General features: G+C 37.2%; 12 protein-coding genes and 1 long non-coding RNA gene across 23 annotated transcripts in view; 7 read left to right on the top strand and 6 right to left on the bottom strand.

Annotated features, from left to right (window-relative positions):
* The window catches only part of LOC112280537 (uncharacterized), a 4,543-nt gene extending 1,481 nt beyond the window's left edge, over positions 1–3,062 (bottom strand). For both annotated transcript variants that reach the window (XM_024516135.3, XM_073532690.2), the window contains exons 1-8: positions 2,809–3,062; positions 1,904–2,021; positions 1,448–1,660; positions 1,065–1,096; positions 858–917; positions 600–647; positions 362–472; positions 51–128 (exon numbers count right to left, since the gene is read on the bottom strand). In XM_024516135.3, the coding sequence (XP_024371903.1) occupies positions 51–128; positions 362–472; positions 600–647; positions 858–917; positions 1,065–1,096; positions 1,448–1,660; positions 1,904–2,021; positions 2,809–2,967 (819 nt within the window). In that variant the 5' untranslated portion in view covers positions 2,968–3,062. The remainder of the gene's footprint in view (positions 1–50; positions 129–361; positions 473–599; positions 648–857; positions 918–1,064; positions 1,097–1,447; positions 1,661–1,903; positions 2,022–2,808) is intronic.
* Positions 3,063–29,847: 26,785 nt separating this feature from the next.
* Positions 29,848–34,263, bottom strand: LOC112279272 (fructose-1,6-bisphosphatase, cytosolic). Of its 3 annotated transcripts, none has more exons than XM_024513537.3 (11): positions 34,205–34,263; positions 33,480–33,690; positions 32,957–33,004; positions 32,503–32,577; positions 32,160–32,288; positions 31,742–31,855; positions 31,409–31,495; positions 30,984–31,120; positions 30,730–30,816; positions 30,490–30,565; positions 29,848–30,248 (listed from the first exon to the last, which is right to left on the bottom strand). In XM_024513537.3, the coding sequence occupies exons 2-11, from the start codon at positions 33,636–33,638 to the stop codon at positions 30,141–30,143; spliced, it is 1,020 nt and encodes a 339-aa protein (XP_024369305.1). In that variant the 5' UTR covers positions 33,639–33,690; positions 34,205–34,263; the 3' UTR covers positions 29,848–30,140. The 3 variants fall into 3 exon arrangements, with proteins under 3 accessions (XP_024369305.1, XP_024369306.1, XP_090104619.1); XM_024513538.3 differs by having other exon boundaries at positions 33,929–34,263; XM_090248493.1 differs by having other exon boundaries at positions 33,923–34,263.
* Positions 34,264–35,400: 1,137 nt separating this feature from the next.
* Positions 35,401–36,630, bottom strand: LOC112280638 (peroxidase 5). Its single transcript, XM_024516330.3, has 2 exons — positions 36,302–36,630; positions 35,401–36,159 (listed from the first exon to the last, which is right to left on the bottom strand). The coding sequence occupies exons 1-2, from the start codon at positions 36,365–36,367 to the stop codon at positions 35,587–35,589; spliced, it is 639 nt and encodes a 212-aa protein (XP_024372098.2). The 5' UTR covers positions 36,368–36,630; the 3' UTR covers positions 35,401–35,586.
* Positions 36,631–40,614: 3,984 nt separating this feature from the next.
* On the top strand, positions 40,615–42,048 carry LOC112279359 (small ribosomal subunit protein uS8). The gene is made up of 3 exons (XM_024513731.3): positions 40,615–40,851; positions 41,438–41,598; positions 41,807–42,048. The coding sequence occupies exons 1-3, from the start codon at positions 40,719–40,721 to the stop codon at positions 41,903–41,905; spliced, it is 393 nt and encodes a 130-aa protein (XP_024369499.1). The 5' UTR covers positions 40,615–40,718; the 3' UTR covers positions 41,906–42,048.
* Positions 42,049–51,388: 9,340 nt separating this feature from the next.
* On the top strand, positions 51,389–55,376 carry LOC112279686 (allantoate deiminase 2). Its single transcript, XM_024514347.3, has 10 exons — positions 51,389–51,963; positions 52,097–52,182; positions 52,399–52,502; positions 52,635–52,719; positions 52,869–52,985; positions 53,153–53,262; positions 53,522–53,960; positions 54,139–54,264; positions 54,415–54,603; positions 54,736–55,376. Exons 1-10 carry the CDS (start codon positions 51,843–51,845, stop codon positions 54,883–54,885), a joined length of 1,527 nt encoding a protein of 508 aa, XP_024370115.1. The 5' UTR covers positions 51,389–51,842; the 3' UTR covers positions 54,886–55,376.
* Positions 55,377–55,874: 498 nt separating this feature from the next.
* On the top strand, positions 55,875–60,258 carry LOC112279687 (uncharacterized). The gene is made up of 9 exons (XM_090249395.1): positions 55,875–56,018; positions 56,186–56,298; positions 56,817–57,192; positions 57,920–58,052; positions 58,336–58,511; positions 58,684–58,764; positions 59,131–59,206; positions 59,456–59,578; positions 59,765–60,258. Exons 1-9 carry the CDS (start codon positions 55,875–55,877, stop codon positions 59,833–59,835), a joined length of 1,293 nt encoding a protein of 430 aa, XP_090105521.1. The 3' UTR covers positions 59,836–60,258.
* A 3,351-nt stretch (positions 60,259–63,609) lies between these two features.
* On the top strand, positions 63,610–66,206 carry LOC112279533 (uncharacterized). 4 transcript variants are annotated; one of them, XM_024514055.3, is made up of 5 exons: positions 63,610–63,811; positions 64,491–64,692; positions 65,138–65,172; positions 65,287–65,328; positions 65,672–66,206. In XM_024514055.3, the coding sequence occupies exons 2-5, from the start codon at positions 64,584–64,586 to the stop codon at positions 65,975–65,977; spliced, it is 492 nt and encodes a 163-aa protein (XP_024369823.1). In that variant the 5' UTR covers positions 63,610–63,811; positions 64,491–64,583; the 3' UTR covers positions 65,978–66,206. The 4 variants fall into 4 exon arrangements, with proteins under 4 accessions (XP_024369823.1, XP_024369822.1, XP_024369824.1 ...); XM_024514054.2 differs by having other exon boundaries at positions 63,791–63,971; XM_024514056.3 differs by lacking the exon at positions 63,610–63,811 and adding an exon at positions 63,826–63,879.
* Positions 66,207–71,722: 5,516 nt separating this feature from the next.
* On the bottom strand, positions 71,723–73,801 carry LOC112280424 (glucose-6-phosphate/phosphate translocator 1, chloroplastic). Its single transcript, XM_024515898.3, has one exon. The coding sequence runs from the start codon at positions 73,233–73,235 to the stop codon at positions 72,042–72,044; it is 1,194 nt and encodes a 397-aa protein (XP_024371666.1). The 5' UTR covers positions 73,236–73,801; the 3' UTR covers positions 71,723–72,041.
* Positions 73,802–81,207: 7,406 nt separating this feature from the next.
* Positions 81,208–85,856, top strand: LOC112279578 (uncharacterized). Of its 4 annotated transcripts, XR_016501951.1 has the most exons (6): positions 81,208–82,014; positions 83,091–84,176; positions 84,277–84,367; positions 84,568–85,134; positions 85,280–85,582; positions 85,825–85,856. XR_016501951.1 is itself a non-coding variant. In XM_090248496.1 (5 exons), the coding sequence occupies exons 2-5, from the start codon at positions 83,290–83,292 to the stop codon at positions 85,385–85,387; spliced, it is 1,653 nt and encodes a 550-aa protein (XP_090104622.1). In that variant the 5' UTR covers positions 81,208–82,014; positions 83,074–83,289; the 3' UTR covers positions 85,388–85,856. The 4 variants fall into 4 exon arrangements, 3 of the variants coding, with proteins under 3 accessions (XP_090104622.1, XP_090104620.1, XP_090104621.1); XM_090248496.1 differs by having other exon boundaries at positions 83,074–84,176; positions 85,280–85,856; XM_090248494.1 differs by having other exon boundaries at positions 85,280–85,856.
* A 1,289-nt stretch (positions 85,857–87,145) lies between these two features.
* On the top strand, positions 87,146–89,561 carry LOC112280302 (26S proteasome non-ATPase regulatory subunit 11 homolog). Its single transcript, XM_024515641.3, has 2 exons — positions 87,146–88,166; positions 89,087–89,561. The coding sequence occupies exons 1-2, from the start codon at positions 87,266–87,268 to the stop codon at positions 89,515–89,517; spliced, it is 1,332 nt and encodes a 443-aa protein (XP_024371409.1). The 5' UTR covers positions 87,146–87,265; the 3' UTR covers positions 89,518–89,561.
* A 5,879-nt stretch (positions 89,562–95,440) lies between these two features.
* On the bottom strand, positions 95,441–99,141 carry LOC112279525 (putative disease resistance protein At4g10780). The gene is made up of 2 exons (XM_090248497.1): positions 98,707–99,141; positions 95,441–98,579 (listed from the first exon to the last, which is right to left on the bottom strand). Exons 1-2 carry the CDS (start codon positions 98,717–98,719, stop codon positions 95,500–95,502), a joined length of 3,093 nt encoding a protein of 1,030 aa, XP_090104623.1. The 5' UTR covers positions 98,720–99,141; the 3' UTR covers positions 95,441–95,499.
* A 3,445-nt stretch (positions 99,142–102,586) lies between these two features.
* On the top strand, positions 102,587–103,937 carry LOC112279615 (uncharacterized). Of its 2 annotated transcripts, none has more exons than XR_016501953.1 (2): positions 102,587–102,908; positions 103,428–103,937. It is a non-coding gene; the product is annotated as an uncharacterized LOC112279615 (long non-coding RNA). The 2 variants fall into 2 exon arrangements; XR_016501952.1 differs by having other exon boundaries at positions 102,587–102,882.
* Positions 103,938–106,910: 2,973 nt separating this feature from the next.
* Positions 106,911–110,602, bottom strand: LOC112280656 (disease resistance protein UNI). The gene is given in 1 exon segment (XM_073532499.2): positions 106,911–110,602. A coding segment is annotated over 1 exon segment (3,099 nt). The 5' UTR covers positions 110,282–110,602; the 3' UTR covers positions 106,911–107,182.
* Positions 110,603–144,179: the final 33,577 nt, after the last annotated feature.

A 144,179-nucleotide genomic window follows, 5' to 3' on the forward strand; every position in this document is an offset into this window, starting at 1 on the left:
TATAGGAGTTTGAGTTGGCTGCAGAAAACGAAAGCAACATTATCACTTACAAGGGAGGCAACGTCAGCTCGGCTGATGAGCCCAGAAACGCCAGAATTCTCTGTCAAAATTCCATTGCCGGTAGGAGGCTGCAAAAACCACTCAAGTATGAGAACCGTCCACCGAGACCTTCCAAGCAGCTTCACCGACATACAAGGGGATACTAGGTTACAATCACTTTCCTCACAGATAAAAAAAACACTCCAAGAACACCAGCAGCGATACCGAGATGAAATCTACTAACGTGGTCACTCATCCTGATATTACTTTTGTTAAGAGGAACCACTTGAAAAGAAATCACATGGGTGGAAATGGAACATACAGCAGCCAATAGACCCCCAGGACGAATGATAGTATAACTGAGGCCGCTTGATTTCACAGCCTCCTCGGCTACCTCCTTCGCCTCCAGCACTGTCTTCAAAACTGCCAATGTCTAAAATACGACAGCAAACATTTCCTTCAATTTTTTGTTGCAGAAGGTAACATCCACTACAGCTGGAAGTGATCACGATCTATATATATATATATATATATGGAGTTGGAGCACAGTAAGCACCCACCTTATCATCAACAGCCTTCACACTGTCTCCAGCTCCAACGCTGGAAATCTGCGTCACCGCCAGTTGCAAACTACATCACCTTCATATCTGTTTTATCTAGTATGAAATATATACCGTGCACTCGTTTGCAACTATACAGTTAGATGGTGACAATGGTAAAAACAATTCGTGAAGTGCCATGTGCTAAGGTTCCGTGCTAGTATTTTAACTTCTTCTGCTCGAATGCGATAACAACCACATATAACAGGTTCAACATACCATGATGAATCTTTTCACGCCTGCCTTCTTGGCTGCATTTGCCAGATTGATAGGACCATCCTGTCATTGTGACAAAATCCATCAAAAAATGTGCTGAAATTTGGTCAACTGCGCTAAAATAACATGCTTGGATTGCAAAGAAAAATCAGAGATCCACGATAATAATATGCGATGAAACTCGGTACATGAGAAGGGCAACGGTTATACCTTATCTACTTCAGGGTGCGTAGTTCCTCCACCTGCGAACCCGAGAAAAAAATCAGATTCTAAGAAAACGAAAATCTCCACAACCTACTTGCTTTTTTCTTTTTTCTTTTTTCTTTTCAAAATTGAAATATATATATCTACATATATATATATATATATATATATAAGAACTTGGCATAACACAGTATCTGGAAAAATCAATAATATGATATCCACCACGTTTTCTGCCACAAAGCCCATAGGTTAGATTTCTGGAACGGCTGTTTCGATGTTTAAACGTAGACTTGTTCTCCGTTCGAAAACATATCAATTTTGCATGCCGATAGATCCAAAATCTTTAATTTAGAATTCAAATGGAATCAATGATTATGCGAGAGGCATACCCACAGTGCAGACTATGGCATCAAAAGAATTTGATCGCAACACCTTCTCGATGGTCGCAACATCTAGTACATCGCCAAGGGCAAGCATTGACCCAAGACCCTCAATCTCTGGACGAAATTTTTCATTTCTTTGATATGCTGTAACCCATGATCCTGCCTTTGCTAATACACGCACAGTCTCCATTCCAACACCGCCGCCTCCAACAACCAAAACTGCGAAACCAAGACAATCCAATCTTCAGCGAGTTATGGTTAGCACAAAATACGAAAGATGAAATGACTACCAAGAAATGAAAGAAAACATCATCTTGTGATAACACTAGTCTAATGGCTAGCCACAAACACTAGTCACAACTAAAATCTATGTAGATGTAAAAAAGACGTGAACTACAAATTCTTTTTCTCATTCTTGGATTATTACAAAGGCTGTTAAAGTTTACAAGTAATGAGCAAGACCTGTCGAGTTGTCCACGGTAACAGGCTCTTCTAGATCAGCACCCGCTTCACACCTTGTTTCTCTAGGCAAAGATGTCCTTCTTGACATACTCAAGAAATCTGTCCTATTTGTTAGTACCTGTAAATACATATCTGCAAGCATCAGTGTTGCGCTGAAATTGCTCCAGTCCCCGGAGTGAGAACATTTCGTGAAATTTGTAGAATCGTACGAGGCGCACTTATTTGTGCACATGTAACAAAAGCTATTACCTATTTTATTAGAATACTTGAGGATTGCACGCTCGTGCTTATGAACAATTAAAAAGATTGGTATCAAGGCTGGAAGTGCTCCAAACACCAGCAGTTTACAGAATCGACCAGAGGTGTCTAACCTCACACACGCGATACACTATTCCCCTCAACGACATCATGAATCTCTTATCTGACTAGTCCACCGCAACTAAACGACAACGCATGTCTTCTAGATTACAGAAATTTCCACACCCCGCAATTTACTGATGAGATAAACCTCAATGACAAGGCATTGCAACCATTACAGCTACATCTGGAAACTCCAAAAACCCTATCGTAACCTAATAAGCTGCAGCTTAGACTGCAAAATAACTTTCTAGAAAAATCTTCCAGCAGCTATTAGTGTCCAAAACAACATTCAATGGCTCCACACTTGCCTTCTCGTCTACTGGGAGATAACTCCCAAAGACGCATTTCCTCACAATTCCTCTCAGCCCTCACATAAGAAGCCTCTAACAAACAAACAAACAAACAAACAAACAAACAAAAAACGCACCATTGCGAAATTACTCACTCAACGAAAGAATTACCACCAAGTCAGCACTACAGAATACCGGAGAATCCACCCCAGCGTCAAAGACAAAAACGGAGAGGGATAATGAAGCTGCCATTACCTGAGAAACGGAGGCGGAGCTGGCGAGATGGATGGCAAGGCGAGCAGGAGCTGGGCACGCCATGGCGACGTTCCTCCACTTGGTAGTGGTGCTTGTGGCGGAAGTGGAGTGCACAGATACCACGGACGCTGGTCCCGTGCTGCAAAGAAGAGACTCCATAGCTCCCTAGATTGTGAAAAAGCTCCAAGCGACACGCTCTCGAGGCACCGAGAAACAGTGATGGCGGGAGCAATGCGAGCAAAGCAAAGCAAAGCCAAGGGAGTGTGAGGGAGGAGGAGATCTCGGCGAAGGCTTTGGAGCACAAGCAAGATGAGGCCTCGAGATCAGCCTGGACTGGGGACGACATTGCCCCGTTTCGGATATTGATCCGATGTGGCAGCCGACGTGGCTGACCAGGTGGATGCCGACGTGGTTGATGACGTGGCGTGCCTAGTTGGCACCTCCCCCGCCACCCATGGCATCTGTGACAACAACTGTGGTAAAAAAAAATGGCTGCTGTTGCGATTTTGAGTAGGAAACCTTTTTCATAGCAATTCTATTACCATATCATTAGAAGAATATGGCAATAATTTTATTATATTATAAAAAAAACCATTCATTACTGTGTTTAATTATCTATCTATCTAATCTTATTAATATCTTTTTGTTATTTTTACACTGTGTGAGATTAGATCACTCATTGTGGGTTTTTATATGTTCAACTATTAGGATTATGCAATAGAGTATATTGAGACATTAAATTGTGCAACAACTAGCCTAGTTATTGAAGATTTGAAATAAAGTATGCATTAATTTATAATAAAAGTTGGTGAATGAACAAAAACATTAGAATACAATCTTTGTTTAATGTTTCTTGAAATTTAGTCCACGATAGTTATATTTTGTAATCATGTGCAGTTAATTTTTTCATGGAAAGGACTCAATTTTAATGATTTTTTTTTTTTAATTATGTGCATTTCATACATTTTCACACTGTAATGAAACGTGTATATATATTATATTTCATTATGATGCTTAAATTTGTAACATTTTTTTTTAATCATATTTCATATTGACACGATAGAATATAACCAATATATATATATATATATATATACACACACACATGGTGTTGCAATTGGTATAAGATATTTTACTGTTGCCACAACAACTTGCCACCCACTCAAATCATTTTTTAGTTTTTTCAATTTATTAAAAAAAACATTAATATTTTAAATATGATTCTTTTTTGTCTAAGCACATAAATGATAAATTTAATTGTGATATTTTTTAAATTTTTAATAAGAATAAATTATGATATTATGTGATGATAGCAAATTTTGATGACAATAGCAAAAACTATGGTGGCAATAACTTATATATATATATATATATATATAACTATCAAACTGTTAGTATTGTCAGTTTGTAAGTTATTTTTTGTTTCAAACTCTTATATGCGTGATGCACAAAAGTTAGATGCATCTATGCACCATTTTAAAATTAATTTCTCATTCAAAGATATTATTCACCTAATTTTGGAATCTAAAGTTTAAGGTATTAGAATTATTTTTATATTGTAATTTGTTGATTATTGTTATTTGAAAACAAAAATATTATAAATTTATTTAGTAATATAATTAATCCAGTGGTATAAAAAATGATCTACTATTGTAGACAGTGACTTATATTCTAAATAACTTAGCTTAAAAACATTATCATTATAAGTTGTAGTATGAAGATGCAACTTCAATAAAATATATATATATATATATATATATATTAAGTTTTTGTATAGATTTATTGTTGTTATTTTTTTTTTTATTCTATTTTATTTTATTTTAGAAAATTTAAAGAACATTTTATATATTATTAATAAAAAAGAAGTTGTCTTAATCTTTTGATGTTTTCATTTCATGCAAGAAACCTAGATTCTTATATTAAGTACAATAGCATTTGAAAATAAAAATACAAATGGTTGAAAAATTAGATGAGATATCGTTGGCATTCCACCTTTTATTGTTAAAGTTCTTCCAAAATTTTAATATACATTATCTGATCCTCAGAAACAAAATTGAAATATAATAAACAGATTAATGTGAATAAAAATTAAAACTGTGTACTTCTTGTAAATGGTATCACCAAAATTTGATTAATTTTCACATTTTATCAGTTTAATATAAACATATATATATATATATATATATAAGCCTAAGTAACATTTAATTTTTCTAGCCATCATCTATTAAGATAATAGAAAATAAGTTATTGATATCGAAAAATGATTTGCTATATGTAAAAAACAAAATTGCACAAATGTTCAAAACATTTAACAATTACATATGCTTACTGTGTAACTGAATCAAATTTAGTGGTATCACCACCCCACTATTGTCAAAAAATATATAATTTAATGTTTAAACACAATGACTTCTCAGTTATTCATACTGGAAAATTAATTATTAAGGAATTTTTATTTGTAGATATTGTTTATCCTTGATTTTATTATTTATTTACTTATATTCTAGTTTAAGTAAAACCATTCTATCAATTCAAAACTATGCACAAGTTAATGGTAATAAGTCTCTAATACTACGGGTTATACTATCACATTTCCAACTTTCATTGACAATTTATGGAATGGAAAAGAGGTAATGTTTTTTTTTTGTGGTATCTACTAATGTCTTTGCTAATTCTTTTTAGGATTATAATTTATTCATGTTAAATCCAAAGAATACAAATAATATTACTACTAAATATCCATTTATCATAAAAAAATCAATAAAATTCTTGAACTTCTTTTAGAAAATTATATGTAAACTTTATATAAAACTATCCTACTAAAATATTTTAAGAAACTTTTGTATTTGGTAAACCAAGACATCTCATTAATATTTTTATTACATAATATTAGATTCTATTTTTATTTAGTAATGATAAATATTACTAATAAATATCATATATTATATATTATATAACTATAATCATATACATATATATATATATATATATATATATATATATATTTAATGATACTTGATAAAAAATACTTACATTATTATTATTTTTTTTATATAATAATTCTACTAAAAACTTAAAATTGTGTTGTAGTGTAAAAAAAGTGGACTTTATCTTATACTTCTTCTTGGAACTTTATAAATGACTTTTCTAAGTATAAAGTTAATTGAGTGAAACTTCTGAAATTTAAATAATCAAAGGATTAAAAAATTGTGATCTCTCACCTTTTCCTCTAATATAAAGAAATTTTAAGATAAATTTATAAATAATTTTTATAATACTCTTAATATTAATAATTATAAAAGATAATACAAAAATTTGACATAGTATGAAAATTGTTGTTACTTGGAATATGCAATAAGTCCACTTCAAAAGATGGATTGTACAAAATTTTTAGAAGTTATATTAAAAGTTGCTAAAAAAAAAAAACTAAAAATTTGTATTAGTTCATTATTGTTAGATCTAAGATATGAACCAGAAATTTAGACCTATAATAAAATAATAATTTGGTCTATTTCATGGCCTCTTCTCACATGCTATTTCCAATGCAAAGGTCTCCAAAAAGAATGTATATATTTATTAAGCATGGAACTTTTGTAGGACTTTTGCACCATGAATGTTCACAGTGGCCTCTAAATATGAATCCTTCTTAGCTAAAAATTCATATTAACTTAAAATTTTAAATTATGATATTAAAAATATACTCTTATTTTAGACAATTAAGACTTTTAACTTATTAATACTAAACTAGAAAAGATTAATAATGAATTTTTAAAATAAAATAATTATTTTAAACTAGCTTTCTAAACTATTCCAAATTTAAGATTTATATTAAAAATAGAAGATTATGAATGTTATTATAATACAAAAATTTAAATACTATTTGATATTTTTTGGATTTATAAAGAAATAACTACTATTAAAAACTACAAAAGAAGGATGGTGTAATATAATATTATTTATTTAATTTCTTTGATGCCAAATTTAGTAATTTTAAACTTTAGCTAGTAAAAACTTAGGTCTTTAATTGAAATTGGACAATGGTTTTAAAAGTCAATTCTTCAAAAGTGCATTAGAGAGATTTCTTTAAAAACAAAACCTTGTTGGCAAGTTCATTGTTTTTTTTTTTTACTTGACAATAGTTTGTACTAATATAATAGTTAATTTTAATATTTTTTATTAATATGTTTTGCTCCCCTTTAGGAAGTGAATAGGAATATACTTTAAGTAGAAGGGAGATATTTTTAATTTCGTATAGCATATAAAAATATCATCTTACCATTGTGTCAATGGCTTTAATAAGATATTTTTGATAAGGTATAACTCGATAAAAAATATTATATGATTTATTATTTAAAATATATATGAATATTGTGGCAAAGTTTTTAAAAGTGTATTCAAGTCAAGTATTATCTCAACTATCAAAGGCCAGTCAGAAGACCTTAAGTCTCAAATCAATTCTTGGTGCAAAAAAACCCACTAAGAGAATTGCAACCTTTGACATAGATATACCTAATTCTAAACACAACATATAAGATTCCAATTTATGTTTGTGTGTATTATATATATATAAACTAACCAAATTAGTATTTTGTACTTGGTTTATAATGTCAAGTATTATCTCAAAAGCCAATGATAAGTTTTAAGGTCTAAAGTAGCACATCTCTTTTGTTAGTGTTGAGAATGTTTAGAAAGACACAAGAGTAATAGTAAGTCATACACACATACAAGAGTAGTAGTAAGTCATACACACACAAGAGTAGTAATAAGTAATACACACAAGAGGATTTCTAAGGAGAGAGAGCTTCTGTCAAGGACAAGAACTCGATGAAAAAATAATTCAGACAAGTGAGAATTCACTCAAAGAGAGGTAAAAAAATATATATAAACAAGTATATATATTGAAAGAGGAATTGGAATGGCTATTGCCAAAAGACAAGAAAACTAGAGACCCTTGAAACTAGACTAGAAGCAAGAAAGGAGTTGACAAGAATGAAGAAGCCTTCACTCTTGTCTCTATATATACTATCTAACTAAGAGCTACGTGGCGACGTTCTATAGGACCTCCAATATGTGTTGACTTTGTAGAACACATGCCTTGACTTACAAGGCAAGTTTTTCTACGTGTGGACCACATAGTTAGCTTGATCTTCAAGCTAACAACATGTGTGGCACATGGCTAACTTGTTGACCACGTTTCTAATCCAAAAAGTCAATTAAAGACACCTATGAAGTCAAAGCAGTATCTAAAAAGTTTCTAGGAAGCTTCCATATTAAATATTATAGAATTAACTTACTTTTACCTACTTTTACTTACTTCTATCTATTTCTATATGTAATTATTAGCTTACATGATTATGGCCATGACATTACCCCCCCTTCTAGGGACGAGTTCCATGAGGAGCGGTCATCATATGTTGAGGAAATCTATGATGCGACGAATTGTATTCGCCACATACTCTGATCTCTGTTCTCTAAGAAGATGATTGATAGGGCCTCTCAACCATCGGTAGTGTCCCATACCAGGGCGAGAAGACCACCCAGTTATTTGATCATTGTTCAGGCCTTCGTAACTTCCTTCGAATAGAATATTTGGAACACCATCAGGAGTTGTTCCTACCTCTAGCAAAATCACCAAACATCGGGAGTTCCTTCCCAAATGGTGATACCAAATGCATTGTATCTCACCATCTATTCGAGGAAGAACATGTCATTCTTGAAGATCTTCATCTCGATTGCGTCGTCTTCAAGGTTGTAACAATCATAATGTCTCGTCCGACAGGTCAGCAAATGAAGGCTCTTGGGTTGAATTCGCTGCTTGTTGGTTCTCCATCTCCTGAGCGCCACTACTACAATGAAGCTATGAGCAAGAATTGAAAGTAGAATGTTATCTTGCCTAGATATTTTTTCTTTTATAAAGAAGGTTTTCATTTTAATTTTGATGGATGTCGTCGATGAAAAGCCTCCACCGCCTTTGTTGCATTTGCAAGATTCTTTATTGGCTCCCATGTGCGTTTGCTAATACCATATCTGCGCCAATGGACAAGATATTCTAATTTATTTTGGCGTCGCCTTGAATCTAAGATTTCTTCTACTTCAAACTCTTCATTATTGTCCACTTTTATAGGATGAGGTGGAGCTTGTCGTCTTCTTGGTATGTCCATTGTCTTGTATGGTTCAAAAAGAGACATGTGGAATATTAGATGGATTTTCATTGACTCCGGTAGATCTAAACGATATGCAACTGGATTGATTTGTGCAGAAATAGAAAATGGTCCCAGCCTTCGATAGTCCAACTTATCACAAGGACGAGTGGTCTTGATATTGTGACGAAGTAGCCATACCTTATCACCCAAGACGAATGATGGTTGTTCGTTTCGATAGACATCTGCATTGGCCTTTTGTTGTTCTTGAGTCTCTTTTAACTGCGCCTTCATCGTTGCATGTAGCTCTGATAAATGAATTGCCAAATCTTTCGCAGCAGGATTATCAACTTTTGAAAAGTCAAAAGTATCAAGTCATGGATGATAACTATATTTAGCAAAGAAAAGTGTTTGTTTTGTAGAAGAGTGTACCGTGTTATTGTAAGCAAACTCTGCCAATGGCAAAAGAGTTGTCCAATCATCTTGTTGGTAATTAATGGTACATCTTAAATATTGCTCCAAAACTTGATTAACACGCTCCGTTTGTCCATCAGTTTGAGGATGGAATGTCGAAGATAGTTTTATATCCACTTTAAGAATCTTGAAAAGAGTCCGCCAAAATCTTGATACAAATTGAGTTCCCCTATCTGATATAATATCCTTGGGTAATCCATGATAGCGATAGATATTGTCAAGAAAGAGCTTAGCTGTTTCTTCACCTGTGATAGATTTTGTACATGGTACAAAATGTGCCATCTTGGTAAAACGATCTACTATCACGAATATAGAGTCATAAGAACCTGAGATTGGAAGATCCGTGATGAAGTCCTTAGAAACAGAAGACCATGGTTGTTCTGGAATGGGTAATGGCTGAAGAAGTCCAAAAGGTCGATGACGAGGAGTTTTTGATCTTGAGCAAACATGACATGATTGTACAAAATCTTTAACTGCCTTCCACATTTGTGGCCACTAAAAATCCTTAGATATCAGCTCCAAAGTCTTATTATATCCGAAATATCCTGCTGTTGGAAAGTCGTGATGAGCTTGAAGAATACGTAAACGTGCTTCTCCTTCTGGAACATATAGGCATCCTTCAAAATAGAGTAGGTTGTTCTTGAATTCAAATTTAGATGGATCATGAGATTTAAAAGAATTGTTCTTGATATCATGAACAAGAAGGTCTGAAGACATACTTAACTGGACTTGCTTAAGAAAAGTTAAATCAATAGTCAATGTTGATTTTATTTCTCGAAGATGAAATTGTTTCGGCTTCAAGAGAGCCGTTCTTTGTTGCTCAAAAGCTGCATCTCCTTCTTTTGGTGCAAGATAAGAACGTCTAGATAAGGCATCGGATAAACTTTGTTATTTTCCTGGTCGATAAGTGATGATGAACTCGAATCTTGATAAAGACATGTTCCAACGAGCTTGGCGACGATTTAATACGCGTGCTGACATAAAATATTCGAGGTTCTTCTGATCTGTATACACGGTGACTGGACTAGAAGCGCCTTCTAGATAATGATGCCATTCTTGAAAAGAATCCACAATTGCAAGAAGTTCTTTGGCATGGATTTCATAATTGATTTCTGCTCCTGAGAATTTTCTTGAATGAAAGGCTACTGGATGAAGTTTGTCATCTGTTCCCATTTGTGATAAAATCGCACCCAGAGCAAAGTCCGATGCATCTGTTTCGATAAAGAATGCTTTGGAAAAATCAACATGATACAAGATTGGTGTAGAAACAAACGTTGTCTTCAAAGATTCAAAAAAAACTTCCGCTTCTTGATTCCATTGGAGTTTGTCTTTACAAGTCAAACGTGTAAGTGGAGCTGCAACTCGAGAGAAGTCTTTGATGAAGATCCGATAGTAGTTGGCAAATCTCAAAAAACATTGGACATCTCTTACCGTTTTTGGGATCTTCCAGTCTATAATAGTTTGAACTTTCTTAAGATCCATCATAAGTCCATCATTTGAAATGATGTAATCTAAGAAATCGACTTGAGTAGTGTAGAATACATACTTTTCTATCTTGGCATAGACTCCTGCATCTCTTAATTTTTGTAACACACGACGAACATGAAGTTCATGTATTTTTGGATTCTTAGAATAGATCAAGATGTCGTCTAAATAACATACCACAAAATCATCCAAAAACTCTCGAAAAACATCATTCATTAGATGTTGAAAAGCTGCTGGTGCATTTGTAAGTCCGAAAGGCATGATGTTGTATTCAAAATGTCCATACTTAGTTCGAAATGCAGTCTTCCATTCATCTCCTTCTTTGATGCGTACTAGATTGTATGCTCCCCGAAGATCTATTTTTGTATAGATCTTAGCTTGATTTAGCTAATCAAGAAGTTCGGATATTAAAGGTAGTGGATACCTGTTTTTGATGGTAATCTTGTTGAGTCCTCGATAATCAACACACATCCGCAATGATCCATCTTTTTTCTTCACAAATAGAATTGGAGCTCCTGCCGGAGATTTAGAATGGCGTATGAAATTCTTGGCTAGATTTTCTTCAATATATTCCTTGAGTTCAGCCAACTCGTTTTGTGATAAACTATAGATTGGTCCGAATGGTGATTGTGCTCCTTCTTGAAGGTCAATTGAGCAATCATAGGGACGATGTTTTGGGAGTGTATCCGCATTCTTTTTTTCAAATACATCTTGAAATTCTTGATATTGGTTTGGAATGCCACTTGAAGTCTTTTCACCAGTAGAAATGGGTGTAGCATAAATAATGTATGGTGATTCTTTCATACCAGCATGCAAGAAAGCTTTTGTGCCTATAAATACGAGTTTAATTGAACTAGACTTATGACTCTCTACTTGCTTAACTACACTGTTAGTTATACTTTTAGAGAAAGTAAGGGTTTGGATAATCCAGTCTATTTGAGGGTTGTATTTTTCTAACCACAATAAACCTAAAATGACTAGATTAGAGGGAGATCTAATGATATTAAATACTACAAAACTATTATGACCATTGATTATTACTTCTATAGGAAGGGTTTCGTGAGTAATATCTCCAGAACACAATGGACGACCATCTATGACTTCTATATGAACAAGTTTAGTTTTCTTTACTAAAGATATGTTATGAATTTTAGTAAATTCTTCATCTAAAAAACACGCCGAGGCTCCTGAATCTAACAAGGCAGAGACTTTGTAATGTTTAGGTCCTAAAATAATATTTAATGTAAAACAAGGAGAGGGCTCTGAGGAGAGAATAAGACCTTTACTAGAAGTTGTGCAAGGTTCCAGCCACACGGTGTCATATTACGTGTTGTCTTATTTGGGAATACACTGGGTATCTGGCTGTGGAAGATATAATTGTTTTTACAAATAACAAAGAAACCCTAATAGATTTTATCCATGTATGAAGAATATAATTGTAATATCAATTTCGAAGTATTTAAAAACACTCCTCATAGTCATTTTAACCATACAATATTCTAATTGCTTTATTTCTTTTATAATTAAGTTGTTTTGTTTTTCTTAACAAGTCCTAATCCTAGCCAGTGAGCTTTGACAAGCTGTAACTTTTGATCCAACCGTCCACTTAGTGTGAAATTTTGCACCCAAATACAAGTATAAGCCTTCTATATGCTCAGAAAATTTCAGCCCAACCCAACTTACAGATTGAAAGAAAACGCCCAAAAACCGCACTAATGACACTCGGCTACAACCTTGAAATTTGATGTAGAAACTCCAGAAGTGATTTCTCCTTTGTCAACCGTTAACTCCAGCTCAAAATTGAATAGCCGCTTGATCTCTAAATCTTCTATTACCAAGCCAAAAATTACGTCGATCCAACCGGTAGATCTTCAGATATCACAGAAACCCTATCCAACCCTAGACTGCCAACTTCCGATAGTCCTTTGTACTAAAATCCAGATATCTCTTGATTGCATTGTTAGATTAATATAAAATTTTTTATACACTTAGCATATCCAACTATCCAGACAATACCAAATTTTGACCCATAGATGCTACACGACTTGCACAAACCGATTGAGAATGCAAACCATCAATGTTTTATATAAAATCCAAAATACCAAAATAAACACTGACTTTGAGCAGTGATTGCTCTCCCCTCACAAATCCTAATGAAACCAAACTAGTAACCTTGAAAGAGCTTGAAGCTAGCTCTTCGATCCAAAAAACCCTCACTGAAAAAACTCCACTGAAAAAACCCCCACTGATAAAATTCCACTGAAAAAACCCCCCTCATTTCTTAACCTTCCTCCCCTTTAACCCTAATTCTCCCCTCTTTCAAACCCTAGCCTTTGAATTTCTTCAATCTTCCGTCTTGGATCCGGAATTGGCTCCTTCCATCTTGGATCCGGAATTAGCTCCTTCCGTCTTGGATCCGGAATTGGCTCTCGCTGTCAGAGCTTTCTCCTTCGTTTTTACCTTTAAGAGATCCTTTTACCGAAAAACAACGTTCCCTGAAACGGCACAGAGAACAGGACAGCCTGAAACAGAATTGAAACCCCGTAATCGGGACCACATTGAGTCGCCTGACTAATTCAGGTCTCATATTGGATAAGAGTCCCGTAGTAAGACCCGGATTTTCTCGTAATTAGACTGCATTGGGTTGCCCGACCAATTCAGGTTTCATATTGGGTAAGAGGACCCGGATTGGATTCTTGAAATTGGATCCAATTGGCTCTTCGAACCAGGCTCACCCGTCGTGTGAATTGGTCCTTTCTCTTCTTGCTGACTCCCGTTGTCGTGTTGTAACACGAGTATATCGTGAAAATATAAAAAAAGGGGACTTTTATTAATGTTCAGTTACCTCGAAGATTGGGAGCAACGACCAACTCCAATGCAAATACTGAGTGGCCAGGTTCAGTCACCCCATTACAGTCAACCGGAGCATACTGAAATGCTCCGTTCGATTCCAACAACGGGAGTCAGCAGGAAGGGAAAGGACCAATTCACATGACGGGTGAGCCTGGTTCATAGAGCTAATTGGATCCAATTTCAAGAATCCAATCCGGGTCCTCTTACCCAATATGAGACATGAATTGGCCGGGCTACCCAATGCAGTCTAATTACGAGAAATTCCGGTCTTACTATGGACCTCAGCCAATCTGACGCAAAGGACCACTTTGACCCAATTACGTGAACATGCAGGTTATTACGAGCATCTTACCCAATATGAGACCTGAATTGGTCGGGCAACTCAATGTGGACCCGAGTACGGGGTTTCGATTCTGTTTCAGGCTGTCCTATTCTCTGGGTCGTTTCAGGGAACGTTGTTTTCGGTAAATGGATCTCTTAAAGATAAAAACGGAGGAGAAAGCTCTGACGGCGAGAGCCAATTTCGGATCTAAGCTTTGATGGCGAGAGCCAATTTCGGATCTAAGCTCTGACGGCTGGAGCCAATTTTGGATCCAAGACGGAAGATTGAAGAAATTCAGAATTAAGGTTAAGAAAGGAGGGGGGGAAGAGAGGGTTTTTTTTTATGGAGAGGTTTTGAAGCGGGGGAGAGCTAGCTTCATGCTTCGGGCGGAGAAAAAAGACAGAGAATTGGGTTTTTTTTCTTCATAGGGTTTTGGGAAGACTGAGGCAATCGTTGCTGAAGTCAGTGTTGTAATGGTGAATCGAGATTTTTAATGAAGTGGGTTTGATTATTCTTGACTGTTTTGTGAAATCGAGTTACGTTTGTGATTGAAGAATTAAAAGGGTGTCTATAGGATTGAGTATGCGAAGTGAATGAAATTTATTGGATTAATCTAACAAGACAGTTAGTGGATACAAGATTGTAAATACAAAGCGGTATCGGAGATTAGCACATTGGACTGTTCGGGATTCTCTGTAACGTCTAGAGATGTACCGGCTGAGGTGAAAGGGACTTCGGTGAGCAGTCGAAGGCCATCCGTATAGATTTACCGTATATTCTTGCAGTCATTTATATTCCAACAGTCAAAAACTGTTAGACTGCTTGACTATTGATGAATCTCCATACTACCTTCTACAGCCAGATGCCCGGCGCGTTCTCGAGCAGAAAAGCATATAATACGACACTGTTACTGGAATAGAATGGAGCATTTCAGTATGCCCCGGCTGACTGTAACGGGGTGACTGAACCTGGCCTCTCAGTACTTGCACTGAAATTGGTCATTGCTCCCAATATTCGAGGTAACTGAACATTAATAAAAGTCCTCTTTCTTTATATTTTCACAGTATACTCGTGTTACAACACGACAACGGTCCCTATTGTAACTGGACAAATTCGTTTTCCGACACATTATCTTCTTTCATAGCCATACTCCTCATTTTGTGATTGCGTCGTTTCTTTGGATAATGTTGAGCAGTGTGCTTTGGTTCTCCACAATATAAACATAATCCTTCTTGACGACAACGAGTCTTTTCTTGCTCAGTAAGAGGTTTGAAACGTAATGCATCAATTTACATATCCTCTACTTCCGAATGTATGTATTGAAGATGTGTTGGTGTTGCCATTGAATTATAGTAACGTTGAGGTCCACTTATACGGTTCTCAGATCGGAATTCAAAAAGGCGATTGTCGTACTTTATAGCAAAGTCAATTGCTTGACTCAATGTTTGAGGATCAAGTAAGTTGAGCATTAATTTTTTTACCTCATATTGTAATCCGTAGAGAAATTGGCTAATAAGAGCAGCATCATCCCACTTGATATCAGTTGCAAGTTGTCGAAATTGTGAAGCATATAACGATACTGATCGATTGTCTTGTCATAAAATACGGATCTCATTGGTTGCAACACGAATTGCATCATGTTTTCCATACATGGATCGAAACTTTGCCAAAAAAGTCTCTAGATTATCCAATATTGGATCTCGTCGTTCAAGAAAAGATGAAAACCACGATAGTACCGAACCTGAAAGAAGCGTACCAATGAATCTAACTTGTGATCCTGGAGTTGGATAGCTTTGGGGTTGAAGTTCAATCACAAGTTGCACTTGATTGATAAATCCTCGAAACTTGGATCTGGTGCCATCAAACTTCTCGGGTAGGGCAATTCTTGGTTCTCTAACATTTGAAGGGCGTTCCACTATAGGAGAAAGGACATGGTTTGGTGCAGATGTTGAAGCAGCTTCAACCATTTCTATATCTTCACTTCCTGCCAATCTTGTTGCTCCTTGTGGTGGTAAATTGAGTTGATGCATTGCAAGCATTAACTCCCTCAATTGCTCTTGCATTTGTGCCATTGCACTCTTCATTTTAAGAAGTTTTGCCATGATAACACTTAGAAGAGAGAAGATGTCTAATATCACTCAAGACAACTAGAAGAGAGGACTTGCGGACAAAGAAAATACTAAGGACAATATCAGTTTAGAAGAGGATAATCCGCAACTTCTAATACGAATATATCTTATCAAGAAAAAGGGATAATCCACTCATAATCAAGATTAGACAAAGCTCTGATATTGTAGGTGTATTCTTGTCAATCTGTCAAGGACAAGAACTCGATAAAAAACAATTCAGACAAGTGAGAATTCACTCAAAGAGAGGTAAAAAAATATATATAAACAAGTATATATATTGAAAGAGGAACTGGAATGGCTATTGCCAAAAGACAAGAAAACTAGAGACCCTTGAAACTAGACTAGAAGCAAGAAAGGAGTTGACAAGAATGAAGAATCCTTCACTCTTGTCTCTATATATACTATCTAACTAAGAGCTACATGGCGACGTTCTATAGGACCTCCAATATGTATTGACTTTGTAGAACACATGCCTTGACTTACAAGGCAAGTTTTTCTACGTGTGGACCACATAGTTAGCTTGATCTTCAAGCTAACAACATGTGTGGCACATAGCCAACTTGTTGACCACGTTTCTAATCCAAAAAGTCAATTAAAGACACCTATGAAGTCAAAGCAGCGTCTAAAAAGTTTTTAGGAAGCTTCCATATTAAATATTATAGAATTAACTTACTTTTACCTACTTTTACTTACTTCTATCTATTTCTATATGTAATTATTAGCTTACATGATTATGGCCGTGACAGCTTCACACACACAAATCTATTGATCTGGTTGTGTCTCGTATATAAGAAGAGAGAAGATAAGAGGATGAACAGTACTTCTCCACTAGACTCTAAATACTGTAGCTATGGTAATTACTATAGTCTACAATAAATATTATGGAGAGCGTCAATTACATTTAATGATCTCAATACTCCTCCTCGCTCATCATAATATTTACATAATATAAAATTTATATAGATTTATGATCTATACTTTTCTATGATCTTGCAAGATCAAGAATTGTTGTCTCATTAAAACCTTATCAAAGAAAATCTAATTTTATTTAAGGACAAAATCATAGATGAAGGAAAAAGAGTACAACCACATTTTCTTTAATTATTTAAAGAGCTCATTAACTTTCTTATTCAAGAAAAGAAAGTCGCCGCATACCAATGCCATAATTAAGTCGACGATGATTGCTTAATGGGAGAGCTTTGGTGAAGAGATCAGTAAGGTTATTTGTAGATTTAATTTTCTTCATTATAAGTACTTGATCAGTAATCAAGTCATGAGTATAACTAAAATACTTTGGATCAATATGCTTTGTCATGTTGCCTTTAATGAAACCAACTTGCATCTGTGCAATACAAGCACTATTATCTTCATGCAAGATAGTTGGAGAATCATCATATGAAAATCCATAGGTTGTTTGAATGAATTTATCAATTGATCACAACCAAATACATTCTCGAGATGCTTCATATAAAGTAATAATTTTTGTATGGTTGGATGAAGTTGCAGTTATTATTTGTTTCACTAATTTCCATAATATTGTAGCTCCATGTCTTAAAAATACATATCCTATTTTAAATTTAGCTGTTGCAATATCAGATTTATATCTTGCATCACAATATCCAATTAATTTTGGATGTACAGATTTTGTGTAATATAATCCCAAGCCTTCAGTACCTTTTAGATAACGTAATAAATGTTTGATGTCATTCCAATGTCGTAGTGTTGGACGTGCACTATGTCTTGCAAGAATACTAACTGCAAATGCAATATCTGGTCTTGTAGATGTAGCTAAATACAAAAGTGCTCCAATCGTTGCGATGTATGGATATTGGTCTCCCAATATTTCCTCCTCCTCCTCACATGGACGGTATGGATCATGACCATCACGACCATGTCCAACCATTGGTGTGGACAATGGATAAGCATCAATCATATTAAATCTTTGCAAAATTCGTCTAATATACATTAGTTGGTAGAAAAAAATGCTACCATCTGTAAGATGCATAATCTGAAGACCAATGCAGAAAGTTGTTTTTTCTAGCATTTTCATCTCAAATTCACGTATGAGTAGATTTGTAGCTGTAACATATGTAGATGTAGTGCCCACTAGATTAAGATCATCAACATATACAGTGATGATCACAAAACCAATTTTATCTCGTTTGATAAACAAACAAGTGAATTAATGGATCACTTATAAAATTATTTGTAATTAAATAATCTCAAAAATGTTGATACCACATTCGTCCGGATTGTTTTAAATCATACAAGGCCTTACATAATTTAATACCACGATATTTTCCTGGAGCATGTTGATTTGGAGTTCCTATTTCTAAGCCAGATGGAACTTTCATATAAATATTTGCATCAAGAGAACCATATAGATATGCAATAACTACATCCATCAGATGCATCTCAAGGGTGGCATGAACTGTCATTCCAATAATATATCAAAATGTAATTGAATCCATGATTGGAAAATATGTGGATTCATAATCAATGCCAAATCGTTGAATAAATCCTTGACCAACAAAACGATCTTTACAGAGGGTTATTTGGCCTTAAACATCTCGCTTGCATACTAATACCATTTTATATCCCACAGGGCGAGATGTAAGAGTGTCTACAATTGGACCAAAGACTTTCTTCTTATGCAAAGAGGCATACTCCTCTTCAATAGCAGTTTTCCATTTTGACCAATCAAAGCTATGTATCGCCTCTTCGATGGTTTGAGGTTCACGATCGTCTTCCTTACAAGAAAGGGCTTCTATAATCATATATGCAAATGATTCATCTACTGTAATAGATGGTCTGTCCCAAATATCATCTGTAGCACAATACAAAATAGATAATTCTTTACTCAACTTGTTCTTATTCCTTCCAATTCCAAGATTGTTTTTCATAGGAATTGAAGGTACATTATGCATGGATATATCATCATGAATTCGTAGTCTTGCAAGATGAGTGGCAATTTCTTAAGAAATAATACCAAGATTAGTTAATTTTATAGCTTTCTTCTTATGTGGTTGCTTATATGGTCCACGAGTTCTTTTAGTTGTTGTTGTTATAACTTGAGGTATTGAAGTCAATGGCACTGCAATCTGAGCAGGTGCATTCTGAGCCTCATTAATAGGAACTCTTGTAATTCTAGGTACATCATTGAAGCCATCAAGTGTTTCATCCGCGATCCATTTTAAATGCAAAATCTTAGCAACTTCAGTTTCTACCAAAAATGTCTTAAGATCGGGATTCATTGTAAACGTTTTTGGTACTTCAAATATGAGTACTTTATTTCTTTGTTAATTGGATACTCCTCCTTAAAGAGATGGGAATACAGTTTCTTCAAAATGGTAATTTTACAAATGTGCACGTAATAATGTATCAGTTGATGGATCAACAATATGAATAATGCTTGGTGAATCAAAACCAACATATATGCCTTCTTATCAATGAGCTCCAATGGTATGTCGTTGAGGTTCTGGTACTAGAATCCAAGCACGGCAACCAAATACTCGTAAGTGAGATACATTTAGAACATGACCCAAAATGAGCTCATGTGGTGAAATCATTTCAAGAGAAGAAGGACGGAGGCATATTAATGTTGCAGCATGTAAAACTGCATGACCCCACATAGATGCAGGTAGTTTTGCATGAAGGAAGAGTGGCCGCATAATGAGTTGTATACGCTTTATAAATGACTCTGCAAGTCTATTTTGAGTATGTTCATATGGAACATAATATGTCAACTCAATTCCTGTTGCAGTACAATAATCTTCAAAAGACTTTGATGCGAATTCTTTTGTATTATCTATATGCAATGTTTTTATAGAATAATCAGAAAAATGTGCCCAAAAGCAAATAAGCATAGATATAAGATTGGTAAACACCATGTTTCGAGTTGATGATAATTAAAGATGTGATTGTTTACCTGATGCATCAACAAGGACCAAAAAATAACGAAATGGTCCTGATATTGGATTAATAGGACCACAAATATCACCATGCAATCTTTCAAGCATTTGTGGTAATTCTTGTGGAAGTTTCCAAATTGAAAGCTGAGTAATCATTTTACCTTGCACGCATGTACGACATAATTCCATAGAATGTATATCTACAGGCTTTAAATTATGTCTAGTTATACATGGAATGATCTTTCTAAATAATGTGGATCCTGGATGTCCCAATCGTCCATGCCAGAGAGAAACACGACTCTCTGAGATAGATGATGCAAAATTAAATATAATGGGAGGCCGAATTACAATTCGATATAAACCATTTTCTGTAGCAAAAGCTTTTTCAACAACTTTATGGTTCTTCGCAAGAACCAAAACTTCTTTTCTATTTAAAGTGGCGGTCGAGAGGTGATAACCATTAATACGCACATCTCGGTAGCTGATCAGACTCCGAGGTGCTGAGGGTGCAAACATCGCATGTTTACATTTTATGATGAAACCCATAGGTAATTTTACCATCACTGCCCTATTAGAAACAAAACGCATTTGCTCCAGCCATGGTCATCATATTTTTAGTTTGCCAAGTTGAAGATTTTTCAATAAAAAATTGTCTATGTAGCAAGATAGTGTGTTGTTGCAAAATCAATGAGCGCATCATTTGATTCATCATTAGAGGTTCTATCATTCATATAAGCCTCTAAGTCATCAACACCAATTGAATCCATGGACGCATCTATGGTATGAACTTCACGAGCCTCAGCATGTAATTTTTTATTTTTTTAGAATATTTTAATAAAATATTCTGAAGTACGGCACACATGTGCTAAATGTCCAATAATTCCACACTTATGGCAAGAATGCATCTTTGATTTTTGTTTTCTACTATAATTAATAGTAGAACGTTTATTCTTTCCATATGGATAAAAATGGTCTTGACTATGACTACCCTGATACTTATAAGCACGTTTCCCATGTTTATATAATTTCTTCTTAGACTTTGAAATATTAAGTTCATGAGATTCTAGAATTGTAGTTTCAATAGGACGAGCTTCCGCATTACGCAAGAGTAGCTCATTTTGCTTCTCCGCAACAAGTAGATAGGATATGAGATCAGAATGACTCTGAAATTTCATGTTCCTGTATTATTGTGCAAGCACAGCAGATGTAGGAGGAAATGTACAGAGAGTTTTTTCAATCATTTCTTCTTCAGAAATGCTTTGTCCACATAATCGTAATTGTGAGATAATACTATACATTTCACTATTGAAAGTATTTAAATTTGAAAAATCCAATATACGTAAATGTGTCCAATTATGACGTGCACATGGAAGAAAAATGGTCTTTTGATGATCAAACCTAGATTTAAGATTCTTCCAAAGTTCTGTAGGATCTTCCATTTCCAAATATTGATGTTGTAATGCGGATACAAGATGACGACGAAGGAGAAGAAGTACTTTCCAACGAATAGCAAGAGATATAGAAATACTTGTTGTAGGAGATTCTTCAAACATAATGGCATCCGAGAGTTGTTCTGCAAATAAATTTACTTTTGCCATTTTTGTCCATAATAGATAATTGTTTCCATTCACAGTCAATGGTGGAAATAAAAGAGCTTGAAAATGTTGGGATGCATTGGTAATAGTTGGAACCATAATAGAAGCAGTTGAAGATGTTGAAGCACTCATTATAAATAAATGTGTAAAGAAAATACAAGATCAAGTAGAAAAGTTGAATAAAACATACCTTAAAATATAAAGTCAAATAAAATAATAAGAAGAAAGAGTTGTAGATTAAGGCAGCAGAACAGCAATAAGATGGCGGCAGCAAGCAGCGGTAGGGCGGCAGGGTGGCAGCGGCGGGCAGCGGCGGGCAGCAGCGGACAACGGCGACGGTGGCAGGCGGCAGCAGCGGATTTGGAGGCAGTTTGGCATCTATTTGGCGTCTGTTTGGCGGCAGTTTGGGGCGTAGCACTGAGCAGAGAGCAAACAGAGGGTGGAGTTGGGCTGGGTCAAGTATTCGGAGCAAGTAAGGCAAAGAGTGGAACAAGTGCTCTAAGCAAGCAGTTAATGTGTGAGGGGCTAGCAAGAAGAACAAGATCATGACCCAGACACTAAGCAAGGGTAGCAACAGGTTTGAAGAGTCAAAGACTAGAGCAAAAAATTGTGATAGTGTGTAGAAGGGAATCGTGCTGATAACCTGTTGAAAATGTTTAAAAAGACACAAGAATAATAATAAATCATACACACACACAAGAGTAGTAGTAAGTCATACTGTTAGGGACATAGTCCTTAGACCTTTCTAGAGACAAGTTTCTAGAACCTTCTAGAAAGAAGTCTCTAGAAACTTCCAAAAGATTCCTTGAATATTCTCTTAGAATATTCTTCAAAGATTCTCTAAAGATTCTTTGAAGATTCCCTAAAGATTTCCTTAGAAGACTCTAGAAGATTCTTAGAATATTCTAGTAGATTCTATGAAGTTACTTGAGAAGCTTCCTAGCTCTTGGGTAGTTGCTCGAGAAGCTTCATAGTTCTTTGGAAGCTTCTTGATGCACTTCCTTAGAACCATAGGCCAGTAGTATATATAGGAGTCGAGGTTGAAGAGTTCTTCACTCTCGACAACACACTTCTTGAAGCTCTAGCTCAATTCTCTTAGCGTTGCTCTTGTACTCATCTGATAATCTAGTTCTTGTTATTTCTTCTTGAACTTCTTGTTTAGATTTCTTGTTTGTATTTTTGGTCCGTGACAGTTTGTCGAGACTACCTTTATCTTAATATCAGAGCTGAATCCTTCTTGTTTGAGAGCGGATTACCCCTCTTCTTGAAGGTATTCTAGCGATTTAGGGGTTGCGGATTACCTTCCTCTAAATTGATATTTTCTCAATCACAATATCAGAGCTTAGTTCTTTGAGGCAGAGAGTGGACTACCCCTTTCCTTGGAGATACTTGAGCGTTCTAAGGGTTGCGGATTACCCTCTCTTGGACTGATATTAATTCCTTCTTTTTGTTTAGCATAGCTAGTAAAAAAGACTGTTAACATCGATTTCAGAGCTTTGCCTTCTTGATAGAGTGCGGATTACCCCTCTTCTCGAAAGCATTGAGGCATTTTTAGAGGTTGCGGATTACCCTCCTCTAAAACTAAAATCGTTTAGTGTTTTTTTTTTTCTTTTCTCCGAGTAGGTTTTAGTGACAGGTAGTGCTACAATTTTCTCCAAGAGACTTAGCAATTTCTTCTTCTCTCAAAATTTTAATCCATCTATTCTCTAAATATGGAAGTAGATCAGGTCATAGACAGTGCATCTCCACAAGTAGACAATAGAGTGGCAACTCTTGCAGATCTTCAAGCTCTTATGAATAGTGTACGAAAAGAGATTACATTTCTTCGCAATCCAAGTAAAGAACCTCAAATTGATCTAGTGACCGAAGAAGCTAGACGCGAAATTCATAGCCTACAACAAGAGATTATTCGACTGAGAGAAGCAAGACATGTGTCACATACGACCCCTATGGATACTTCAAGGATTAGTACAAAAGAACCAAAAGCGAGTATGCTAGACAAGTTTGACGGAACAAGAGCCAACTTCCGAGGTTTTGTGCAACAGTACGGCTTTACTTACGCCTATACCCTTCTCGTTATCCGAATGGATTTACCCAGGTTGCTTTCATAGGTACTCTTCTATCAGGAAATGCTCGCTCTTGGTTTGCTCCACTATTGGAGAAGGATTCTCCAATATTGTACGACCTAGAGGCTTTCATAGAGAGACTTACTGCTGCGTTTGGAGATAGCGATCGAAAAAGAGTGGCTGAAAGAAAGATACAAAATCTGCGACAAGGATCACGTTCTGCTGCAATCTATGCTGTAGAATTTCAACAGCTTACATGTGATCTTGATTGGAATGATAAGGCGTTCATGACACGATTTCGATATGGACTGAGAGATGATGTCAAGAACTTATTGATCACCATGCCTAAGGCGGATACTTTAGAAGAACTTATATCTCAGGCAATTATTTGTGACAACCGCCTCTTTGAATTACGACAAGAAAGACGATCAGGCTAGAGAAATGATGGAGCATTTGCTACATTTTCAAAAGGTCCAGAGAATCATTCCACAGATCCTGAACCCATGCAAATTGATGCGGTACGTTTCAAACCCCTCACAGCTGAGGAAAGGAAGCGACGGTTTGAACAAAACTTGTGTTTATATTGCGGAGAAGCGGGACATAAAGCTGTAGATTGTCGGAAGAAACAGAAGCCTCAAATAACAAGACTCAGGAGTACAAGCATGCAGGAAAACAAGGACGCCCAGCCACAATAGGGACCGTGCGGCTGGACATCTCAACATCCAAAATTAATCAAGGTCCCTTTCTCTCAGCTCAACCTTTAGATTGTTTTATGGTACCTTTACATCTGGGTATTCAAGAACTACAAGTCGATGCTTTATTAGACTCGGGTGCATCCGCTTACTTTATAGATAAAGAGTTTGCCAAGCTTCACAATATTTCTCTTGTAAAGAAACTTAAGCCTGTCCATGTAGAAGTCATAGACGGACAACCATTGTCTTCGGGTAATGTTATCCATGAAACTAAACCATTGAAGGTACGTCTTGAAAACCATGAGAGCAATATTATGTTTAATGTTATCAAGACCCCTTCATGTCCTATCATTTTGGGACTATCTTGGCTTGATAGATATAATCCATTGATAGATTGGAAGTTGCAGAAAGTGACATTTCCAACAAACTCCTTGAAGGTGGAATCTCCCAAGACAATGTCTAGAAACAAATCCTTGTTTATAGGTGCAAGGGCTTTCATGAAGGAAGCCAAGCAAAATACACCTCTTGTCATCTTCGCAACTCCGACTCGAGAAGATGCAACTCCGACTTTGGTTATTCCAAAGCAGTGTGAAGAATTCAAAGATGTCTTTGAAAAGAAGAATGCTGATATGCTGCCAGAGCATCGACCCTATGACTGTGCCATTGAATTGCAAGAAGGAGCACAACCACCTTTTGGACCAATCTACAATTTGTCGCAGTTGGAGTTGACTGAGTTACGGAAGTACATTGACGAGAATCTAGCCAAGAACTTCATCCGTCATTTGAAGTCGCCAGCTGGGGCACCAATCTTATTTGTGAAGAAGAAGGATGGCTCACTACGGATGTGCGTGGACTATCGAGGTCTCAACAAGGTGACAAAAAAGAATCGCTACCCACTGCCTTTGATCTCTGGTCTTCTAGAACAACTTGGGCGTGCAAGGATCTTTACAAAGATTGACCTAAGGGGAGCTTACAACCTTGTGCGAATTAAGGAAGGAGATGAATGGAAGACAGCGTTCCGAACAAGGTATGGCCATTTTGAATACAATGTCATACCATTTGGTCTTACTAATGCTCCAGCGGTCTTTCAACACATGATGAATGACATCTTTCGAGAGCATTTAGACGATTTTATTGTCACCTATCTAGATGATATTTTGATATTTTCTAAGAACGAGGAAGAACATGAGAAGCACGTTCGTCTGGTACTCAAAAAACTTCGGGAGCGAGGTCTCTATGCCAAATTGGAGAAGTGTTTATTTCACCAAACTGAGATGGAGTTTTTGGGATTCATCGCGACTACGGAAGGCTTGAAGATGGATCCAAAGAAGGTGGAAGCAATCATGTCTTGGGAAGTTCCGAAGACGGTTAGGGACGTACAATATTTTCTTGGATTTGCTAACTACTATCGGATCTTCATCAAGAATTATTCTCAAGTTGCTGCCCCCCTCACTCGGTTAACGTGTAAAGACAAGCTCGAATGGGGACCTATCGCAGAAAAAGCATTTCAAGATTTGAAGATGGTATTTACTACAACTCCAATCTTGGTACATCCGGACTTTACAAAGGCCTTTTATTTGGAGACAGATGCTTCGGATTTTGCTTTAGGAGCTGTACTTTCACAGATGGGCGTAGATGAGAAGCTCCATCCAGTTGCGTTCTATTCTCGAAAATTCTCTGCTGCTGAGATCCACGATAAGGAACTCCTTGCTATAGTAGATTCTTTCCAAGAGTGGCGCCACTTTCTCGAAGGAACTACACATCCAGTGACCATATATACGGATCACAAGAATTTGGAGTATTTTATGTTGGCTCGGGTTTTGAATCGGCGTCAAGCTCGGTGGAGTATGTCGCTATCCAGGTTTGACTTTGTTATTACTTATCAGCTTGGGAAGCAACAAGGGTTGTCCGATGCATTATCAAGGAGATCATATCTCGCGCCAAAGGCTGGAGATGCAGCATTTGATCAACAGTGCACGACATTGTTGAAGCCAGAGAAATTTCGGCTCAACGCAGCTATTGTACTAATTGATGCTGACTTCCTCGACCAGGTACGGGCCGCAACCATTGAAGATTCTCTAGCCCTTGATATCAAGCAACATGCTAGTGATGATAAATTCAAGATGGAAGGAGATCTAGTATATTTCGAAGACCGGTTGTATATCCCAAAAGGACCAACATGACTCCGAGTTCTTCAATCTCGTCATGACTTTCCAGCTGCGGGACATTTTGGATTCAATAAGACCTTGGAACTTATTTCTCGCGATTTCTGGTGGCCTCAAATGTGGAAGGATGTGAAAGATTTTCTTGTATCTTGTGACATTTGTTCAAGATCCAAAAACCCTCGACATCGGCCTTATGGACTTCTACAGCCATTGCCTATTCCGCGCCGACCATGGTCTTCGGTTTCCATGGACTTTATTACGGATCTACCACCATCGAATTCATTTGACAGCATTTTTGTTGTCGTAGACCGGCTTACAAAGATGGCGCATTTTGTCCCTTGCAAGAAGACATCGTCAAGCGAAGACACAACAAGACTCTTTCTTGATAATGTGTATCGATATCATGGTCTACCAGATGATATCGTATCGGATCGAGGAACCCAGTTTGTGTCAAAGTTTTGGAAATCTCTTTTTGAAATATTGAAGGTGGATATCAAGCTTTCTTCGGCATTTCATCCTGAAACGGACGGCCAAACAGAACGGGTGAATCAAGTTTTAGAGCAATATTTACGTTGCACCATCAACTATCAACAAGATGATTGGATCGCATATCTACCGCTAGTCGAGTTCGCATATAACAACACCCTTCATGCGTCAACTCAACAAACGCCATTCTTTTCCAATTATGGATACCATCCGAAGCTTGACTTATGGAGTTCGTCAACGATTAACAATCCGGCAGCTGAAGGATTGGTGAAGGAGCTTTCGCAGCTTCAAACTACATTGAAGCTTCAATTGCAAACTGCCCAAGAATCTTACAAGGCGTCCGCGGATAAATTTCGGAATCAGGCACCTAAATTCACGATTGGAGACAAAGTTTGGCTGCTTCGACAAAATATTAAGACCAAGCGGCCATGTGACAAATTGGACTATCGGAGATTGGGACCATTTGTTATCTAGAAGCAGATCAATCCTGTAGCGTATCGTCTGGAGTTACCAGCTACTATGAAGGTACATCCTGTCTTTCATGTTTCTTTATTGGAGCCTTATCGAGAATCGTCATTTCTTGGAAGAGTACAATGTCCACCACCTAGCATAAAAATAGAGAACCACGAAGAATACAAGGTGGAAAAGGTCCTGGATTCGCTGCAAAGACGGGGTAAATTAGAATACTTTGTGCATTGGAGCGGTTACGATATTAATGAACGAACATGGGAGCCGACCGAAAATCTCGCGAATGCACCGCAAAAGGTACAGGAGTTTCATCGACGATATCCTGAGAAATCCAAGCCGGTTCGACGATAGCTTCTTACTGAAGCTTACTCATTCAGAAAATAGAAAAGAGGAGAGAGCACCACCAAAATCCATAGTTGATGTAGTCATTCTCTGCAAGATAGCGTAGAACTTTGTTAGTAGCCCAAGTTTGTTCTTATTGTTTTAGCCTTTGAATATAGATAGCCAAGATACTACACTTGTCATGTCATCTCAAGCAACTAGCTCACGAAGACGACCGCGAGATGAAGAACCGCTTGCACCACGACGACGTCGAAGGATTCCGAGCAACAGATCGCTGGTGATTATATTTGAGGTCGAGCCTGCCTACAATGGTCAGCCAGAAGGAGTGTTTGCAGGACAATTTCACAATGAAGACACGGAGGTTCATGCTTGGTCAGAAGTTGAAGGTGTGGGCTACTACCGTTGGCTTCAAGGACCATTGAATCACTTGCCTCGTGAACAACAATTGGAGTTCATAGCAGAGGTTATACGACAGATCTTCATTTTCTTGCGTTGGTATTGATTGACGATAACATTGCTTCTCGGAGACCTCGAAGCTAAAAGAGGAGGTGATGTTAAGGACATAGTCCTTAGACCTTTCTAGAGACAAGTTTCTAGAACCTTCTAGAAAGAAGTCTCTAGAAACTTCCAAAAGATTCCTTGAATATTCTCTTAGAATATTCTTCAAAGATTCTCTAAAGATTCTTTGAAGATTCCCTAAAGATTCCCTTGGAAGGCTCTAGAAGATTCTTAGAATATTCTAGTAGATTCTATGAAGTTACTTGAGAAGCTTCCTAGCTCTTGGGTAGTTGCTCGAGAAGCTTCATAGTTCTTGGGAAGCTTCTTGATGCGCTTCCTTAGAACCATAGGCCAGTAGTATATATAGGAGTCGAGGCTGAAGAATTCTTCAGTCTCGACAACACACTTCTTGAAGCTCTAGCTCAATTCTCTTGGCGTTGCTCTTGTACTCATCTGATAATCTAGTTCTTGTCATTTCTTCTTGAACTTCTTGTTTAGATTTCTTGTTTGTATTTTTGGTCTGTGACACATACACACAAGAAGGTTTCTAAGGAGAGAGAGCTTCACACACACAAATCTATTGATCTGGTTGTATCTCGTATACAAGAAGAGAAAAGATAAGAGGATGAACAGTACTTCTCTACTAGACTCTAAATATTGTAACTATGGTAATTACTGTAGTCTACAATAAATATTATGGAGAGGGTCGGTTATATTTAATGATCTCAACAGTTAGAACTTAGAACTTATCAGTAAACTCAACTTTTTACGCAATCAATACTTTGAAAATTTGAATGAACTTGAACTTAATGCACGCATGGTGAGCTGTAGTTGTGTCTAGATTTGTAAATTAGAATTTGACTCAAGCTAATATACTAATATTACCCACAGGATACAAATTCTCGTGCAATTGAGAAGATTGGAATTTGTTCTTACAAAATCATGTAAAAACAAGCATGTTTCAAACAAGTATGCTTGTGCTAGGGCCATGTGTGGTTGAGTGGTGGAGTCCGTAAGAATGTATATATCATTAACCACATGTGGATGAAGCGCACAGTCACTCTCAGAAACGAAACAAAAGAGTTAGATTTCAATAGCAGTATCAGAGTGTTCAGTCTGCGTTAACTTCAAGTTTTTATTGTGTGAAGATGCACTTGTCTGATTTTACAGATGTTCATTCTCCTGCAACTGTTCATTGTTCGCTGGGTTGCTCACTCCATACAAATCATTTAAATAAGACGTTTTGCGATGCTACTACTTATACGGAATGAAACAATCTTCATAGAATTGAGTCATAAACGGCAAAACGGTGCAATTCCACTTCTGAAACTTATTGTGATTCTAATCGACGAGATTTCACCTGTAATCTCAGAAAGCTTTTGATTCATTCCTACAACACTGTAGATATGAATATGTCGAGAACTAAAGATAGATTTAGGACTATATGAGATCTCTTAGACAGTTTTTTCACATTTTAAATTCGAAAACGGATGTCAAATTGTGAGAACTTTACAGTCCCACAATCATTGTAGACTGAGACACCTCCGTAAGTAATTAAAACTACAAATTAAAAAAAATCTGAGAATTGTCAGGTCCTCCAAAAAGGAATTACAATTCACCGGCTTTGAGCCGATACTTTCTATACGGTTTTGAAAACTAAAGCGCTCTCAGGTTGGTGACATTTTTCATGCCGCCTTGGCATACATCTAGGCAGATTCAGCCGCATATAGAGCCTTAATTTCCTCAACATCATCGGAGCTTCCCAAGAAAATGGGTGATCTATCATGGATATGTGCTGGGACCAATTCGAGAGCCTACAAAATCAACGAGGCAATTAGCATAATATACGGAAGTCGCGACAGTAGAAATTGATGCTGACCGTAATGCGACAACAGTGTCCTGCACAATAGCTGTTAAGTAGTCATCACAAACAACGGTTCTAATCAAATACTGCCTTTTACACGTGGAATAAACTTTTCGAGAATCATCACAAAGAATTCATCCATTAATGAAATTTAGAAACGCCACTATTAAAAAAAAGATTTGAACACTTACACGCTGCTTGCCAGTAAAGGATTGGCCCCCAGCTTGCTCCACCAAGAAAGACATGGGGAAAACCTCGTACAGAACTCTGAAGCACAACATTTTTACAACATTATCGTCACTGCATCCATGTGGAACAGAACTCACCTAAACCGATAAAATGTCAGACGAACAAGCACCATTGAAATTTGTCAATAGTCAACACTGATCCTTCATGCAGAAGGAACAACAAAGTTGAAGTTTGATTAATACCTGAGCTTTCCTTTGGGGCTTTTCTTGTCACCAGGGTACATAAAGATACCTCCGTAAAGTAGAGTTCTGTGGACGTCTGCTACCATACTGAAGAAGCAAAAATCCACAACACGGTATTCAACCACAAAAGCTTGAGTGTTGTAGAGTGCCTTCTGAAACATCAGACGTTTACTACATAATAGTTTATCTTCACCTGTCCAATCGTTCGCTATGAGCATTTTCATTTAAAGATTGGGTGTTGAATGAATTAGTACCTTCCAATGTATCGCAATGATTTGGGTGATGACCCATCCTTGGGAAACTTGGCGTTCTCCACATACTTCGTTGTGGGCCCGTCCCAGTGTTTGGCATTTCCTTCATTCACAGAGTAAATCTTGCCCTTTTTGGGAATCTGACGAAGCAAATAGAAACGATCAGATTAACAGTTGCAAATGATGGAAGGTCATAAGCCAACTGGACTTTACAAGAACAAATCATCAAAAACCAAGTGTAATTATCATAAAGCAAAAATCACGAATGCATAAATATCACAGAAATACTGCACCGTGAAATCGAAGACTGTCAAATGATCTCATAGATGATCTTGTTTATACAAAAAAACATTTTCTTTTGAACAATCACAACGAAAGAACATTTACATTCATTACAAAATCAACCACATTAAATTTTTTAAAATTACCTTGATATTAGGGTGCGTCAAGATGAATTCTCCGAGGGAGGGATCAAGGGTGAATCCATTAACCCCTGCACCTGTGCTCAGTACCAACTGCAAAAGATAATAACCTCGTCAATGAGACTTCAGATACAACGGGTACTAATCACCACTACAAACAATAGTGAAATCTGATAAGCAACGAATGGACAAAAGACTTGATAAGCTCATGATTAGCTGACGCGGCTAATCGAATTGTTTATTTGACGATTAGTCATCCAAGTTCGGTGATTGCTTAAACATCAAGTGCAATTGCACGTCTTAAGCAATTCAGTCACTTCACAAGGGCAGAGTCCTTACGGTGCATGAACTTCCATACATACAATAGCCAGCAGCAAGCATTGCAGTGCCAGGCTGCAACACATCCTCAACAGTGCCTGATGCTCCTTCCTTGAGCATATAGATTCCAAAAATCTGAGACCCAAGTAATCAATAAATCAGCTTAAAATCAAGGTTTTTCAAAACGTCTTTTTAAAAGGGTATTTCGAACATATTGAACCGTAAATAAGCCAGTATTTAAAATGTTTGTTCAGTTTTCTGGACGATGTGCTTTGTGTGCTTCCGTTAAACAACATGCCTTAAAGAATGCACCACAATAGAATTGACGTGACGAAGTACATATGAATGTCAAAACTACATAATACTAGCACTTAATGCTATAAATGACCAAACCAGAAGAAACAATTAATATTGTGATGAGAATTTTAGTGCGCTTTACCGTTCCAATAGAAACTCCGCAGTCGATGTTGGAAGATCCATCAAGTGGATCGAACACAACGCAGTATCTCCCTCTTTTAGAGGACTCTACAAAAATCGCTTCTTCGTTTTCTTCAGACACAAGAACATTCTGCAAAAACGTGAACAAAATGCAGATCAAATACAGGGACTAACAGAAACATGTAAGGAAATATGAAGATCATTCTAGAGTAAAAAAAGAGGCGAACATTCCATAAAACTGCTAAAATCCCACTAAACAGCTAACTACCCGGTCCACTTCATCCACACTCATAACCCACAACTCACGGATGATCTAACACGAAGTAAAAAGCTTGAAGACTTACTGTGCGTCCACTGCTAACGAGAGCGTTGATGAAGACATGATTCGACAAGACATCGAGCTTTTTCTGCTCCTCGCCCTGCAATTGCACAGAAACATCCAAACCAAACTCGTCTTATTCAGGACCAAGGACACTCACAAGTGACATCTTTCAAAACCAAATATGATAGGGTCTAAATCACTCTGAAACTAGTACCATCAGCTGGAGGTCACGAGAACCTGCATTGTCCGAAACTTGTTTTTGACAAAACTAGTCGAAGCTCTAGGATAAAAACCCAAGCAATGGGAGTGGTGTTCTCCTCGCACTTACTGATAACTCGGAGGAAGGTTATGGATTCACCACAGATCTCCACGTTTAGACCCGCTCACGGTTAAGATACTTCATTCGAAAAAAATCTAACACTGTACATGACTGATTAGAGCAGAAAAAAAATCTATACATTTTGAGCTGAAATTACCTGCACATTGGTTTCTCCTGCCAATCCAATAAGTTTAGCTAATCCAGCCTGTGGAATATCCACCAAACGATTCGTTAGCCCTCAATGAAATAAATGTAACTTGACACAGCCCCAAAGGCATAGAGGTGGAATGCTGATGATAAAAAATCAAATCAAATCAAATCAAATCAAATATAAAATTTCAAAATTCAAGATTTAAGATCAGACCGAAAACGGCTGATTCTCATGGATAGTCCGTCTCTACAATCCGCAGCAGATGTACAGATATACAGTTTTTGTGAAGTCGATCCCATGAAAATTACTAATTACCAGATAGCTGAGTTTGAAGGGATGCATTTGACACAGACGAGGCAGCTGCTACAACTAAAGACACCCATTCACAAATAAAATTGAAAATGCTGATTCACTTATCACTCCTTTATTTCCAGCACAATGTACTCTTCCCGATAGGGACTGGGAACTAGACTAAGAAATCTCAAACTGAATATAGTGTTGCAAAATTGTGCAAGTACGAAGACGATACCTTGCTCACGGAGGAGCACACGAACTTGCAGCCCAGCACGATGTTGTTAAGGAGGATTGTGAGATCGCCACGAGCCTCTGGAAATCTACTCTGCTCATTCAGGACGTGCCGAGTAATGGTCATTAGATCCGTCCTCATAGCATCCGCAGCGTGATCCATGGCTACGAGATCTGCACAGTTCCTTCCACAAAACTAGCTTCACGACTAGAACCTGTACACACAAGGCGAATTACAACAGATCAAATTAGTCGCATGCCAGGGGAAAAAAAAAAAAAAAAAAAAAAAAAAAAAAACTCACAAAAAATAGAAGAAAAACTAAAAGATCAAACTGATCATTCTTGTCACTTCATTCTACTTGCAACAACAGGAAAAGTAACTTTATTCCAAACACTCTAAATAAATAACTAACTATCCAGAGCGAGAAAAAAAGATTAAAACATTACATATACCACTAAATTATCACTACAAGTCCACGCGAAGCTCACGCGAAGCTCAAAATGCTCCGCAAACGAGGTTTAACACCGTTAGTACGTCCCAAAAGAGCACACAATCACAGAAAACTAAAATAATTGGCACATTTGTGCAAGTTCGAATGTCTCCAGCGAACCGCTGACACTTCCTCAATTCTCCTCCAAAATCAGCGACGCTAGCGGCATGAAGAACACAGCATACGATCGCTTGTAAAGAATTCAGAAACGCACCAAAAGGAGAAGGAGCCCACTTACCTCGAGAGGAATGCTTGACGCAAAAGACGACGCTCAACTTTTACAAAAGCGAGGAGCTCCTGATTAGAAACCAACTCTGTCTCGCAGGAAGTCGCTTTGAGAGAACGAAGGAGGCGACTGCCGAGCCTCGAGGTTCTGCACAATGTGTGGGTTCGGCCTCCGGCTCGGTGTAGACGTGGTGGCAGCCTCGGAACCGGGGTGGTGGGTCCCCGTGTGCCGTCTTTGCAGATAAGGTAAAAGATGGGGGGTCGGGTTGGGATGGGATGAGTTCCGAGTTCGACCCCCACCATTGAAACCTTCTGTGGTCTGGGATTGAGAGATATTATGCACTTTGCGATTGAACGAATATAAAGGCATTATGCTTTCCACTCGCTGGCCACCATTGGCCCACAGTGCTTGTGGTGAGCATTCCCACAAAAATGAAATCTATCACTTGGTTACTGAGCCTTAACTCTCTCTCCATGTGCTTAGTGCTTTCTACTGAGTAACTTGAAAATGCCCCAAAAATTGTATAAATTAAAAGAGTAAGGTGATGTGTGATACAAGGCTTGTGACTCATTCCCTTGTCACACACATGGACCACGGTGTCGTGCTTACCTCATTTTTTCCTATTCTGGTGTTCCCCTGAGTGGGTGATGCTTATCTCACATGTAAGCAGGGGATTCTCGAAATGGGTAGTACGTTCCCCATCCCCATTTGGGAACCTGAATGGGGGGAACTAACCAGTGGTGGACTATGAAGGTCAAGGAAGTGAAGTGAAGTTCATGTTCTCTGAATGATCCGAGCTGGCTTTTAAGAACAGTGTTCGTATTTAGCCACGTGGATTAACAGATGGCGTTCGCCACCGTGAGGGCGGTTTCTGGTCATTAACTTGCCGCCATGAGTTTCGGGCCACCCCAATTTCCCACCGGCGGTTTCCACTCCGTTGCATGGCCGCACACGATCAGCCTCTTGGTAGAGATTTTGCGTCAGGGGTCCAAGTAACCCATCACCTCTGAAGTCTATCAGGTGTGAGTTAGCTCCGTCCCAAGTGTGCACCATTCCAGAGCATTCGAAGGGCAGTAAGATCCGGGAACAGCAGCCAGAACTCTCGCTCTTGTTCAGTTTGTTGCACTGCAAGCATTAGATCCATCCTTACAAGGAAAACGCTCGCATGGGTAAATGTGAATTGTTTACAACTCAGATTTGAGCAGACCTTGTGATGAGAACAGAAGACGGTTGAGTCCTCGTGTTTGACAATTTCTAATTCACAATCAGACAATGTTTGTACACAAGGTGCACTACTGAGCCAACCACTGGCAGACTAGTCGAGCAGACATTATTTGTATCCACAATTTTGGATGACTGTTGGGGCTTGACGTCGTTGTTGTTGTCGTTGTTGTTCAGTTCACAGCAGAGCACACTCTCCGAATTTCTCCTTCGGTGCCCAGCTTCACCCCAAAGCGGCCCATTTTGAGCATGGCTGCAGCGAACCGCTCGAAAAAAACAGTTCGGTTTTGGGCATACTCCTTCACGTACCGTCCTGTTTTCGCGTTGACGAGCAGGGACGAATCCGATGTCAAAATGCCTCGATCTTGCAACACCGCCGTGTAGTAGTGCTCGTCGAACTGGTCGGGGGTGATGGGCTCCGTCGGGATGCGTGATGTGCCGTCCACGGGTTGGGGACACATTGTGCGCAGCTTGGTAGCGTAGGTGTCAGAGAGTAGAGGATCGTACCCCGTTGTGCTGTTGAACCCAAAGAATCGTCTTGCCACTTGCGCACAATGCACTCTTCCAAAAGTGTGCGCCCCAGACAATGTGGCCATGTCGCGGGGAGTCAAGCCCAGCGCAGCGAACTGCGTGATGAGAGACTCGGCAGTGGATTGCGAAGACGGTAGCTGACTTCCTGCTTGATCAGCTCTGGAAATGCGGCCGTCTCTTCGCCCAAGCTCTACATGCCATGTTGGCCCTCCTGCCTGTTCAAATCGATGAGTAAACGAATCAGAATTCCATTCATTATCGTCCCTGCAGCGTATAATCAATCTCTGTGACATAGATGTTCATGAACGTAGCAAATCGTGAAGAAAACGATTATCAAGGATCTGTAGCAAAAATTACCAGCACAACTGCATCACGGCTTGCGAGAGCAATAATGTCGGCACAGGACACAATGCCGGGGCACATGACCTCAACCTGGCTCTTGATGTCATCGACGATATGGTATCCTCTCACGGTCTGGTTCGGTATTGCATCGCGCTCTGCGGTGTTGTTAGGAGTTGAATCGATCAACACTGACGCATCGCATCCCTGTGAATTAAGATCATTGCCACTGCATCATTGAATGAATACTTACGCATCCGTTAAATTGAACTTGATTCAGATCCGCACTGCAAAAACTGATAGTTATGAAGAGAATTATTTGCCTTAAGTTCTGGTTTCTCGAGCTCCTTTCTGCCACTTACCCAGTGTACTAAAGCGAGCTCATAATGAATGAAGGGTACCAGGCGAATAGTTAGTTCACGAGATCAAGGTTGGAATGGCAGCTCACATTGACAGCACAATCGTGGAAGAACATGCGAAGCAGAGGAGCACCAGAAGCGATGTTTTGTTGCAAGTGCCTAGCCATAGTGGACGACACTACATGCTCCAATCTCGGACAACTATGGCTATAGAATAATCTGTTCAGCTTAGGTCTCGTACTTGCGTTGACAGCGCGACCTTCAGCATTAGAACTAACCGCGACCCAGCATAAAACCCAACAGCAGAAAAATGCAGCTTCCCATTTGAATCCTTCCCCGATCTGAAAATGCGCCATCGCAAGGAAGAAACCAAAGTTGTCGTAACTTAGCGATCGATCAACTATTTCGAAAAACAGATCCAATGTCAATGTTGTGGACCTCGATCACAATCCACTTCAGTTTTACTGTTCTGACTAATTCTGAGCAGTCTCGACCGATTGCGAACCAAAAACCAGGACAACTCTCCTCATCTTCAAGAAAAAATCCACTCAACCTGCACAGTGCTTTGGCCACAACACTGAAAAGACTTGAAATCAACAACCATAGCCGCAGCACTTGATGTGTGCAATCAATGACCATCACGCGCTAGAGCGAAACCGTAACAATGCAGCCACATCGTCCGCACCCTCCTACTTAATGTAATTTTAAACACATGAGAGATCAGCTGCACAGTTTCCATTCTCAACTCCCTCCTGGACTGTCGTGTCCCAGCATGTTTGGAGGTAACATGAAAAGATGCGACTTGCACCCAGTTTTGCTACCTGGGGCTTTTCCAGGAACTCAATGATCAATGACACCAGATGGGCAGCAAGCAACATTCGGCGAATGTGAACAGCACGTGGAGAAGGCGAATAATTTAGTACTCTGCTGCAGATGACTGATAATCACCTTCAGCTTGGCGGTGACTGCAGTAACGAAACCAGCCAGCTTGGAATTAACATCGGGTGTGGTGTGTCGGAGGTTGAACACCACGGAGCAAGGCAGTGCAATTGCAAAAGACTCTGCAGAAGGAGCCAAAGCTGGACCCAGCTGGACGACAGGGACAGGAGGACCGTGGCCATCACCATCGCTGCAAAGACGCACTGTTACTTAAGCACAATACCACTTAATTGTTAAGCTTACAATGCTCATCTCCAGGAAAACACTTGTGGAAGCGTCTTCTGTCCCCGCCGCCAGCCCTTCCTCTTGTTTCACGTCATTCTCTCTCCTCGCTCCCATAATATGGAGCTCGGTAGTATCTCAGATATCTTGCCATGTTCAGGTACCGGCTCTAAAGCAAAGTATGCCATGGAAGCGGCTTGAGAGGAACACTCGCTGCGAACCGTGTTCTTGTCAAGGCTCTCACACGAAGCCAACTTGAAATCGGCTTTTAAACTCAGCTTCAGCAGCAACTCAGACGCAATCGGCTCGTCGTAAAAGCAAATCCTGATCAGAATCTCGTTTGACGTGCACCATCTCAACGTCCGTCAACCATGCTGCTCCTGTTTATCGCAATCCATACGCATCAGGAGAGTTGGGTAAGGGCGAGATCATTACCGCAGAGCTGGGTTTGCAGAATTCGACTAACCTCGGTACGGGAGATCAGTAATGACAGCGCAGTGGAGGGGGATTTCGTCCCAAGTCGTCTCCATTACATCGTCATCGTCATCGTCATCTCTGGCGCCCTTCACGACACTGCATGGGACTCCGCCCACCGTCCTTCTACCTTTACATTCATCCTGCACGGGACGTGAGCAATGCAGGCGCCTCGTAGCGATGAAATCTGCATTCAGTGCGAGTGGGACGTCGCTGGAAAGAAACTCCTCGTTCTGTTAGATCTGTCGCTCTCGCCACTACCACTACCTCCCATGAAGCTGGCCTCGCAACAATGACACGGTCTTGGGACTCCCTTCCTCACTAACGTCTCGGAACGTGACGATCGAAGCCCACTCTCGTCCGCCACGCAAGCCCTCAGCCTCGTCTCAAAGTCCCCCTCCCTCCTCTAACATTTTGCATTCAAGAGTATTTCATGTGCATTCCCACCCTAAAACTTAGTAACTCACAGGCATTTAGGTTGCAAGCGATGTGTGTAATGTTCTTGGAATACACTTTTCACAATACTACTCATACTTGAAATCTATTATGTAAAACAACTCAAGGGGATAAATCAAAGGGATAATTCAGAATAGACAAAAAGCATCTCTAATTGGCTGCACATCTCATTGTTTTCATCAAAAGTGAAGCAATAACTCAACTTTTGAGATCAAATCTGTATGATGTTGCTACAGATTGCCAAGAATAGCATTGCAAGATCATTGTGCATGGAGCTTGGAAGCTCTCAACGAATAAATAAACTAATAAATATTAACCATTGGCCAATTGTATTATGGCCAAAAACCTAAGTTTCTATCAGTGTAGTGCAATATGTGAAGGACAAAGTTTAGTTCTGTACATAGTGTGTTGAGCAGATTTCACACCAACTAGATTTTTAATTACATTTCATTGTAAGAAAGCATAAATCAAAGGTAACGATCTTCGGATCATTGAAATTGTCGATTTAGTTAAGAACAAAACTACATGGTTTATTCTTATTGAAGGTTTTATTATTGATTTTTTTACTATTTGTTCTGCAACACCAGTAAAATATTATTCAATCACGTGATATTTAATTTAACAATTGAAAAAATACTGATTCATGTTTACATGTGTATATTGTATTACTGATTCATGTAAACCATGTTCCAAATGAATGGTACAAAGAAAATTAAAACAAATGCGTGTTTTTTTAATAAAGTGTTGACACGAGATATATAATTTTGAATTGTTTAAATTTTAAAGAATGAAAAGACAACTAACAATCATTGATAATAATTACAGCTTTAGTAATTTATATTTTTCAAAAATGATTTGCATAATGCACAATTCATTAAAAGAGCCATGTAAAACGATTGAGTGCATAAAAATTAATTTATTTATTTTATAGTTCATTCTTAGGAAAGCTGTTACCTGTTTGTTTGGTTTTGTGTTTTTTTCTATTTTTCTCGTGTCTTTGTGTCGCAAACACATAAATATAAGTTGATTAAAAATGTACTGTGTTCAATCTTTCAGGTGTTCTTATTATGATCATTTTTTATATTTACATTCTTATGTTGTATTTAATCATGCGGTTGTCTTATTGTAAAAAATATCTGAGACATGTAATTACATAATAGTTGGAATGTATGCATCATGCACACAATCTTGATTATCTGGTATTTCATACTTATTTTAAATAATGAAGAAAAATGAATTGGAGAATAGTTTTTGTACAAATCAAAAGATTGATTTGATTGTAAGTTTACAAAATTTGAGTAATAAAATAATATTTTTTTATGAAACAATTTTCCTATGATACTTCATATATATATATATATATATATTCATACATACACACACATATAGAGTTACATAATTATCACTAATATAATGAATTTGGTGTATGTTTTAGTATGATACAGGTTTTCTCGTTGCATTATTTATAAATTTTACATTTTAAAACTTTCTGCTCCGTCTATACTTTCTATTAAAAATTGACAATCTCTGGTAAGGCATGTGACCTTACGTTACAAACACAATTATAAAAGTTACTCAAATGTAAATTTAACTATTCATAAAAGCCAAATGCACTCTAAGTTAAAAAAGAAGAAGAAGAAGTAGAAGCAATGGGATGAATGATTATCACAAGAAATCAATTTGTTAATTTTTAATAAATAAATTATATATATATATATATATATATTATTGCATGGCAATAAATAAGAGAATAGTAAAGGAGTTCGGACACCGAGGCTAGGAGGTTCGGAGAGGTTTTAGGGTTGGGAAATGCCCGAACGGGAGCCAGGAGGCAGGAACTGAATCTCACGGAACCACTCTAAGGTTTTCCCTTTTGCTCTCGCGCTCTGTGTTGCGTCGCTGCTCCCCCTCTGCCCTTCATCGCTGCGCATTGCTGGTGTTGTTGTTGTCGTTCTTTTCGCAACTTCAATTCCAGGTTCTCAGCCATGGTGCGCATCAGCGTCCTCAACGATGCCCTAAAGAACATGTTCAACGCTGAGAAGCGCGGCAAGAGGCAGGTGCTCATCCGCCCTTCCTCCAAGGTTGTCATTAAGTTCCTCTCCGTCATGCAGAAGCACGGTGAGAACGTCTTTCCACTTAAAAAAACTCTCGTATCGCGCTGTGGTTTCCTTTCTGTATTTCTCCACATTTCTGTTACGATATCGATGAGATGTAATGAATTAGGAACTGATGTTCAAACACTGGACGATTCGAGTCTAAGGACTGTGAGTTATTTTCTACATCAGGCAATGGAAAATAACTCATGACTGATAGTATCGTAACAGGCTTTTTGTTGTGTTGAATTTGCGGGTGCTTCTAGTATGAGTTAGATCTTTGAGAAGAAGCACGTATGTCTGGGGTTTTGATATGAACTAGTGACAGCGACTTACGGGAGTTTTAACGTTATGGTTCGTAGGGCCAACTGAGTGAATATGTTAATCACGTCAGTTTGCTTTTTTTGACCTTGGTGGTCGTAGTGATTTCTACTGTACTTCAATTTTCATTGAATCCTAATTTTCGTCGAAGTGTGTGTTAATTGATTATTATTACAGTAGAGGAGGGTGTGACACATGCCTTTTATGTTGGAACGAATTGTTTCTTTAAATGTAAAAGAATCCTGCGGATTTACACTAACATGCACTTTTCTGTATGTCATCCCTCGCAGGATATATTGGAGAGTTTGAACTGGTTGATGACCACAGAGCGGGGAAAATCGTGGTGGAGCTGAACGGTAGATTGAACAAGTGCGGTGTTATCAGTCCCCGGTACAATGTCGGGGTTGGTGAACTCGAAGCCTGGACTGCCCGACTTCTTCCATCTCGTCAGGTATGTGTACCTCAATTTCCTGTCGTGGGTGAATCTAGTGTTTTTCTGAAACACCATCTGCTCAAATGTTGGGTTTGGTCGATCAGATTCCTCGTCACTTTCATTCGCAACGATCAAGCGTTAATCCTCCTCAAGAGGATTTCATGTTACCGCTGCTTTTAGGTATGAACCTGAAATCTGATTGTTGAGTTTTTCATCTTTTTTGCAGTTTGGATACATTGTTTTGACCACCTCAGCTGGCATCATGGACCACGACGAGGCTAGAAGGAAGAATGTTGGAGGAAAGGTCCTTGGTTTCTTTTACTGAGGACCTGATTTTGATAAACCCAGAATCTCTACCTGTGCATAGGTTTGAAAGAGGGTTGCATGCAGTTAGTCATGGCAAATCTGTCAAAGATGTGGCGTCAGAGTCGGAACAAAACATAATACGAAAACGTATCGTTTCACAAATTTTGGCATCATCTTCTCTACGTTCATCGTTAAACCCTTCCTTTTTTCGGAATCAGTTGCTGCTGTGTTTTATTTAGAGGAAAGTTTTCTTATTTCAGTAACGACTGTGAATTATGGATCCTTATCGTGGGGGGGGGGGTGCCGAATTAGAGTCGTTTATGGAGTTGTTTACGAATCAGATTTATCATTGCGTGTTACCTTCGCATTCTTATCTGATGTTTGAAAGAGCTTACCTACCTGTCTGTGTTTTAAGTTTTTCCGAACAGTGCATTTGTGGAGTCGTGTGAACTCAACTTCACACAACTAGATTCGTCCACACCTGCCAAATTTCACTGGCGAGCACAGGTCCGTTATGACCTGGTAGCTTTTTTGTAAAGTTTTAATGTTGTTGCGTCTGCCTATGTCATTTTTCCATCCTATTGTTTCCTGTTCAGAAGGGTAATGGAAGCTAGCAGTTCTAGGACAATTTTTGTTCTGGAGGAATCAATTTGCTTCTCGGCTATCGGACTCTCAATCTTATTTTTGTTAGCTTAGAAACGACGAGTAGCAGAATGATGAGACATTTTTTTACATCCCTTCACATCTTCAATGTGAAAATATTTTGGAAAGAATCAGCAAATGTAAAGTTCGTGGAAGATTACGCGTTGTCTGATATGTAGTTGAGTTAATCATTCGATGGGTGGTGTGATGTTCGTGAAATCTATGGGTTGTTCAGTTTGTAGTGCAGCGAATTGTTGTGTTAGTGACGGGGAACTAAAATTTTTTAATTTATCTGGGTCTCCTCTATCTTCGTGCCATGTTTCTAGACCAGCGCTAGATGATAGTTGAATGTCTGGTGAGCTTCAGACTGGAATTGCTTAGGCATCCACAGAGTAGTTGTGACCAAAGAATCGTGAAAAGATGTTAAAAATATTATCCTATTGCGCCTTCCACTGAAAGGAAACCGAACGAAACTCTCATTTTATGGCTCTGCTATGACCTAGCCTAATCTAGTACCCACTAGTAGCGTCACTTGCCATGTGGAGTAAATATATTTCCCGCTGGTTACCGTCTTTTTCTTCTGAGGTTGCTTCCTGTATTAAATGGCCTATGCTTACGAATGTTTTTGGAGTTGCGACCAGGACTAAAAGAATGGCTTTCTGGGAATGAGAGGGCAGGACATCACATTTGACATGGCAGACCAAATGTGTGGAGTTATAGCTAGTGAGCTTACACACCTTGCCATGTCACCCTGGGGTGTCTTCCTTATCTGGCAGGCAACCTCTACACATGTGGTAGGGTGGCTCCCAACCTGCCATACAGGCACTGTGGTGTAACTTAAACAGCAAGTTTTCTACCATGATGTGGAACAACCTATGGATGTCACGAACATCACACCACCCATGGAATGATCAACTGATTTCTTCTACAAAACTGGTCCAAAAGTGATCAGCATAGGTGACACATAATGCTGTGTTTACTAGTTCTAAACTAGTACTCACTGGCAGCTGAGAACTGAGCAAGGCAAGCACCCCATGTTGCATACACTCATGGGCATGAGAACCCACCCTTCCAAGGTGCATAGGCAACACATGGAACAAAAGACAGCATCCTGCAAAAGAGGAAAAAAGTGCTGTGGATGATAATTAATCAGTGTCACTTTTTCCTCTTTAACGATTATTCACTCTTAATATTTTATCATTGTGATTCTTTTCCCTGTGTGTAGAAATAATCATGTGACCCCATTTGCGAAATTGTAGTGAACATCAACCCATGCAGAGTCTTTTTGGGTCACAAACTCGGCCATTGATTGCGTCCCACCCACTTCCTTAAAACATGGGTAGAATAGATTACTCAGCAACTATTCTTAAAAACCTCCCTTGCTTTGAATGCCCGAGTGCACAACCGTGGTCCGCCTTTGGTTGTAGGGTGTGGCCGTGATTCCTTGCCAGCCACCTCAGCATGACTTGGCTCCACGTAAGCACCTCTTCGACACAATACAATCCTAGCTAGCAGTCTGCGCGGTACTTATTTCTTTATTACTGGAGAGCTTGCAAAACTGCCATTCAAACCTGGCATTTGCGGTGGGAGAATGATGCAGTGGCAGACGGCACATGGACTGAGAAGAGGAGGAGCGCGGCCACAGAAACCGACCCTGTAACCGACCGTCCTACGCTCCCACTCACGCATGTCGTTTTCAAGTGGGTATTTTAGTCCCTTTTATTTTCCAATCATGAACCGCGTATTATTAGGGGGCTGTCCACTGGCTGCTGTTTAATAAACCACAACCCACCAAAAATTGGGGTCGAGGCTGGAAATTGAATGGGCACCAAATAAGTGGACACCATTGGCCCGAGAGGTAAGCAGGGCTTGATATTTTTTTTCAAGGTAGATCCAGACGGCAAATGGGTGATGTGCAAAGCGCCACCTTTAACAATGTGTTTTTGTTCCCCCCCCTCCCCCCACTTCCTATTTCTCTATTTTGTTGGTTGCATTGTTTTATTTGGAGTTATTTTCTTCTTTTCAAAATATATTATTATTATTATTAACCGTCCTCGGCGTCTGAGACCGCCAGCCAAGCGTGCGAACGTCTTCCGGTCGCCGCTTTTACCAACTCTGGCTCTTCACATGGATGAAGAACCAGGACCCCATCATATAACTTTCATTCATTTGTCAGGCACGGCCGCTCTGTCGTACCCTCGCCACCACTTGACAGCCCCCACCTTTCCCGACTCTGTCCCAGTCATCTACCGGTTAGACCTGCAGGCACTCCCTCCGCTGGACGCCGTCCATATCGGGCTCCAGCCTCCACCCTCCTCGGGTTCCACCGTTCTTGACGACCACCCGCGTTCGGATTTCGAATGAACGCTTGGATGGATGAATTTATGGCTGAATGTATGTTGGGTGTGCTTGAGGACAAACGTTCATTGTTCTGCGGCAATAATTTCGAGATTCTTCAACTTGGGTTATTAAGTTCGACATGGAGCTTTATTTTAGTTTTTTAATTTTTTAAATAAAATTTATTTTATTTATTTTTCTTTCGAAATACCCTCTATGGTTATTATTTCATGAGCGAATCTTGGTGCGTTGTTTTGGTAGTAGTAGTCACGAAGTATAAAATAGGTATTTAAAATGAAATAAGACTTGACCAGATAGCCATTACAGTTTATATAACCATACAGTTGTAATTGTATATCTAGAAATAAAATAAATAAAATGTAGCTTAAATTAAACAGAAGTTTGTTGATCGATGTTCATCCATATTAAGCAGCGATGGTTGGCAATATGATTGTTGTACAACTAAGCATCAATGATAAATAGAAAACTTTGTTCAAATTGGTAATCCTTTCTTGTGCTTATTTGTGTGAGCAAACTTTGAATATTTCTTAGATCATACCAAATCTTAGTTTGTATTTCTTAGTATTTTCGCTTTGGTTATTGACAATAGTTGTCACTTAAATCCATCAATAAAAATTTTAAATTTTAAATTCAGAACTTCATATCAGATGCACTCATTTGATCAATTTGATTACGGTGACACTCGAAAGGATAATCTTGTTGATTGTATAAAACAATGACAAGTATGTACAAGTATATCTTGGTTACAATAAATCATTTTATGAAAAAATAAATTAATTAACATGGTTATATATACAGCCATTTAGTGATTTATTATTAGTATTATTATTTTACAAATGGCGTTCTTTTCGTATAACATATTATGATAAACAAAACGCAAACTTTGAATAAGAAACTTGATATATAATAGACCATATTATAGTTGTAGTTTGATGTTAATTTTGTTTCTGGTAGATTCTGATCTAGATAAAGTGAGAAATTTCAGTCGTTTAGAAAAATTGACAAAAGTACTCAGGCATTTTTTGTGGCCTTATCGAAAGTTTAACAATAATTTTACAGTAAAGCCATTTCACACAATAATAAAATGAATAAAATGAAAATTTGTGATAAAGAAATATATATATATATATATATATAATATATATATATATATAATATATATAATAAATAACATTATTATAAAATCTCAGAAAATCACATGACAAATTATGCACTTCTTCAATAAAAAGTTTTCTGCAACATTTTATGATTGTCTAAAGCATATTGTCACATTTGCAAACTAAGATTTGGTATGATCATGCCAACACCAAATTGTGCACATGCAAAGTAAAACAAAAGTCCAACTATTCATTCACCCTTTCCATGTGTTTATAAACATTTATTTACACAAATTTAATGCACACTCAACACCTTTTACATAAACAAAACAGAAAACACCAAAAAAAAAAAAAAAAAAAAAAAAAAAAGGCATGTGAATCACAACATGAAATGGAAAAAGAATGCAAAACTAGTGTAAAAGGACCTTTCAAGCAAGAGTAAGATAAATGAACTAGCAAGAGTGGGGAATGGGGCGCAAAAGTGATGTGGGTTTATAGTATGATTGCCCAAACAAATGAGGGTGGGGGTAAGAGTCATGCAATGGGTGTATGTGTATGTGATCCGAGATGCAAAGGCTTACGCTCAAAGGTGTTGAATCCCTCCTTCACAAGGCTCGTCCATTGTCCCAAATGGGTGGCCGCCACCACCACCACCAAGTCAGTCAAGCAGCAATTGAAAGAGTGAGAAAGAGAGTGAGACACACACACACACAGTGCAATAGATGAAGAGTGAGAGTTCATTGGGGGGCGCACATTTTACAAGTATCACAGCACTTTGTGATTGGTTTTGAGTGTCCAAAAGAATGGAAAAGTGTAGAGAAAAAGGAAGGGAAGAAAGCCCTTGTATTAGGGTTAGGGTAGACTAGGGTCTTAGACCCAACACAAAGTGAGAAAACATTCATCTTCTGAAAAGAGAGTGAAAAGGAGGAGGAGGAGGTGGTGGTGGTGTGTGGTTAACATGAGTCAATGATTCCAGTGCGTTCCTTTGCAAAGCACCTCATTTCTTTCCCTTGGAACTTGGCCACACATGAGCTTCATGGTGGACATTCTTCCTGTCTTTTATTTGTTTATGTATTTAGTTCATTTGTCTGTCTGTTGTCTTTCTTCCTCTCTTTCAAAGATGGCAGTGTCGTGCATGCCGTACCTGAATCAAGCTATTCCTCTGGCTTATGATAAGTGAGCTTTTTGGCATCTCCCTAGGGCAATGGAAACACAAAAGCCGTCATAATAGGACCCTGGGCCTGAAGGGTCTGGGAAGAAGAAGAGGCAGGAAGAAGACAAGGAGCCCAGATGTGGGGCCAGGCTTGAGATATAGCTTGTGGGTCCACACAAAAAAAACAGAATAGAAAACCATGGCATATATTGTCCTAATAAGTCCAAGCTCTTATGAAGTATACACTTGAAATTTATTATATGTATAATTTGGATGCACACATTCCTGTTTTTTTCCACACAGCATATGAAGATGAATCTTCTTGTTCTACTTCTTCTACTCCCAATGCAAGTCAACAAATGCATTCGAGAATATGCATGCAGTTGGCTTCCTACCCAACATGGGATGTTTTGAAGAGCATTTTTCATAGCTTTGTCTGATGAACCTCCTCTTCCTCCTTTTTCCTGGAAATGTGTCCTAAACTGGCATCCACTGACATATGCTTGTATGAAAAAGCATGTGACTCAGTTGTAAGAAAATACTATACTACAGTACAATAAGGTACCATACAATACAATACAATACTCATTGGACAGAGTCGAGCAAGACTGACAGAGGCATTGATCTTTCTGTTCCACTTCTTCCTCACCCTTGGATCCTTTTTTTCCTTTCTTTATTCAAATTCTAAAACTAGTGATACTTGTGCGGCTTTTTTATACAGTGGAATCTGAACCCAGACCAGGTCACAGAAAGGTGAAACACAGAATAGTTTTGTTGTATTGGGGGAGGAGAGGAGAGTTGCAGTAATCCATGGCTTCTGTCTGAGACTAATACCAAAACCAGGACTCAGACATAGAACTTGGGGGAATCTGGTCTGCCAGAATTTGTATCACAACATTCCACTATTCCCCAATTCTTTCTATTTACCCAAAATGATTTCACTGATTCCCTCCACTTCTGGCAACCAGTGCAAAACAGAGAACAAAACAAAGAAAACAAGTATTAAAATAGCATCAAGTTTTTGACATATATTCTGCAGTGGGTGGTTCAAAGTAACCCATGTTTGACCTCTAATTCTTGAGCTTCTACCTCTTCTCAAGCATGCACAGCTTTGCAACATTGTGCACACTGTAGTTTGGTGGCTTTCTTTTTATCCATTCAGTGTCGGTACATGTTCTTCTACCCCTTCTTCATCAGCCACTCTACATCCTGACCACATGGGTGAATAATTTTTAGCTATTCCATTCTTAAAGTTCAATAAACATAAAAATATAAAAATAAAATGCAAGAGCATGTTTCAGCATGAAGTCAAAAGTTCTATTTGTGGGCTCTACACAATGTTCAAAGAGCAGCAGCACAGAAAACAAAACAGTGAGAGGATGAAGTACATTCCCATAGAGCTGTACAAATTGAGCAATAGGCTTTGACTCTAATGACCACTTTTGTGAGCAAACTAATTCTTTCATTCTATTCTCCAATCTATGTTTTGCTAAAATTGAAGTAGTGTCCCCTCCCCCCGCCCTCTCTACTACAGACATGAAAAAGGTTGATATATATGGAGCTGAAAGATCCAAAAATAACACCCACTGTTTCCATAACATTTATAATATAGAAGGAAACTGGTATCACATTCTCTTTCACAGTCACCCAAATTCAGAACACATTTGTAACATGGGGTGGGGGGAGCTCCCTTGTTTCTGGGCCATGGACACAAAAAGCAAAGGCTGGAGAGTTGTGTGGGCCTATCTCCTTTTTCTGCCACCAATTGCAGGCTTCTCTCCCTTTACCCTCCCCTCTTTTAGTTAGCATTTTCATTTTCATGTATATATATAAATAGTTGTATCTGTGTGTGTGATGCATGAGTGTATAGACACATTGAATGAGATTCAAGCACAGGTTGATCCCAGGAACTTCTTGCATTGGCTTCCTTGTTAGCACCACCATTGTAAGAGGCTACCCAAAAATAGAGAGAGAGAGAGTGTGAGAGAGCATTCACACATACTCACACTCACACACACAAATATCCTTCTGTATTTAATATGTTTCTGTTTGTATTCTCCCCCCCCCCTTTTTTTTTTTTTTTTTTTTTTGTTTTTTTCTCTCTTTTTGGATTGAAAGCTCAGGAGCCAAAGCAGGATCTTCAGACAAATCCTTGATGGAAAAGATGGTTTTAGTTTGGGGGGGGGGGGAGAAAGCTCTTGGGGGGAAGCAGTCTGGACTGCTTCCAACTCATGGGAAGAAAGAAAGGATCTCTGTGTTTGTACATCCCAGCCTCATTGACCTTAATCCTGAGCGCTGTCAACAAGCCTCCAGTCCCAGAGACAGTGTGTTGGGAAGAGGTTTCATCTCTCTATCAGTTTTGAGCTAAGCCCATGAGGTCACACATGAGTCAGCCACAGAGACCCACACATTGATTCTGTGAATGAAACAAGTCAATGTTGGCTTGATATGACTCCACTGAGAACAGAATCAATTTTAGCTGTGTTTAAAAATGTGGGGCTTGAGTCCAACACCACAGCATGCCATTGACATGTTTGCCCATGCTTATGTCCATACCCATGCACTGGGCTGTAACTTTTGAGTTAAAACTTCACCAACATTGTGGGGAAAAAAAGAAAAAGAAAAAGAAGAGTCTAAAACAAAGAACAGCAATTGCTAGCTTAGGTTTGCCTTGTTTGTGAGTATTACAGAGTTTCCACATCCTGATTTGCCTCTGTTTTAAATGAAGAAAAAGGAAAAAAGAAAAGAAAAGAAAAGAAGAGCCTCCAACCACAACACAGCTATACAATTCTAAACTCTGGTTTTGTACTAACAAGGAGATTATCAGTGCACATTCAACTATATTCCCCATAAACCTGCAGTTGTAAGTGTATATACATATACATATATATGTAAGTGTACACATGTGAGTTTGCAGAGCTGGGGTAATCAAATCATATGTAGTGGGATCCACTGGAACCCACTTCACACATACAAGCACAGACAAGAATCAGGCTTGAGGATCAGTCTTTGTCAAGGACACGGGTTTAACTTTTGCAAGAGGCTCACAGACTAAGTTAGGGCTATGGCAGGTGTGGCAGGTGTGGCAGGTGTCACTGCATCGATTCCATCATGATCCACGGGGAAGTTTGCCATGTAACTCCATTCTCCTGAAATTGTCATCACTCGTGGCAGAAAACCGCCTCAGTACACTCGCCACTTCCTTCCACTTTCTCCGGAAGAAGCTGAGAAATAAGATTCTTCCCTATTTATCTTATTATCGAGATATCTTATTGATATATTCACCATGTCCCTACATAACACGCCTCTGGCTTCCACATCAGCTAAGTCTTGGCCTTGCCGAAGAGGCTTGGGAGGCAATCATAGCAGCTGGATACAGATTCACAACACACAAGAATCTGATGATACAAAAATTGCAAAATGAAAACTAGTCAGAAGCGATGTTCACGGCGAGAAAAAAACTGGGTAAATTCTCGGCGAGTGGAAAGTAAAAATCTCGCAATTTGCTGATAGGAGCATGAGTGCCGACAGAAAGGGGAGATATGACATTCATGGAAGCGGTATGAGTCTATTATCAGACAAGTGAAGCATGGTGAGGGAATGAAAGGTGGGCAGTGGTAAGAAAAAACTATGGCCAAGCGAGGCATGAGGCCTACATCGCAGGAATTGCCTCTGACATGCCCGCCCACCCGCCGCCATTCAAGACCTCGGCGCAAAACATCCTGCTTCCTCAAAATCACCACACTTCGCCTTTCACACTAATCGGTTTGTCTCCCTTTCTAACGAATGCATTTCATGAAGGACATACCGCCATCGAGATTCAATGGTGGAGGACTGTGAGGAAACTCAGCTTATGGTAACGACAGCGACGACGACGACCACGATGCGACAGAGGCGACTCCAGCCGGGCGTGTCGCGTCGCCCTCCGTGTCCAGGCTGGGGATGAAGCCACCACCATTGGTTTAGCAGATGCTGCAGCTGCAGTGCTGGCAAGGAGGACTTGGGACCGCAACTGGGCCATGCCATCATGCGAGACGCGGTTATTTTGCTTTTGTGTGAATTGTTTGTTACCTGTTTTACCCCTGATACTCGTGTGTGCGTGCTGCTTTGGTAACCAGGTCCGAAGGATTCTGGTGTGGAGCAGTCAGTGTGCATTTTCTTAATAGGTTCAGCTCGGAATCTTAGGGGTTCGCTCGAATTCCTGGTGCATAAATGGATGTTTCCCCCACACCATAGGATCACTCAACAGCTTCGCAGTGCATCTGCATGTACGCAGGTTGCCATGCTGTGTGTGTAGCGTCCTCGGCGTGATTGCAGCAGCAGCAGCAACAGCAGTCATTCCGCCAGCTAGTCCATCACGCAGCTATCAACGTTCAATTTCAATTTTATGTGCATGTGGCCAGCACGCTCGCGCGATCTATCTTTTATTTTCTACTTCCAGGAACGTACGGTGTCCGAAATAGCTTCTTCGAGTGCACTTGGTTGAGGAGGGAGAGGGGACTGGAGTGAACCTTCAGGGCGTGACCTCCGACGCGAATTTTCTACCAGATAGAGGCCGGGTGGGTGTGTGAACGTCGTGAGTATCCAAGTTTACGCGTGGGAAGGGCATACGAGAGGAAGCGGTTTGAAGCGATTTTGAAGGATCCAGTATTGGGTCCGTAGCGTCGAGTTCCAGTAACGCAGGGAATTGGACGTTCAAACCGGTAATGAAGAAGGGAAATTCCACTGGCTACGTCGCCCAACTCATCCTTGTGACAACACTATTGCAGGCGTGCTGCGCAACGGCGTTCTTCGTAGACGCAGCTCCACAACCCTTTGTTTCCCCAGGTTTTCCTCAGCCCCTTCCACCCACAGGTTTCGATTCCTCTTTGTAGCTCCGTCTTGCCAACCATCTTGTGCTGCCACGGTGCAGTGACACTTGTGGTTCTTCTTACCTGATGAGGATCCTTGGGTGGTGTAGGATATGGCTTACCAGGATTCAACAGCATGCGCCACAGGTCCATCCTCCGTGACGAAGTCGCTGCCAGGCTGAAGGAGCTCGGCAACGTATGTCTCCTCTCGTCTCTTGCTGATCCTCAGCATTGTCTGCTTTGGTCTTCAAATTCGTAAGAGTGGTGACATTTTCTACTCGACACGGGAATGAATCCTCGTCGATTGTAGTATCTTATGTTTTTCTCGTGCCACACGTAGCCATTGCCCATCACCTCGGTTAGTCTTCTGTATACAGTTGATGCTCAAATTAGTCTTGTTTGTTGCTTGCAGGTGAGTGACTCTAGACACGTACTCGAGAGAACCTTCTTGAGCCCAGCCGCCTTGGCTGCAGGTCGCCTTCTTGCATCATGGATGAGGGATGCCGGCCTCAGAACGTAATCCTTCTGAACCCTCACGCCAGCTTGGTTCAGTTTGGCATCGTGGGAAATCGAACCTCGTAGTGCATGGTAGTCGGGAGATTCTCATGCGTTCAAAGGTCTGATGCGTTTTGAGCTTACGTGTTTCAGATGGGAAGATGAGCTTGGAAACGTCCATGGTCGTTCAGACGGAGCTAATGCAACTGCACCTGCTCTTCTCTTGGGTTCTCATTTGGTACGTTGAACTTGCATTTCATTTTCTTTAGAGTGGGTTTTACGGCTCTTTGTCTCCTAATTTCATGATATTCAGATTCGTCTTAGCCAGTTTTGAGAGCAATCGTATGTATGCCAGGGTTGCTCATTGTATTTGGGATGTCTGTACAGGACACAGTGATAGACGCAGGAAAGTACGACGGTGCACTGGGTATCGTGACAGCAATCGCAGCAGTGAAAGTTCTAAAGATTGAGGGGAAATTGCAACAGTTTCCTCGCCCTATCGAGGTTGGTTGCTTATCAAGCTCATGAATGCTGTTTGTTTCCTCGCCCTATCCTTCAGGAAAAAACCAGAAGTATTTCCTTCTGAAATAACTCGTAAACTAAAGAAGGTTTTTATATTTCTCTCAGACGCCTGCGTCTTTAGAGTACTGATCACCACTGATCTTTTCCAGATTATTGCGTTTAGTGATGAAGAGGGAATTCGTTTTCAAACCACGTTTCTGGGAAGTAGTGCTATCGCCGGAACTTTCCAACCCAAGCATTTGAAAAATGTCGATGCTAGGTGCGGCCTCAACTTAACATGCTCTTGTGACCCTTTGTGGCGGTTTATTTATTTATTTATTTATTATTTTATTTGTGGACATAGTGACTTAAGTTTTCAAATCAGTACGGAGAATTTTAGCGCTATGAAAATGACACCCTTATCTCTCCTACTCATAAGTGTCGATCAGAAAGTTCTTTTTGAGTGCCGCCTTACGCTGGGAAGATTTTATAGATTCGGGGAGTCCTTGTGGAGATGTTAAGTGAATTTCAATGTGCAGGGGTATCTCAATTGGAGCTGCCCTGCGTGCGGCGTCACACCTTGGGACTCTCGAGAGCCTGTCGACTATGAAGTACGAACCGACATCTGTGTGGGGTTACGTCGAACTGCACATCGAGCAAGGACCTGTGCTTGAGGCTCATGGCTTACCATTGGGAGTTGTGGAAGCCATAGCCGGCCAAACAAGATTAGCGGTGCGGGTTGAAGGATCTCAGGGGCATGCCGGTACTGTGCCCATGTCCATGCGTAAGGACCCTATGATAGCAGCAGCGCAATCTATTGTAGCCATCGAGAATATCTGCACACACCCGGAGAAAGGTGTCGGAGGCAGCCGTGGCGCCACTGCGATGTCTACTGCCGTTAACCATGCTGGCGCAATAGTGTGTACAGTTGGGGAGATCCATTCATGGCCTGGAGCCAGCAATGTCATTCCTGGCGAGGTAAGTGTCTAAGTTTGGATTTTATGCCTTCAGGGCAGAGCACTTGTAGTTAGACGTCAGCTGTTATAGATTTACGTGATGAACACAGGTATCGACTCTTGCAATGGTGGGTAATTTTGTGTTGCAGTTGTTAATTTATTTACCGTATGTGATGAGAACTGTTAATGTTTGGATTCAGGTGATGTTCACAATCGATGTGAGGTCCAAGGACGACTCAAATCGGGAAACGAATGTCGTGCGGATCGAGAGTGAAATTCGCAAGATCTGCAGGAAGCGTGGTGTCGGATGTGTCATAGAGAGAAAGGTATATATATAACTATTGATTGTGATAGCAGGTAGATATTTGTTCTTAACAAGAAAAAAAGAAAAAAATTACAGTACTGCTGTACGTAAAGAAAGGTGATGAGTGAAAATTATGTTGATTTTTACATGTCTTATTCCTGGGTTTTCGCAGCATGAAGCGAACGCAATAGGGTGTGCTCCAGGATTGAGCGATCGGTTGAACGCAGCCGCATTTACTGCGATGAGGGAATTGCCACCATTCCGCAACAATTTCACCGCACTGGAAGATGGTGGATTCACAGCCCCGACATTAGTGAGTGGCGCTGGTCATGACGCTATGGCGATGGCCTCCCTCACACAGGTTGGACCTGTCACACTTAGAGAAACATCCATGCACGTAGCTTTAAAAAATACATGTCGATGTTGTTTCTTCACAATGATCTTGCTCCAATCACTTACATGAGTGTTTAACTTGTTGTGGACATGATCGCAGGTGGGCATGCTCTTTTTGAGGTGTACAGGTGGTGTGAGCCACTCGCCCGCAGAGCACGTTCAGGACGACGACATTTGGGCTGGCAGTCTCGCCCTCCTCCGCTTCATGGAAGGCGTACTGGGTGACCTTTCCCAGAATCAATCAGCTTGATTTGACCGATCTTCTACTGATGCGAAGAACTGGAGCGCATGCGGTCCTTCGTTAGCAGTTGTGACAACTGTAAATTTCCCCCCTCCTCCAAGCATTTTGACAGCTTATTACCTTGTACAGACCATTTATTTTACGATTTGAACTGGAGTCCATTGTCTAGACCTGTAGGCGGAGCCCATGTACACATGGCTGAGACATAGGCAGTTGTGTCTCTCTCTCTCTCTCTCTCTCCCCCCTCGCCCTTCGATTACAAGCTAGGTTCTTGTATGGTAATCTAGGATGTTTTCCAAAAGCCAAGCTCACTGTGATCGAATCATCTCATATTCTTTCCTCCTCACTTAGCATGCTTTGAGAGGACACGTGACACTACTGCTTCTAAAATGTAGTCCAGGATTTTAGATGGTAGACCACCATTGAGGTGCAATCTGATTTGTAACATGCTACAACGGTAGCCACCTATTTTTAATCCCACTGTCCATTCATTTTGTCAATCTTTCATGCGCATTCTTGTAACAATATCTCAACATTGGGTACCAGTAATAATCACCTATTGCTATGGTAACGCCCATTATAAAATTTTAAAAAATTCCCAATAAAACTCTCGCAGTACTCTTGAAAAAACCCAAATTTTCTGTATCCCAAACAACTATCATGTTTCGTGAAAAATATCTTGCAATGTAAAGCGAGAACAAAGATAGCAAGTGTCTACAGTGACGATTCCTACTGATGAAATTTGACAAAGATAGTAAAACAAATCTGTAGACGACAATTCCTGATCGCTGAAACTGTGCAACTCTTCACACTTTCTTATGTAAAACGCTCCTTCCATCTTCTCGTGTCTCGTGGACTTTCACGTAACGTTGCCCCTGGTATCCGGAAAGTGCACCCGATATGGAAGTGCTAAGGAATCCTATCCATGAGACGTATCAGTAATTGGGTGAAGAATTTCACACTTGTACACTCTACATGACAGTATCGTGTGCATCTCAATGTCGTTGCCAGCACAGAGGATGATTCGTGCCGAAGCTGTACGCCGTTTGCGGAATGTGCAGAAACCAAGCGGCACCCACAAGAAATTGAACTCCCGACCGGACTGGAGTGCTCATCGTTGTGTTCCCTGGAAACGCAAAAAAGTCCACTGGACAAGAATGTTTCGCTAGCGACCGGACACTTGTGGGCAAGGAGGAGGAGGGGGCGGTGGGACCAACGTGGAAGAGTCTACACGGTTATAGAATTCGCGACTTGCGGGGATAGAGCGGGATTGTCTCGAAGGAGCTAGAATGATGCGTGGGAGACGAAGACGGGCAAGGAAAGGTTCGAGAGAGGTAGAGGCTTTGTGCAGCATCTGACGAGGTGCAACCACATCGCTGTGCCATCCATCGATACGCTGCAAAAACCGTCTCGATCTCGCTGGTTCGATTCCATATATCGCGTTTCTTCTGCTCAATTCTCCTAGTCTGTCTTAGACTGCAATTGTCTCTTCCACATTTCCCTCATCCTGCATTGAATTAGTTATTGGGTGCTGTATGTATGGTTGTGGGTTGCACCTCTCCACCAGGGCTTGAGTTGGTGCGATCGTCGCACTTAGTTGTTTGATTCTCCCCCTTCTGGCCAATTCTTTCGGTGGTGGAAGTTAGGATTGACCGTTGTTGACTAGTCTGGTTTTTGATGTTTTAGTAATTGGTCTTTTTAGGGGTGTGTCGGTTGCGTAAGGTTTTAAGCGACAGTGTCTTTGGTACGCTGTTGGAACACGTAGAAGCATGTTCTTGCTTGGTGTTTGGGAGTCGTGAAGTGGAGGGGGAGTTGTCGGTTGTTTGAAATTTGAGTAGTGACCAATTCAGGTAAGGACGGTAGGTTTCCAATGACATTGAGAGGGTTCTGAGGTGGGTGGTTCTGCTACTTATGGGCTGTCTCGTGTTTCGTGCGCACAGGTCTAATCAGTGTTCGTCTGCGGAGGACTGGGTTGAGGGGGATATGACTTCCGGGGGAGGCAACGGTAATGGCAATCGCCGGGGCGGTGGAGGAGGGTTTGGAGGTTTCGGGAACTTTCCGGATCCCTTTGCGAATTTTGGCATGGGTTTCGGAGGAGGAGGATCGCGAGGAAGGAGTATTTTTGACGTCTTCGATAACGATCCCTTCTTCAACGACCCCTTTTTCACGAGGCCGTTTGGGAGCGCTTTCGGTGGCCAGGGATTGTTTGGCGGGCCTCAAGGACTCCTTGGCAACCCCTTTTTTCAGAATCAGCCACCTGCTCGTCCTCGCGCTCCTGCTGCTGGGTACATTGAAGATCGACCACGTAGTCCTCCTGTAAGCTCACTTACCAGTATTTTGATTTTTTATTATTTTAGCGGTAGCATAAGCGGCATATGAACTGTTGTCTACCGACAATCAATATGGAGCGCTTACATAAATTGAGTGTTTCTGAGAATCGTTATCGTACCCTAATTGAACAAATTGAAGAGTCTCCGCTTTGAACTGGGTCGATTTGGTCTGATCGTTAGCCTGTATCCAATTTTCTTTTTTAGGACAAATTACATTTACAATTTCATCTCGCTGAGCTTTAGTGACCCTATGTGATTCCGATGTGGTTTTATTATGCGATTAACCTCAGGTTTGTGTTAAGTTCCATTTGGTGAAGTTTGTCTGAAAACGTAAGCCAGGTTGGTGTGCGTTGCTCTAAATCTGGCTGGGCACACTGCATGTTTGAATGTATTTCTTTGTTTCTTTTAGGGATATATTTTCCCCTCAATCTTCCATTTTTAATCTACTCGTCACACAAGTCTATTATCGCACGGTGTGCTTTGGTGGAAGTTTCAAATTCTGCTTCAATTCAGTTTGTATTCTGTTCATATTGGATGATGGCTAGTTAAACCATTTTGAGATTTTTGGTGCACTTATAGTGACAAATAATTTTAACATCGAAATTCATGGCACTACTCCTACTGTATTACTAACTTTATTTTTTAGTTCTTAATTTTCTTTTTAAAACCATTTTACAAATCCATAACCTGACTTTTTTTGAGAACTGGCGCAGCAAGTTCACCAGCAGGACCCTATTATAGAGGAACTTTCAGAGTCTGATTCGGATCCAGATGCTCAACCTCAGGCGTCTTCTCGCTCAGGCCAGCAACCCATAATCGAACACCCTGACGACGACGTAAGGCCAGGTTCGTTTTTCGCTGCTCTTTTTCAGATTCTGTGGTGCCTTTGAACCCTTTTTAGAGCTGTAGAAGCTCTGCAGCACACTCTTCAGCTTGACGAGCATTACGGCTGTATTCAGTGGTCAGCGTATCCATGTTCACTGTCATGATTGTTTTACACAATTACGGTTTGTCACATTGCCCGCCTTTTTGTCTCTATGTCTTATTTCTGATTTTCTATTATCCTTCTGGACGTGATGATTTTTTGACGGAGTGAGTTGCTAATCTCTTGCCTCATGTGATTAAGTAGCAGAACCACAGGATCGGTCTCGCCCGTTCCAGAATGTCGTTAGAGCTGGACCCCTTCCAGTGCTGAATAATAGTGGTGGCCGCTCGTATAGTTTCCGGAGCTCTTCTGTCACATATGGAGGGCCTAACGGTACTTATTACTCGTCCTCTGCTGCCAGGCGCATGGGTCCAGACGGAGTGAGTTCTCTTCGTCACTGTTTGTTGAAGCTTCTAACATGTACAGTTTTGGTGCTTCCCTTCTTGCAAATTTGAGAAACGTAATTGATACTTGTCTCGGGTGCCAAAGCATGCGTGGTCTTAAATTTGGGAAACAGTGATCATCGGTGGCTAACCGCTATTGTGAGCTCAGGTAGTAGAGGAAGAGTTTGAAGAAAAAGATTCTACAACTGGCGAGGAAGTAAAACGAATTTCCAGGGGACTTGGTGTTAAGGTATGGATACGTTTGTTCATCCTGCTCATACTTTCGAGTCTCTTTTACGGGATATTATATTGCTCTAGGGGTAATATCGTAGATATATTCAAGTGACAGTCAAAGAGCTTTGCATTAATTTTCTGTTGATGAACTGTTGATGCTTGGATACTGTGATGATTTTTAGGGCGTTGAAGTCCATATCTACCTCTCTGGGGTAGATAAGAGCTTCAAATGTTGGTAACCTATTTAGAGTCAGCCCCTCCTGCTACGTTCACTAAATATTCCAACGTTGCAACCTCTCGACTGTGAAACCCTGTAACGTTGTACCTCTTCTGGTCCCTGGGAGTATTTTCAGAGCTTGGTTTGACTAGTTCTTTTCTGCAGGGACGTTCAATTACACGTAAACGCACTTCCGAGGGGCGCGAACAGACAATGCAAACACTTCACAACCTAGAAGAAGGTAAAAAAGTGCACTAGGAGGCATTTTAAAGCTGGAGCTTAATGGGGTAGTTTCGCGTTCTAACTTGGAGTTTTTGAATCAAGTCACAGGGCTAAGATTGGGCTCTTACTAATGTGCGGCCAATAAATATAGACACAATTGTTGATATATATATATATATATATATATATATATATATATATCAACAATTATATATATATATACATTCTTTTTGTTGACTATATCTAAATTGCTGCAATCAACTTGCAGATGAATTACCGACATTTGACCAAACTTGGGAAGACCGGGCAAAAGCCCTGCCACAGTGGAATAGAAATCGACCACATACAGTTGATGCTCCTCGTGGTTATCAAGTGCCTGTCGACAATTTTGGTGGGTTTCCTCTTACAATCGAACCCAGTTTCGTTTCAATGTTTTTCTTGCCGTCCCGTGTAGTGCCTGCAATGAAGTTGGTTCTTGTCTCAATACTGTTCAAAATATGAATTCTTTTCCAGCGTACCAAGGGATAGTCATATATTTCTTAATCATGCTGTACTAACTTAAGTACTGCGTTTGTAGGCTCCACAAGTCGTTCTCGTATTGGTCTTCCAGGAAGCAGCTCATCACAAGGGGGACGGCAGTCGAAATAAGTCGGGAAGTCGATAATAGTCTTTTAAAATACTTTGGAATCAAGCGCCATGAGTTTTATTTCTTAGTATTTGGACACAAATTTTCTGGTATCTTGGTACATCACATTGTTTAGATCCTCTTGTACAGGAAGAATTTGGCGTATAATGCTTACTCCTAAAAAATCACCATCAAAATGTGATCAGAAGGCCTTTCAATGGTTGAATGTGGGTGTGTAGCTACTGATATTTGGTCTAGTATTGTTTCATCGTTTGTCCTTAGAATTTAGTTTGAAGGAACTGCAGAGACCATTATAGCACCCCCGTTCTTACATACACTGATTTTGCATGATGCATTAAATATAACGCAAGCTACCCATGCTTGCATAAACTGCTGGAGCCTTGTTTCAAAGGTATTTTAATAGGATCTATACCATGTTTCAAATAGCTTTGAAGTCTTCACAGATGCGTTTGTTCGTTTCAAGGTTTTCTAGTCCTCTTCGCTTATTCCACACAAGCTTGTTTTTCGAGTTGCTAGTCGCCAGTTTCAAAAGGCGATTAATGATGTGAATAAGATGCACTCATTCAATCATTCAAATCCACTCATTCAATTAAATTCTAATTTTCAATTTGACGATGAAATACTACAGTTGGTTTCAGGAATAACTTCAAGATCAGACAAAGAGATTTCAAGCGAGGTAGGTGGATCTTCATTGAGGTCTGGGATGCAATCTGAATAAGTACACCAGATCATGCAATCTTAGAGTGTGACATAAATTTTATAAGTCCAAAACTTTAGACCTAGAATTTCGAAAAAAAATATTATAAAGTATGAGAGTTACATATAAGTCAGGGTAATTTTGGATAACATGGACTATTTTTTATTTGTTGATTTCGATTATCCTCAGACAGATATAAAGTTGTAGACATATTTGTGTTCGGTATTCATTGCAATGGAGTTGATGACTAAATTTTCTTGAAAAATTATTCTGATTAAGCTTTGAACAGAAGAGGTACTTAGGCTTGTTATGCAAGAACAGATGAACGTCTCATACTTAAATTTTTATGACGAGAATCGTATAATTTTACAGTCATGCAATATTTACTCTATGAAGTATTCCATCATTGACTCTCATCAAAAGTTGTTAATATTGAATTATGATGTATGAAAAAACATTAAATATCAAACAGTTCTAAACCTGGAGAATATTTCGAAATTTACACGAAATATGATGGCAGTAATAATACTACATGAGATTTTAACATCACATGTATTTATTAAGGTGTTATTCTCAAAAAAGACATTCTGTATTGCTTTTTCTTTTTCTTTATTTTTCCCCCGCCTTCTTCTCTTTTTTTGTCCTTCTCTCTTCAAGTTCTTATTTTATTTTAATTTTTAATTGTTAATAATGATAATCAAGATTGTAAACAGAGAATAATTGAAATCATAAAAAGACTAATTATTTTCATATGCTTATTACCAAGCAAGTAAGTGCAATCATGTGGTTATTATTATTTTGTTTGACAAACTAAGTTTAATGGTAATGTTTTCATTCCTCACATCATTTCTTCAAAAATATAGTTGAAAGTTAATGCACATACTTTACAATGCCATTTATTGATTTAAGAAATTTAAATAGTGAGGTAATGAAATACATGAATGAAAATTAAAATTTAAACTCCTATTATAGAAATATTGTTTGATATTGTTTTGGAAATAAGTCAGAAAAAATAATGGATTTTTTCTTTTTTTTCTTTTTATAATTCTATTGTAAATTAAACACATGCAATAGAAAACCAAGTAAAAACTGATGTGACACATAACTCAAATTTCCTGAAATCTGAGAATAAGTTGTACCAATGTTTTTCTGAAGTAATATGCCCAAGACTTGAACAAAAAATTAATGAAAAACAAAGAATACTTCTTTAAATAAGTCTTATCACATTTGTTAGAAATCATATAAAAGTACTCTACATGAAAACCAAAAATGTTTTGTCCCATTACATGTTGATATTGTCAAAATGATATCTTTTTCCAACCAAAACGACATTTGAAAAAAATGTTTTTATTATTTGAACAATACATAGAGAGTACAGATTTGGATTCTATCATTGATGTATGTTGTAATGCTGTTATATTTTGCTCAGAACAGTTTAAAAATTAGTTGTGCTTTTGTAAAATAAAATAAAATAAAATTGAAACTACTAACATAACATATTGCTGTAGTTTATCAAATTTATCAGGTTTAATATTCACATCTATTTTTACAATATAGTTTTGAAAACCAAAATAGGTAAATAAATAAATAAATAGTGCACTTATTTGATTAACAAAATTGAATATTAGATGTAGATTTATCAAAGCTGCCACAAATGAGAAAATTGTAGATTTTAATTCGTGTGTCTGTATTTATGATGCAAAAGTTAACGCATCAAGCAATAATAATTTGATTTAGGTAGTTAATATTTATTCATTTACTTAAATATTTCTAATTAGTACATCATTCATTAGTTTTGTCAATATTGATTCATATGCAAAAATTGATACTTATGGCAATAAGTTACAAAATGTCTTTAAAAAAATTATACATGCATTTTAATGGCAACTTGAATAGTTTCACATTTATTAAAATTAAATATAAATATTTATACTTCAATTTTTTTACAAAAGTTTACCTCAAAATTCTAATTGAAATAAATATTTCATATAAGAAAATGATATTTTTATGTGGAATTGTTGGTGACTAAAAATATGTGGTTACATTAAAAGTATGATCCAATATATTATTGAGTTTAAGTCTTGATTGATATGTAAATATTTTTTGAATTTTGTTCTGAATATTGATAATGTAATTAAACCTCAAATCAAACAAATGATATATTTTTTTAAATAACTTCTGAGATTTGGAACTTCAATGCATTCAATACATGTAACATCCATTATAAACTTGAATTGCTCCATGAGTGGAAGCACCACTAGATATGACTGAAGCTAATGATAATTGTGCTGTTTCACATAATAATATATTTCAACTATTTATGTTCAAAATCATGACGACTTCAAGTATCAAATTATGTTTAATTATATTTTCAATACTTTTTTTTTTTTCTTTTTTTTTTTCTTTTTTAGATGAATATGTGTATATTGCATAAAATAAATTTTATAAAAACATATATATATATATATATATATATGTGTTTTTATGCAAAAGCAAGACACTAACCACATTTTGTAAGAACAATTTACTTTTATTTTTTAAATTTAAATTTTTTCTTAAATAAACTTAATCTTATAACATTACTATACACCTTACATAAAAGATGATATACATACAAATAAATGAACAAGCATATCAATAGGAAAAACTTGGAGCTGTTAGGGCTTTCAAGTAGGTATAAATGCTTACAACCAGGGGATGCAGAAACTTTTAAAAATTATTGGAAATAATTTATAACTGAATTTTTGAAATTCATAAACATTTATACAAATACATTTTAATATCTTCCAACATCTCCTTCATCCAAGCCCACAACCATTTCCACAAAGTTTGCCATGAAAATTCTATTTTGGTAAGGCAATGTAAATGTAAGTGTGATAGAATTTTATTTTTGTGAAATTGTTATGGGTATTCACCACACTTACACTCACATTTCCCTGCCAAAATACACATTCGGTATCCTCACCAAATCCTCCTCTCCAACCCTGCACTACCCCCATGCAACCAATCCCCCAAAGGTGCAACCTTTACCATGATAAAACCATGAAACCCTAAACCTGAGAAAACAAGGGCTAATGGTGGCAAAAGAGAGAACGGAATGTTGCGAAAAAGGGTAGTATTTCACCACGACCCATGTCTGGCATCTTTTACCACATAGGTGCTGGAAGTCAAAAAAATAAAAATGAGTAGAGCTATGGTTGCAGGAGAGTGGTGGTGATGATGGCGACGGACGAAGAGTAGTAGCCCACAAACACTCCAGCGTTACTTCGTGTTGTGTTTCTGTAATCTCTCTCTCTCTCTCTCTCTCTCGTGCTGTGAAAGCTGCAGGTTGCATGAGCACTTTTGCAATGTCTGTGTCTGGGTGCTGCACTTGGAGCATCTCCCCAAAGTCTTTAGAGACAGTCCGTTGTGAGCAGGCCACAGAGAGCTTCCAGCTTCCAGGTTTTGTGCCGTAACGTCAGTAGAGTGATGCAGCGTCGTCGCCATTTGTGGTCGCGAGCTCACCAGCTGTGTGCTAGTGCTGCATGTTGACCCGTGACCACTGCTCAGCTGAGCCAAGGCATTTCACTTTGTTCTTGTTCTTGTCCTACTTCTGCAAGCTTGAGTTTCTGAGCTGCAGTGATGGAGTAGAGTGATGTTTCAGCAGTTGATCAGTTTTTGGGTTTGAGGGCTCTAGGTTTGGCATTTTAGGCTGACGGTGCATGCTCGTATCCCTGTAGAGTTTGCTATCTTCTTTTTGCTTCTGTGAGGGTTTTGTGTTTGCTTAAGCTGCAGTGTGTGTGCTAAGTTACTGGTGTTCAAGGGTTTTGGGGTGGTTTGAGGGATTTGACAAGAGGCTTGGTACTTAAAACGTTCCAGTCTGCATTGAGCTGTCATGACACTGTTGTCGGCGTCCATGGCTTTACCCTCAAGTGATCACTGACCTAAGTTTTGTAATTGGGTCTCACATTGCATCGACAGAGGGCAATGCTGTGCATTCTGAAAGCTCTCAACCACGGGTTTAAGTTCGGTACTTACCGCTAAACCTAAACGGAGAGGGCGAGAGGATATTACATGGTTCGACATCACGGCTGTTGCTGCACCGAAACGAACAAGGTTTCGATGCCTGTCATGGGCATGAGGCGTATTCTGCAGCTGATCCCAATCTTTTGCATTATTGCTGGTACATTTCTCGAATTTGTTTGTTGTTGTTAACCTCTGAAGAATGGTGTGCACAGGTTGAGGGTTTGGTAATCTACGTTCTTTGTAATGCCTGAGGTCTTCATGGGGTTTTTAGTGGTTCATGTGCACTCGTTTCACAACCATTTACCACCGACGTTGCACTTTTCTGGGGTTTAATTATGTTGACTGAGAGTGAGATTACTAGAGAATGCATGACTGTATTACAGACTTAGTTGTTGAGAGAAATTTCTATTCCATATTTTTTTACAAAGAGAATAGTTATAACTGAGTTGATGGTATTGCAAGAATGTCTCGAGAGCGATGCCTGGTGATGTATTTCTGCGATGTCTGTTGGAGCAGGGTACTAGATTTTTATTTTTATTTTTGTTTTTCTTTCCCTTCCTCTTCATGCAGCGCTCAATTCAAGTGGCTTGTACACAATGCAGGTGCATTCGCCATACCCTCGTCGGAAGAGCTGAAGGTGAGACACATCTTGTATTATTCTTGTCCATTTCTTGTCACCCGAGTGTTTCAATTCAATCAATTTCCTCAGATTCAATCCCATCAGCAAATAAGATGGTCCTCGGATATGCAGGAAAAGCAGTGGCAGAACTACACGAGCAAGCTTCAGATAGAGGTATGGACCAATCTTCTATTTAGTTTCAGTTGCCTTTCTGTGGTTGAACGTGTACAGTGGTTTGTTTAAGATCTTTTACAATCAAGTCCGGAACTGTTTGCAATTGACCTTTTTCAATTACGAGAACTAGGCCAACCAATGGCAAGAGATCAATTTCGAAGTTTGTCCAATTGTTGAGGCATTTGCTTGGTTGTCGGACCGAATTTAAGCACTTCAGGTGTTGAGTGGCGACCACCTACGTTAATCGTGGTTAGATTAGAATCAGTCCTTGAACATTGAATCTCGATCACGAATTAGACACTGGAATGTTTTCTTTGGTGGTCTCAACTTAATGAACCCACAGGATTTGAAGGAGTTTGGCACAAATGGAAGCATGTGGCTGAAGGGCAACATGTTGAGATTGACGAATGGGACCGAGTTGCAGCTTTTTCCTACCTCCGAAACTCAGATACACGAACACGTTAATGGAACCCGGAGGAAGCTGGGCGTCTTCCGCCAGTGCTCTCCCTGTACTTGCTGCGACAAGACACGGCGCTGGTGCCTGCCTACTTTTTGCTGCTACAACATTCTGTGTGGAGTGCAAGGCTTACCCTATGGGCTGTGCTCTTTCATCCCCATCTCATGCGCGTGCTTTGGCTGTAGGAAGTGAATCAATGGCATCCTTCTTGATGTGAAGCTAGATGTTTTAGGTACTGCTCAGAAACCGACATGTAAGATCTTCGTTGGTGTCAATTTAGCGGAAAAAATGGAACATGATAGGGGTTGGATCAGGAATATGCGAATTGATAAACAAGAACTGTGTGCAATAAGCAGCATTGTCGAAGTTGAGAATCTGCAGTTGTCTTCTTTTTAGTGAGATTGAACAACTTTCCGCCTCATTTGTCTGATTCGTCCCCTAATAGTGAGGTTGCGCATGCTTGATTTCGCCTACAAACTTTCTGTAGTTCTGTTACATTTTGCCCAAAATTTCATGAACGGGGGTTATTTCACCATCACTCAAGGAGCTCCGTCCGGGGCAATGGTCTCCTTTCACTGGTACCCCTCGAAGAATCAAGTTGTCACAAATCAGCTCAATATGCCGTTGCCTGGAAGAGAACATAACCTCCTAGCAGAGCATGGTATTGTGCAGATTTTCCTCTGTGATACTGTCGACACAAATGGGCCAACTCCATTGTTTAAGTGAATGTTACATGTTCCGACCTGCAGACCACTTCTGTTGCAATTCAATTCGGGGGTTCATCAACGAGCTCCCAGGCGGCATTTTAGAGCGCCGGCGCTGTTCACCAGCATCCTCGTTACAGGGGCTGGACCATCGATGCAGCTCAAAGTTTTGGAGTATCTCTTAAGCCGATCCAAGGGCATACACCAGACTGGAACAAGTCCCCCTTCGACCTTCAGTTCTAGTTCTTGGGCTTTTCCAAATTTGGGCTGTGTCGTGAGTGTTCTTTCGTCACCGTGCCCGTGGCTCTTGTAGTCGTTGAACACATTGCGCTGCGACTGAATGGTGGAGTCTTCTCTCAAGCCCCTTTCTCAGCAGAGTATTCATTGTTCACGACGTGCTCGTTTTCAGGACGGATTCTGCCAACCATGATCGTGAATTGATCTTCCACAAGACTTCAGGTTTGACAGCCATATGACCAGGCAACGGAGTCAGCTTAGTATGTAATACCATCTCAAATTCATCTGCAGGTGTGTGCCCTCACAGGTTCCCTCCTGCAAGTATTGTTCCTCTGATATTTTCTCGGAGTTTTGATGGGTCCTGAGTTGAGGCGTCAGGGCATAATCATCATCAAGCTTACTGCAATGTTGGGACTCGTTGCGACGACACAACCATCTGTGCACTGATGATGCACAATGACCTTGATAATTTCGTGGTCCTAGTTTAGACTCAACTGTACTGCTATTTTGCATGACTCAGTTAGGATTTGTGATCCAATGGGAGTGGTTCATTAGCAAAGATGCGATGCAGTTGCATTGCACCAGTTCGCAAAATCCATCTCATCCCACATCTCAACACCAACTCAAATCCGACAGTAGTAATTAGAGCCGTTAAGCTGGCATCGACAGACACTGCCACTGATGGGCATTGGAGTGATACCGGTGCGTATCGGTGTACCAACAGCGAAGCATGTACACCAAGATGGGACTGTTTACTAGCATTTGCAGAGTGTGATTAGGCGACGGTGAATCTCGGAGCGGACCGACAGCCTATTTCACCTCCTGAAGATGATGTTAGTACAGTAAGGGAGCTTCGTTTTTACTTGAACTTGAACTTTTCTGCCCTCTGTCACATCGACGCCATGGGTTACGAAGATTGTGTCGGGTTTCCAACAACGATGAGCTCATCCGCCAGCTTCTGAATTTAATGACAGCATTCCATGTATTTTCCATAACCACACCCGACAACCACAAAAATTACCATCTGTGAGCCGTTTACTTTGATTTCACTACCTGCCATCCGATGCCTATGTCATGGGTGCTTAACAAGAGTATGCATTCGAGCATCTTCTGGTAACCTGAAGTCTTTGCACGAGCAGTTTGTGTATGCGTGCGAGTAGTTATAGGGGAGTTTAACCTAGAAAGTATTGGTCGAATGACGGCGTTGAAAAACTTTTCAACTTAACTTTGCACTGAAGACATAGGTTCCGACACACGTGCAACTTCGAAGGGATCCGGGCTAAGCTTGTACCCAACCGGCCAAATTTCTGAGGCATCCACTTACCGAAGTAAGTGAGGGCATACTGCTGTTAGTGGCAAGCCATTTCAGGGAGAAGTGAAAGCACTGTAGGTTAGATCAGTGATGGTGGTGGATCATAGGAATCCATCGTGTGAACAAAGTGAGGACATCTGATGCGATTTAGATCTTCACATTCAGATCTATGCGGATACGAGATAGCAATGGAGTTCGAGGGAATCCTGACACACATCGAACTGAATGCTGGCTCTCCATCCACAGTTGCCAACACTGGGTTCTTACTAGAAGGGCAAATTCAGATGACTGAAAATCGTGTCGCAACCCTGAATCTACAAGGGAGTTGTCCCTTCATGCTTAACAATCACTGTAAATGCACCTGAGGTGGTGATATCATCTCACATGTGTCGATGACGACGAGTGTAATGTTTGTCTTCATTGCTCTGGAAAGGTTAGAAGCAATATCCTTCGTCTTCATCGAATGATCAGAAGTACTGGGAGAGCACGCATTTCTTCCACTCAGCCCCTCAACACATGAAATATTGCGTGAGACTTGAAGGGACTGGCTCCTAGACCAGCCTACTGCAATATATGAAAGAGCAGCTCGGCTCGCAAGCAACTTCTGAAGTCGAAAAGAAAACGTGAATCGACAATAAGATCATTGCGCCTGAGAATCCATAATTAAGGACTAGAAAAGGGTTCTGTGAAGTGGGTTCAACCCAACAATGCTAATGCATGTTTTGAAAAACTCTATTTTCTAAATGCTTAGTTGACGTTTCCTTAACGTTTAATACAAAGTAAGACAGATAGACTGTGTACTGATGTACAGAGGATATCAAAATAACTTAATATATCTTTCACGCACAGACTACCCAAGTCGTAAACACAAACAAAAATACAGGTGTTTTATGTACCACTGGCACATTCCATCAAGAATGAATGCGGTAGCAGATTTTTAACCTGGCACAATGTTCGCACGATACTTTGACTTTGAAATTCATTGAAGCCACCACCCAAATAGTGATTGATTCAATTGTAATATGTCAGCATCAAGTCACATCGTCAACATACCTTCAGACCTTGACATTTGTTCCCACATGACTATGCACAATATATATATATATATATATATATATATATACACACAAATATGATGATCCTGCTCTCGTTCGTTATCGAGCGAAACACTTATCCAACCTTGATTTCGTTCTCTAAACATGTGGGCTTCGAAAACCTGCCAGGAATACCAGCGCCAAGACTAACCAGCATGGCGCCACGTCTAACTATCATGGATCTGCTCCATTTTTGCTCCAAAGTACACCAAATTTATCTAGCGTTTTACAAATATGGCTCCTCTGACTTCGGAGCTTCGACAGTGCCCATAATTTCCGATGCAGCCCCGAGTGTGTGCATTCCTGGTCACGAATAATTCCACCTGTTCCGGATCACGTTTTTGTAGACTTCTGTCCTCGGCTTCGTTTTATCGCCCTGGCGCCATTTTGCTCTTTGGAATTCTCAGCTAGTGGAGTTATCAGAGGTGCTGGTGCCAAGACCGTTGCTTCGCTGTGGGAGGCATCTAGATGGAATCACGATATGACTTGCGATAATATGGTAGAATCTCGGGGGGGGGGGGGGTGTTGTGGACAGAGATGCACTCTGTTGGGCACGATTCAAGGATGTCAAAGCACGTCGGGGATTGGATCGGCACATGGGCGCCAAACTAAATGCTATCTTCGGGGTAGAGAGCTCCTTGGAAAAGCGAAGTCAGTCCCAGTGCCGCTGCAATGGCAACAGTGCTCAGTTTCCTCGCATTTTGCTTACATATAGGGTTGCATTGATGTCTCTCAACATCTTCAAGTGCCGAGGGTTTGCTGTATCAGAGAACGTGAAGAAGACCTGAGTGGGGTTGGAGGCTGGTCTTTCAGTTGCTTCAGAGATGGCTGCATATTCCATGGCCAAGGCTGTTACAATTCTCTATGCTACACTGCTAGTAGTGCAGGTGGCACACGTTGAGAGCGCTCGCCTCCTCCTGCAGTACGACACCTTACTGGCGAAAACTGAGGCAGCGGTGCCCAGCGAGGAGCAACCAAGTGATACTATATTCCAGATTCCAGAAGATGATCCTAGCGAAGGCGTGGCTGTGCTGAGCGATCTCTCCGGCACCCAGCCGTTTGAGACTCTAGATGATCAGCAATTTCAGGAGCAGGTACCCAACGATGACACCGTTGGATCTTACAATCAGGACGATGAGAGTGCGGATCAGGAACCTGTAGTGCTTGCAGACGGTGACTTGGACACTGGAGTTGACGGCGTGGGTCAACCGAACGATGAGACGCCTTTTCAAACTTCTCTCGCTGTGCAGCAGGATGAGCCTGTTTTCGACGCTGAGTTCAGTGACACAGCTTTACCATCCGAAGAAAAGGTGTTCGAATTTGTACCGTAACCAGGCATAAGTCTTCAGGTTTGGACAGGGAAAAAAATTATGTTACAAGTGTCTCCGCCAAGTGAAGAGTGAGCACATTGCCTTGACTAGGATTACATCCCATGATCGAGAGTGTGAGCTTGCACTTCAAGTTGAACGACCGTCTGGTTTTGATTTCCACAAAGCGGTTGTATTGTGAAATCAATAGTCACTTACGAAGCTGCTGTGTGCGCTTTTGGTGCGTCACATCAGCGATTTGAGAGCGTTTTGTCAAAGTGGTAGGATACTATGTCTATGGATATGATTCTGTCTGCTGTTCCGACGTGTGTTAGATGTGACCGCGCAGCTGTGGCCCAAAACATGCGATCCAGGACTGTCAGCTGTGGTGATTGTGGCCGATGCGGTTCTTGTGTTCGCTCCAAAGCATGAATAAACGCGCGCATGCACGGGATACATGCTACCTTCCAAATGTGGCTGTCTATATTTCTTCATTCATTTACAGAACTGGGTGGGAACACAATCTACTTGATCTTGGAAGAGTTATATACGCCATGATCTTTCCATTTGATAAAAAATAACCATCAACACAATGCATCACTATTTCAGCATAATTTTCTATTGGCGTTTATGTTTTTCCACACCTGCCATTATCCAAATGGACAAACGTACAAAGTTTATTCGAAGAGAACACCCTAAACCTGGTGCATACAACACAATTAATATCGTACATACTTATGAATATAGCTCCATTCATCTCGTACGGAATGTGCCAACCGTCAAATAAAAACAAACTTGAGAATGTTCCCTAACGTCACATCCTGGGTTAAGCACTTTGGTAATCGATTTCCACCAATCTACAAACGAGTGCGACAGAATCCATCTTATCTCAACAATAATCATGTCGTTTTCTTCGCTCCAACGTGTAATTTTCAGAAATGTAGCAGCAGATGTTAGTATCAGAAACATCTGAGCAACTTAAGCGCAGAGGAAAATAGTTGGCATTTTTTACTGTGACATAGCTTAAAAATTCAAGACTCAGTTTCAATAATATTCGTCATAAGCGAATTATTACTTATCCTTTCAATTCCAACTAGAAGCTGTCTGTGCAGAGTAGAAAAATGTTTCTGCACTGCTCCAAACCAGACGAATAGAGAGAACCAAAAAATGCGAAAAAACCGTCTTCATTATTACGCATGCAAGCAAGGTATTTGCATTCCAAATGCAATTCAAATGCACAGGACAAGGTATGTTGTTACGAACAATACGGAGCACCAACCTGGTGAAACAGCATCACAAATAGCCCTACTACGAGGTTGGAATTGAAATAAAGAACTGTCATTCGAGGATGCTCTGTCAATTTCTCTCTCGCAGGCCAGAGCTAAATTCCTTTATGAAGAAACAAAGAATGATCTCTCTAGTATAATACACAATGTACCTTCTCCTGATACCCAGCTAAAGGCACAATCTCTTCCAAGTAAGCCAATCTCCTACCTCTGTCCTAAAAATCCTAATCAAAATTTCTAGACAAAATTCTCAATCACCAACGCCTCAATCCTCGTCATGAAAATTATGACGATCCTCGAGTTCGTTCAAATAAGGTCACTTGGCCTGAGAGTAAAAAAACGTTCCGAGAATCGCAATTGCAGCACCGATAGCATTGATGGGACTGACTGGGTTGCGAAAAATGAGGATTGAGGTAGCAATCACTGTCACCCGCTTCATGGTGTTGCCGATGCTGAAGGAGAGGGGAGAGATTTGATCCAAGGACATATACGACACTTGGTTGTGCAAGTGGTAGAGCAAACATTGCAACACCACCCAGAGAGGAAACTGTCTACCAACGGACTGAATTGCCGTGGTCCATCCGGCCGCCCAAACTTTAGGACCTTCAACAACGAAGGCAAAGGGCAAGAGGAGCACGAAAGACATCATGCTCAAGCACGCATAGTAATTCATGCCCCCCACACTCTTGCCTGCCTTCATTCCCCTCTTCGAAGCAATGTTGCGAAACACGAATGCAATGTTGGAAAGCATGGCCCCCAAGAACCCTATCATGCTGAAATCCACCTCTGAGGCAGCGGCTAACCCGCAGCCCCCAATGATAGGCACTATAGAAAAATACACGGACAAGGGGAAATCCTCCCCCATGAACAGCTTCGAAATTATCACACTGCAGGCTGGTTCTAAGCTCTTGATGATGTGGTGGGACGATACGGCAATCTTGGACAAGCTCACAGTTGCCGCCACAAAACCAATTGTATGCAAAATTGCTACAGGAGCAAGTCCTTTCCAGAACTCGGCATCCACGTCAGGAGGCTCCACCAACCTCAGACCCCAGAGAGATAGCATGAATACTGACCCCATCGCCAGAGACAATGCAGATGTCAACCACGGAAATGGGAATGCGTTCAGCACCTTCTTGTTGTAGATGTTGAAAACAGCGTTTAGAGACCACCACACGGCAAAGTACAGCTCAATTGGGAACCTCTTCGCTTCGGTCGTAATACCCGCCCCACCTGCATCGGCATAATCACCTGAAGCGCCGACATCCATTGCTTGTGCAAGAATGTTTCGTTTTGGTGACAACTTACTCACGGACCCGTCTTTCACGTATGAGGACTGCAGACGCACAGGGCTGGAATTTCGGTCGAAGGCAAACGACTCCATCAACCGCATGCGACAACCAACACACCCCTGTCTTTGAATACCAATTGGGCTGCTCTTCGCCGGCGAACACAGAGCAGGCTTGCCCGAGCTCGGCGACAAGCCTGACAGAACGCGCAGCATCGCCATGACACTCAAAACCTGTAGCCAATGAAGGCCAAATCGCAAAAAGAAAACAACAAGATGCTAAAAAGTCGGTCCAAGCGACACGAGAAGGCGTTCCGTGATCCTCAGTAGCCCAGTGAAGATACTCGAGTCAGAGCCATCCACACTACTTGTAAAACCTACTCAAAGATCAGGCAACACCCAAACCTTCTACACTCTAACGATCCATAGCTACATTGTCAAAGCCAACCCCATCTCCGACGTCTTCAGCAATTTCCACCAAGGACCCAACGCGAAACCCCTCTAAAGACACAATGAATCAAAACTCCAAGCCCTCTCCAAAATACACCTCAAGCCAAGCCTAGACAGAAGGTTCCCAAAGAACAAGACCTCACAGACCACGAGAGCTGCTGAGACTGCAACCCTCAAACACTGGCACTGTCATTTATCGATGGAAAGCTCCCGGCGAGTAGGCAGAAGAGGACGAAGCTCCGGGGGAGGGATTCAGTGGCTGCGTGATGGAGGCACAGGAAGCGAGGCGGCGCAAGGATCCACCACGAAAACGCTGGCACCGAAGACAAAAGCTTCTGCTGGGATCCTTATCAAATTCTTCGACCCCTCTTTCGAAACGGCCAACAGATACCGCGCAGTTTCGCTCCTGGACTTGCCCCATCGGAATTGAGACGCCGTTTCTGACTTCCTTCGGAACCTTCGAGCGAAGTCGAGTAAGTTACCCCTCGGGTAAACTCATTTTCGTGAATAGTGACTCAAGAACTTACGATCCAATCAGAATCAGGTTAGATGGGTCGTCTGCGTCGTTGTTAGATTGCGTTGGCGTTTTCCTAGATTACGAAATCAGGTCATTTCTTAGAGGTTGAGGGAAACGACACTAGGGCCACGCTGGCACCGTTATTGTCTGCAGATAGTGATGTCAGATGGGGATGATAAGTGCGGTAGAAGAACCTTCATCCATCCGAGCTTTGGCCAGATTCAATGTACCTTTGGCTGTGAATTTCACCTTTAATTGCGTGGCAACATTATCTATGTTTTAATTTTTTGTTTTCTTATTTTTATTCTTTTCCTGCTGGAATCTTCAAATTTTTGTCATGGTGTGTTTTTTAATAATAAAAAGTGAAAAAAATCAAGTGTTGATTAACCATGGAAATTGAGGGTGCTTTCTGGACATGTGAGTGAAATGTAGTTCTAACTCAGTGAATAATTCTTGTAGAAATTATGTTAGCTTGTATGTATTTCTAAGTTGAAACTCATACATGAATCGTTCTTTTTTAATTTTTTTTTGTGGTTCCCATATAGGGTTTTTTGATTGCATGGGAGCTACTTAATATGTTTTTATACAAATTATGACGTTGGTAAGTACCATATTCATCTTGATAAGTATATTTTCATGAAAGCCATTGTGTTTTATACATGTTTATAGATTTATTTTTCAAATATACATTAGTACAATTTATGAATAAATAACTATAATACACTTCGATACAAACTAATAAGACAAACGTTGATTTTTCTGCTAAATCAGGTTATTAATTTTAACTGCAAAAAAAAAAAAAAAAAAAAAAAAAAACTGTAGAACAACTTAATAATTCCATACAGAAATAATAATGAAGAAGTGAAAGTTAATGGTGTGGAAAAAATCCCATATTTTCTTAAGAGTTCAGGTGTGCATTGAATTAGCACAGCATTTGCATTAAAGTCATATTTGTTGTCAGCAAGTATGCAAACACTGATTTGTGATATTATAATTGCAAGGTTATTTTAAATGAACATCTGTGTGGCAATACCAGTACAAACTTGAGTACTTTTGAATTTTTTGAAAAGGTCCTAACTCAAGTTATTTCTTGATGAAAAAGACACATCATCAATTCCAAGTATTCTTAGAATATATATATATATATATATATATATATAATAATTTTTTTCTACATATACATATATATTAGCAAGCTAGATCATTGTTCAGTACTACATAAACTTTATCAGATAACGATTGATTGTTTTTGTTTATCATAAATAGACTGTAATATTACAATATCAGTGAAAATATTGTAAAGCTTTGATATGTAATTGGCCGAATTTCTTGGTTTTTATTTTTTATTTTTTTATGAAATTTTCCAGATGTATTGGTTGATGAATATTTCATAAAAATCATATATAAAAATAATTCAAAAACATTAACCAATATTATATTAGTTGGAATTCAATGAATTAAGAAATTGAGTTAAGTTTATAGTCACACTTGGTTTCTCGGCATTTAGTCAATCACAGAATTTTAAGGATAGATAACAATTTTTCTATATGTAAAGTAGAAACACAAAATGCAGTTAAATATATGAGTTTGAAATTAATCATAGATTTAAGGAGCTTTTTATGATATTTATTGAGACTACTTTTAATAATAATTTTTATTACATATTGTATATATTTTTATGGTAAAAAAAAAGTATAGAATATTACAAGTATTAAAATTTGATGTGAGTAGTGTATTGATGTTGTTGTTTTTTTTTTGTATTTTTGTATTTTTTGAAAACCTTACATCATAAAAGACAATTTTTTTAATATTATAGCCAAAAAAATTATCATATAAAAAAATGTTTCTTTTTCTAAAATTAATAACTAATCACATAAAGAATTATTTTTGAGTTAGTTTATATGAAGATATTATCATTTAATTTAATATATATATATATATATATATATATATATTTATTCTATGATCTTTGGTATAAACTTATTTATTGTATGAAATTTCTTATATAAAAAAAATGTTGCAAAAAAAATAATTTTAAAATATATACTTAATTTAAATATATTTATAAAAATACTAGAGAAAACCTATTTAGCAAGCTAAATGATTGTCAAAGTTATTTTGCTACTAAGTTATTTGTTGTTACCAAACCATTTTACAATACAAAACATTAATTGTGGATCTTCTATTTGAATGGCATACAAAGACATCCACAATACATCTTGTGTAAAAATAAAATATCAATGCTTTTAGTTGGGCCCAAATACCTTCTATCAAGGTATTGTTTAATCTCATTCACTGGCTCTATAATTGTAGCTAGGTCTAGATCTTCATAAACATATTTTAAAAAAAATACTTGACACCAACAATGCCAACAAAAACTTTGATATTGATGTGTGCATTAAATGTTTTGCACAAATACTCAATGTAAAAAACAACCCAACAATTGTCATAAGCAAAGCCATTAGGATTGCACTAAAATGTGCATCTATTATCAAATAATTGGTATACAACATATCCATCTTCATCTTGCATAGTTTGCTTATAAATCCAACCACATCAACAAACTATGCATTTTTTTTTATTAACCTTTCAAGAAATAAACATGCTTTTGTGGTAAATACTTGTGCAACCAAATTAGGTCTATAGATGTGGTTTGGAGTTCAAAAAACTTGCTTAGAATCTTTGCCTATTTTAAATTACATGTAAAAGTAACAAAAATATCAAGAATTTTTTTATGAACAAGCAATCTCCATAAAATCTTAATATACATATAGCATTAAGCAGGGTGAACTTGGGATGCCTACAAAAAGAACAATGCAATGCCTAACTTGCATAATGTTCAAACCTATGTCAACAGCAATAACGTCTTCAATTTTGCTATATATTTCAGCTTTTTGTGTGTCTCAATTCAAAATCACAAAATTCAAATTATTTTGTTCAATTTTTGACATTACATCAATAATGCATGATTGAACTAGGTGATTGTTGTATGAACAACCATTCATCTTTGCCAAATATGCAATTTATATACATGAAAGGCTTGAATTGACACTTTGTGGTTTTTAGCTATTTGTTGGATGATGTCAATCCATCCATTGTCATTTTCAAGGAAGAGCAAAGGATATTGAAGTGGATTGTATGTAAGAACAAGAGCATTCATAAATTAAATATCTTATTTATATATATGTTTTATGTCTACATTGTGATTCCTCTACTTTATCCATCTATCTATGAAGAAACATTGCACCTTCATTTGCCGTTAGCGTAGCATACATGCGCGGCTTTTACCATTTATTGTTTAAGGGATTTGCTATTATAACAATTCTCAATTCTTCATGTTCAAAAATATTCATATATGAAATTACTTTCTGAAGTATTCCTTAGATTTTTGCCAAATGAGCTTTGTTAAGACTTGGATTCTAATATGATCTATTTTTAACTTTATTTGCCAAATTATACCCATAGGCTTCCAAAAATCAATTATGTGCATCAAGCAGTAGTAACAAGTCTCCTGTTATATGATAATAGGAATCTTATACATTATATGTATGGATTCTAAGACCCAACTGAAATCTAACACAAAATCATATGACTGAATATTGGTTCATAATTTACAATTGTTCCAATTTTCTAGCAATGGGAGGTAATTCAAAGGAGTATGTACCTTTGAAACAAAGACCTGACTTTGTAAACAACATTTGCTATACTGTGGGTTACAAATCAAAGAATTGGTTCACTCTTTTGTCTAAAATTGAACTTTGCAAAATTCACATGTTCTATTCAATTATTCAAATACATTACGATTTATATCAAGGTCAACCAAAACATTGTGCAAATCCCTCAAGCTGACAAGCAGCTAATATGCTTGCAGTGCCATACTGTGTCTAATCAGTAGCTCTATGTGTAGCTCTTTCATTGTTAACTTTTGCTTGACATACAACATCGTGTTGTTCTACATCAATTGCTCGATGTTGAGCACAATATGGTTTGTTATTGGCAGATTATTGGATTTTTATTTTTATTTTTTTAATTTAATTTTTTATATTGATATAGAAGCAAGGCAATTTGCTTTTGTTTTATAGATACAAGGGCAACCTCAACTGCAGTTACATTGGTTTAAAAATAAATTGGGATCTATGTTTTAGTTTGTTTGGTTTTATTTTGTATTTTTGTGTTTTTTTTAAAATAGAGGATGGAGAGGAGGAAGTGAGAACATGTTTCACAATCACATCACAAATTTCTACTCGACCCACCTCTTCATAAAGAACTATTGTTGATTTGTTTTTGTTTTTGTAATCTTTATATTTAGAAGATAAGTAGAAGAAGTAAAACTATTTTCTTATGCACAATTCAAACAACTTGAAGACATTGAGAATGCATGAAGGTAGCCTTATTCTAAGATTGTAAAAGTGTGATGCAAGATAAGTCATTGGATTATCTTAAACATGACATGAACTCATTGATCATGGGTTCCACAATTGTTAATCATCCAAAAACAAATGACATCTAAGGGCTTGGAACAAAAAAGTTAATGAGTTGGTTATAACCACAAATTGTGTTGAGATGTGCGGAGGTATAATGCGCCAATGGTACAAACAAAGGGGCAAAATAAGAAATTGCAATGTGGTTGTGAAACATAATTCCACTTCACACCTCCTCCATTTTCCCCCACCTCTCATTTTCTCTCTTTCCATCCTCCATCTTCTAAATACAAAGAGCACAAAAACACAAAACAAAAAATAACCACCAATGATTTTTTATGAAGAGGTGAGCTTGCACTTAAAAGACATGGTGAAATTTTGTTAGTGCCACTTGGGTCACTACTCATGCTATAAATTGTTGTAATAATTAACATTTCACTACATGTTACATATTACTCTAACAACTATAGTCAATCATTGATTTTAATAAACAAACAAGTTGACACAATTTTTTTATAAAAAAATACTACTGTTTTTTTATTTAATAATTAAAGTTTTAATTGATGCATGTTAAAAAGGTATACATTGTATTATGATTCTAAATTTTATTTTTTTATTTTTTAAAAATATTATCATGTTGCTTTATTTATTTAGTTAACTATCAATTATTTTAATATATACTTACTTTTTTTATATGTTATGAATCCACATACTAATTTGGAGCAGTGTTTTTATGGTACATTACCAACTATGCTCATGGTACAATATACTTATGCATCACTAAGTAAGAAGGAAGAAAACAAAGAAGAATATGTATCTACATATATATATATGATAGGAAAGTTCAAAATGACTACTGGCAAATGGAAACCCTAAACCCAAAAACCTGCATTTGTTATAGTTTATATATTTGTATTAGGTGCAGAAATTTAAAGCATTAACATTAAGTTGTAAAAAAATTAAAATTAAATTAAAATAATTAATAATAATAATATCAACTTCTAATTATCACATACATATCAAAATCAATATAATATATAACATTACAATTCATATGTAAATATAAAAATATAAATTTTATGTAAATATAAGTAATTAGATTAAATATGTGAAATTATACATTAAATTTTGATTTTTATTTTTATTATTTAAAATTCTTAAATATAATATATTTAAATTTGAAAAAAAATAATAAAATAAAATAAAGTAATGGTATAAAATGAAACTATTGCAACCAAATCAATAAAATTTAAATGGAAAAAATGAAAAAAAATTATATATTATTTTTAGAATGTAAGTTATTGAATTTTTTTTTATTATAGTCTAAAATAAAATTGTTAGATTTTAAAGTTTGAAGATATTGCAAGAGGTAGAATCAAGAACAAGTTGACACGTAAGTGTGGTTTGAAGAGATTGCATAAATGGTTCTAATTAAGATTATTAGTGTCAAAAAGATTTTTTTAAATCAATCAGTTTTTTCAAAAAATATCTATCTTTCCATATATATATATATATATATATTGAAAACTAATGTGATTTTATTTTATTTTATTTGTTAAAAAAAAATATTTTTCCAATAATTTATTATTTAATTCACCTTTTAAAAAGACCTTTGAAAAGTTTCAACAAAATTTATTGCCTTGATTTTAGGATTTATTTTTTAATTAATTACTAACTATATATATATTAATTAAAGCTAAATATTAAACATTTGTAGAAAGATCACAAGGATTTTTGAAGAGTATAATGTTATTATAACAGAATTTAAATATTTGTATAAAAAGCATTCATCTTTATTGTATTATTAATTTTTTATCCGTAATAAATATTCTTGTGTTTTTTGTATATTAATATAATAATAATAATTTTTTTAAGAAATAAAAAATCCAATTATTTTAAATTGTGTGCATGCATGTACATATGCACATGTATACCAAATCACCTCAAAAACATTGCTTACTAATCTTTCTTCACTACGATATATATATATATATATATATAAAATGCTTTTCACAAATTTTCCTTGAAAATTTTTTTGAGATATAAATATATATATATATATATATATACATATACACAAATAAAGTTTGGTTTCGAAACGTAAGCAAATGGATACTCTTACACACGCCAATTTTGAGATGAAAACTTTTTTTCCGGATGGGTGTATCCTCCCTCACCAGAGAGAAGGTGGGTGTGGCGGTGTGAACGCGTCTCTCCTCTCCATCGTTTTCGAGGCTCCCGACACGTCGTCCACCGCCACCAAATACCAAGTCCCGTTAATGGAACTTGCCGACGTGGCAACTTCTCCACGTGTCATCCAGCCCACCCTTCCCCATGCGTTTCGGTGCCAGGTGGCTCCGTGCGTAGGATCTTCATGCAGAATGTCCCGGCCCCAACACATAAGAACCAAGTTAGAAAAGTTAAAGTAACGCACATTTTGCTAAATTCCATGTCCCTTATGAAAACCGTGTTACTCTAGTTTAAATCCTTTCATATATTACTTTACCTTCATGCTACAAATTTCGTTTCTTCGAATGTAAAATTTTAATGGAATAGGTTCCAGTAGTAGGGCCCATCATTTGCACAAGGCAAAGCAAAAGCATGAAATCACACGGCGATAGGGTTTGGTAGGGCAGTGAAAGGGGGTACCTGCCGGTGCTCGATCACCGTGACAGACTCTGCCGCTGTCGCTGGGAGCCTACAACGTCGCAGTGCACTACATGTGTCCTCGGGACCTGGTTTGCGTTGCGCCAATTCGATGGGTGTTTAGAAGGAGCAATCGGAACAATCAGCTCTTGTTTGCAGAGGTTTGAGAGAAACGAATAACTCGCAGTGTTTTTAGTAATTACTGGCAAATGCGGCACGTGGTTAGCTTGGCACTGCAGTGGTAGGGAGCAGCTTGTTCCAGGCACACACATGAAAGAAGGATGAGTTTTCCAACAGCTCTGAAGAGAGCATTGAAGTCTCGTTTGTACTAATGTGGGATTTAGTGTGGGAGGGCTCATGGACGGAGAACTGGGTCATAATGCCCTGTTGGGAGTCTTCGTCGTCGTCATCGTCGTTGCTGTCGTAGTCTTTGATCTGGAATCCCGCGGCTGACATGCATCGGAAACCATGACCCAGGTGTGTTTCCAGCAATTGGGAATGGAACTGGGAGCGACGAGTTCAATCTGACAGAACGGGGCGTTGGGTGGCCGATGTGGAGGCTCCGCATGTCCTTTGCTTAATTTAGGAAAAGAAGAGAGTTCAAAGCGACACTGCGGAAGTACTTGGGGAGAGATGTTCTTCTTGCAAAGTGGTCGAAGCTCTCGCTGCCGAAACCACGCATTAGCCCTTAAGCTCCTTTCGTACGTTCCACTCCATGCAGCCCTTCATTCCATCAACCCCCATTTGCCACCCATACCTCACGCCCCGATCTCCCGAGACCATCTCAAGACACCGTTTGCATGCCTTGACCCGTCTCAGTCACAGACCAACTTTTGGGTTCCTCTCATTGATCATAATTGCTTGGAAACAGATTAGGGAACAAGAGAGTCTGTAAGTTGCAATGCGAGGAATTGTGGTAGCGGAGGATTGAAGAACCGCTGAGTCAGGCGTTTGTTTTGTAGAGCAGGTGAGTGCTTGTGACCAGCTACTTTCTTTCACTTTCTTGTTGTGTTCGAAAGGATGCACATTGTGAACAGCTGAGCGTTGCTGATTTCCGGAAGTTTGGAGTGATATACAGTAAATGCTCGGACCCCCCGCCCCGATCTATCTCTCCAGGGGAACACGCGTGCTTGATCTTTCTTTTATATATATATATATATATATATATATTGTTAACTTTTTATGGGGAAGAGTTTTTGAGAAGGTCACTGTTAGCTCGAGTTCTTGGACACGGATTGGTACGTTTGTATCTACTACGTTGATGCTTGAGAGCAGCTTCACGTACATCGTCAGAGGTATCAAATTTGTTGGTAGGCATTGGAAGGGTTGTTTGAAGCTAAGCTACAGAAGTTTGCGTCGCATACATCATACCACGGTTACATTAGAATGTAGGTTGAGCTCCAAACTAGGTTGCCTGGTTCAATCTTTTCTTGCTTGAAGACGAGCATCGAATTGCTTTCAAATCCTGTCCCGTGAAGCATTCGCCAGCAATTGGGGCTTCGCTGTGTCCCAGCGATTGCGGCATTGCAGGGACTTTCTCAGTCTGCTTTGATGATTTTGTGCATCTATCTCGGATCTTCATCTGACCTTCGACTGCTGTATGAACCAGCGAGTTGCAAAAGTTCCAAGCCTTGTGATTATTGGTTGAAAATTGCTCGAATCGATGCTCAAATTTTGGTGTTGTTGAAGCAATTATCAGCAAAATGCATTAAGGAGTAGAGAACTTTCTGTGCCTCGAAATCTAGGTTGGTTCCAAGTGGTGTGTGTTTGTGTGTGCGGACTGCGTAGAGTTTTTGGGGTCATATTCCCATTTCGTAGGTATATTCCGATATCCTCCTTTCTTCTTGAGGCTCGTGGTAGAGATTGCCCCGCAATGCTGTTACTTTCGCCTTATACATTCGATGAAAGCTCTTGTTAAAGGCTGTGTTCAGCTTCTGAAGACTAGCCTTGATGTGGGTCTCTCCTTTTTGGAGGCGAACTTTACACCTGTATGTTCGGTTTATGACATCTGCTGATGCTGATGTAGTGATGGGATGTTTACAGGTGTGTTCTTAAAAGAACTATCAACATTGGGGTTGCGGAATATCAAAGACCTGATTAGTTATGCATCTTTGTCTTGGAAATCCGACTTCTTGGCGCAAAACGTGAATTGTGGATTCCCCTAAACTAATGAGTAAGATCGCCTTGTTGCAATCACCGCACTGATTGAAAGGCACGTTAAGGCGACAAGCAATCGGTCTTTATGGGGATAGGCAATGGTAACTGGAAGCAGTACTCACAAGGAGGCCCAGGCGATCATTATCCCGGGATGGGGTGTGGCAAAGTGAGCGTTGTTGTGGGCACAGCCTGTACACTATCTTTTGTCTATGCTCTGTCTCTCTTGCTCATGAGCACGCGCCCCTGCTGGAACGCCTGTCAACCCACGCCTTGCGCTTCGTTGAGCACTCTCCCGGTCGGCTACAACGACACTATCTCTCAGTTAGCAGTTCCTGGTGGTAATTTTTCTGAGTCAATGGCCCAGGTTGATCATTTTGCACCCCTTAAGGCAGAGGGTCAATTCCCTGCTGATGAAAAGGGCGAGGTCGCAAACTGTACTTCCACCTTCAACGGAAGGCATACTGGCACAGATATCTCAAGAATAGTGTTCGGCATCGCAGGAGCAAGGGATATGTGGTGGGGAAGGAAAGAGTACTTGAAGCTGTGGTGGAAGCCTTCAAAGATGAGAGGGTTTGTGTTTCTAGATGAGAAGCCTTACGGGGATTATTGGATCGACGACTGGCCTCCCTACAGAATTTCAGAGAATACTTCCCATTTCGAGTACACATACAAAGGAGGCTCGCGATCCGCTATTCGGATCTCACGCATCTTGTCAGAGATGCTCAGAATGGATCTCCCCAATGTGGATTGGTTCGTGATGGGAGACGATGACACTCTCTTCTTTGAAGACAACCTCGTCCAAGTTCTGTCAAAGTATGATCACACCAAGATGTACTACATCGGAAGCAACTCTGAGAGCCACCTTCAGAACATTCACTTCTCCTACAACATGGCCTTCGGTGGAGGAGGATTTGCCATCAGCTATCCGCTTGCCAAGGCGCTTGAGAAAATACAAGATGACTGTCTTGCAAGGTATACCACGACATATCCTGTTTCCTTTGACCGTCTTTCGGTCAACATGAGTGCGGACAAATTGATGGGCTCTCTAATTCATGTTGAAGTGTGGTAACAGATATCCGCACCTGTTCGGAAGCGATGATCGGATGCAGGCATGCATGGCAGAGCTCGGTATTCCCCTGACCAAGGAACCAGGGTTTCACCAGGTTGGTATAATTTTCGTTCGCTCTAAACCAGAACGTTTCAATTTCTCTAGAGTTATTTCGAAACTAGAGAAATCATAAACTAGAACTTCGTGCTAGTTTTCTATTCTGTCGTTTCATCAAAGAATAAAAAAAAGGTAACCTTGAAGGGCCGAAGATGAGAATTTGACTGAGTTGTGCATGCAATTCTTCAATACGTGCAGCTTGATGTGGTAGGAGATATATCTGGTTTGCTTGCTGCGCATCCAGCGGCTCCTCTAGTGACTCTTCATCACCTAGAGATAGTGCAGCCCATCTTTCCGAACACGGCCACGAAAAACTTCACGCGCGTAGAAGCATTGAAGCACCTGCTCAAGGCCGCTGAAGTTGAAGCTGCGAGTATTCTTCAACAATCAATCTGCTACGACCGATTCCTCAAATGGTCATTCAGTATCTCGTGGGGCTACGTTGTGCAAGTTCATAAGGGTTTTGTCAGTCCTCGGGAGCTCCAAATTCCCCAAAAAACTTTCAAGTCGTGGCACAAAGATCAGAACAAAGTGACTTTTCCTTTTAACACCAGAGACTATCCTGAAAATGTTTGCCAACAACCAACCAGATTTTTCATGGAGTCTGTTAAGCCTACCGCTGTAAACTCTGAAGGTGAGATGGAGGGCGTCTTTCAAAGAGAGTACTACGAAAAGAAGTACACCTGCGCTGAAACCCTACAGCCATTAAGCACTGTGCACAGGATTCGCGTGTTAAGGAAAAAGATTGACCCCTCATGGTATCAGGTAATCTTTCTTGTTCTCTTGGCATTCTCTCCACTTCATTGCTGTTACAATTCGCATTCGCTTGAATACATGGCATGGGTCGAACTTAGCAATGATCGCTAAATCATCGCTAAATCATCGCTAAATCACTTGCTATTGTTTGCAGATGCCAAGAAGATCATGTTGCAGGATCAGGAATTGGGAGAATGAGAATATTGATATTCATGTCGGTCTCTGCGGGGACAGTGAGAGTATCATCGGTACCTTCGGGTGATGTTGCCGAAGCACTCAATCCTGCAACCTGCCGACAATTGGAGTCATTATCTCTGCCCGATTTATAATGATCAGAAGATTAAATCCGCAATCCAATGTTCACCAGCTCCGAGTTCATCATATCGTAGATGCTGTCCACCACCACGAAATGGCTACAAATTGCAGTAATAGCTCCAAAGCTGCCAGCTCCGCTATGGTGAGGAGCTCTCATCTCCCAGACAACACTAATCGAGCACAGAACGAGGGTTTCTCAAGCTTATTTACTGCATGCAGCAGCAGATAGCACCAGATGTAGATGAAGCAGAGTAGAATTTCTCGATTTATCGATTGTACACTGCTAACATGTTACCGAACTGATTTGTTAACCTCTTCGACTGCGTTTTCGCTCTCGCTAACTTCTGTAATTTGGCTTTGGCAACGATGCGACATTGAAATCAGTAAGCTATGCTGTAAATGGAGCTTTCCAAATATTTCGAAGATTTCGCAAATGTACGAGTCCCGATTGCGGCAAAAGAACGCTCATCTGCCTCATCCCACGGCTTGTGTGGATGGTTTACACGTCGAATGCAACTGAATTAGAAACCTTGTCGCCATCCATGGTTATGAATCAGGCCACGGCACGCAATTCCATGAGACTTGAAATTTAGGGTTTCAGTGCGGCACACAGTTCCGAAAGACGAACTCTCTTTTCTAAGGCGAGCAATCCGACCCTAAGTTAGAGAAAATTAAAAGTTAAAAAAGAAAAGAAAAAGAAAGAGGTTTTAGGATATTGGATTGCTGATATATCATCTGATGAGTTTAGTATAATTGATCAAGTAATGGGTCTTGCCACATTTTTGTGAAGGTTGCTACTCATTGTTAATGAGAAGAAAAAAAAAAAAAAAAAAAAAAAAAATCACAGTGTTTGAGACTTTGAATATAATCCAGATAATGTATATATGTATGGAGATAAATAAATGGTACAATTTTTTGCTTGTTTGTATTCTAATGTTTATTACCAAAATCTATTTTTAAAATGGATGTTTCTAAATGTTTCTAAAAACACATTCCCAAAAGACGTATTTAGCTATCAAGATAGAAATACAAATGAAAAAGTTTACACCTTGAATTGAGAGTGTTTTCTTCTTTCTTTTTATTTTCTTAAAAATTGCTGAATCGATTTGATGAAACTAAAGTCGCAAGTTTTTTACATTTCTTTTAGGTTACCATTATGATTGATTTCATTATCATTATTATTTCAAAATATCTTGATTGAATCTTGCAATTATTTGGCTCACAGTTAGTGAAAAGGCTTTGTGAGGTTCCAATCCACCATTGGTGAATTAATAATTAAAATAAAATACAAGTCATCAAGCATACAGTTAACGCACAATTAGAAGTCCATTCAGAATTTCAACCAATATTTGAAACATTACAAAATTTAACCAATAATTAATATATCCCATTTTTTCCCGACAGATACAAAGAAAAGTAACAACGAAATCATGCTGTACAATTTACGCAGAAGTTACGGTAATACATACACAGATACATATGCAAACAAAACTTAGAATACAATACGCAATACGATTACGGCGTCACGTCGAGTACGAGGATGACCGACCAGGCCCGTGTCCATTCCTGCGAGCATCGTTGGGAACACGCGTCCCCTTCGTGCTCACTGTTCCCCGGGGGTGCTCCCAATGCGTGCGCCGAGACGTTCCCAACGCAGGAAGGTTGAAGGGGGGAGAGACGAAGCGAGAGAAGTGTAGTTACGGGAAGATGTGGAGGAAGCTTGGGACGCCACAGCCAGCCAGGTCTGTTGCTCTTTGTTGTTGTTAGTTTTGATCTTGTATAGGATTGTTGAAGGCGCTGTTGGTTTGTTATTTGGCGAGGAGCAATGGCGTCGACAGCAGTAGGCCGGCCGGTTTCTGCCCTGAAGGAGTCGGGGAGCGGGAAGGACGCGTCGGGATTGTGCCCTAGCAGCGAAACCCTATCGCACGCGCTGGATTACAAGGAAAGCGATCCCGCGAAGGCGATCGCAATGCTTCGGGAGGTTCTCTACCACCCTGCATCGACGGCAGAGGTCCTGCGCGTGAAGGAGCAGGCGATAACGGCGTTGTCGGACCTGTTGTCACAGGAGAAGAAGGCGGAGGAGCTCCGAGGGCTGCTGACGGATTTGCGACCTTATTTCAATTTGATACCGAAGGCCAAGACGGCGAAGATTGTGAGGGGGATCATTGATGCCGTGGCCAAGATTCCTGGTACGTCGGATTTGCAAATTTCGTTATGCAGGGAGATGGTGGAGTGGACGAGGGCTGAGAAGCGAATGTTTCTGAGGCAAAGGGTGGAGGCAAGGCTCGCAGCTCTTTTGATGGAGAACAAGGAGTATTCCGAAGCGCTTAGTCTGTTGACAAATTTAGTGAGGGAAGTGAGAAGGTTGGATGATAAACTGTTGCTTGTGGATATTGACTTGTTGGAGTGCAAGCTGTACTTCTCTTTGCGGAATTTGGCCAAGGCGAAGGCTGCTCTTACTGCAGCAAGGACGGCAGCGAACGCTATCTATGTACCTCCTGCGCAGCAGGGCACGATCGATCTCCAGAGTGGTATTTTGCATGCTGAGGAGAAAGACTATAAGACTGGGTTCAGCTACTTTTTTGAAGCCTTTGAGGCTTTTAATGCATTGGATGACCCTCGAGCTGTTTTTAGTTTGAAATACATGCTGCTATGCAAGATCATGTTAAACCAGGCTGATGACGTGGGTAGTCTCATCTCCTCGAAGGCAGGGCTGAAATATACGGGTAAGCTTCAATTTTCGGTATTACGTCGTTATTTTTTTTTGCTCTGCATGGTGGTGAGTATGGGAATTGGTATTTCGTACATGTAACAAGGTGCTATTTCGAATCATTGTCAGGCTTCCAAGCCATGTTTTGGTGAATTTTCATTTGGAATGTATGTACAAGGCCCTAACTATGGTCAGCTTGCGGTGGTTAAGAAACGTCCGCTTGCCTACATGGACTCTTCCTGCTTTTTTAAATAAGAAGCTGATGTGCAGTCGCTGAGTTGAAGTTGTAATAATTGTCATTTGAGGTCTTAGTTCTTTGCGCTGGGTTGGATCTTGAGAGGCACACCTCAGTGAATGCTATTGCTGAGGTGCATCCCAGATGTACGTTGGCCCAACAAGATCCTAAAACCCCCTCGGTTTGGAACGGTTTCAGTGTTGCAGTTAGTTTTCCAGAGTTCGATAAGTTGCAGTAACTGAATAGTTTACAGTAGTTGGTAGGTCGTACTGGTTCATGTATTGAATGGCGATAAGTCTCCTGCTTTCTCTGCACCTTAGAACATGTCCCAGTTGGGTGAGTTTTATTTTTATTTTTTATGATATCACGTAGTGGAATATTGATGGAAGATTTTATAGCAGTGAAGTGTATTATTCTAAAAATTACTGCATTTACTTCTGCAAATACCTGGGACCCACGTTTAGGTTATGTTTTCTCGTTTCGAGGCTTCGGACTGTTCGATTGACACAAATCATGTATCATGTATCAAATCAGTCTGGCGATGTTTTATGCCATGTATATTGAACACAAGCTTATTATTTTCCAGTTTTATTGCTTTTTGCTGTTTTGTGCACTGGTTTAGTCAACAATTGGGACAATTTAGTATAATTTAAACGAAGGTTATATACTTGTAAAATGCTCATGGCAAGTTTGTGTTGCAGGTGTGGAACTAGACGCAATGAAAGCTGTCGCAGATGCTTATGGCAAGCGATCCCTCAAGAATTTTGAAGAAGCATTAAACGTGTACAGAGAGCAGTTAGAGGAGGACCCAATTGTGCATCGTCATCTATCGTCTTTATACGACACCTTACTTGAGCAGAATCTCTGCCGCTTGATTGAACCCTTTTCTCGAGTGGAGATTTCTCACATTTCTGAACTTATTGGCCTCCCAAGTGAAAACGTAGAGAAGAAGCTCTCTCAAATGATCCTTGACAAGAAATTTGCGGGTACTTTGGACCAAGGAGCAGGCTGTTTGATCATTTTTGATGATGTGAAACCTGATGGAATATATCCATCTACGCTGGAAACTTTATCTAACATTAGCAAGGTGGTAGATAGTCTCTACTTGAAATCGGCCAAAATAATGGCGTAATGTACTTTCTGATTTTCTGTTTCAGTGGGTTGCGTCCAAAATCACTGCGTCTGTTGTTCCGATATATGGAAAGTGCGCCCTGTATCATGTTCATCTTTTGTCCTCACGAAGAGTCACCTGTCTAGAATTTCAGTTAGTGACCAACAAAGAAGTACCTGATGCGACCTGAAGTAGATGTTCAGCACTGTGCAGCATGTTTTGGTAGTGTACGTTTCCGAAACCGTCACCATGGGTAGTGTAAGGGAAGTTGCATTTGGGGACCTTTTGATTGTTCATTTGGTACTTGTAGTGTTCTCTGTTCTTATATTTGCTTGTGAAATTGTGCTGAATACCTCGAAGTGACATGTAACTTCTGAGTTTATGCCCCCTGACGGTAACCGTGTTCCACTCTTTAGTGTTCCATTATGATTTTTAACTATTGTGCTCCACATCTGACAAGAAAGAAGGATGCTTCATTGTTTCTTTTGGTAATAAAGTCTCGGTGTGTAAGGATGGCACAAACAGTGCACCATTCATCCATGAGAACTCCCTCCACTGAATATTTTGATGCAAAGGCTGAGTTATTTCAATGATAAACAATGGGAATGAAAGTGCAAATATATTGGATATGGTTCTCTAGAACACATGGAACGTAAACTGCAACCCCTAATTACAAACATCATATGCTTCAATCGTTAACTTCTCTTACAATTCTAAATGAATTGTTTTGTGTTTGATGCCTACACACGTTTTGAGTTTGATCCCAAATCATTGTCATATTTATTTTTGAAAATCCAATGCATCTTTACTACATGTTCAAGAAAACCAGACAATGCTCTTGAAAAACTCAATAATGTCTGTTTGAATCCCTTGACTAATTTTAATAATATTAAAGATTTCCTGCATCTACAGTTTTAAACAATAATGTGGCTTCACAAATGTTATAATTGGTGATTTTGGATACATATGTAAGTTGCCAATTGCACCTGCTAGATTTCTAACCTATTTTCTTTGAAAAATAATATATATATATATATATATATATATATATAAGTTCTAAATGAACTATAAAGGTTACAAAACAAAACTAGATAAGGTAAGACTATTTCTCAAAATATCAGCCTTAAACTTTGGATAAAACCAGTTAAATTGATATATAACTTAAATCTTTAATAATTAGATTGAAAACTAAGAGAATATAGATAATGATACAATCTGTAATTTAGAACTTTCATAAATGATATTGGCACTTTTTACACAAAATCATGTGCATTTTTTGATTGTTACATGTTTTTATTTTTATTTTTATTTTATTATGGTAATACTCATGTTTGCTTGACTATACTTCAACACAGATTTATGAAATATGTATTTTATTTATTACTTAATTCCTTTGGTATGAAATTATTTTTAGGAATATTGAAAAATATTGTTTGCCTTCAAACAAAAAATAAGAATTATAATTGCTGAATTTGAAAAACGAGTTTAAAAAAAAAGAAAAAAAAGAAAAACGTCATTTGAATCAAGTTCCTCACAGAGCAATGATATACATTAATTTGGAACACGTGGTTTTGAAATTCACTATAATATAACAACTCTATGACTAATCTTATCACTCATTATCATGTATGTAAACTAAGGATCATAAAGTTTGTGTTTTCAAATGCTCTATAAAAAAAATGTGAATATATAAAAGCATAAGGTAAGCTATAGTGCATCATATAATTATATACAATTAAATTTACCCCAAATTTGTAGATTTTTGATTTACTATAAGATGAAATTGTTTCACAAAAGAATATTTTACTTTATTTATACTAGATGCTGATTCAAACCAATATATTTACATATAATACACTTTAATTGTATACTTTTTCTAATTTACACAGTTTAAAAATCACTTGTGAGTTCTTGTTAGTTTTAATATTTGATTGATATTTTGAACTAAATTCCTTATTTTTTTTATGTTTTGATCATTTCTTACATTGCTTGTAATTCTAATCTTATTATTAAATTTGTATAATTTCATACTCATAAATATATATATATATATATACATACATACATACATAGACACTTACATGAATCATTTGTTCATTTACCTCTTAATGATATTCCAAATCTCAAAAAAAATTCAGTCTATTATGCACACAATGCTTGTTTGAATTAAAAACCTATCTATTATTCTCTATTATATCTTCAAGTTCATGAAATTAATTGAATAAATTTAAATTATTTTAATAATCAAAAAAATTAATAGCCCACCATTAGTTGCAAAGATTTATTTTTTTAAGATTTGTTTATATACCACTTAATTTAAAAAACTTAAGAACTCTATTTTTTTATTATTATATATAAAAATAATAATAAAGCAATCTAAATTTTTAATAAATTGATCCACATGTTTAAAACATCATTGTACTCTTTCAACCTTGTCTTTGTTTCTAGCCATTCCATTGTTCCCAATTGTTGCCCTCCTCCTCCCTTCCTCCATTCCCTTATTCCGAGTCCCTCACCCCTATCCTTAGCAACAGTTGGGAATAGGGAATGGCTGGGAATAGAGATGGGAGCTGCAAGGGTGCAATGATAGTTAAGATAGAGTGAGTTGTTTTATCATTCTCCTATATATAAATATATATTTATATATTAATATATTGAACTTCTAAATTTTCCACCTATACATTTGTTTGTACCACCTTCAGATACTATACAAATCATCTAAGCTTTTTATTGGTAGGCTTTCAAAGTTGTATTTCCTACAAATCTGTTCATAAACCTACAAGATATTGTCCTTAAATTCTAAGGAGCCTTTGTGCTTTTTAAATACAACCTCTAAAGTTTTAATAAATTATGCAAGAATCACACTTACTTGAGAAATAAAAAAAAAATATTATGCTTAAATTTGTTTCCTTATATATACCAATAGATCAATGGCACCATGTAAGAAGACATAGGCGAGAAACAATGAGATATGCATCCAATTATAGATGGTTTTTATCTTATCAAATTTATCCCTCTTAAGTTGTTTTATATAAGAGATTTATTTGTTTTTAAATATACATATTTATAAATAAAATAAAATTTAAAAATAAAATAAATTTCTATGCATTGATCAATTTATTTGTAAATTATATAAATAAAACAAGTGAAATCAGAAATTATAATATGAAACTTGACTATGTTGAAAACAATAGAAAAAGTTTGACATGTTTTGATTATTTCTAAATATTTCTTTTTTAAAAAAATATATAAAAAAATTCCATATAATAGTGTTAACTTATCGATAATTTGGACAAATATTAAGAAGACTTCCTTCACAACTACTGATTATTGTTGCTTAAAAAAAAATCATTAACAATGAATATAAATCTTTTAGTATTTTAAATTATTTTAAATAAATATACCTATTTTAGATTTTATAAAACATTTTTTTTTTTTTTTTTTTTTTTTTTTTTGAAAATTTATTCAAGTGGTATTTTAGCTTAATTCGAAATTTTTTATATTGAAGAAATATTATGTAATAAGGTTTTGCAATTCCATTCAACTTGCTTTTATTTTTACATTTCCAGCAATTGGTCATCACATGCAACTGTACACGTAATAAATTCATGGGAATTACTAATGTTTGGCATTCCATGAACTAGTTTGTATTTTACAGTATCCATGAAATTACATGGGTATTGACAATATGGTTTTCCTATCACAATCAATATTGTATTTAAGTTGTCAAACATCAACATTATATATATTTAATTGCGGTCCATTCTTTTTTCTAAAGGATTTTTCAAGCTCTACCATAATAATAAAAAAATTGCGAAAAAGAATGAAAATTTCTTTTCAGCATCAGCACAAACTATACCAAAATGAACTTTCTTAAGTAGAATACTTAAAAATTAACTTAATAGTGTTAGATCTTTTTCATCAATTTCCGATTCACCATAAAGTAACTTAGGCAATCAAAAATATTATTTGATTATTAATTGGTAAACTCTTTTAAATTATGTTATATATATATATATATATATATATATATTAATTCCTTCAATTATATTTAGTTGTATGACATGAAAGAGGGATTTTGTAATCCTCCTACTATATCTTGTAAGTTGTTTAGAGTAACAACAAAAACATTCAAGTATATTTGCCAGAATAAACCAAAGAATATATTGTGTAACAAAAGAGCTTGTTTGAGTGTATTTATTTAAAACATACCATATTACTTACATATATATTTTTAGTATAATTAGAAGATTAGTAATTTTTTTTAAAGAAAATTTTTTTATGAAATAAAATATTATTTAGAAGATAATGATTTGAAACTTCTAAGATTGAGTTTTATATTTCACACAAAGGACAACCAACAATTATAAATATGAATAAATAACCTTAGAAACACAATTAATACATTAACAGTTAATTTACAATCTTTATGATACAATAATATCTATTCACAAATAGAAAAAAATTAAGAATTTTAAAGATAAATAAAGAGTTGAAATTTGAATTCATTAAATGAAACACCAAACAAATCTAGATGCATGAAGTTTATTATGTTGGATCTTTATTACAGATTTTGTAATCAATTAGCTATTTTGATTGTAATATATATATATATATATATATATATATATATTTTTTTAATGTTTTCAGTTCAAAAATTTAAAAATATTATAATAGTATAATAAGTCAAAAATAAAGATATAGGTTATATAAATGTAAAAGCAAATTTTACAAAATTCAAATTTATTATTTTATATATTATCATAGAGATAGACTGGAAATAAATAATAAAACAAATAATTGTTTTGTAGTTTTTTTTTACTTCAGTAATCATTTAATAATTTCATTAAATTTTGATCTTTGAAAATGTATAATTTTTCAAAGTTCAATTTTAAATTTGGTGATTGCCATAATTACGAACTCAATATTATAAACTATTGAAAACAAGAATAATGTTGAATGCCCTTTTGAGTGTTAGTTTTTTGCATTCATAAGTATTCCAAATAAAAGTCTTTCTCATTCATTTGTAATGCTATACACATTTGTATATCTTATTATTTATTATTGTTATGTATCATAAAAAAAATTTTATTCTAATTATCCTTAGATCTGAAAATGAGATTATCTATTTCGTTGCTTTATTTTTTCAACATAACAAATTTCTTGATCCAATTCCAGTGGAGCGAAATTGCTAAGATTACTATTCAAAACATCTCCAAAGTTTCAAAAACAGAAAAAAGAAAAAAGAAAAAAAAAAGAAAAAAAATTTAAATATTTCATACTGGTATCTGAAGAAGACATGGAAACATGAAAATATATATGTCAAGGTTTTGGAATATTTTTGACTTCATAATTTCTATGAGGAAATTTATAAAGTCAAAAATATTCCAAAACCTTAACTTACAAAAGTTTAAGTTGCACTTGATTTTTATTTTGTTTTTTTATTGTGGAAAAAATCATGTTGAGTTGGCCATACTTCATCACCAACTTATGAAATATGTATTTTATTTATTTATTTTATTACTTTTGTATGAAATCTTTTTTAAGGATATTGAAAGATTCAAAAAATAAGAATCAGAATTGCAAATTTGAAAGATGAATTAAATAATTAAAAAAAATAAAAAAAATCTGAATCAAGCTGTTCACAGAGCAATATTATGCATAAATTTGGAATACGTGGTTTGAAATTCACCATATTATATCAAGTCTATGAATGATCTTATCAGTTATTATCATACATGTAAAACAGGGAGTCACGAAGTATGTGTTTTGAAATGCTCATTTAAAAAAAAATGTTAATATGTAAAGGCATAATATAAGCTATTGCTTATCATATAATTATATACAATATAAATCTACCCCGAATTTTTTATTTTTTTATTTTACAATAAGATAAAATTGTTTCACAAAAGGATATTTTACTTTTTTTTATGGAAGTCACTAATTTGGAAACCAATATATTTAGATATAATGTACTCAAAACCAGTTCAACCATGTACAGTGCTAGTATTTTATTATCACCTTTTTATTTGACACTGCTACCTCTAGTTCTGGAGGAATGGAAGGATTGCAACCATCTCCCATTACAAGCAATCTAAAGTGGGGTAAGAAAGCAAGGCTACTTGGCAATTCCGAGAGTGATTGACACCCTCTTACATCAAGTTTTACAAGATTAGGAAAGCTCTCAAAGCTTAGATGCTCATGCTCCAAATTCTTGAGGTTGGAGCAAAAACGTAGATCTAAGGTTTGTAAGTTCTTCAATTTTGCAAATGACTGTGGGAGGATATCAAACTTCTCTAAATCTAGTAAATGAAGAGATTTAAGAGATGGCATTGCACCATCCTCCAACTCTGGCAACGATGCAAGTTTATAAGATCCGTTCAATTTGAATCTTACGAGAGCTGGAAAGCCATCTTTTCTACCAAAAGAAGTTGGTAGAGTCTCCAAGTTAAAACAATACAAGATAATCAAACTCACCAAATTCGGAAGACGATCCAGAGCTGGAGGTGACACCAACTTTGAACACCATATAGTGAGGGATTTCAGGCATGGGAGGGAACACACACAGTCTGGAATAGAAACCAACCCCACACAATCAAGAGAAAGGCATTCCAAGTGCTGCCAGTCATCACTCCTCAACTCTGGAAACTCTGGAAGTGGCCAACCTCCTCCAACCAACTTCAACGTCTGGAGCCTCTTCGACGCAGTCAGCAACTCAACTGGCCATAGCACCGAGTCAAAATCAAAGAAACCACTCTCGACAGTCAAATGTTCCAAGCCAACGAAAGCGGCGAGGTCCCGCACCGCTAATTTTCCTCTTAACATTTTGGGAAGTCCCTCCCAGAAACCCGTTCTCCACAAATTCTCATTTGAAAAAATCTTCAGAATACGTAACCTTGTGAGGTGAGTCAGTTTGGAAGGTAAGTGACTGAGACGCTCACAACAATCAAGACACAGCTCCTCCATACCCGTCAACTTCCCGATTGACTTTGGGAGCGTCTCTATACCCGTCCCAGACAAATTGAGTACTGCCAGAGATTTTAGTTCTCCCACACCCTCCGGAAGCGCCTTCAAATTAGTTCCCCTCAGATCCAGAACTCGGATGCTGCGAAGATTGTTGAAGAATCTCTTCGGAATACACTCCAACGGATTCTCTCGTAACAGAAGAACCTCCAGCTCCGGGGCATCCAGTTTGGAAGGTAGCTCCTTCAGATTTGTTAACATGACAGACAACCTGCGAACTGAAAGTCTAGTCCTCCTGCCTCTGCCTAGATCCATGGTGTCAGAAGAACTTGCCCATTCACGAGGAAATCCATCCTTCATCTCTCGCCCTGCCTCATACAGGCACTCTCGCTCGGTCACGGCTTTCTCATGCTGCACTATGTGGCGCGCCAGGTCCCGAAGAATATCGTGCACCATGCAGTACAATCCACCCCATTCATTGCTTTTGAGCTCAATCAGCGAGCGGGAGACCAGCACGCCCACCAGCCCACACGCTTCTAGCTTCGGATCATACTTCTGTCCCACAATCCCTTCCGCTCTCCACAACGGCAGCAAATCCTTGTATACGTCGACTTTCCAATCCTCTGGAAATGCAGCAAAGTACAGAAAGCATTCTTGCAATCTTCCATCGATACTTCCAAGCTCGTCGAAACTTACTTTCAGTCGATTGAATAGCTGTGTTTCGTGACCTTTGTCTAGAACATCCGCGTTCCTCAGCTTCTGCAAACACAACTCCCAGAATCCCCGATCAGTTTTCCTTGCAAACACACTCCCAATCACTTTCAGCGCCAGCGGAAGCCCACCACATTCGCCCATCACGTCCTTGGCTAGCTTTTCCAGCTCCGGGGGCACATGAGACGTCCCTCGAAACGCTTGCCAGCAGAACAACTTCCAGCTGTTCTCTTCATCTAGCAACACGAATGCGAGCTTAGTCGCATGGTTTTTGTCCAACACCTCCTCTATGCGAGTGGTGACGAGGATTTTGCACCCCGCCCTTAAGGGGACCACACATGTCACCAAGCGTAGCACATCTTCTTTCCAAACATCGTCCAGGACAACCAGCATGTGCTTCTTATCCTTGAGCTCATTACATAGCTGTGCTGTCAAATCTTCCATGGAAATGTTCCGGCGAACCTCTGAGGGCCCATTGATTTTCTTTCCGAGGTCTAAGAAGAGACTCCGCACCGACAAGTCTCCACCGACAGTGAACCAGAAGCAGCCTCCTGTGAAGTGCGCTCGGATGGCGTCGTCATCGAAGACTCGCTGAGCGGCAAGCGTCTTCCCGGCCCCGCCTGATGCCCAGAACCCTACCATGTGCGTGTTCTGGTCCAGTAACAGCTCCTTTGCATCTTCCACATTCCCATCTCCTCCAAACACCATCTCGCTGTCCACGCCGCGCAGCATGTCAGTGGAGGTGGAGGCTTCTGGCAAAGCTCTAGTGTGTGTGGAAGTGAAGTGGATGTCATCCGCTTCACTTGTGATAGACGATATCGCAGCCATCAAATCTTCTGGGTTTCTGTACTCGTATTGAGACTTGTCAAGTGCCCGTTTGGTAGCATCAGCCAACTTCAGCAGCCCCTCGATCCCGGAGCAAAGCCCCTCATGCCGTTCATTGTTTTCTTCGCGCAGCCTAGTCATATTCGCAGAAGTCACCGAGGTCACTGCCAACACCACAACTGAAGCTTGTGATAGAATTTTGCTCAGCAGCTCCTTCTCCTTCACCAGCTTCCTTGAATTTTTGAACTGAGAAATAGTGAACCGATTCCCCTTCATGTCAAGCAGCAGGTGTTTCAAGCAGTCTAACCTCGTGCGCAAACCCTTCAACCATTCACCCACCGCTCGGTTAGCGGTAGATGGATTAATATTATCCACCATCGGCTTTAGCTCCATCAGCATCGTCTCCAGCTCCTCCGCGTGCTTGTTGCGGTTCCATTCCGGAAGCGCCACCTCCTTCATCATCGCCGACAGAAGTTTTTGCACCATTGGTTGCAGGACGGTTAACGCCACAGCTTCCGCCATTTGTAGATGGGGCACCGTCTCAGAACTCGATGTTGTAGATGAGGTGTTCGAAGTAAACGAATCTAAATAATCGGTGCAACACCACTGTCAGCAGCCAGACAAGACAATGCTATGCCCTCCTGCAAACCTCTCACGAGCGATCATGATCGGATCTGCGTTTGAAAGGCCGATTGAATGAGTATGTAGAACCTGAGTTGTACATGAACAGAGAATATCGAAGGCGAGGTCGCGAGACCCAACAGGCCGCAGCAGCACCGAAGTGGAGCCTGGCCAGGGCAGGTTGAAGGTAACTTGGTCACTGTGGCACTGCCAAACCCTAAGAGCGGTCTGCATCTCAAACCCATCCTCGCTGAAGTGACGCTGCATTGCGACCTGATCCTGCCTCAGCATGCTACTCCAGCCATGGCGGGGCCATGCAAACCGTGCTTTTGAATTGTTCGTTCACTTCTTACTGAGGTATCGCAGCAGATATCCTTTTCACAACAGCTCCCTCACATTATCGTCAACAGTGCTGATGCGAGCTGAGGACTTTGCAGTATTGTGTGGTGGCTCGGTCTCAAGTGACTGGTTATGAGTTGTGAGCTGGTGTTGTAGATTTGCTTGCATCACTGCTTCGACGGCGTTCGTGCCTGTTGTTATCGTCACAGCGTCCGCAAATGATTAGATCTGAAGGCCATTAAAACTAGATCACTTTCAACTGTAACGTTGAACCTTGTTACACATTACGAGGAATAAGCAAAGTTAACCACTTAAGCCATTTGCAGTATTGTAACAAGTCTGGTGAATGAGAAAAGAGTATACTAGTGAATATACTTCCATCAAATATATAAACATATACAGATACTATTTATTTGAAGCATTCAAATCTCAAAAATTTAACAAGGCTAAGAACTGATTTGAATAAAAATAGACAGACACTTCTATTTTATTTTATTTTTATTTTTAATTTTTTTAAAAAAAAGTTAAGAATCATCAACATACGACCTATCTTGTTTACTTATTTTCAAGTTGTTTCCTAAACCTGCGAATTTGAGAAAAATACATGTGTCTCTTTTTGTTAAAGAGGGCACACGGATATGAAGTATAAACAATATATTTACAACTAAATTAAGGGTCTTGCATCTTGGCTGGAGGGGATTAGCCACCACAAATACAGCATTGCATGACCATTAGTATTCATAGTTCTTCTTAATGCATGTTATTTGCTGCTACGGATGTGTAAGAAAAATCACAACAAATGATGGAGAATTAAATGCATAAGAAGCTCATGAATTCTTTGAAAGATGTGGAATTAAACTATCACTGACTACTGCTTATAATCTTGAAGGAAATGCAAAAATTGAACGTGGTCACCCACCGATTGTAAAAGCATTAGTTAAAGCTTGTAATCGGAAGGTTAGAGAATTGCCACGACTTTTGTCATTTGCATTATGGGCTGATCGAACAACTCATAGCTCGGTAACGGGATATATGCCTATTGAGCTTATAACAAGTCAAAAACCGATTATACCAATTGAAGAAAAAGTACCTACTTGGAGTGTGCTACCATGGGAAGATGGATTGACAAGAGAAGAATTTCTAGCAATTAGAATTCAACAATTAGAGCAAAGATCAGAAGATGTACAAATAGCATTAGAAAGGTTAAAAAGAGCGAGGTTACAAAACAAGGCATGATTTGATAAACAACATTGATTAAGGCCTAAAGCAATTGAAGAAGGTAATTGGATTTTGGTCTATGATAGTAGCTTGGACAATCAACATAGTGCTTTAAGGAAGTTTTCTAAATGATGGTTTGGACTGTATGTGGTAAGAATTATTCATGATAATGCAACTTACTCATTACGAGAGTTAGATGGAATAAGGTTAAAAATAAAAATTGTAGGGAAGCAAGTAAAAATATTTAAACAAAGATACACAAAAATAAATATAAGAGACCTAGGTAAAGACATAGATATTCCTCAACAGGAAGATGAATTTTACTTGGATAGCAAAAATGATGAAGAGGATTGGACGAAGACTTTGAAAACATATTATGAATCAAACAATAACTAGGTTATTTGGTGCATACCAAAGGATGCACAAGTTCAAAGGGGGTGGATGTCGTGTTGTAACACGACTACATGGTAAAAATATAAATGAAAAAGATTTTATTAATATTTAGTCATCTTGGATGTTAGAAACAGTAGCCAATTCTAGTGCCAATATTCAGGGGTCAGTTAATGTCACCCTATTGCAAGCTATACCATCGAACATGACAACAACGTATGCTCCACTGGCATCATCAAACCAACTATCTTCCGTACCAACAGGACAACAAAGATCATTTTCTAACCCTATATAGAACAAGCCTAGTAGGTACATACCGATGGAGACACCCAATATGCCTGATGAGGGTGCAAGAAGACCACTTCGTTATTTCCGTTGTAAACAGATTCGTCATTATGCTAGTGAATGTCTCAATCGCAGAGCCAATGACAATTATGCACACGTGTGTGGAAATAACAAGCAATCGGGGCATACTTATCAATAATGTAATGCTCTGTTTAATTTCAATAATCGGAATCAGCGGATCCAAAGCCAAGGAAAAATTGAGGAGATAAATCGAGGTCCTAAAGATACTGTAGTAAATCGGGTGGAATGTGTCCAAGCCGTTCTTACCAAGAGTCGGCAAAACAGGAAAAGACCAATTCAACATTTGGGTGAGCCTGATGTGACGGGCCAATTTGACCCAATTACGGGGACATTCAATCCAGGTCATGTTACGGGCTTCTTACCCAGTATGAAACCTGACTCGGTTGGGCAACCCAATGAAGTCCCGATTACAAAGGCTTTGGTTCCATTTCAAGCTGTTCTATTCTCTATGCCGTTTTGGAGAAACTTTCTTTCCGTGGAGAGGTCCTCTTAGAGGCAAGAATTCCATGGAAGCGCAGTCTACTGTTCCAATTCGGAGTCTAGGGCGGAAGAATAGGAGACCTCACACAATTAAAAAAAAAGAAAGAAAAAAGAAGAGGGCATTTTGAGATCGGGGGATTTTAAGGGTCGGAGAACTAGCTTCAAGCTCCTTCGAAAGGTGTAAGACTTAGTTTTAGAGGGTTTGGGAGGACTTTGCAATCGTTGTCCAAAGTCAGTGTTTGTATTGGTGAATTGGGTTTTTTTTTGCAATAAAGTTAAGGCTAGTACTCTTGACTATTTTGTGAAATTGGAGAAACATCTGTGATTGAAATTTTAGAAATGTCTAGATGGTTGAGTATGCCAAGTGCATGCAAAAATTTGTGTTAATCTAACAGTACGGATAGAGGATATTTGATCATTAGTATAAAGAGGTATATAAAGTTAGCATATTGAAGTTGTTTAGGATTTCTGTAATATCTGGAGATCTATCGATTGGAATAAGATGAATTTTGATGTGGTAAGTCGAGGACTTAAAGATGGAGCTGCATATAAGATTTGAATGAGAATTAACGGTTGGAGAAGGAAAAATTGCAAGTCAAGGTTCGTCATCAACTTTCTAGGTAGCAATCAAGGGACATCAATGTGGATTTACAGCGTTTTCTTGCAATCTGTAAGTTGGATTGGATTGAAACTTCTTGAACATTTAGAAGACTTGCAAAAATACTAGTAGTAGAAGTTTTACAACGATCGGACGGTCAGATTGAGAATTACAGCTTGCCAAAGCTCACTATCTAGGGTTAGGGTTTAAAAATTAAAAAATTAAAAATCAAAATAAAATAAAGTAAATAATAATAAAAAATAAAAAAATAATACTATTAAAAATAAAATAAAATAAAAAAAGAATTTGTGCTTATAATATCTTGAAGTTATTAAAAATAGTGATTCTGAGCACTTTGTATTGGGATTAAGCTTTTACATTGAAATCCGAAATAATTTGTATTTAGATGGTTGAAACCCACTAGATTATTTGGATACTTGCAAAACATTGTTTTATCTTCCACAGCCAGACGCCCGGTGTGTTCTCAAGCAAGATAGCACGTAATAAGACAACCCGCCATTATCGGGATTCTAAAGTGGGTCAAACACGACCTCAGGGTACATTGAGATGATGGGAAATAACTAGGATGGGGCCCTGGCGGGTTTTGCTGTCCCTTCGACACGCCCGGGCTGACTTCGGATCGGCGCTCCGTTGCCAACACCGGCACGCGGCAGTGTCGCTCACCGACGATACCCGGTTGCAAAAGTCACCAGGTTGCACGGGACCGCATGCGTTGATGAAGCAGGCCCCGATCCCCCCGAAGTGCCCAGAATCCTCGGCCCCAGTCCCAGAGAAATCACGATGCTGTTCGCTTGATCGGGCTTCCTGGAAGCATCGAGATTAACCCTCATCGCGTTTTTACTTTTGCCGCAATTGTGAGGATCGGATCGCTCTGTCTTTTGTGAGATTTTTTTTTTTTTTATTATTATTATTTTTATTGTTTTTGTATTTGGAATAATTGGCAGACAAAGTCATGGTATGAGTTGAGTCTGTAGCGAGGGGAGAGTGTTGTTTGACGCAGGTGGCGGTGATGGGGGTGGTCGGTGTAGATATTGTTGCCGCTGCTGCTGATGATAATGATGGTGATGAGAGGATATTCATACACGCATGTTCGGTTGAGTGAATCGTAGGTTCGGGAGTTACGGGGATGTAATTGGTATCATAATTGAGGCGGTGCAGCATTGTCTCTTTTATGAGCGTCTCTTTTTTTCCAGTTTGGTTCGACGGAGTTTGCCTAATTGGCGCTGGTAAATATAGACTGAGCCTTGAGGAGGAGGAGGAGACAAGGGGAGGGTTAGGAATTGGCCCTCTTTGAGGTTGATAGGGTTATGTGTGTGGTTTTTGTGCCTGGTGTGTCGAGCACTGTCCGGTTGTTGTTTCCTTCTTTGCCTGGTGAATGACGGAATTGGGCCTTTTTCAGGAAGGGTTCTTTGAGAGTTTGGGTGACGAGGCACGGTGGGAAGAAGGGTTGTGGGATTGAGGGCGGTTCGGTCAAGATCAGAACGCCCTGTTTGTTTGAAGCGAGAAGGAGCGATGGGAGGATCGGATTTTAAGGAGTTTGAATTGGTGGAAGATGGCGTGGATTGGGAGGTGGAGAAGGAGAAAGAGAAGACGAAGGAGGTGGTCAAGTTGCCGAGTACGCCCGTGCTCGTTGGCCGCACTGGGAATGGTAAGAGTGCGACTGGGAATTCGCTTCTGGGGAGCACGGTCTTCAGGTCGCGTGCTTCGTCTGCGGCTGTCACGTCCACATGTGAGGTTCAATTAAATCATCTTGAATTTTTATGTGATAATGGGCACTATCTATCACAGTTAATTGGCTTTTGCAATTCCATCCAACTTGTTTTTCTTTTTACCTTTCCAGCAATTGGTCATCACATTTGACTGTACACAATAATGTTATGGGAATTACTAATGTTTGGCATTCCATGAACTAGTTTGTATTTTACAGTATCCATGAAATTATATGGGTATTGGCAATATGGTTTTCCTATCACAATCAATATTGTATTTAAGTTGTCAAAAATCAACATTACATGCATTTAATTGAGGTCCAATCTTTGTTCTGAAGGATTCTTCAAGTTCCATCATACTAACTGTAAAATTGCCAAAAAGAATGGAAATTTCTTTTCAGCATCAGCACAAACTATACCAAAATGAACTTATTTAAATAAATACTTAAAATAAATTCATCGGAATAACTGAAGAGATGAATGCATAACAATGCAGATACTTTTAGAAAAAGTCTTTCAGTTTTCTTTTTCTTTATTTGTACTATTCAAACAAAATTAACTTGAAAGCATTAGATCCTATTTCACCAATTTCTGAATTACCACAAAGTAACTTAGGCAATCAAAAACTTCATTTGATTATTTATCAGTAAACTCGTTTAATTATTGTTGTATATAAATATGTTTTTTTTTAATTCCTTCAATTTTATTTAGTTGTATAATATGAAATCGGGATTTTATAATCCTCTTATCATATCTTGTAAGTTGTTTAGAGTCAATACAAAAACATTCAAGTATATTTGCCATAATAAACTAAAGAGTATTTTGTATAACTACAGAGCTTGTTTAAGTGTATTTATTTAAAACAGACCATTTTACTTTTTAAAAAAATGTTTTTGTATAATTAGAAGATCAGTAATTTTTTTTTTTTTGTAAAGATAAACATCTTATGAAAAAATAAATTATTTAGAAGAGAATGATTTGGAATCTTTATAATATAATATCTATTCACAAAGAGAAAAATAATAATATGTGCATTTAAATATAAATAAAGAGTTGAAATTGAATTCGTTAAATAAAACACCAAACAAATCTAGTTGCAAGAAGTCTGATATGTTCGATATTTATTAGAGATTTTGTAATCAATTAGATATTTTGATTGTATTATTTTTTTAATGTTTGCAGTATAAAATTTTTAAAATTTAATTACAAAATTTAATTTGTGATATATGCTTTTATATTCATATAACCCATGTGTTCCTTTGTGAATTATTATTTTATATACAATCATAGAAATAGACTAGATGTAAAATAATAATAATGATAATTGTTTTGTAGTTTTTTTTTACTTCAGTAATATTTATTTTTTTATTCTTCTTTCATTTTCCTTTTGGTTAATAAATTGTACATAACAAGTACCTACTTCAACCTCAAAGTGAGATATTTTGAGTAGGTTTTTTATTCGATAGGCATTGCATTATAGTATTTAATAATGATTATTGGTTATTAAAATTGAGACACATGTATATTACCAAAACTTGTTATCAACAAGAAATAGTAATTTACTTGATATAATTAGAATTTCATAATGAATATTTCATAATGTAAAATATATTATAATTGTACGTTTAACACTACAAATAATACAGGTTAACACATATTGTACATCTTAGCAGTACAACTCTTTAGAAAACATTGTGAATAATATTGATTTGTCACATTGATATTTAATCTCTTGCAACCAGATTTTAATATCAAGCTACACATGTTTACAAATTTCATTAAATTTTGATCTTTGAAAATGTATAATTTTTCAAAGTTCAATTTTAAATTTGGTGATTGCCATAATTACGAACTCAATATTATAAACTATTGAAAACAAGAATAATGTTGAATGCCCTTTTGAGTGTTAGTTTTTTGCATTCATAAGTATTCCAAATAAAAGTCTTTCTCATTCATTTGTAATGCTATACACATTTGTATATCTTATTATTTATTATTGTTATGTATCATAAAAAGCGAGTTATTCTAATTAATCTTAGATCTGAAAATGAGATTATCTATTTCTTTGCTTTATTTTTGCATTATATCAAATTTCTTGATCCAGTTGCAGTGAAGCAGAATTGTGAAGATTACTATTCAAAACATCTCCAAAGTTTCAAAATCAAGAAAAGCTAAATAATATAAATATTTAATTCTGGTATCTGAAGGAGACATGGGGACATGATAATATATATGTTATGGTTTTGGAATATTTTTGATTTCATAATTTCTAAGAGGAAATTTATTAAGTCAAAAATATTCCAAAACCTTAACTCACAAAAATTTAAGTTGCACTTGATTTTTTTTTTTTTTTTTTTTTTTTTGTTTTGTTTTGTTTTGTTTTGTTTTGTTTTTTTGTTTTTTTATGGAATAAATCATGTTAAGTTGGCCATACTTCTTCACCAACTTATGAAATATGTATTTTCTGTATTCTTTTATTACTTTCGTATGAATTTGTTTTCAGGGATATTGAAAGATATGAAAAATAAGAATCTTAATTGCTGAATTTCAAAGCAGAATTAAATAATCAAAATATATTTAAAAATAAATAATAAAAAATCATCTGAATCAAGTTCTCCACAGAGCAATAATATGCATAAATTTGGAACACGTGGTTTGAAATTCACTTCAATGTAACAACTCTATGACTAATCTTATCAGTTATTATCATGCATGTAAAACAGGGGATCACGAAGTATGTGTTTTCAAATGCTCCACAAAAAAATATTAATACGTAAAAGCATAAGGAAAGCTATAGTGTATCATATAATTATAAATAATATAAATTTACCCCGAATTAGTAGATTGTTATTTTGAAATTGTTTCACAAAAAAATATTTTACTTTATTTATAAAGATACTGATTGTGGAAACCAACGTAATTATATTTAATGTACTTTATATTGTGTACTTTTTCAAATTTGCACAGTATAAAAATCACTTGTGAGTTCTTGTTGGTTTTATTGTTTGATGTTGTGAACTAAATTCATTATTTCTTAATAATATCCTAAACCTCAAAACCAATTCACACTATTATGTACACAATGTTTGTTTGAAATAAAACCTCTAAATCATCAAAGAGATTTCACTAAAAGTTAAGTTCATTAGTTGGATATTGAACTACAAATAGTCCCAAGAATGTTTATTCTATCTTTTCTTAAATTTTAACATCCAATAATAATTAAATATACATATTTCTAACAAAACCCACCAAAGTAGATGTATAAATAACTCAATTCATGTATAACTTATCCAGTAAAAATATGATACAAAGTAATATGTGATTAACTAAAACAAAGATATAACCATCTTATGATTCAACTGAACATAATATTCAATGTACAAATCAGGCAACCCTTAAATTCCTTATAAATCTTTTTAACAAATAAATATCATCTTGAACATTATTATTGCCTTATTATCACCTTTTTATTTATGATCAGTTCCTCTAGTTCTGGAGGAAGAGAAGCATTGCAATTAAATCCCAATATAAGTGATCTAAAATGGGGTAAGAAAGCAAGGCTACTTGGCAATTCAGAGAGTGAATCACACCATGTTACATCCAATTCTACGAGATTAGGAAAGCTGTCAAAGCTTAGATGCTCATGCTCCAAATTCTTGAGGTTGTAGCAAGAACTTAGATCTAAGGTTTGTAAGTTCTTCAATTTTGCAAGTGATTGTAGAAGGATATCAAACTTCTCCAAATCTCGTAAATGAAGATATTTAAGACATGCCATTGCACCATCCTCCAACTCTGACAACGATGCAAGTTTCTTACATCTATCGAAATTAAATCTTACGAGAGCTGGAAAGCCATCTTTTCTACCAAAAGAAGTTGGTATAGTCTCTAAAACAACACAATCATAGAAACTCAAACTCGCCAAAGCTGGAAGACGATCTAGAGCTGGGAGTGAGACCAACGTTGGACACCATACAGTGAGGGATTTCAGATGTGGGAGGGAACATAAAGAGTCTGGAATAGAAACAAACCCCTCACATCGAAGCCAAAGGCATTCCAAGTGCTGCCAGTCATCACTCCTCAACTCTGGAAACTCTGTAAGTTGCCAACCTAGTCCTCCTCCTCCATTCAAATTTGTAAGTTGCCAACCTCCATGCAACTCCAACTTCAACGTCTGGAGCCTCTTCGACGCAGTCAGCAATTCAACTGGCAACGGCACCAAGTCAATATAACTTCTCTCGATACTCTCCACATCAAAATGTTCCAAGTGTTCAAAATCGATTGTCAAATGTTCCAAGCCAACGAAGGCGACGAGGTCTCGCAAAGCTAATTTTCCTCTCAACATTTTGGGAAGTCCCTCCCAAAGACCCCTACTCCAGAATCTGCCACCTGCACCAATCTTCAGAATACGCAACCTGGTGAGGTGAGACAGCTTGGAAGGTAAGTGACTGAGACGTTCACACCGTTCAAGATACAGCTCCTCCATGCCAGTCAACTTCCCGATTGACTTTGGGAGCGTCTCTATACCCGTCTCAGACAAATTGAGTACTGCCAGAGATTTTAGTTCTCCCACACTCTCCGGCACCGCCTTGAATTCAGTCTCCCTCAGATCCAGAACTCGGATACTGCAAAGATTGTTGAAGAATTTCTTAGGAATACACTCCAACGGATTCTCTCGTAACAGAAGAACCTCCAGCTTCCCGGCATCCAGTTGGGCAGGTAGCTCCTTCAGATTTGTCGACATGACCGACAACCAGCGAACTGAAAGTCTAGTCCTCCTCACTCTGCCTGGATCCTTGGTGTCAGAAGAACTTGCCCATTCACGAGGAAATCCATCCTTCATCTCTCGCCCTGCCTCATACAGGTTCTCTCGCTCGGTCACGGCTTTCTCATGCTGCACTGTGTGCCGCGCCAGGTCCCGAAGAATATCGTGCACCATGCAGTACAATCCACCCCATTCATAGCATTCGAGCTCAATCAGCGAGCGGGAGACCAGCACGCCCACCAGCCCACACGCTTCTAGCTTCGGATCATACTCAGACTTCTGTCCCACAATCCCTTCCGCTCTCCACAACGGCAGCAAATCCTTGTATACGTCGACTTTCCAATCCTCTGGAAATGCAGCAAAGTACAGAAAGCATTCTTGCAATCTTCCATCGATACTTCCAAGCTCGTCGAAACTTACTTTCAGTCGATTGAATAGCTGTGTTTCGTGACCTTTGTCTAGAACATCCGCGTTCCTCAGCTTCTGCAAACACAACTCCCAGAATCCCCGATCAGTTTTCCTTGCAAACACACTCCCAATCACTTTCAGCGCCAGCGGAAGCCCACCACATTCGCCCATCACGTCCTTGGCTAGCTTTTCCAGCTCCGGGGGCACATGAGACGTCCCTCGAAACGCTTGCCAGCAGAACAACTTCCAGCTGTTCTCTTCATCTAGCAACACGAATGCGAGCTTCGTCACATGGTTTTTGTCCAACACCTCCTCTATGCGAGTGGTGACCAGGATTTTGCACCCCGCTCTTAAGGGGACCACAGATATCACCAAGCGTAGCACATCTTCTTTCCAGACATCGTCCAGGACAACCAGCATGTTCTTCTTATCCTTGAGCTCATTACGTAGCTGTGCTGTCAAATCTTCCATGGGAATGTTCCGGCGAACCTCTGACCGACCAGTGATCTTCTTTCAGAGGCCTAGAAAGAGGCTCCGTACAGACGAGTCTCCACCGACAGTGAACCAGAAGCAGCCTCCTGTGAAGTGCGCTCGGATGGCGTCGTCATCGAAGACTCGCTGAGCGGCAAGCGTCTTCCCGGCCCCGCCTGATGCCCAGAACCCTACCATGTGCGTGATCTGGTCCAGTAACAATTTCTTTGCTTCTTCCACATTCCCATCTCCTCCAAACACCGTCTCGCTGTCCACGCCGCGCAGCATGTCAGTGGAGGTGGAGGCTTCTGGCGAAGCTCTAGTGTATGTGGAAGTCAAGTGGATTGTATTCGCTTCACTTGTGATAGACGATATCTCAGCCATCACATCTTCTGGGTTTCTGTATCCGTATTGAAACTTGTCAAGTGCCTGTTTGGTAGCACAAGCCATCTGCAGTAGCCCCTCTATCTCAGAGCGAACCCCCTTAAGCACTTCTTTGTGTTCATCGAGCCGCTTAATAAAATTTGTAGAAGTCGCCGAGGACACTGCCAACCCCACAAGTGAAGCTTGTGACAGAATGTTGCTCAGCAGCTCCTTCTCCTTCACTAGCTTCCTTGAATTTTTGAACTGAGAAATAGTGAAACGATTCCCCTTCATGTCAATCAGCAGGAGCTCCAAGCACTCTAACCTCGTGCGCAAACCCTTTAACCAATCACCCACCGCTCGGTTAGCGGTAGTTGGATTAATGTTATCCACCATCGGCTTTAGCCTTATCAGCATCGCCTGCAGCTCCTCCGCGTGCTTGTTGCGGTTCCATTCCGGAAGCGCCACCTCCTTCACCATCGCCGACAGAAGTTTTTGCACCATTGGTTGCAGGACGGTTAACGCCACAGCTTCCGCCATTCGTAGATGGGGCACCGTCTCAGAACTCGATGTTGTAGATATGGTGTTAGAAGTAGAGGAATTTAAATAATCAGTGCAACACCACTGTCAACAGCCAGACAAGCCAATACTGTGCACTCCTGCAAACCTCTCGGAAGCGATCATGACTCGGATCTTCGTTTGAAAGGCCGATCGAATGAGTATTTGGAACCTGAGTTGTACATGAACAGAGAATATCGAAGGCGAGGTCGCGAGACCCAACTAGCCGCAGCAGCACCGAAGTGGAGCCTGGCCAGGGCAGGTTGCAGACAACTTGGTGACTGTGCTACTGCCAAACCCTACGAGCGGTCTGCATTTGAAACCCATCCTCGCTGAGGTAACGCTGCATTGCGACCTGATCCTGCCTCAGCATGCTACTGCAGCCATGGCGGGGCCCCGCAAACTGTGCTTTTGAATTGTTCGTTCACTTCTTACTTAGGTATCGCAGCAGGTATCCTCCTTACAACATCGACCTCACATCATCGTCAACAGTGCTGATGCGAGCTGTGGACTTTGCAGTATTATGTAGTGGCTTGGTCTCAAGTGACTGCAAAATCTCATGACTGCTTCGACGGCGTTCAGCTGGATCATTACTGCTATTGGTGGTTTTGAGTTGTGAGCTGGTGTTGTAGATTTCCTCGCATCACTGCTTCGACGGCGTTCGTGCCTGTTATCGTCACAGCGTCCGCCAATGTTTAGATCTTAAGGCCATTAAAATTAGATCACTTTCTACTCCAACTTTGAACCTTGTTACATGTTACATGTTCTTTGTTACATGTTACATGTAAACATATACAGATCTTATTTATTTGAAGCGTTCGAATCTCAAACATTTAACAATGCTAAGAACTGATTTGAATAAAAATAGACACACACACTAGATTTCTTATTTTTTTGTTTTTTTTCAAAAATCAGGCATGGATCATCAACATATCAACTGTAATGTTTACTTATTTTCAACTTGCTTCCTAAACCTACGAATTTAAGGAAAATACATGTGTATCTATATATTGAGGGCACACAGATGTGTAGTATAAACAATATATTTACTACTAAATTATCGGTCTTACATCTTGGCTGGAATGGATTAGCCACCACAAATACAGCATTGCATGATCATTAGTATTGATAGTTATCCTTATTGCATCCAACTTAACGGAGGGATGAAGAAATTTGACATTTATACACAAATATGACAAAGTTGTCAACCACTAATTGAGTTGTAAGCATCATAACACAAGATATTTCAACAATCGAAGTGGTTTTATTTGAAAATACAGTCAGGTGTTTTGGAGTGGAAGTGAAAATTGTTTCTTCAAATCGAATTAGATTTTTCATTTTTTGAAGCAGCATTGGCTAGTTTTGGGACATTGATATTTTGGAAGATTGTGAATTATCAAAAGTTGCAACATCAGAGGCCCAATTTGTTAGAAGGAGACTGAAAATTAAATAAGTCTTGGGAGTTTTTTTTCTTCTACTTTACCCCTTATCAATGCAAGTAATACATATCTTACAAAAATTCTACCATCTTAGATTTTCAAATGACCAAGTTTGTATTAATTTTTGTAATGTTATTTAAACCAAAAGTGATATATATATATATATATATATATATATGTATATAACTTTAAATATAAAGAAAAGAAATGATTAATTTATAAGTTTGAATTATTGATATTTAATTATTGATTTTTTCTTTTGATACAAGTGGATTTTAATTACTTATTGTAGTTGATTGAAGCAAAAGTTTTGCTAGACAATGAAATAAGAATTTTTTAGAAACCTTGAAAGATCTTGCTTGTAAAATAAAAACTAAATACAATCCATTTCTTTAAGCCTCCTTTTGTAAAATTTATTGGAAGAAGGAACTAAAAACATTCATAAGCGTGTTTAGTTTTTTAGTTGATAATATGTGGCTTTAAAGTAGTGGAATTTCCAACCAAATTCAAATCATGCTTAATCGTACAAGACTATCAAGAACATGAATTCAAAGAAGATACATAAACTGGAAAATTTGTGTTAAAAGAAAAGTGAAAAAATAGCAATAAAGTAGTATGTATATTAAAAAGAAACTGGAATGGCTATTGCCAAAAAACAAGGAAACTAGAGACTCTTAAATCTAGACTAAAAGTAAGAAAGAAATTGTTAAGAGTGAAGAAGGCTTCACTCTTGCCTCTATATATACTATCTAACTAAGAGCTATGTGGCGATATTCTATAAGACCTCTAATATATATTGACTTTACAAGACACATGCCTTAGCTTACAAAGCAAGTTTTCTATATGTGGGCCACATAATTAGCTTGTTTTTCAAACTACCAATATGTGTGGTACATGGCCAACTTGTTTACCATGTTTATAACCTAAAAAGTTATTTATAGATATATATAAAGTCAAAGCAATATCTATAAAGCTTCTAAGAAGCTTTTATAGAAGATATTATAAAATTAACTTATTTTTACCGACTTTTATCTAATCATATTAGTAATTATAGTTTACATGCATATGTTGGTGATATTATCCCGCCTTCAAGGAACAAGTTCTACAATGAGTGGTCATCATATGTTCATCATATGTTGAGGATATTCAAGATGCAATGAATTGTATTTTTTACATACTCTGATCTTTGTTTTCTTTGAAGATGGTTGATAGGATCTCTCAACCATTGATAGTATCCCATACCAAGGTGGAAAGACCACCCACTTATTTGATTATTATTGAAGTCTTTATAATTTCTTTTAAATAAAATATTTGGAACATAATCAAGAGTTGTTCCTACTTCTAGTAAAATCACCAAACATTAGGAGTCTCTTCTAAGGTAGTTATATCAAATTCATTGTATTTTGCCATCTATTTGAAGAAGAGCATGTCGTTCTTGTTGATCTTCATGTCGATTGTGTCTTCTTGAAGGTTGTGACATTTGTAATATCTCGTCTTACAAGTGAACAAATAAAAGCTCATGAGTTGAATCTATTGGTTATTGGTTTTTTATTTCTTTAATGTCACAAATATATACAAACTACAAACAAATATTGAAAGTATAATATAATCTTTCCTAGACCTTGTTTCTTTTATAGCAAACTTACTATTCTTTATCTTGATTTTGACGGATTTCAATGATGAAAAGCCTCCACCACCTTTGTTGCATTATAAGATTCTTTACTTGCTCCTATGTGCATTCACTAATATCATATCTGTACCAATGGACAAGTGTCAAGGATATAGATATTTACCTCCATAGTTACTTATATGATTAGATAGAAGTAGGTAAATATAGATTAATTTCATAAAGACTTCTAGCAAAGCTTCCTAAAAGCTTTATAAATACAATTTTGACTTTAGATGTATTTATGAATTGAAAACTTGACCAATAAGTTAACCATGTGTTGGTAGCTTGTGGAACAAGTTAACTCTATATAGTACTTTAAGAATTAAGCCAATTATGTGGCGCATACATAGATAACTTGCTTTGTAAGCTAAGACATGAGGCTAGCTAAGTCAACACGTTTTAGAGGTCCTGTAGGACAACGCCATGTAGCTCCTAGTTATGAATATATTTCGAGGCAAGAGTGAAGTCTTCTTCACTCTTGTCAATGCCGTTCTAGTCTTTAGTCTTGTTTCAAGACTTTCTAATATTCTTATTTTTATTAATAGCCATTCTATTTAATATTATATTACCTCTTGTGTGACTTTTTAGTTGTCTTTAGTGACACAAGAGTGTATTGAGGATTCTGTTTCTTTGAGATTTATATCCCTGTCAATTTGATAAGAATGCTAACATACTGTTTCTGTCTTGTTTTAGAAGTGAGTGAATTATCCTACTTCTATTGCTGTGTTTTGAAGGTTGTAGACTACTCACCTGTTAAAAAAAAAATCTTGTTTTCTAACATTGATCTTTCTTTAAAGAGAGTGGATTACTCCTCTTTATAGAAATTTTTATTAGAGGTTGTAGATTACCCTCCTCTAATTTAACTTTTTGGAGTTGTATAAGTTGCCTATGGAAGGAAAGATTATGGATGCTACTCCTAGTGGAAGTGAGAATAGATTTAAAACTATTGCAGATCTTCATGAGCTTGTCAATATTCTTAGAGTAAAAATCTTATGTATTTTTAATGTAAATCATGGAAGTACTATGCCTACGCCTATGGAAGAAGTTTAGCGACTGCGACAAGAGGTTGTGTAATTGAAGAAAGCAAGTAGATTGACCTCACAACCAAATCCAGGGAGTTTTGCTTCTACAAGTATGAAAGGAACAAGGATTAGTATGCTTAAGAAGTTTGATGGAACAAGATCAAAATTTTGAGGATTTTTGCAACAAGTCAAGTTCTATCTAAGGTTGCATGCTTTCCAATACCTTCATGGATTTATTCAAGTTGGATTCATAGATGCACTTTTATCAGGAAATGCCCTCTCTTGGTTTGCATCTTTAGTGGAAAAAGATTCACGACTCCTTTATGATTTGAATTCATTTCTAGAAGTGTTTATGGCCATATTTGGAAAAAATAATCGAGAACGAGTAGTAGAGACCAAACTCTTATCTTTACAACAAGAATCACAATTAGCCACCACATATGTTGTTGAATTCCAAAACCTTGCTTGCCATGTGGATTAGAATGACAAATCACTTATTAATCAATTTTGATATAGATTGAAGGATAGTGTCAAAGATTTATTATTAAAAATATCAAAAGTAAAATCTTTATAATAATTTATTATTCAAGCCATTACATGGGACAATTAATTATTTGAAAGGCATCAAGAACAAAGACTTGGTTGGAGAGGAATAAGTTAAGTAATGGAGATAGCTTCCAAGTTTTCAAAAATGTATTCATCAAGGCCAAAACCAATGCAAATTGATATAATACGTTTTAAACCTCTCACGGATCAGGAAAAGATTCAACGTTGTCAGGAAAGTTTGTATTTATACTATAGAGAAGCTAAGCACACTACTCAATATTGTCCAAAGAATCAATACAATTATAAAATGAGGAGCACAATTATCAAAGAAGCAACACAATTATAAAATGAAGAGCACAATTACCAAAGAAGATAATGTGTAGGAAAACAAGTTTTTCTATCTACAAAAGGGTTCATGCGCCTAGAATCATGTGAAATACCTAGTAAAGGTCTTATTCTCTTTTTGAATTCCTCACCTTGCTTTATAATAGATGTGTATTTAGGACCTAATAATCACAAATTTTTATCTTATTAGATTCAGTAGCCTCAACCTCTTTTATAGATGGAAATTTTGTCAAAAATCAAAAAACATCTTTAGTCAAGAAGATCAAACTTATATATGTAGAAGTCATAGATAGTTATTCATTATCTTTTGGAAACGTTACCCATGAGATTTTTCCTTTAGATGTAGCAATTAAAGATCATAACAACGTAGTAGTATTTAATGTAATAAGATCTCATTTTAATCCAAATATTTTAGGATTATCATAGCTAAAAAAATATAATTCTTAAATAGATTGGATTTCTCGTAATCTTAACTTTTCTAGTAGTATAATCCAAGATCCCATGAATGAAGTAGAAGTACACAAGTCTAATACATCCAAACCTTTATTGATAGGGGTGAAAGCTTTCATGCATACTGCAAAAGAAGGATCCTCTTTTGCTATATATGCTATGCCCATTTCTAATGGTCAAAAAATGTCAAGTAGTATTCATAGCCAATATCAAGAATTCCAAGACATTTTTGAAAAGAAGAATGCAAATATTCTTTCAAAGCATTGACCTTATGATTGTTCAATTGATCTACAAAAAAAAATTCAACCACCATTTGAACCAATCTATAGCTTATTGCAGATTGAATTGGTTGCATATTAATGAAAATTTAGCAAAGAACTTCATATACTATTCTAAAATTTCAACTAAGGCTCCTATCTTATTTGTGAAGAAGAAAGATAGGTCTTTAAGGATGTGTGTGAATTATGAAGGATTCAATAAGGTCACTATCAAAAATAAGTATCTTTTACCTTTTATTTCAAGACTTCTTGACTAACTCAATAAAAAAAAAAATACTAAAATAGATTTACGAGGAGTATACAACTTAGTTCATATCAAAGAAGGAGATGAATGGAAGATTACTTTTTAAACTAAGTATGGACATTTTGAATATAATGTCATGCCTTTTGGACTCATGAATGCATCGACCACTTTTCAACATCTTATGAATGATGCTTTTCATGAATTTCTAAATAATTTTGTCAATTATTATTTAGATGACATTCTAATCTACTCTAAGAACAGAAAAGAATATGAACTTCATATTTGTTCTATGTTACAAAAACTTAGAAATGCATGATTATATGCTAAGTTGGAAAAGTGTGTATTCCACACTATTCAAGTTGATTTTTTAGAATACATCATTACCAAGGAAGGTCTTATGATGGATCCCAAGAAGGTTGAAACTATTATAGATTGGAAGATTCGAAAAATAGTACGAGATGTACAATTCTTTTTGGACTTTGCTAATTACTACTGAATCTTCATCAAGAATTATTCTCAAGTTGCAACTCCACTTACAAATTTGACTTATAAAGACAAAATTCAATAGAATAAAGAAGCAAAAGCATCATTTGATGCTGTAAAGAAAGAATTTATTTTTGTACCAATCTTGTATTGTGTTGACTTCTCTAAGACATTTTTTATGGAAACAGACATGTCAGACTTTGCTTTAGGTGTCATATCATCACAAATGGAAATAGATGACAAACTCCATCTAATAGCTTTTCATTCTAGGAAATTTTTAGCAATCAAGATTAATTATGAGATCCACAACAAAGAATTCATTGCAATTGTGGATTCACTTCAAGAGTGGCATCATTATCTTGAAGGTACTTTAAGTCCAATCACTATATATATGGATCATAAGAACCTCAAGTAATTTTTGTCAACACATGTATTGAATCATTGTCAAGCCCATTGGAGCATGTCTTTATCTAGAATCAATTTCAAGGTCATCTATCGACTTGAGAAACAACAAGGCCTATCAGATGTCTTTTCTAAGCGTTGTCGTATTGTAACAGGATTATATGGTCAAAGATAATAATATGGATCTTATTATAGAAGAGCCAAGTTAAAAGATAAAGTAGAAGAATATGAATAAAAGATAGGAAGGTAATAAAACTTTTAGTAGTAATGCTGCCCTTATAGAAAAAAATAGCTTCTACTTACTTTGTAGGGCCAAAAATAAGGCAAATTAAGGTAGATTAGAAAAATAAATGATATAGGCATCTTTAGGAAGAAGTTGAGAGTAAATTCTAGCAAAAATTATTTAAAAAAACTAGATATTGATACCCAAAGAGGGCCAATTATCAAACTGGTTTGAAATCAGATCCTAAGGCACAAAACTGAGCACCTACGGCAACTTAGGGATTCTTTGGTAGATTGAAAAGTAGGGTTTGATAGAAGACTAGATAAGGTTTCTATGAGCATTGGATTTGGGCCATTTAGAGTTGTTATAAATTTGTAAGAGCTTTACAAAGTCAAGATTGTTTTCGGATGACTTAGGATTTGTGAAATAAATCAGGGTTGATATTTCTAGTCATTACAAGAATTTTGTAATAGATCTATAGGTGAAAATTTGTGTATTAATGCTCATAGTTGTTTTTAATGTATGTTGTAAATCTTAGCTTGATCTAGCAATTGAATTGAGGGTTATTGAGGTTTAAGTGGGTCAAGGTCTCAGAAAGTAGAATTTTAGGTCTAGTGAGGATTTTTAAGATTTATTTCTATCTACTAATTGGATTGGAGAGAAACTTATGTGAGAAGATATTTAACTTGTTTTTTTTATGTATATGAGAATTTTGAGATCAATAAAATAATAAAAATAAGAGATATTGGCTCTCAGAGATTGGCATCAAGGTTGGAGAAGGAGGTCAGCCAATACCCGAGCATATTTTTGAGGTTGTCGTCTATTTGGTAATTCTAATCCTTTTCAAACTTTTTATATTTTTTTTCAACTTAATTTTTAAAAATTATGAAAATTATAAGTTAAAATCAACAATGTATTCATTAATTATTGAGGTTTAAAATTATTGTAGGAATTACTAGGATTTGGTTAGGATTTGGTTTAGGATTTAGAATTCGGTTAGGATTTGATTTAGGATTTAGGATTTAGGATTTGGTTTAGGGTTTAGGATTTGTTTAGGATTTACTTTAGGATTTAGAATTTGAATAGGATTTGATTTAAGATTTAAGATTTGATTTTGGATTTAAGATTTGATTTAGGATTTAAGGTTTGGTTTAGGATTTAGAGTTTGGTTTAAGTTTTGGTTAAGATTTAATTTAAGGTTTAGGATTTGGTTTAGGATTTAAGATTTGATTTAGGATTTAAGATTTGATTTAGGATTTAAGATTTGATTTAGGATTTAAGATTTAGTTAGGATTTGATTTAAAGTTTGATTAAGATTTGGTTTAGGATTTAGGATTTGGTTTAAGGTTTAGGGTTTGATTTAGGGTTTAGTATTTATTAGGATTTATTTAGGATTTAAGATTTAGTTAGTTTTTGGCCTAAAGTTTGAATGAAGTCCAATAAGATTTTAACTAGGATTAAATTAAGATTGAATTGAGATGTATTTTGAGATATATTTGATATCATTTTAATATTTCTTTAAGATTTTTTATTGTTTCTTTGAAATTCCTTTGAGATTTCTTTGAATTTGATTAAAGCTTGTTTAGTATTATTATAGTCTAATTAGAATTTAATTGGTATTTTATTAGATTTAGGATTTCGTTGTTGCAATTTCCATTCTACCTTTCATAGTCAAGTGCTTGGAGCATTCTCAAGCAAGACTTCACGTATTATGACAATGTTGTCGTATGGTGTGATTTACTATCTGGAAATACACTAGGTATCTAGCTATAGAGAGTATACCTTAAACCTTTATATGATTCTTTTCTTAGCTTCCAAAACTCCTTTATTTTTGTATAAAACTCCAAATATAACAAAATCCCTTCAAAACATATTTTTCCTGCGAAGGGTTTTCTCGCCCCAAACTTTAGAAAATCATAACTATTGATCTAACCGTTCAGTTTGTTTCAAATTTACAAGATAGGTTGAATTTACCCTTAAATTTTATCACAAAAAAACCAACCAAAAATTCACTCCCGATCTTTGAGCATCTAAGAAACCCTAGCAGACACTCTAAACCCTAATTTACAAGCATCCAAAAAACTATTTTCCTTATATCTCACAAACACAAACTCCAAATGTCATAAAACTTATGCACAAAGTTTATTAACATGAAATTACACATTCCTTGAAATTTTGAGCCAAAACCTTGTCAAATTGCTCAAGATATAGCTCAAGAGACAAACACTAGTAAATCGGTTTACTTACTACCCTTAGATTGCATGTGCTGACTTCAAAATCCAATTACTCCTTCATTCCAACCTAGAATCTAGTAAGAAGTATATGAAAAGTATAGCCGCAAAAGTGTTCTCTCCAGTCGCGGTCGCCGATCCTCAATTTCCATCCGTACGCATGCGTTATGCTCAAAAGAGTGACAGTAGGTCCAAAACTAACATCTTAACTTTGAGCGCCTATAACTTCTTCATAAAAACCCCAAATGACACAAAACTTGCACCAAAACCTTAACCAAAAACCTAAACCTTCTGATCCTAGCCTTCAAAGTTCAAATTCCTCGAGAAACTAACCCTAATCCCTAATATGGCCTCGGACAGCCTCCTCAAAGCCCATTGGTCATGATTTTTGACCAATAGGAATGGAGATTTTTATTTTTCATCTCCATTCATCTATATTGGTGCCCTAATTACTCCCTTTGCTACCAAAATCCTTCTTCAATCCTTTTTCTTATTATATTTACATAATGTATGCTCTAAACACCAAATAAAAGACCAAAATAAGTTTTTAAATGTCACCAATGTCTAACAAAGGTGACTCTAAATATTTAGAAGTTACTATCAACCAAAACCAATCTTAAAAGCCACTATCAAAATGAAACTAAAGTTATACAAAGTCTATAATAATCTTTTTAAACAACCTCTTCTCAAAGTAATCATCAAATTATATTCTATAACCAACTAAATATCACATACATATTCATATAAGCTAGATATTATAGCTAGAAGTAACTAAAAGTAGATAAAAATAAGTTAATTCTATAGTATTTGATATATAAGCTTCCTAGAAGCTTCATAGATGCTGCTTTGACTTCATAGGTGTCTTTAATTGACTTTTTGGATTAAAAATGTGGTCAACAAGTTGGCCATGTGCCACACATGTTGTTAGCTTGAAGACCAAGCTAACTATGTGGCCTACACGTAGAAAAACTTGCCTTATAAGTCAAGGCATGTATCCTACAAAGTCAACACATATTTGAGATTCTATAGAATGTCGCCACGTAGCTCCTAGTTAAATAGTATATATAGAGAAAAAAGTGAAGCCTTCTTCACTCTTGTCAACTCTTTCTTACTTCTCGTCTAGTTTCAAGGGTCTTTAGTTTTTCTTGTCTTTTGGCAATAGCCATTCCAGTTTTTCTTTCAATATACATACTTATTTCTTTATATTTTGTTATGATTCTTTGAGTGAAGGCTCACTTGTCTAAATTATTTTTTCATCGCATTCTTGTCCTTGACAGATTGACAAGAGTACACCTACAATATCAGAGCCTTGTCTAATCTTGATTAAGAGTGGATTATCTCTTTCTTTTGATAAGATATAAGCATATTAGAAGTTGTGGATTATCCTCTTCTGAATTGATATTGTCTTTAGTATTTTCTTTGTTCTCAAGTCCTCTCTTCTATTTATCTTGAGCAATATTAGACATCTTCTCTTTTCTAAGTATTATCATGGCAGAACTTGTTGAAATGAAGAGTGTAATGGCACAAATGCAAGAGCAATTGAGAGAGTTAATGCTTGCAATGCATCAACTCAATTTATCACTACAAGGAGTAACAAGATTGGCAGGAAGTGAAGATATAGAAATAGTTGAAGCTGCTTCAATATCTGCACCAAATCATATCCTTTTTCCTATGGTGGAATGCCCTTCTAGCATTAGAGAACCAAGAATTATCCTATCCGAGAAGTTTGATGGTACCAAATCTAAGTTTCGAGGATTTATCAATCATGTGCAACTTTTGATTGAACTTCAACTCTAAAGCTATCCAACTCCAAAATTGCAAGTTAGATTCATTAATACGCTTCTTTCAGGTTCAATACTATCGTGGTTTTTATCTTTTCTTGAACGACAAGATCTAATATTGGATAATCTACAGGCTTTTCTAGCGGAGTTTTGATCCATGCAGAGAGAATATGATGCAATTTGTATTGCAACCAATAAGATCCATATTTTACGACAAGGCAATCGATCAGTAATGTTCTATGCTTCACAATTTTGACAACTTACAACTGATATCAAGTGAGATGATGCTGCACTTATTAGTCAATTTCTCTATGGATTACAATATGAGATAAAAAAATTAATGCTCAACTTACCTGATTCTCAAAGATTGAGTGAAGCAATTGACTTTGCTATGGAGTGCGACAATCACCTTTTTGAATTTCGATCTGAGAACCGTACAAGTGAACCTCAACATTACTATAATTCAATGGCAACACGACCATCTCTTCAATACATACATTCAGAAGTAGAAGATATACAAATTGATGCATTACGTTTCAAACCTCTTACTGAACAAGAAAAGACTCGTCGTCATCAAGAAGGATTATGTTTATATTGTGGAGAACCAAAACACACTGCTTAACATTGTCCAAAGAAACGATGCAACCACAAAATAAAAAGTATGGCTGTGAAAGAAGACAATATGTCAGAAAACTAGTTTGTCCAGCTATAATAGAGATTGTGCGGCTGGAACCTTGCACAACATCTAGTAAAGGTCCTATTCTCTCTTTAGAGCCCTCTCCTTGTTTTATATTAAATATAATTTTAGGACCTAAACATTACAAAGCCTCTGCATTGTTAGATTCAAGAGCCTCAACATGTTTCTTAAATAAAGAGTTTACCAAAAAAAATAGCATATCTTTAGTAAAAAAAACTAAATCTGTTCATGTAGAAGTCAAAGATGGTCGTCTATTATCTTCAGGAGATATTACTCACGAAACCCTTTCTATAGAAATAATAATCAATGGTCACAATAGCTTTGTAGTATTTAATATCATTAGATCTCCCTCTAATCCAGTCATTTTAGGTTTATAGTGGTTAGAAAAATACAACCCTCAAATAGATTGGATTTCTCGAACTCTTACTTTTTCTAAAAGTATAATTAACAGTGTAATTAATCAAGTAGAGAGTCGTCAGTCTAGTTTAATTAAACCTATGTTTATAGGTGCAAAAGCTTTCTTGCATACTTCTATGAAAGAATCAGTATATATTATTTATGCCATACTTTTTTCTACTGGTGGAAAGACTTCAAGTGGCATTCCAAGCCAATATCAAGAATTTCAAGATGTATTTAAAAAAAAGAATACAGATACACTCCCAGAACATCGTCCCTATGATTGCTCAATTGATCTTCAAGAACAAGCACAACTGCCATTTGGACCAATCTATACTTTATCACAAAATGAGTTGACTGAACTGAAGGAGTATATTGAAGAAAATCTAGCCAAGAATTTCATACGCCATTCTAAATCTTCGGCAGGAGCTCCAATTCTATTTGTGAAGAAAAAAGATGGATCATTGCGAATGTGTGTGGATTATCAAGGACTCAACAAGATTACCATCAAGAATAGGTATCCACTACCTTTAATATCTGGACTTCTTGATCAGCTAAATCAAGCTAAGATCTATACAAAAATAGATCTCTAGGGAGCATACAATCTAGTACGTATCAAAGAAAGAGATGAATGGAAGACTACGTTTCGAACTAGGTATGGACATTTTGAATACAACATCATGCCTTTTGGACTTAGAAATGCACCAAAAGCTTTTCAACATCTACTGAATGACATTTTTTAAGAGTTTTTGGACGATTTTGTAGTATGTTATCTAGACAACATCTTGATCTATTCTAAGAATCCAGAAGAACATGAACTTCATATTCATCATGTGTTACAAAAATTAAGAGATGCAGGACTCTATGCCAAGATGAAAAAAGTGTGTATTCCACACTATTCAAGTCGATTTCTTAGGTTATATGATTTCAAATGATGGACTTATGATGGATCCTAAGAAAGTTCAAATTATTATAGATTGGAAGATCCTAAAAATGGTAAGAGATATCCAATGCTTTTTGAGATTTGTCAACTACTATTGCATCTTCATCAAGGACTTCTCTTGTGTTGCAGCTCCACTTATACGTTTGACTTGTAAAGACAAACTCCAATGGAATCAAGAAGCGAAAGTTGCTTTTGAATCTTTGAAGATAGCTTTGGTTTCTACACAAATCTTATATCATGTTGAGTTTTTTAAAGCAATCTTTATAGAAATGGATGCATCAAACTTTGCTCTGGGTGCAGTTTTATCACAAATGGGAACAGATGACAAACTTCATCTTGTACCCTTTCATTCAAGAAAATTCTCAGCAATAGAAATCAATTATGAGATCCATGACAAAGATCTTCTTGCAATTGTGGATTCTTTTTAAGAATGGCGTCATTATCTAGAAGGCACTTCCACTCCAGTCACCGTGTATACGGATCACAAGAACCTCGAGTATTTCATGTCAACACGCATATTAAATTATCGTCAAGCTCGTTGGAGCATGTCTTTATGAAGATTCAAGTTCATCATTACTTATCGGCCAGGAAAACAACAAGGTTTATCCAAAGCCTTATCTAGACGTTCTTATCTTGCACCAAAAGAAGGAGATGTAGCTTTTGAGCAACAAAGAACGATTCTCTTGAAGCCAGAGCAATTTCATCTTTGAACAATAAAATCAACATTGACTGTTGATTTAACTTTTATCAAGCAAGTCCAATTAAGTATGTCTTCAGATCCTCTTGTTCATGATATCAAGAATAATTCTTCTAAATCTGATGATTCCTCTAAATTCAAGGTCAAAAATAACCTATTCTATTTCAAAGGATGCCTATATGTTCCAGAAGGAGAAGCACGTTTACATATTTTTCAAGCTCATCACGACTTTCTAGTAGCAGGACATTTTGGATACAACAAGACTTTGGATCTGATATCTAGGGATTTTCAGTGGCCTCAAATGTGGAAGGCAGTCAAAGATTCTATACAATCATGTGATGTTTGCTCAAGATCAAAAATTCCTCGTCATCAACTTTTTGGACTTCTTTAGCCATTACTCATTCAAGAACAACCATGGTCTTTTGTTTCTATGGACTTCATCACAAATCTTCCAATCTCAAATTCTTATAATTCTATATTCGTGATAGTAGATCGTTTTACTAAGATGGCACATTTTGTACCATGTATAAAATCTATCACAGGTGATGAAACAGCTAAGCTCTTTCTTGACAATATCTATCGCTATCATGGATTATCCAAGGATATTATATCAGATAGAAGAACTCATTTTGTATCAAGATTTTAGCGCACTCTTTTCAAGATTCTAAAAGTGGATATAAAACTATCTTCAGCATTCCATCTTCAAAATGATGGACAAATGGAGCGTGTTAATCAAGTTTTGGAGCAATATTTAAGATGTACCATCAACTACTAACAAGATGATTGGACAACTCTTATGCCATTGGCAGAGTTTACTTATAGTAATATAGTACATTCTTCTACAAAACAAACACCTTTCTTTGCTAATTATGGTTATCATCCACGACTTGATACTTTTGACTTCTCAAATGTTGATAAACCTAGTGCAAAAGATTTGGCGATTCATTTATCAAAGCTGCATGCAATGATAAAGTTGCAAATAAAAGAGGCTCTAGAACAACAAAAGTTCAATACAGATGTCTATCGAAAGGAATAACCACCATTTTACTTGGGTGACAAGGTATGGCTACTTTGTCGTAATATCAAGACCACTCGTCCTTGTGACAAGTTGGACTATCGAAGGCATGGACCATTTTCTATTTCAGCACAAATCAATCCAGTTGCATATCGTTTACAACTATCAGAGTCAATAAAAATCTATCCAGTATTCCACGTATCTCTTCTTGAACCATACAAAACAGTGGACATATCCAGAAGATGACAAGCTCCACCTCCTCTTATAGAAGTAGACAACAATGAAGAGTTTGAAGTAGAAGAAGTCTTAGATTCAAGGCAGTACGAAAAAAAATTAGAATATCTTGTCCATTGGCACGGATATGATATTAATGAACGCACATGGGAGCCAATAAAGAATCTTACAAATGCAACAAAGGTGGTAGAGGCTTTTCATTGACGACATCCATCAAAATCATGATAAAAACCTTCTTTATAAAAGAACCAACATCTAGGCAAGATAACATTCTACTTTCAATCCTTGTTTGTAGCTTTTTTGTAGTTGTGATGCTTAGGAGATGGAGAACCAACAACCACCGTATTTGACTCAAGAGCCTTCATTTATTGACCTACCGGATGAGACATTATGATTGTCACAACCTTCAAGATGACACAATCGAGATGAAGATCTTTTAGAATGACATGTTCTTCTTCAAATAGATGGCAAGATACAACGCGTTTGATATCACGCTTTGGGAAGGAACTCCTGATGTTTGGTGATTTTACTAGAGGTAGGAACAATTCTTGATGATGTTCCAAATATTCTATTCGAAGGAAGTTATGAAGGCCTCAACAATGATCAAATAACTGGGTGGTCTTCCCGCCCTGGTATGGGACACTACCGATGATTGAGAGGTCCTATCAATCATCTTCAAAGAGAACAAAGATCAGAATATGTGGTGAATACAATTTGTCACATCATAGATTTCCTCAACATATAATGACCGCTCCTCGTGGAACTCGTCCCTAGAAGGGGGGGTAATGTCACCGACATACTCATGTAAGCTAGATATTATAGCTAGAAGTAACTAAAAGTAGATAAAAATAAGTTAATTCTATAGTATTTGATATAGAAGCTTCTTAGGAGCTTCATAGATACTGCTTTGACTTCATAGGTGTCTTTAATTGACTTTTTGGATTAGAAATGTGATCAACAAGTTGGCCATGTGCCACACATGTTGTTAGCTTGAAGACCAAGCTAACTATGTGGCCTACACGTAGAAAAACTTGCCTTGTATGTCAAGGCATGTGTCCTATAAAGTCAACACATATTGGAGGTCGTAAAGAATGTTGCCAGGTAGCCTTTACTTAGATAGTATATATAGAGACAAGAATGAAGGCTTCTTCACTCTTGTCAACTCCTTTCTTGCTTCTAGTCTAGTTTTAAGGGTTTCTATTTTCTTTGCCTTTTGGCAATAGCCATTTCAATTTCTCTTTCAATATATATACTTATTTATTTATATTTTGTTACCTTTCTTTAAGTGAAGGTGCACTTATCTGAATTATTTTTTCATCGAGTTCTTGTCCTTGATATTATCACAAGTAGCAACTATAATTCAATGTAGGTGACAAGGTATTGTTATTTCATTGCAATATCAAGACTATTTATCCTTGTAATATGTTGGACTATCGTAAGATGGGACCTTTTCTATTTGTAAACAAATCAATCTTATTGCTTATTGATTACATCTATCAGAGTCTATTAAGATGCATCTTGTATTTTACGTGTCATTTTGTGAGTCGTATATGATAATGAATATCTCAAGAAGAAGACAAATGCCACTTCATCCTATATAAGTGTATAATAATCATGAGTTCAAGGTAGAATAAGTATTAGATTTAAGACAATGCTAAAATTGGTTGAAATATCTTGATCATTGGCGCGGATATGATATTAGTGAATACTCATGGGAGCCATTAAAGAATCTTATAAATGCAACAAAGAAAGTTGAAGCCTTTCATCAACGACATCCTTCAAAACCAAGATGAAGAATAGTAAATCTTTGCTATAAAAAAAATAAGTTCAAAGAAAGATAACATTCTATCTTCTATCTTTTTTTAAAACTTCTAAATATTTGTGATGTTAAGAAGATAGAGAATCAACAACCAGTAGATTCAACTCAAGAGCTTTCATTTGAGGACTTACCAGATGAAACATTGCCATTGTTACAACCTTCAAGATGACATAATCGAGATGAAGATCTTTAAGAAGGACATGTCATTCCTCAAAAAGATGGCGAGATACAACACTGTTGTGTTGTAGTACGACTATATGGTAAAAATATAAATAAAAAAGTTTTTATTAATATTTAGTCATCTTGGATGTCAGAGACAGTGGCCAATTCTAGTGCCAATATTCAAGGGCCAATTTGACCCAATTAAGGAGACATCCAATCCAGATCCTGTTACAGGCCTCTTATCCAGTATGAGACCTGACTTGGTTGGACAACCCAATGAGGATATGGAGATTTTGGTTCCCGATATGGAGATTTTGGTTCCATTTTAAGTTGTTCCGTTCTCTATGCTATTCTGAAAAATGTCCTTTTGATAGAAAGATCGTCTTAGATTGGACCTTATGAGGGAAGTTCCGTCGATCGAGCCAATTTGGAGTCCAAGGTAGAAAAAGATTGGACCACACGAGGAAAGTTCTATCGGCCGAGCCAATTCGGAGTCCAAGGCGGAAGAAGATTGGACCACATGGGAGAAGTTTCATTGGATAGGAGTCAATTTGGGGAGAATTCTAAGGCGGAAGAATATTGGACCGCACGGAAAAAATGGGAAGAAAGGAAGGATATAGGGCATTTGGAGATCAAGATTTGGGAAGAAAAGAGGGAAAAATTTGGGTAATTGGGGAGCTAGCAAAAAAATGCCTTCTAAAGGTGTAAGACTTAGTTTTTTAGGGGATTTTGGGAGGACTTTGCAATCGTTGTTGAAAGTAAGTGTTTATATTGGTGATTGGATTATTTTGCAATAAAATTAGGGTTGGTCTTCTTGACTATTTTGTGAAATTGGAGAAACAACTGTGGTTGAAATTTTAGAGTTGTCTAGAAGGTTGGGTATGCCCAATGCATGCGACATTTGTGTTAATCTAATAGTACGGATAGAGGATATTTGATCATCAATGTTAAGAGGTACTTAGAGTTGGCAGATTGGGATTGTTTAGGGTTTCTTTAATATCTGAAGTTCTACTGGCTGAAATGAGGAGAATTGGCGTGGTAGATTGAGGACTTAAAGGCAGAGCCGCATACAAAGTGGAATCAGAATTAACGATTGGAGAAGGAGGAATTGCAATCCAAAGTTTATCATTAACTTTCTGGGCAGCAGTCAAGGGACATTAGTGTGGATTTATGACATTTTCTTGCAATCTACTACTTGGATACTTGTAAAACATTGTTTTTTCTTTTACAGCCAGATACCTAGTGTGTTCTCGAGCAAGATAACACATAATATGACAACGTGGTTGGTATCACGACCTTGAAAGAGATTCTTGATGTTTGGTAATTTTATTATAAGTAGCAACAACTCTTGATGGTGTTCCAAACATTTTATTTGAAGGAAGTTACGAAGGCCTCAATAATGACTAAATAATAGGGTAGTCTTTTTGTCCTTATATGAGACATTATCGATGTTTGAGAAAGCCTATCAACCATCTTCTAAGAGAATAAAGATCAGAGTATGTAGAAAATATAATTCACCACATCTTTGACTTCTTCAACATATGAAGATTACTCTTAGTGGAACTTGTTCCTAGAAGGAGGGATAATATTATGGGCATAGACATTTACCTCCATAGTTACTTATATGATTAGATAGAAGTAGGTAAATATAGATTAATTTCATAAAGTGTTATAGCGAAGCTTTGTAGAAGCTTTATAGACACGATTTTGGCTTTAGATGTGTTTATAGGTTGGAAACTTGGCCAAAAAATTAACCACGTGTTGATAGCTTGTAGAACAAGTTAATTCTATATAATAGTTTAAGGAATATGTGGCGCATACATAGATAACTTGCCTTGCAAGTTAAGACATGTGGCTAGCAAAGTCAACGTATTTTAGAGGTCCTATAGGACAATGCTACATAGCTCCTAGTCAAGAGTATATATGGAGGCAAGAGTGAAGCCTTCTTCACACTTGCCAATACTGTTCTAGTTTTTAATCTTGTTTCAAGACTTTCTAGTATTCTTGTTTTTAGCAATAGCCATTCTAGTTAATATTATATTATCTCTTGAGTGACTTTCTAGTTCTCTTCAGTGAGACAAGAGTATATGGAGGATTCTCTTTCTTTGAGATTCATGTCCATGACAACAAGATATTCTAATTTATTTTGGTACCGCCTTGAGTCTAAAACTTCTTGTACTTCAAACTCTTTATCATTTTTCACTTCTATAGAAGGAGGTAGAGCTTGTCTTCTTCTTGATATGTTCATAGTTTTGTATGATTTAAGAAGAAACATGTGCAAGATAGGATGGATTTTCATTAACTTCAGTGTCATGTTATAATACCACTATATAGTAAAAGATGATAATATGGATCTTATTATAGAAGAACCAAGTTAAAAGATAAAATAAAAAAATATGGATAAAAGATAGGAAGGTAGTAAATTTTTAGTAGTAATGCTATCTTTTTTAAAAAATAACTTCTACTTACTTTGTAGGATAAAAAATAAGGCAAAACAAAATAGATTAGAAAAGTAAATAATATAGGCATCTTTTAAAGGGAATTAAGAGTAAATTCTAGTAAAATTTATCTAAAAAAATTAGATATTGATACCCAAAGAGGGAGAGGTATGAACCTAGATTGAAATCAATCTCAAGGGTACAAAACTAAGCTCTAACAATGATTTTGAGGTTCTTTTTGAGATCGAAGAATAGAATTTGATAGCAGACTTAATAAGGTTTTTATAATCAATGGTTTTGTATGATTTGGATTTGTAATGACTTTGTAAGAGCTTTATAAAGTCAAGATTGTTTTAGATAACTTGGATTTTTATGAAATTAACATTTTGGATAATTTCAAGAGTTTTTTAGTAGATCTATAGGTGAAATTATATAAGTTAATGGTTATAGTTGTGTTTAATATGATTTGTGAATTTTAGCTTGATTTAATGTTTTGATTGAGGATATTGAGATTTTAGTAAATTGAGATCTCAGAAAGTAGAATTTTAGAACTTGTAAGGATTTCTAAGATTTCTTGTAATCTACTAGCTAGATTAGAGTGAAAGATATGTATGTGGATAGAAGAATTATTTTTCTATATATATTAGAATTTTGAAATCAATCGAATGATAAAAAATAGAGATGTTAGCATTGGAAGATCAACATCAAGGTTCGAGAAAGATGCTATCTAATATCTAAGCAGACTTTAGGATTTTTCTTCTATTTAGTAAGTTCGATTATCTTCAAATTTATTGTACTTTTTTGTTACTAAGATATTAAGAGGTATATAAATTTTTAAACAAGATCAATAATTTAATCAAAAGATATTGAGGTTCTAAACTACCTTAGGATTTGATTTAGGTTTTAAATTTTGGTTAGGATTTGATTTAGGATTTGTACTTTCTTTAGGGTTTGGTTTAGGATTAGTTTTTGATTAGGATTTAGTTTAGGATTTGAGGTTTGTCTACAATTTGGTTTAGAATTTAGGATTTGTGTAGGATTTGGTTTAGGATTTGATTGAAGTTTATTAGGATTTTAACTAGGATTAAAATAAGATTTGATTGAAATTTATTTAAGATATATTGATAATAATTTTAACATTTCTTTAGGATTTCTTAAGGATTCTTTTAAGAATTATTGTGGATTTTCTTTGAATTCCTTTAAGATTTCTTATTGTTTCATTTGTAATTTCATTAAGATTTCTTTTGAATTTAATTAAAGTTTCTTTAGAATTTTTATGGTTTAATTAGAGTTTATTTAGAATTCTATTAGAGTTAAGATTTTGTTATTGTAATTTCCATTCTATCTTTTATAGCTACATGCCTAATGTATTCTCAAGCAAGATTTCATATATTATGATACTGGTAGATGTAATCGATAAGCAACTAGATTGATTTGTCTACAAATAGAAAAAGGTCTAAGCCTACAATAGTTCAACTTATCACAAGGACAAGTAGTCTTAATATTACAACAAAGTAATCATATCTTATCACTTACATTGAATTGTGGTTATTTCTTTTGATAGGCATCCACATTAAACTTTTATCATTCTTGAGCTTCCTTTAATTGTACCTTCATTGTTGCTTGTAGCTCTAATAGATGATTTACTAAATCTTTTCTTGCAAGATTATCAACTTTTGAAAAGTCAAAAGTATCAAGTCATGGATGGTAACTATAATTGGCAAAGAAAAGTAGTTGTTCCATAGAAAAATACATCCTATTATTATAAGTAAACTTTACCAATGGCAAGAGGGTTCTCCAATTATCTTCTTGATAATTGATGGTACACCTTAAGTATTGCTCTACATGTCTATCAGTTTGACGATAAAAGACTAAAAAAAGTTTTATATTCACCTTTGGAATCTTAAAAAGAGTTCTCCAAAATCTTGATACAAATTGAGTCTTCTTATTCAATATAATATCTTTTGACAATCCATGATATTGATAGATATTGTCAAGAAAAAGCTTGGCAATTTCTTCACTTATGATAGATTTTGTATATGGTACAAAATGTGCCATTTTGATAAAATGGTCTATTATCTTAAATATAGAATCAAACAATGTTGAGACTGGAAGATCCATAATAAAATCCATAGAAAAAAAGACCATGATTATTTTAGAATAGATAATAGCTGAAGAAGTCCATAAGGTCGATGCTGAGGAATTTTTGATCTTGAATAAATGTCACATGATTGAACAAAGTCTTTTACAGCCTTCTACATTTGGTGCTACAAAAAATCTTTGAATATTAGCTCCAAAGTCTTGTTGTATCCAAAATATCCAATTGTTGGAAAGTTGTGACATGCTTGAAGAATACGTAAACAATCTTCTCCTTCTGGCATATATAGGCATTGTTCGAAATAAAGTAGGTTGTTCTTAAGCTCAAACTTAGAAGTATCATAAGACTTAAAAGAATTATTCTTGATATTCTGAACAAGAAGATCAAAGGACATACTTGATAGAATTTATTTAAAAAAAGTTGAATCAATAGCTAATGTTGATTTCACTACTCAAAGATGAAATTGTTTTGGCTTCAATAGAATTATCCTATATTGATAAAAAACTACATCTCATTTTTTAAGTACAAAATAAGAACGATTGAAAAGAGCATTGGACAAACCTTGTTGTTTTCTTGGCCGATAAGTAATATTGAACTCAAATCTCGACAAAAACATGTTCCAGTGAGCTTAGTCACAATTCAAATATATACTGACAAGAAATACTTGAGGTTCTTATGATCCATATATACAAAAATTGGACTATAAGTACTTTCTAGATAATGATGCCATTCTTGGAAAGAATCCACAATTGTAAGAAGTTTTTTGTCATCGCTCTCATAATTAATCTTGGCTACTAAAAATTTCTTGGAATAAAAAGCTACTAGGTGACGTTTAACATCTATTTCCATTTATAATAATATGTCATCCAAAACAAAGTCTGATGCATCTGTTTCCGAAAAGAATGTCTTAAAAAAGTCAACGCAATATAATATTGGTACAAAAACAAAGGTTGTCTTTAAAGCTTCAAATGTACCTTCTGCTTCTTGATTTCATTAAAATTTGTCTTTATTGGTCAAACTTGTAAGAAGAGTTATAATTTGAGACAAGTCCTTGATGAAGATCCAATAGTAGTTGATAAATCTCAAAAACCATTAGACATCTTAGACTGTTTTTGAAATCTTCCAGTCCATAATAATTTTTTATTTTTAAGATCCATCATATATTCATGATTTGAAATGATATAACCTAGAAAGTCAACTTGAGTAGTATGAAATACACATTTTTTTTTATTTTTTTTTATTTTTTTTTTTAATCTTAGTATAGAGTTCCACATCTCTTCATTTTCGTAATACATGATGTTGTATTACATGTTGTTTTGCTCATGAATGCACCAGGCACTTACCTATGGAAGGTGAAATTATGTTTCACAAGTTGCCAAGAAATCCTAATAGGTTTCATTCATGCGAGAAGAATATAATCTGAAAATACATTCAAAAGTGCTTAAAACACTCTTTTTGGTAGTTTTAACTATACATAAATGCCAATTACTTTGTTACTTTCATATTTAAGCAATTTAGATTTTGCTTATAAATCCCAATCCTAATCAGTGAGCTTTAACAAGCTGTAACTTCCAATCCGACTGTCTACTTGATGTGGAATTTTGCATGCAATTTTTAATGCAAGTCTTTTAAATGTTCAAGAAGTTTTAGCCCAATCCAACTTAGAGATTGTGAGAAAACCTCCAAAAATTGCACCAATGTCACTCGGCTGCCAACTTGAAAAGTGAAGCACAAATTCCAACAATGATTTCTCCTTTTCCAACCATTAACTTTGTCTCAAAATTTGTGTGTAGCTTGATCTTTAAGTCTTCTAACACCATGCTAATTTTCACCTTAATTTGACTGATAGATCTTTAGATATCATAGAAATCCTATTCAACCTCAAACTGCCACCATCTGAAACTAGATATCTCTAAACCACACTATTAGATTATTACAAAATTTTGTATATACTTAGCACACTCAATAATCCAAACAATAGTAAATTTTCAACCATAAATGTTATGCCAATTGCATGAAATAGCCAAAATTGCTAGTCCTAATTATATTATATAAAACCCAAATTATTGATACAAACCCTAACTTTGAACAATAATTGCTAGTTTTTCCAAAATCCTTTCAAAACAATTCTTATGTCTTTGAAAAGAAATTCAAGCTAGCTCTCAAATCCTAACCTTTGATCTTCAAATGAAATCCTATTTTGTCCTAGGCCGTCATTTTAGTGGCCAGAGGTCTGATTTTGACGTTGTCTCACAAACGGTCGACCCCCAGATATCAATCTATCCTATCTTAAGGATTTTTTAGCCCAACCCTATTTTTAACTTAATTCTAGTACCAAATATATTAATTATTTACCTCATCTAACCTGATTTCATCAATTTATGCTCTTTCTAAGGTAGTAGAAGAGTCTCTACAACCTAGAAGGTAAAATTACTAACTAACCTTCAACCTACTAATTATTAAGATAAGAAAATAACCTAAGAGGCTTTTATAAAAACCATGTTTAGATACGTCAAATTATAATTGAGCTAAGATAATTAGATATTAAATAGAAATTCAATTTTGATTATAATTTTACTATATAGTCGTATTACATCACGGCAACGACAAATACAAAGTTCATATTCGTCTTTGTTCTTAGAATAGATCAAGATGTCATTTAGATAACAAACAACAAAATCGTCTAAAAATTCTCAAATAACATCATTCATAACATGTTAAAAAGCTGTTGGTATATTTTTAAGTCCAAAAGGTATAACATTATATTCAAAATAAGCGTACCTAGTTTGAAATATAATCTTCCATTCATCTCCTTCTTTAATGAGTAGTAGATTGTATGGTCTTTCTAGATCTATTTTTTTATAGATTTTAGCTTGATTTAATTGATCAGGAAGTCCAGATATTAAAAGTAGTGGGTACTTATTCTTCATTGTGATCTTGTTGAGTCCTTAATAATCAACACACATCTGCAATGATCCATGTTTTTTCTTCACAAATAGAATTGGAGCTCATACTGGAGATTTGAAATGGTGTATGAAGTTCTTGGCTAAACTCTCTTCAATATTCTTCTGGAATTTAGCCAACTCATTTTGTCATAAATTATAAATTGGTCCAAATGGTGATTATGCTCTTTTTTGAAGGTGAATTGAAGAGTTATAGGGATGATGTCACTAAAAGTCTTTGCACTATTAGAAACAAGTGTGGCATAAATAACACAAGATGATCCTTCTTTTGCACCATGCAAGAAAGTTCTTGAACTTATAAACACAAGTTTAATTTTATGACTTCTAATTTTCTACTTCATTAACTACACTCTTAGTTATACTTTTAGAAAAGTTAAAAGCACAAGAAATCCTATCTACTCAAGGATTGTATTTTTTTAATCACAATAAACCTAAAATAATTAGATTAGAAGGAAATTTAATCATATTAAATACTATAAAGCTATTAGGACTATTGATTATTACTACTATTGGAAGGATTTTGTCAGTAACACCTCCAAAAGATAATAGACGACCATCTATGATTTTTACATGAATATGTTTACTTTTTCTTTCTAAAAATATACTAAGTCTTTTAGCCAATTCTTCATCTAAAAAACATGTTGAGATTCTTAAATCTAAGAAGGCAAAGGCTTTATAATATGTAGGTCTTAAAGTAATATTTAATATAAAAGAAAGAAAGGGTTTTGAAGAGAGAATAGGACCTTCATTGGTTATTGTACAAAATTCCAACGGCATTGTTGCTATTGTAGCTAGACAAATTTATTTTTTGATATATTATCTTCTTCAATATTCGTATTCCTCATTTAATAATTGAATCGCTTCTTAGGATAATATTGAGCAATAAACTTAGGTTCTCCATAATATAAGTACAATCCTTTTTGACGATGATAAGTCTTTTCTTGCTTAGTAAGAAGTTTGAAATGTACCGCATCAATTTGTATATCTTCTACTTCTAAATGTATGTGTTGAAGAAGTATTGGTGTTGCCATTGAATTATAGTAATGTTAAGGCCTACTTATTCGACTCTTAAATCAAAATTTAAAAAGTTGATTATCACATTTCACAACAAAGTCAATTGCTTGACTTAATGTTTGAGGATTAGGTTAGTTGAGCATCAATTTCATTACCTCATATTATAATCCATAGAGAAATCGGCTAATAAGTGGAGCATCATGTTACTTAATATCAATTACAAGTTGTCAAAATTGTGAAGCATACAATATTACAAATCGATTTCTTTATCATAAAATATGGATCTTGTTGATTGCAATACAAGTTACATCATGTTCTCCATACATGGATCAAAACTCCACTAAAACAACTTCTAAATTATTGAATATTGGATCTTTTTGTTCAAAAAAAGATGAAAATTACGATAATGCTGAACTTGAAAGAAGTGTATCAATGAATCTAATTTGTGATCTTAGAGTTGAATAGCTTTGGAGTTGAAGTTCAATCGCTAGTTGTACTTGATTAATAAATCCTTGAAACTTGGATCTTTTGCCATTAAACTACTTAGGCAAGGTAGCTTTTGATTTTCTAGCACCAGAAGGATGTTCTACCATAGGAGAAGGGACATGATTGAGTGTAGATGTTGAAGCAGCTCCAATCATATCTATATCTCTACTTCTTTCCATTCTTATTACTCCTTGTGGTAGTAAACTAAGTTGTTGCATCACAAACATTAACTCTCTCAACTGCTCTTACATTTGTGTCATTGCATTCTTCATTTCAATAAGCTCTATCTAGATAATACTTAAAAAATAAATGTCTAATATTGCTCAAGATAAACAAAAGAGAGGACTTGAAAACAAATAAGATACTAAAAATAATATTAGTTTAAAAGAAGGTAATTTTTAACTTCTAATATGCTTATGTCTTATCAAGAAAAAAAGGTACTCCCTTCTTAATCAAGAGAAGACAAAGTTCTACTATTGTAAGTGTATTCTTATCAATTTATTAAAGATATGAACTGGAAGAAGATGCATAAACCTGAAAATCTATGTTAAAAGAAAAGTAACAAAATAACAATAAAATAATATGTATATTAAAAGAAAATTAGAATGGCTATTGCCAAAAAACAAAGAAACTAAACACTCTTAAATCTAGACTAGAAGCAAGAAAGAAGTTGACAAGAGTGAAGAAGGCTTCTCTCTTGCCTCTATATATATTATATAACCAGGAGCTATGTGACAATGTTCTATAGGACCTCTAATATGTGTTGACTTTGCAAGCCACATGCATTAGCTTACAAGACAAGTTTTCTACATGTGGGCCACATATATGTATACCACCTCCATCACCGCCGCCTACGTCAGACCAACACTCTCTCCATGCAACAGACTGAACCTAAATTTATTTCAAATGCAAAAACAATAAAAAAAAACACTCTCACAGAAGCTAAAGCAACTCAAACCAAAAGATTGCGGCAAAAGCAAAAACATGAAGTGGGTTTCTCTCGATGCTTCCAGGAAGGCCGATCAAGCATAGTGTAATATCCTACATGTCCTCCATCTCCCTCGTGGGCCTTACGTGGCCCCTGAGTTGCCGCTTAACTTGATTCCGGGGATCAACAATAGCTTTACTTAATTTGATACATTGGTAGAAAATCGATATGTTTCATACAAAAAAATAGAATTAAAAAAATATGTATATATATATATATATATATATATATATCCACAGAATGAATTTTTTTTGAATTTTGACATGTGATTTTTCCATTGTATTTTTATATTTAAGAATATATATATATATATATATATATATATATATATATACTTGTATACATATCATAATTAAGAATCTCTCTCTCTCTCTCTCTCTCTCTATATATATATATATATATATATATATATATCCACAGAATGAATTTTGTTTGAATTATGACATGTGATTTTTCCATTGTATTTTTATATTTAAGAATATATATATATATATGTAGACGGGAATGTTAAATAGATCAAAGTTTTTACTAAATCAATCCACCCATCCTAACTATCATGAAAATAAATATTGATTTTTGGATTTATGTGGCCCACATGTAGAAAACTTACATAGATATGCATGCTAATTCATGATGAAGATTTTGGTGTATCCTCCGAACCTGTGGATATTGGAACTGTCCATTAATCTCAAAGAAATATATTTCTTGATAGAGATTGTACGATGATAATGTGGACCAGGCTTTGCATCAGATACTACGATTGTGATGATGATAGCCATAAAAATCATTGTAGATGCTTATTGATTTTTATATGTATAACTTTACACTAGAGCCATTGTAACCGTTCGATGAGTATGCGGGGGTGGATAAATCAATTTGATGTATGCGTTGTGGAAGTTGTCTGACACAATTGCATGCTCAATTTAGATTAGAGTTTTGTTACACTAGGTGGAAGAGTCTTGGTTGCTAATCCCATCATGAATGAACACTTGTCAATTCTTTCATTGAACGTTTCTGGAGTTTGTATGTATTATGTAAGGTAGCTTTGGTTGTGCGGTCCTGAGATTATTGCAGCAGAAATACTTTGTATTATTACCTACACGTGCTCATATTTCAAGGTTTAACATACATATTGTCTAAAATCCATCCACCTATATAACACATTACTCCACAAATAAAGTAATCCATGCTGAAAACAAATTTGAAGTGATCTAAGCTTGGGCTTGCACAGACATAGTTACCTCGGGTTTTTACTTCTCTATATATTAGAGGTATTCATTGTATCAAGGCATGACAACCACTATTATTGGTTGGGCACCATGGGTTGTACATGACATGTGTTAAATTTTACAATTTTAATTCCACCACCATTATTTTTTAAACATCCCACTTTTTGCACATAATATGATTACATTGAAAATAAATGAAAATAAACTTGAAAAAAATCAAGATAAAACCAATTTTCTAAAAAAACAAAATAAAATTACAAACAAAATAAAGCAATACTCAATTTTTTTTTTTTTTTTAAAAAAACTGATAAAGAAAGCAAAAAAAAGTGTAAGATGGTAAATTACTTGCTTATGGGCTCATCTCATTGCAATTCTAAATACAATGAGGTAAGTAATATTGCAAGTTGTACAATGTTTCTAAGTTGTTGTATAATGTAACTATAGTTTTTTCACATAAGGCATGAGCTTTGGTAAATTTGAAGGCATAAGATGCATGCAAAATGAGCTTTGGAGACCAAATGTGAAACCATGGCATCCACCTACTATCTAAAATTCCATGATAGAATAGGATCATTTAATCTTTAGTAATTTTATAAACTTTGAGTTTTATAACATAGGAAGAGAAGCCATATCTTGCATCATATATCAATGTGAGGTTGTCTACTAGTTATGCTTCCTCTTCAATGGTTAATACACTCTTTGCACTTGTAGCTTAGCTTCTTGTACATCTATAATAATAATTACGTAAATTGGAGATTAAGATGTTCTTTTCTCTTATAGATTTGGTAGAGATTCCATTGGCAATATCATTGAGAGCATGTTTAAGATTTTTATTACTCCAATTATTAGTCTTTCGAGTCCTTCTTCAATTTGCTTTTGACAATCACATCCCTCTCATCTTCTTTTTACTAACCTACTCTCTCTTATATTCATTCCAAGAGGTCCTTGTGCCATTTTGGCTAAGTCATTTTATGAAAAGAAAAGATATATTTTAAGAATAGGAAATTTGGAAGGAATTGGTCATAGACAACAAAAAAAAATAATGTTGTATTGTAATTCTTTATAGTATGTAAAAATTAGCTAAAATATAAAATATATTTATAAGTGTTGATGTATATTAGAATAATTAGTAGGTTTATTTAAAGAGAGTTGATATAAGAAAATATATTTTGATATTTATCTATTTTAATTATAATGTTTTGTCAAGGACAAGAACTCGATGAAAGCTAAAGAGTAAGTGAGACTTTTCTCAAAAAGAAATAGGACAAAATAGAAATATGTATATTAAGAAAGAAACTGGAATGGCTATTGCCAAAATACAAGAAAACTAGAGACCCTTGAAACTAGACTAGAAGCAAGAAAGGAGTTGACAAGAGTGAAGAGGGCTTCACTCTTGCCTCTATATATACTATCTAACTAGAAGCCACATGGCGATGTTCTATAAGACCTCCAATATATGTTGACTTTCTAGGCCACATGCCTTTGCTTACAAGGCAAGTTTTCTATGGATGGACCACGTAGTTAGCTTGTTCTTTAAGCTTCCAACATGCGTAGCACATGGCTAACTTGTTGACCAAGTTTCTAGCCTAAAAGTCAACTATAGATTCCTATAAAGTCAAAACAGCGTCTATGAAGCTTCTAAGAAGCTTCTCTAGAAGATATTACACAATTAACCTACTTTTATCTACTTTTACATACTTTTATCTATTCATATAGGTAATTATATGTATGTCCGTGACATTACCCTCCCTTCTAGAGACGAGTTCCACGAGGAGCGGTGATTATATATTAAAAAAATCTAATATGCGGCAAATTGTATTTGCTACATACTCTGATCTTTGTTCTCTTCGAAGATAGTTGATGGGTCCTCTTAGCCATCGATAGTGTCCCATTCCAGGGCGAAAAGACCACCCTGTTATTTGATCACTGTTGAGGCCTTCATAACTTCCTTCAAATAATACATTTGAAACACCATCAGAAGTCGTTCCTATCTCCAATAATATTACCAAACATCGAGAATCTCTTCCAAGGTCGTGATACCAAATGCGTTGTATCTCGCCATCTATTCGAGGAAGAACATGTCGTTCTTGAGGGTCTTCATCTCGGTTGTGTCGTCTTGAAGGTTGTGACAATCACAATGTCTCATCCGGTAAGTCAGCAAACGAAGGTTCTTGAGTTGAATCCGCTGGTTGTTGGCTCTCCATCTAATTAGCGTCACAAATGCAAAGAAGTTACAAACAAGGATAGAAAATTGAATGTTATCTTGCCTCAATCTTGTCTCTTTTATAAGAGAGGTTTTCATCTTGGTTTTGATGGATGTCGTTGATGAAAAACTTTGACTTTAGTTGACGCATTTGCTAGATTCCTGGATGGCTCCCATGTGCGCTCACTAATATCATATCCGCGCCAATGAACAAGATATTCCAGCTTATTTCGGCGCCGCCTTGAGTTTAATATCTCTTCCACCTCAAATTCTTCATTATTATCTACTTCTATAGGAGGCGGTGGCATTTGTCTTCTTCCTTGTATATCCACTGTCTTATATGGTTCAAAAAGAGACACGTGGAATACAGGATGGATCTTCATTGACTCCGGTAGATGTAACCGATATGCAACTGGGTTGATCTGTTCAAAAACAGAAAAGAGGCCAAGCCTATGATAGTCCAACTTGTCACAAGGTCGAGTAGTCTTGATATTGCGCCGAAGTAGCCATACCTTATCACCCACGTTGAGTTGTGGTTGCTCCTTACGATATAGATCTGCGTTTATCTTTTGTCGTTCTTGAGCTTCGTTGAATTGCGTCTTCATTATTGCATGTAACTCTGACAACCGATTTGCCATATCTTCTGCTGCAGGATTATCAACTTTTGAAAAATCAAAAGTATCAAGTCGTGGATGATAGCCATAATTAGCAAAGAAAGGTGTTTATTGCGTGGAAGAATGTACTGTATTATTATAAGCAAACTCTGCCAATGGCAAAAGGATTGTCCAATCATCTTGTTGGTAGTTGATGGTACACCTTAAATACTGTTCCAAGACTTGGTTTACGCGCTCTGTTTGTCCATCAGTTTGAGGATGGAAAGCCGAAGATAGCTTTATGTCCACTTTTAAAATTTTGAAAAGAGTCCTCCAGAATCTCGACACAAATTGAGTTCCCCTATCCGATATGATATCTTTAGGTAATCCATGATAGCGATAGATATTATCAATGAAAAGCTTAGCTGTTTCTTCACCTGTGATAGATTTTGTACATGACATAAAATGTGCCATCTTGGTGAAACGATCTACTATCACAAATATAGAATCATAAGATCTTGAGTTTGGAAGATCTGTAATGAAATCCATAGAAACAGAAGACCATGGTTGTTCTGGTATAGGTAATGGCTGAAGAAGTCCGTAAGGTCGATGTCGAGGAATTTTTGATCTTGAACAAATATCACATGATTGTACAAAGTCTTTGACTGACTTCTACATTTGTGGCCACCAAAAATCTCTTGATATGAGTTCCAGAGTCTTATTATATCCAAAGTGACCTGCTGTTGGAAAGTCATGACGTGCTTGAAGAACACGCAAACGTGCTTTTTCTTCTGGAACATATAGGCGTCCTTCAAAATATAATAGATTATTCTTGAACTCGAACTTAGAAGAATCATGAGACTTGGAAGAATTATTCTCGATATCATGAACAAGAGGGTCTGAGGACATACTGGACTGGATTTGCTTAAGAAAAGTTGAATCAACAGTCAGTGTTGATTTCACTGCTCGGAGATGAAATTGCTCCGGTTTCAAGAGGACCGTTCTTTGTTGCTCAAAAGCTGCATCTCCTTCTTTTGGTGCAAAATAAGAACGTCTAGACAGGGCATCGGACAAACCTTGTTGTTTTCCTGGCCGATAAGTGATAATGAAGTCGAATCTTGACAAAGACATACTCCAACGAGCTTGACGACGATTCAACACGCGTGCTGACATGAAATACTCGAGGTTCTTGTGATCTGTATACACAGTGACTGGACTAGAAGCACCTTCTAGATAATAACGCCATTCTTGAAAAGAATCCACGATTGCAAGAAGTTCTTTATCGTGGATCTCATAATTGATCTCGGCTGCTAAGAATTTTCTTGAATGAAAAGCTATCGGATGAAGTTTGTCATCTGTTCCCATTTGTGATAAAACTGCACCCAAGGCAAAATCCGATGCGTCTGTTTCCATAAAAAATACCTTGGAAAAGTCAACACGATATAAGACTGGTGCAGAGACAAATGATGTCTTCAAGGCTTCAAATGCTGCTTCCGCTTCTTGATTCCATTGGAATTTATCTTTACTAGTCAAGCGTGTAAGTGGAGCTGCAACTCGTGAGAAGTCTTTGATGAAGATCCGATAGTAATTGGCAAATCCCAAGAAACATTGGACATCTCTTACAGTCTTTGGAATCTTCCAATCCATGATTGTTTGGACTTTCTTAGAATCCATCATAAGACCATCATTTGAAATGATGTATCCTAAAAAGTCAACTTGAGTAGTGTGAAATACACACTTTTCTATCTTGGCATACAATCCTGCATCTCTAAGTTTTTGTAATACTTGACGAACATGTATTTCATGTTCTTTAACATTCTTAGAATAAATCAGGATATCGTCTAGGTAGCAGACGACAAAATTGTCTAAGAATTCACGAAATACATCATTCATGAGATGTTGAAAAGCAGCTGGTGCATTCGTGAGTCCAAAAGGCATGACATTGTATTCAAAGTGTCCGTACCTGGTTCGAAACGCAGTCTTCCATTCATCTCCTTCTTTGATCCGTACTAGATTATATGCTCCTCTTAGATCTATTTTTGTATAGATCTTAGCTTGATTTAACTTGTCAAGGAGTCCTGATATCAAAGGTAATGGATACCTGTTCTTGATTGTGATCTTGTTGAGTCCTCGATAGTCAACACACATTCGTAAAGATCCATCTTTTTTCTTTACGAATAAAATTGGAGCTCCTGCTGGAGATTTTGAATGGCGTATGAAATTCTTCGCTAAATTCTCGTCAATATATGTCTTGAGTTCAGCCAACTCATCTTGCGATAAACTGTAAATTGGTCCAAATGGTGGCTGAGTTCCTTCCTTGAGATCGATTGAACAATCGTATGGGCGATGCTCAGGAAGAATATCTGCATTCTTTTTCTCAAAAACGTCTTGATAATCCTGATATTGACTTGGAATGCCACTTGAAGTCTTTACGCTTTCAGAAATAGGTGCAGCATAAATAGCAAAAGTTGATCCTTCTTTTGCTGCGTGTATAAATGCTTTTGCACCTATAGGTGCGAGTTTTACTATACTAGACTCATGGTTTTTTACTTGATTAATAGAACTGTTACTAATGCTCCGAGGAAAATCAAGTTTACGAGAAATCCAATCTATTCGAGGATTATACTTTTCTAACCATGATAAGCCTAAAATTACTGGATTAGAGGGAGATCTAATTATATTAAAAATTACGCAACTACTATGACCATTTATTACTACATCTACAGGAAGTGTTTCGTGAGTTACATCTCCAGAAGACAACGGACGACCATCTATGACTTCTACGTGTACAG

The sequence above is a fragment of the Physcomitrium patens genome, chromosome 3 (assembly GCF_059467195.1).
Source record: "Physcomitrium patens ecotype Gransden chromosome 3, ASM5946719v1, whole genome shotgun sequence".
Taxonomy (NCBI): Eukaryota; Viridiplantae; Streptophyta; class Bryopsida; order Funariales; family Funariaceae; genus Physcomitrium; species Physcomitrium patens.

Excerpts from the sequence above, each read along its gene's own strand:
- LOC112280302 (XM_024515641.3), top strand. The coding sequence starts at position 87,266 with ATGGCGTCGACAGCAGTAGGCCGGCCGGTTTCTGCCCTGAAGGAGTCG. Across the intron at positions 88,167-89,086 it reads GGCAGGGCTGAAATATACGG|GTGTGGAACTAGACGCAATG; the intron begins GTAAGCTTCAAT and ends TTTGTGTTGCAG.
- LOC112279686 (XM_024514347.3), top strand. The coding sequence starts at position 51,843 with ATGAAGAAGGGAAATTCCACTGGCTACGTCGCCCAACTCATCCTTGTG. Across the intron at positions 52,183-52,398 it reads GGCTGAAGGAGCTCGGCAAC|GTGAGTGACTCTAGACACGT; the intron begins GTATGTCTCCTC and ends TGTTGCTTGCAG. Across the intron at positions 53,961-54,138 it reads GCAATGTCATTCCTGGCGAG|GTGATGTTCACAATCGATGT; the intron begins GTAAGTGTCTAA and ends GTTTGGATTCAG.
- LOC112280638 (XM_024516330.3), bottom strand. The coding sequence starts at position 36,367 with ATGTGCCCCGGCATTGTGTCCTGTGCCGACATTATTGCTCTCGCAAGC. Across the intron at positions 36,160-36,301 it reads GCCGTGATGCAGTTGTGCTG|GCAGGAGGGCCAACATGGCA; the intron begins GTAATTTTTGCT and ends CGATTTGAACAG.
- LOC112279578 (XM_090248496.1), top strand. The coding sequence starts at position 83,290 with ATGGGGATAGGCAATGGTAACTGGAAGCAGTACTCACAAGGAGGCCCA. Across the intron at positions 84,177-84,276 it reads CAAGATGACTGTCTTGCAAG|ATATCCGCACCTGTTCGGAA; the intron begins GTATACCACGAC and ends GTGTGGTAACAG. Across the intron at positions 84,368-84,567 it reads AGGAACCAGGGTTTCACCAG|CTTGATGTGGTAGGAGATAT; the intron begins GTTGGTATAATT and ends CAATACGTGCAG.
- LOC112279533 (XM_024514055.3), top strand. The coding sequence starts at position 64,584 with ATGGTTCGACATCACGGCTGTTGCTGCACCGAAACGAACAAGGTTTCG. Across the intron at positions 65,173-65,286 it reads CCTCGTCGGAAGAGCTGAAG|GAAAAGCAGTGGCAGAACTA; the intron begins GTGAGACACATC and ends TCGGATATGCAG. Across the intron at positions 65,329-65,671 it reads CGAGCAAGCTTCAGATAGAG|GATTTGAAGGAGTTTGGCAC; the intron begins GTATGGACCAAT and ends ATGAACCCACAG.
- LOC112279359 (XM_024513731.3), top strand. The coding sequence starts at position 40,719 with ATGGTGCGCATCAGCGTCCTCAACGATGCCCTAAAGAACATGTTCAAC. Across the intron at positions 40,852-41,437 it reads CTCCGTCATGCAGAAGCACG|GATATATTGGAGAGTTTGAA; the intron begins GTGAGAACGTCT and ends CATCCCTCGCAG. Across the intron at positions 41,599-41,806 it reads GACTTCTTCCATCTCGTCAG|TTTGGATACATTGTTTTGAC; the intron begins GTATGTGTACCT and ends TCTTTTTTGCAG.
- LOC112280424 (XM_024515898.3), bottom strand. The coding sequence starts at position 73,235 with ATGGCGATGCTGCGCGTTCTGTCAGGCTTGTCGCCGAGCTCGGGCAAG.
- LOC112279687 (XM_090249395.1), top strand. The coding sequence starts at position 55,875 with ATGTCGTTGCCAGCACAGAGGATGATTCGTGCCGAAGCTGTACGCCGT. Across the intron at positions 56,019-56,185 it reads TTCCCTGGAAACGCAAAAAA|ACGGGCAAGGAAAGGTTCGA; the intron begins GTCCACTGGACA and ends TGGGAGACGAAG. Across the intron at positions 58,512-58,683 it reads GGCGCATGGGTCCAGACGGA|GTAGTAGAGGAAGAGTTTGA; the intron begins GTGAGTTCTCTT and ends TTGTGAGCTCAG.
- LOC112279272 (XM_024513537.3), bottom strand. The coding sequence starts at position 33,638 with ATGGATCACGCTGCGGATGCTATGAGGACGGATCTAATGACCATTACT. Across the intron at positions 32,578-32,956 it reads CAGGAGAAACCAATGTGCAG|GGCGAGGAGCAGAAAAAGCT; the intron begins GTAATTTCAGCT and ends GTGCAATTGCAG. Across the intron at positions 30,249-30,489 it reads CCTTTACTGGCAAGCAGCGT|GCTCTCGAATTGGTCCCAGC; the intron begins GTAAGTGTTCAA and ends TTGATTTTGTAG.